General features: G+C 39.9%; 2 protein-coding genes across 7 annotated transcripts; both read left to right on the top strand.

Annotated features, from left to right (window-relative positions):
• The first annotated feature begins 6,691 nt into the window (after window positions 1-6,691).
• On the top strand, window positions 6,692-46,073 carry ZAP70 (zeta chain of T cell receptor associated protein kinase 70). 5 transcript variants are annotated; one of them, XM_074301140.1, is made up of 15 exons: window positions 6,692-6,933; window positions 7,808-7,894; window positions 32,419-32,482; window positions 32,589-33,013; window positions 33,248-33,408; window positions 35,117-35,255; window positions 35,486-35,573; window positions 35,770-35,810; window positions 36,121-36,166; window positions 36,906-37,104; window positions 38,138-38,344; window positions 39,591-39,783; window positions 40,155-40,295; window positions 41,064-41,176; window positions 45,478-46,073. In XM_074301140.1, exons 4-15 carry the CDS (start codon window positions 32,612-32,614, stop codon window positions 45,599-45,601), a joined length of 1,854 nt encoding a protein of 617 aa, XP_074157241.1. In that variant the 5' UTR covers window positions 6,692-6,933; window positions 7,808-7,894; window positions 32,419-32,482; window positions 32,589-32,611; the 3' UTR covers window positions 45,602-46,073. The 5 variants fall into 5 exon arrangements, with proteins under 5 accessions (XP_074157241.1, XP_074157262.1, XP_074157252.1 ...); XM_074301161.1 differs by having other exon boundaries at window positions 32,404-32,482; XM_074301151.1 differs by having other exon boundaries at window positions 7,808-7,898.
• Window positions 46,074-52,697: 6,624 nt separating this feature from the next.
• NFILZ (NFIL3 like basic leucine zipper) lies at window positions 52,698-100,830 on the top strand. Of its 2 annotated transcripts, none has more exons than XM_074301130.1 (2): window positions 52,698-52,768; window positions 99,395-100,830. In XM_074301130.1, exon 2 carries the CDS (start codon window positions 99,412-99,414, stop codon window positions 100,267-100,269), a length of 858 nt encoding a protein of 285 aa, XP_074157231.1. In that variant the 5' UTR covers window positions 52,698-52,768; window positions 99,395-99,411; the 3' UTR covers window positions 100,270-100,830. The 2 variants fall into 2 exon arrangements, with proteins under 2 accessions (XP_074157231.1, XP_074157223.1); XM_074301122.1 differs by lacking the exon at window positions 52,698-52,768 and adding an exon at window positions 93,419-93,516.
• Window positions 100,831-108,420: the final 7,590 nt, after the last annotated feature.

Genomic DNA, 108,420 nt, shown 5'->3' with positions numbered 1-108,420 from the left:
TCACAACATTTCCCTCCCTTAATCCTGCCCCATATCATAAGTCATAAAGGACACAGATTATTTACTTATTTATTTGTTCGCTCATTCATTTATTCATTCATTTATTTATTTTGCTGAAGCAATTGGAGTTAAGATGTTAGGTTCTTACTAAGTGCTAATGAGATAATGAGATATTAAGTTCTTACTAAGTGCTAAGTTGGTACTTGACAATTCTCCTCCCAGCTCTCCTCCCAGAGAGCGATTGGCAGCTTCTGGAGACAATAGCACATTACATATTGGCGCCCAACGTGGGGCAAGGACTTTTCCTTATCCTGACAAGGACTTATTCTGAGCCCTTCAGAGGAGCTAGACCAGACCATTGCAATTTGGCGCCTGAACAGGGACGCCACAAGATGTGTCCCACAAGAAATAAAAACAGATAATGGACCTGCATATAGTTCTAAACATTTTGCACACTTCTGTGCACAATATAAGATATTACACATTACTGGAATACCTTTTAATCTGCAAGGTCAGGCAATAGTAGAGAGAAGAAATAGAGACATTAAGACACTCCTCCAAAAACAAAAGAAAGGGGGAGCCACAGGTAGCCCTAGGGAACTTCTAAATTTAGTTCTCTATACCATTAATTTTCTAATTTTTGACAAAGATGCACTGGCTCTGGTAGACAGGTTTTATAACCCATCAGAAGGGCAGTGTCCAGTGTGAGCGGCTCCACTGTTCTTAGATAATCGCCAGGTGATGTGGAGAGACCCAGAAAGTGGTGAATGGAAGGGACCAGATAGGTTAACTGCCTGGGGGAGAGAGTTTGCTTGTATTTCTTCAGATGGAGAAGGAATCAGATGGGTGCCAACGAGTTGTATTTGCCTTGTCCATTGGAGAGAGACAGAAAAAGAGAAAGACCTCAAAACAAAGGAGAAAATCTAAGAAACATCTGACACTGAAAGAGCATGGCTAATAAGAAGACTGTTAAAGAATTTTAAAAACCAGCAGGAATCATTGGATTTCCTAACACAAGATGAGACTAATGGACAATGGACTTATGGACATTTATAAATTCTCAATTTATGATTATTTGATCGTGTTATTTGTTACATATTTCTAGCATGTATTATGTTACTATGTTACTATGTGTTTATGTAATCTATATAATTATGTGTAATGCCTCCCATATTGATGGATTTATGTTTCAAGGTCATGACCACCCTATGTTCTAAATCAAAAGAAAGGGGGAGATGTTAGGTTCTTACTAAGTGCTAATGAGATAATGAGATATTAAGTTCTTACTAAGTGCTAAGTCGGTACTTGACAATTCTCTAGTTCCGGCTTTTCCTGGGGAAGAGCTTGCATGCTTAGGAGGAGCAAGTTCATTGGTTGAAGTAATTCTTCCCAGAAACCCTTGCATTATCCCACGCCCATTCTCTGGGAGAATAAAGAGGGCAGCTCTGGAGGAAAAAGGGAGTTGTTTCTGGACCAGACTTGAGGCTGCTCTCTGCGGGGAAGGGAAAGGGAAGTCGGCTCTCCAAGAGATTTGAGTTGACACAGCAGATTTCCTCCAGAGAGAGGTCAGCAGCTTCTGGAGACAACAGCACATTACATTAAGTAACTTGTCCAGGGTCACATAGCTAGGAAGTGTTAAGTTTCTGAAGGCAGATTTGAACTCAGGTCCTCCTGACTTCAGAGCTGGTGCTCTATCCACTGCGCCACCTAGCTGCCCCTAATTATTTTATTTTTATATTCCCAGTGACCCATATAAGCTATGTGCTCGGTATATGGCAATTGTTGATTAAACTGAGCTTCTTCTTTTTTTTTTTTTTTTTATTATATATATATTTTATAATATTATCCCTTGTATTCATTTTTCCAAATTGCCCCCCCTCCCTCTATTCCCTCCCCCCGACGACAGGCAATACCATACATTTTACATGTGTTACAATATAGTCTAGGTACAATACATGTGTGTGAATATCATTTTCTTGTTGCACAATAAACATTAGAATCCGAAGGTACATGCAACCTGGGCAGACAGATATTAGTGCTAACAATTTACATTCGCTTCCCAGTGTTCCTTCTCTGGGTATAGTTATTTCTGTCCATCATTGATCAACTGGAAGTGAGTTGGATCTTCTTTATGTTGAAGATTTCCACTTCCATCAGAATACATCCTCATACAGTATTGTTGTTGAAGTATACAGTGATCTTCTGGTTCTGCTCATTTCACTCAGCATCAGTTGACCTAAGTCTCTCCAGGCCTCTCTGTATTCCTCCTGCTGGTCATTTCTTACAGAGCAATAATATTCCATAACCTTCATATACCACAATTTACCCAACCATTCTCCAACTGATGGACATCCATTCATCTTCCAGTTTCTAGCTACAACAAAAAGAGCTGCTACAAACATTTTGGCACATATATGTCTCTTTCCGCTCTTTAGTATTTCTTTGGGATATAATCCCATAAACTGAGCTTCTTAATAAAGAATTCAATTAATGAATTGAATTGAAGTGATGGTGTCAGTGAGGAACCAGAAATTCTGTTTGCTTCAGTTTCCTCATCTGTAAAATGAGCTGAAAAAGGAAATGGCAAACCAATATCTTTGCTAAGAAAATCCCAGATGGGATCATGAATATTTGGACACAACTGAAAAATGTTTGAAATACAGCAACAACATTAGGGGAATTAAAGGAAGGTGAGGCTTGTTCATACTGGGTCATCATGACGAAGGGACCCCAAAACTCTCTGAAAACTTCTTCAAGGAGAAATTCTCCCTGAATCCTCCTCTGGGAAATCCGCCCCAGGGAACCAAGATAAAGTGGTTTATCTTTTTTTTTTTTTTTTTTTTCTATGTGAATTTGTAGAATTTATTTACACTAAGAAGAAAGCTTTCTTAGTGGGCAAAGTATCCTGACAGGTTAGTTTTTCTAAGAAGACAGAATGGCAAAGTCCTGCAGGACTAATTTTTTTTTAAATTAATAATTTTTTATTATATATATATTTTTTATAATATTATCCCTTGTATTCATTTTTCCAAATTATCCCCCCCCTATTTCCTCCCCCCGATGACAGGCAATCCCATACATTTTACATGTGTTACAATATAACCTAGATACAATACATGTGTGTGAATATCATTTTCTTGTTGCACAATAAGCATTAGATTCCGAAGGTACATGTAACCTGGGCAGACAGATATTAGTGCTAACAATTTACATTCACTTCCCAGTGTTTCTTCTCTGGGTGTAGCTACCTCTGTCCATCATTGATCAACTGGAAGTGAGTTGGCTCTTCTTTATGTTGAAGATTTCCATAAGGTGGTTTATCTTGATGGGACTAGTTGAAGTATTCAATTTCAAGATTTTCTACTCCTAATGTTGGCTCAAAACCACTCCAGTAAATAGTCTCATCTGGGCCTGGGAGCAGTGTCTCAGATTTCCTTATAAAAATGGCAACTTGGGGCTCAGTCCTTGCAAAGGACCTAATATACCATGCCAAGGAAACTCTCTCTCTCTCTTCCTGGCATAGTAGCACACTCTGCCTGCTGGAATATTATCTTTCAGCATTACCCTCTCTTTATTCTCACCTATTTCCCTAATGAGACTTTATACCTCTCTGTCGGGATTTCTCTACTAGAAACTTTACTTCTCTGTGGGGCCTTGCCACTAAGGATTCAGCCTTTCTATTCATGCATAGCAAAGGCTGACTTCAATGCCAACAATAACCTTCTTTTTATCAGTCTAGCTTTTCAGGTTCATAAACTCTTTTATGAAAGACCTCTGTGCCATCAGAAGGTGGTTCCCACAACTCCCTATCCATGGCGCTGAATCCCAAGGGGATTTAGGGGAACCAAACTTCATTTGGTTCCCTGAACCCCAAACCTGCCACTAACCTAATCATTTAACTCCCTGACCACCAGGAACCTTAATCTCATCATTTTGGTTCCCTGAATCTAATCTCATCATTTGGTTCCCTGACCAAATGGGAACCCCAAAATCTAGATCTCATTAATCAGAGTTTGAAAAATCTGGAACAGGGGCAGGTAGTTGGTGAAGTGGATAGAGCACCGGCCCTGAAGTCAGGAAGACCTGAGTTCAAATCTGGCCTCAGACACTTAACACTTCCTAGCTGTGTAATCTTGGGCAAGTCACTTAGCCCCAATTGTCCCCCCCAAAAAAATCTGGAACAGCTCTAGCAATGGTAAAGATTTATATATGGGACAGGGTAAAGAGGGGGTGACCCATGTGGCCTAGGGGCATATGGTTCCACTAAAGAGATGATAGAGCCTTTCCTGGTAAATGGGTTCTAATCTGTTCTTTGTGTATTATTACAATCTCTTGGAATTTCAGTTTCTTTCTCTAAAATTGAGGGGATTGTAATAGATGATTTCCAAGGGCCCTTTTAGGTAAATAATCTTTGATCCTGTTAGAACACGAGTTCTTAAATGTTTTTGTGTCCTGGAATCCCTGGCAATCAGTCTGCAGAAACAAATGGGCCCCTTCTCAAAATAAGGTTTTCAAATAATTGAAGTGAAGAGAGTGGGAAATGAAATTGTGTTCCCTTTAAGATTATCACTCTTAGAGATTGTGTCCCCTTTTCTGATCTCAGAGATCAGGATTTCCCTGGCTCCAAGGAGTTTAGAGACGAACCCATATTATTCAGGGGTAAATCAACTTCCATAGACATTCTAAATTCTCATTCAATTGAGAAATCCTGGTCTGATCAGCTCAGGCTGTCCCAGCCCCCACCAAGATACCCAATATAACAGCTTCCTAGAGATAAGCTCTTTGCAGATGGCCCATGCACTTTGCTAGGACCCTGCCCATTGAGCATTCTCTCAGTGCCAAAACTCCATTTCCAAATAGAACTCTGCCACTATAGAAGCCAGTCTCTTGGCAAACTGATTTCTATCCAACAATAAGCTTTCATTTTGCAACTAATAATTCAGAAATAAGTTAATTCTTTCACTTTTAAACCTGTGGCCGATCTAAAGGGGATATTGTAATAACTCTCTTATTGCCACTAACCTCTTGATTTGCGACCATTCAAACCGCATCAGAAGGAAATGCTAAATTTCAGCTAGAAATTAGTTAAAATAAGATCATGTCATTAAAAAAATTTTTTTTGCACACCTCATGAAATCTATTTAAGACCCCAGGTTAAGATCACCTCTAAGAAGACTCTTAGGTAGCAGCTATAGTAGAGAGAGCCCTAGGCCTGAGTCAGAATCTCCTCCACCTTACTCTGAAACCTTGGGCAAGAGCTCCCTCCCTCTTTCTAGCCTTCTTCAGTTTCCTTTGGTACAAAAAGGAAAGGACAGGGGTTAGATTGGAAGAACCCTAATATTCCTTCCAACCCTGACATTCTGTAATTCCAAGGTGAGTTGGGATCCCAGTGCTAAGGCCCTTCAGAATCTGGTCTCTAGTATGTCTCCAGGGAATGCTGGAAAATTTCCTCGTTAATATTCTGCTCCAAAGAGGGGCTCAGCCAGCTGCACTGGTGACTGTAGACCCGATGTGGATTTGAGTTTGGTCAAGTTTTGATCAACTAGGAGCCAACTAGCTGAAGGCAGTGGTTGGAGAGGTACAGATGTACCTTCCTTGGAGGAAGGCTGGAATCTTGGCCTGCTAGTGGTCTTTTGTCCTACCACAAGTTCTGGGGACCCCCCCCTTTCCTTTGGTTATGAATGTAATCATGGAGGAAGGAGGGATGACTTGGGGCCCACATAAGCCATAATTGAGCTCTCACCCTTCCTAAAGCAGATAGTGTGATATAATTGATGAGGTGTGGGACTGAGTGCCATTCCTTTTGCTCAGAGAAGCAGGGAGCCCCTAACCCCAGAGGCTGTGACAAAAGTAGGTTTTATTTTTCACTAAGTGGCTTTCCCTTGACAGGCCTATTTTCTCAATGGAGAAAATCTGCAAAGAAAAGATGTGCAGAAGACTTACTTTAAGGGAGGAGTTTTGAGAATCAGACCACCATTTCTCAGTTGAATATAAGGTCTTTCCTGTGACTGTGACTTCCCAGAGATCAATAGGAGTTTGATTTGCCCCTTGAATGGTATAGATTATCTCCCTCTTGAGAGAATGTGAAATTATTTGGAGTCTGGGTTTTTGCAGATTAAATTGTGATTTTACAAGACTTTTACAGAGTTCACTCAGGTCATACAGAGTTCACTCCCATCATCATGATATAGTATAAATAATACTATTCTAAGCAAGGGTTCTTAATCTGAGCTCTGTAGACTTGGCTTTGTAAAAACAGTTTTAGAACTGTGCTTCAGTATAATCAGTTTCCTTGGTTATCCTACTTTTTTGTTCTATGCATTTATAAACATGATTTTGAGAAGGTTCTAGAGGGTTCAGCAGATTGATTGCTAAGGGAGCCACACACACAAAGGAACTTCCCAATGCTTGTTTTAGAGTACAGCTGACCCTTTGTGGTCGTCTTGGACCAGTCACTTCAGTTTCAGATGTAGGATCCTAGGAATCATGTGGTAAATGGCCTTCTGAGAGGGAGAATAAGGCAACCTCTGTCTGGGTCTGGGCCCAGAAACTCTGCCTGCCCCCTGCATGCAGATTTTCCCCCATACACAGCACTTTGTGACTCTGACGCAAACTTCAAAGTCTTGGTTGCTCCCTTCACATATGGGTGGGTGGTTTTCTCTTTCTGTAGCATTTTCTTTCCTGTCTTTGTATCAAGGAAATAGGTCACATTTCAAAGAAACTAGTCAACAAGCAGATTCGTTGACAGAGAGTGGTAGCTGGGGCACTGGTGGCTGGGCCTGGACCCTGTCCCCTGACCACCTTCGCACCCCCTAGGCCCCGGCACAGGCAGCTCTTTCCCTCCATGGAACTTGGCCCTCCAAAGGACTGAAAAAGGCTGAGGGAGGCAAGGAAGCCTCATTCTTTGGGCCTAGAGCCTCGGAACCTTCAGAGGTGAGCTTTTTCCTTTCAAATCCCCAGTCCTGGTTGCTGTCCTAGACTGATATGGGTAGGGAGGCTCTGAGAGTTAGGAAACTCATATTTTCCCATGGTAGGGACTCCCTCTTCCCATAATTCAAGTGCCTCTGCCTTGAGGCACTCAGCCTTGTGGTCCCCAGTTATGAAAGAGAAAGAAAGAAACATAGTCACTAAAGGATGTTTTGGGGAAGGAAGGCTGTCTTTGCCAGGGCCCAGAATCCCCCAATCTAGGGTGTTAGAATGCTGGGTCAGGCATTTTTTTAGCTCTTTGTGTTGGCTAAGTAGCACTGTCAGGGAATGGTCAGAGATATTTCAGGGATAGCCAGGCTAGAGGGCTGAGATGTGGGAGATGGTCAGCCTGGGATGGGAGATTGGGAGAGAGATTGGGGATACAAGGATGGTCAGACTAGGGAATCAAAGAGATAATAAAATTGGAGATTGGAGCATATTCAAATGGGGAGGTTTAGGGCCTGGTCAGGCTGGGATGCTTTGGCATGGTCATTTTGGGAAGATAGGGAAGACAGATTGAGGGGGGGACAAGGGTATGGAGAATCTCAAGTAGTCAGATGGAGGGGATAGAATATTATTAGACTAAGGTTCTATAGGCAGTCACATTGAGGTTTCAAAAGTAAGTTAGATCTGGGAGTTTAGGATATAGTCAGAGTTAGGATGGAGGAAAGAGATAATAAACTGAATGTTCAGACTAAGGAATTGAGGGATGGGGTGAGACCTGGGCTAGATCAGGGGGAGGGTACCATTAAGCTGGGGTTTGAAAGAACAGTAGGAATGGGTGGGTTGGGACATTAGGATCTAGACAGGACCATGTTTGAATGGGTTTCTCATTTTTCAGCTCTACCTTTAGGACCATTTCTCTTTGTGGGACCTGGAAACTCTCCCCCTACCACTCTTTGTCAGTTCTGCTCCAGTCTAGACACCAGTAAGTAAGTAATTTCCCTGTGCTAAGATGACCCCTTTAGGGGTGTAAAGTATAGGCTAGACCAATTAATGATTATAATGATGATTATTATAGATTATTGGGGGGAAGAAGCAATGCCTGATGTCAATGATGATATTCATAACATCTCATGTGAGCATGCAGGGGTAAGAATGATGGTTCTAATGGTTTACACTGGGGACCTGCTGGAATATCACACTAAAAACTGAGGAGGACATTGGATATTGTTTTTTTTTTTTAATTTTTATTCCTTTTTTTGGCTTTTTATTTTCAAAATATATGCATAGCTAATTTTTAACATCCACCATTGCAAAACCTTGTGTTCCAAAATTTTCTCCCTCCCTTTATTCTCCCTCTTTCCTTAGACAGCAAGTATTGAATAGTGTTTTCATAATCCATTGCCTGGAGGAAGATGGATTTAAACCAGAAATAATCCCTCCTCACTCTAAGCAATGTTTTATCCTGAGTCCCTAGGTCTGTTCTTAGCCTCTGGAAAAGGCCTTTGCATTCCTTATTTCCTCCTTCTCTTCTTCCTCTTCCTCCCCCTAATAATGCTAATATAAAAAGAAGAAAAGGAGTGATATTCTCAGAGTACATAAGTAGGTTAAAAATGTGTAGAATTTCTTAAGGAAAATATGTTAAATTGTAAGTTCCTTGAAGATAGGAACTGTCTCTTGCTTCTTTGTGTATTACCAGGACTTAACACAGTGCTTGACACATAGTCAGTACTTAATTGATTGATGTAAACAAATATCATTTTATAGAATAGTAGTAGAGGCAGACAATAAGTATATATCACCATATTTATCAAATGTGGCCAGTATTGATTGGATGGAGCTTATGAAAGGGCTAAGATCTAAGAGGAGAATCAAAGGGCTCTCTATGGGTAACATCCATGAAAAATTATATTAACAACTTGATTATGTAGATGATAGAGAGATAGAAGGAGAGGGGAAGAGGGATAGAGAAGAAGGAGACAGAGACAGACAAATAGACAGACCCAGTTGGGTCGGTAATTGGAATGAAAGTACACATATATTACTGAATTACCAGGTACCAGGTGCTAAGTGCTGGGGATACAAATACAAGCAAGTAAGATAGTACCTAGCCTGTCTTGAAGGAAACTATATTCTAATGAGGGAAGACAACACATAAAGAAAAAACTGGAAAAGGAAAGAGGGATGAGGGTGGGAATGTAATGGCCAAGAACTGCCTGGAGTCCTGGCTGAGAATAAGATGAGGGAAAAGCTCAATTACTAGAGCCCAGTTTCTGGGAGGTGGAGACAGATTATGGAAAAAAAAATTGTAGAAGTTTCTTAACATTTCACTGTGAATTTCTGGTTAATAACTATTAAATACCTGGAAAGAGTAACCCAAATTATATATCAGAAGCTCTTTATCTTTTGTATTATAATAGACAAATCTCCATATTACAAATATCCTAAAATATCCCTGAGAATTCAATGAATAAATTGTACTGAAAATCGGAAATTGTTCTAAGATAGCAGTTTCTTTTATTGTAAATTGCTTTGGATATGAACCAGTGTCTCGTGATTCGACTTTGATTTGAAGGTGTACAGGCCCTGTTCTTCAGTTCCTGGTTGATTCCATTTAAAAAGTATTTTTTTTTTTTATCTAGTTAAGGTAGTAGCACTAAAAAATAAACAAGTGGTTTTAATTCTATCCTTGGATAGACATAGCTATCACAGGATAAAAAGATAAAAACTGGGCATGCAAAATACAAAACACTCCTTTTTCATCAAGGAGGTTACCTTTTAATTGGTGAGACACCAGATACCTCTCTCTCTCTCTCTATTTGTTTCTCCCTCTCCCTCTCCTTCTCCTTCTCCAGTCTAAAGTTCTTAAGAGAGACCTTGAGAGTTCCTTGTATCACTTTTCCTGACCACCTTGTGAGCTCTTTCCCTGTGTTAAGTTCTCCATAAAATAATTACTTTGGCAAGCGTACATTTGGCATTTGAACAATGTGGCCAGCCTAACAGAGTTGTGTTCTCTGCAGCAGAGTTTGAATTCTTGGCAGTTTAGTTTGAGAAAGGACCTCATTGTCTGGTATCTTATCCTGACAGGTAATCTTCAGAATCTTCCTAAGATAATTTAAATGAAAGAGATTCACTTTCTTGGCATGGCATTTGAATGCTGGCTATGTTTCACAGGCATACAACAATGAGATCAGCACAACGGCTCTGCAGAACTTCAGTTTGGTAATCAATATCGATCCTCTCCACACTCTGATGCTTGTGCTAATTTTGGCCTAACAGTTAACACCAAGAAAACACAGTTCCTCCATCAGCCAGTACCAACCATTAGTTACAGAAATGGTGAAGTCTTGAATGTTGTGAATAAGTTCTCTTACCTTGGCAGTATACTTTCCAGGGATGTCCACATTGATAATGAAATTGAGACATGTATTGCAAGAGCTAGATCAAGAAAATATTTCACGTTGTCTTCTATTTTTTATTCTTTTGATTGTTTCTTGATATCCCATAAAGTCATTAGCTTCTACTTACCCGATTTTAATTTTTAAGGAATTATTTTCTTCAGAGAGTTTTTGTGCCTCCTTTTCCATTTGGTCAGTTTTATTATTTAAGGAGTTCTCTTCAGTGGATTTTTATATGTCTTTTTCCATTTGGCCAATTCTGTTTTTCAAGGCATTCTTCTTTTCATTGGATTTTTGTGCCTCTCTTACTATTTGGCTCATTCTGTTTTTTAAGGGTTGTGTATGTTTGTGAGTGTGTGTGTGTGTGTGTGTGTGTGTGTGTGTGTGTGTATGCCTTCTTTAGCAAACTATTGACTTTTTAAAAAAAATGATTTTCATACATCACTCTCATTTCTTTTCCAATTTTTCCTATACTTTTCTTACCTGATTTTTAAAATACCCTTTGAGCTTTTTCATGGCCTGAGACCAATTCATTTTTCCCCCCGAGGCTTTGGATGCAGGGATTTTGATTTTGTTGTCTTCTTCTAAGTGCATGTTTTGGTTTTCCTTGTCCCAAAGTTCTTCAGTTGGAATTTTTTTCTATTTTTTTGCTCAGCCTATTTCTTGACTTTTAAGCATATGCTAAAATGGGGCTCTGCTTCCCAAGTGGAGGGCACTGTTTCAAGCTTCAGAGTTTTTGGTGTGGCTGTTTTCATGAATAATTTTGGAGACATGTAAGTTGTTGATTTTTCCAAGGTGGTATGATCTACGGGAAAATGTGTTTATTATTTTTCTGTGTTGTGCACTGGTCTCTGAGTGACCACAAGTGAGGGACCACCAGAATCCCTGCTGCCTTATGGCCATGAGCTCTGCTTTGCTAGTGCTTCTGATGCTAAGCTCTAGGACTGCAATCCAGATCCAAATATAGGCAATGCAACAGAGTCCTGTCCCTGGTGCCAGCAAAGGGATGCCTGTAAATTTCTGACTTGTTGCGTGATTCCTCTACTGTCCTTGGACTGAGCTAGAAACCACCACTGCTGTCATTAATTCAGTCACCTTGGATCCTGTTTTGCTGGGCCAGTCTGCACTGGCAAGGTCTGCGCTGGATTGTATTCCTCTCTCTCATCCTTTTTCTGCCAATCTTCCAAGTTGTCTTAAGCTGGAAAATTGTTTCACTCTATTATTTTGTGGTCTCTGCAGCTATAGAATTTATTTAGAGTCATTATTTAAAGGTATTTGTAAAGTTTTGAGGGAGAGTTCAGGCAAGTCTTTGTCTTTACATCACCGCCTTGGTTCTACTTCCCTGGAACCTTTTATATAATCTTATTTATGTCTGCAACCACCCTACAAGATAGATATTGCAGGTATTATCATTCCCACTTTACAGATGAGGAGACTGAGGCTCAGAGAGGTAAAATAATTTGACTATTATTATATAGTGATTAATTATCAGTTGTTGTTCAATATTGTATGACTCTTTGTGATGCCTTGAACCACATCATGCCAATGTTGTCCATAGGGTTTTCTTGACAAAAATACTGTAGTGGTTTGCCTTTTCCTTTTCCAGTGGATCAAGACAAACAGGACTAAGTGACTTGCCCAGGGTCAAACAGCTACTATCTAAGGCCAGATTTAAACTCAAGTTTTTCTCACTCCAAGTCTAGTACTCTATCCACTAAGCCATCTAGCCATTTACTTGTTAGGACAATATTTAAATCCTCTTTTCCTTTGTCTCCAAGTCCAGCACACTTCCACCACGTCTTCAGTTTGGACTCCTCTGATTTTATGACCCTTCTCTTAGGTTTCTTAGTTCTTTGACTGAGGGAGTGTTAATATAGTGGAGAGTATGCTAGATTTGGGCAAGGGCTTAAGTCTGAATCCTGGTTTGGTCACTTCTTACTGTATGACATTGGGTAAATTTCTCTGGGCTTAAACCCTCTGGACCTTTGCTTCTTCATCTTTAAAACAGGGGAATTGGACTAGAAATTCTCCAAGGTCCCTTTCAGATACAAATCTATGATCCAATGACCTCTTTTTTTGTAACCCTTCTAATGATCTGAAAACCCTAATACAATAATCATCTATTAAATTTACTTCCAGAAGCCAATACTGGTGATAGCCCTAGATTCTGCCTTTTTTTTCTGGTTGTCCCTTCTTTTTATGAGGCATCAACTTTGGGATCAGTCTGAGGTCTGGACCAAGGCTCCTTCCTTCCCTGCTTGGGGACCAATCTTTTTTCAGTCTCAGGGACTGACAAACATAGCTTCCCTCTCTGTACCACCTTGCACAATTGCATCGATCTAATTCTTTTCAGCTAACATTACTGTGTGTTTTCCTGGTTCTGCTTATTTCATTCAGCATAAGTTCATGTAAATCTCTCCAGGCCTTTCTGAAATCAGTTTGTTCATCATTTTTTTAATAGAACAATAATATTTCATTATTTTCATATACTACAACTTATTCAGCCTTTCCCTAATTGATGGGCATCTATTCATTTTCCAATTCTTTGCTACCACAAAAAGAGGGGCTTCCAGTATTTTTGCTAAGAAAACCTCATATGGAATGAGTGAACAATAAGAAAATATATACAAAATCCAGAGAGGATAATAGTGATTATTGATGAGGAGAAACTGAGACTTTAAGCTGGGATGGATGAGCTCCTTTTCTGGTGGTGTGATTACCTTTCTCTCCTTCCCCAAAGTAACCAAAGGGTGGGTCCTGTTTAGTGAATGAATTTGCTACTCAATTCTGTGTTAAAACAAAGTCTTTATTGATAGTAAAGGGATAGACAGACATTTGGCCTCTAGAAAGGCCAAACTGCCTGGCAAGGGGACGACAGTTGGCGGGCACAAGGCAAGGATACTGAGTGCGAGGAATACAATTTTAGAAATTCTTTTTATACAAAATCAGAGTCATAAAACATCCAAGAGGTTTTGGAGAGATTTGTAAATAAGACAAGAATTTCTAAAAGTCTATTAATTATTTGTCTCAAGTTATCTCCATTAACCTCTCCTAAGACAGGAATTTCCTGTCATTTATTTATATCTTGAGCTATCTCTTTTTGACTTTATCAATTATGATTTTATTGGTGCAAGGAGTTCCTGACTCCTACCAATTTAGGCCAGTGCCTTCTCTGCAATAGTCTTTAGAGAGTAACCTAGAGTCAATGATTAAGATAACAAATCTCTTTCAACTCCAGTCTATCCTTCACTCAGTTGATAAAGTGATTGCTCTACAGTGCAGGTCTGACAATGTCATCCCCTTACTTATTAAACTTCTGGACCAAACATAAAATTCTCTGTGTGGTACATCTGGTCCCTTTCCATCTTCAATCTTTTTTACACTTGTCTCCCTGCTGGTTCACAACCAAGACATGCCATCTCCTGCCTTTGGGTATATTCTGCCTGGAATGGTTCTTCATATCTGCTTCCTTGTTTCCCTGGCTTCCTTTTAGTCCCATCGAAAATCTTACCTTCCTTACAAAAGCTTTTCCTCTTTTCCTCAGAGATAAGGCCCATCCTTCATTGATTATTTTCAATTTATCCTATAGCCTGTTTGTACATAATTATTTGCATGTTGTTTCCCTCATTAGATTGTGATCTTCTCCAAGGCAAAAACTTTTACCTTTGTATTCCCAGGGCTTAGCATAGTGATTGGAACATAGTAGACACTTAATAAATGCTCATTGATTGACTGGCAAGGACTCAGAGAATTGAGATGGTAAGTAACAAGAGTAACAGACAGGATTTGAACTCAGCTCTTCATGACTTTAAGGTTGGGCTTTTCTATTCACTATATCTCCTTGACTCTGTCCAAAATAATACAAGGTAATTTTGGTGTGGGGAGTTTTGAGAGGTGGAGAGACAGAGTAAGCACTAGCAGGTAGGAGTCTAGGAAAAGCTTCTGTATTTTGGATACAAAGGCAAAAATTAAATGATGCTCATCCTCAAGGATGTACATTCTATTCACCTGGTTTCAAGACACTGAAGGATTGGATGAAGGGTATGCTAGAGTCAGCTGCTATTAGCTTGTGAGACCAATTGTTAGATTTTTCATTGTAAGCATTTATCCCTCCAAAGCCCTCAAATACTATGTCAGGCCTTGATTTTTTTTTTTAATCTCTTTAATTATCTGGATTTTAAAAAGTGAATGGGGGCAGCTAGATGGTACAGTGGATAGAGCAATGGCCCTGGAATCAGTAGAACCTGAGTTCAGATTCAGCTTCAGGCACTAACATTTCCTAGCAGTGTGACCCTAAGCAAGTCACTTAACCCCAGTTGCCTGCAAAAACTAAAACAAAAAAAGTGCACGGGGAAATGTTAAAAATGCAGACTAAACTTAAAAGTGAAGAGCTGGTTGTTAAATCAACACCTGCCATTCCTATTTGGATGTGTTTTCGCTAAGCTTCTCCCATCTCTGATTCTCTCAATCTGTCCTGTTCGCAGTTATTACAGATGCCTGGTTCTCTTTTCTCCTTCTTTCACTAACTGGGACACCTGCGTTCTAGAGTTGCTGGTCAGTCTTCCTCAGTTGTTGGGTCTCCTTTTGTCCTACTCCTGAGGTATGGGCCCCTGAGCAGTCCAAATGGTGAAAGAAGCTTATAATCTCAGGGTTGAAAGGAATGGAGAGAGTCTGATCAATTGCTACCACAAGCAAGGATCCACCTTCCAATATCTCCAACAAATGCTCCTTTAGCTACTTCTTGAAGATCTTTGGTGATCGGGAATAGCCTAGCTCAACCCAACAAGCTTTTATTAAGCATTATTTATATACGTTGTCCTATGCTAAGCGCTGAGGCTATAGAGAAGAAAAAGAAATGATCCTTGTCTTTAAGAAGCTTACATTCTACCAGAGGTGACAACAGGAATACAGAGAAGTAAAAAGGTCATCTGTTATTTCCTCTTGGAGCTAATTCTGATGGGAGTAGATTCACTCATTCACCCTAAAGAAGATAATTTGAGAAGGAAGAGATTCCCACAGCAGGTGATACCCAAGCTGAGCCTTGAATGATTCAACAAATCAATCAGTATTTATTAAGCACCAGTTATGGGCATATATGTAACACAATAGACAGAGTACCAAGTATGATGTCTGGAAGACTCATCTTCCTCAGTTCAAATCTGCCCTCAGATACTTACTGGCTAAGTGACCCTGAATAAGTCACTTAATCCTATTTTCCTCAGTTTCCTCAACTGTAAATACACTGGAAAAGGAAAAACACTGTAGTATCTTTGTTAAGAAAACACCAGATGAAGTCATGAAGAGACAGGTGCTACTAAAAAATTGAATAACAACAAATATACTAGATGGAAAATAAGGATTCTGAGAGGTGGAAAAGCAGAGATTGTATTCCAGACATGAGGAGATGGGAGATGGAACAATCAAGTATTTATTATGTATCAGGCTGGTGCTAGATGTAGCCTAATTTGGCTACAAAACAAAGTGTGTGAAAGAGATTATTTTGAAATAGGGATGGAAAAGCATGTTGGATCATTGAATGCCAGGATAGGAATTTGTATCTTATTCCAAAGACAATAGAGGGCTACTGAAAAATTTTCAAGGAGGAGTCATGAAGAATATCTGGGCTCAAATGACAGAAAAAAAATGGATAATTATTTAGCAAAGAAGACTGAGAAACTCTCAAAGAGGTAAGAACAGAACTAAGTGAGAGTAGTACCAGGGAAGGTAAAAGAGGAGGAGATGGTCAACAACATGCAGGGATGAGGTCTGAAAAAGGACCATTGGACTTAGCAGTTGATTAATAACTCTGGAGGTTCAGTAGGATTTGGAAGCAAGACTGTAAGGAGAGGTGGAGAAAGTGAGTAGTAGGGGAAGCCTAAACAGGAACTATAGACATCTTGTTCTAGAAGCTTGGCAATGAAAGGGAAAAGTGGGATAGAATGAGAGCTGGAAGGGATGATTGGGTCAAATTAAGGTTTGTTTGTTTTTTTAAGGCTTTGGAGACAGGGGAGTGTTTATATAGACATTGGGAAAAAAGCCAATTAAAAGGGAGAGATGATTGGAGGGGCAATGTCTGGGGTAAAAGGAAGGAGATGGGATGTAGGATACAAGTTGAGGGCAGCTGGGTGGCAAAGTAGATAGAGTACTGGTCTTGAAATTAGGAAGAGTCATTTTAATGAGTTCAAATTTAGCCTCAGATACTTATTGGGTGACCCTGGACAAGTCCCTTAACCCTGTCTGTCTCAAGTCCTTATCTATAAAATGAGCTGGAGAAGGAAATGGAAAACCACTGCAGTATCTTTGCCAAGAAAACCCCCAAATGAGGTCATGAAAAGTTGGACAGGACTGAATAACAAAAAAGAGGGCTGATTTTGGCTTGGAAAATGGTCATCTCTTTTCCAACACCAGAGCAAAGAAGGAGAGAACAGGGGAGGGGGGGAAAGTATTGATGGAAGAAGGAAGGGAAAATGAACACTTGGGGGTGGGCATTGGGTTCTCAGAAAAGCAAGAGATAAGACCTTTGCTGAGAAGGTTTATTAATATATAATATATAATAAAAATATATAATTTTATGTATATATAATATAATCTTGTGGAGGAAAAGCATAATAGAACAGCAGAGGTAACCCAGGATTTGGAGCAAAGTATGAGTGGTGCCAGGGCAAGGGGGCAAGAAATTGAAAAGTAGAATAATAAGAGCTAGATTTTAAATATATATATATACATATGTATATACACACAGAGACATATATGTATGTATACATAAATGTATATACACACATATACATATGTATAACATTTATATACAAGTTATATTTATATAAAATATATATTTTATATGATCTTTTTTTTCCACAAATATTACCTCATTTAATCCTTACAATAATCCTGTAGTGAGGGACAAATAAAACTAGAGGAGAGTGAAGGGACTGTGGGGAAACTGAGGATGTGGAGGTCTCCATTATCTTGTAGAATAGGTGGGAGAGGGAGAGACAGACTCATAGGAGGTTGTGATTAGACAGGGGAATTTCAGAGTTCAGGGGAAAAGGTGGCATCTTTAAGCCTTAGGAATGATCATCTCAGTGGGTGGCTGACATGAAGAGGGAGGTTATGGAAGATGTAGTGGGAGGGCAGGGTCTTCAAGGGATCATCAATTTGCATATTAATGTCTCCTAAATACAAGGAGCAGGAGGTGGCTGAGGCAAAAGCTTACGAGCCACATACTGACTTCCTTAAGAAAGGAGTTTAAGTGATCTCAGGACTAGTAGAAATGAATAATTCCTGACATTTATATAGTGCTTTAAGGTTTCTCCTGTGATCCTTACAACAACCTTCTGAGAGAAGTGCTATTATTAGGAAACTGAGGCTGAGATGTTAAGTGACTTGCCCAGGGACATACAGCTAGGTAATATAGGATTCAAACTCAGGTTTTGACCCATTGAACCACCGAGCTGCCCAGAGTTTTGGATGACTGATATAAACATCACATATGATACTGCTTAAGGTTACAAGTTTCAAAGGGGGAAAAATTGTTGAGTAGTGATGGTGGCAGAAGGAAATTCCAGGAAATTCATCACAGAGGAAGGAACATGCCTTTTCCTATTGGTTTAGTTTGTTGAGAGGGTGGAGAGAAGGATCAGATGGATGGGGATAATAGGGAGAGAGTTTCTTTGGGTTTCAATGACAGAACATGGAAAAATGTAAAAAGGTTTACAACAAAGGGTGTTTGGCAAATGATGAAGGAGTAGTGGAGGCTATGGACTAAAGAAGGGAAAGGCAGGGTTGGATAGGAATGAGAGACCAAGGGATGGAAGCAAATGAGGGTTTTCATCTCAGTAGAGAGTGTAGTTCTGTTCCGTAGGGTATCAGAAGAGACCAAATATCTCTGGAAATCCATGAACCAGAATAGGGAAGTGTGGAAGGATAAAAGGAGAGGAGTATATTGTGTCTGTGTACTACAGACCACCAAGCCAGCTGGCAGAAACAAATGTCTCCCTAAAGCAAGCACAGGAGCAGAATGGAGTGGTTGCTCACAGTGAGGTAGAAAGAGCATTGAATCTGGAGCAATTTGTGGGCTTTGCAATGAAATCATTTTAGATTCAAAGACAGGAAAAACTTCCCAACAATTCCAAAATGAAATGAGCTGCTCTGAGAGTGGATGGATTCCCCTTCCTTGGAGGGTTTCAAGCAGTGGCAGAACAACTACTTGTTGGATATATGAGAGAGGATTCCTTTGGGCATGGGTTGGACCAGGTAGCAGCTGAGGTCCCTTTTAATTCTCAATTCTCTGTGATTCTGTGAATCTGGGACCTGGGCTTGAATTCACACCATCTGTTATTATCACCTGTAAGTCCTTGGGTAAGTCCCAATTTTTCTATCTGACTACTTATTAGGGAGGGTTTTAACTTCCACTTCAATGAATGTAATCACAGATGTCCAGATATCTGTGGTCCTGGGACAACTTGCTTGCTCGTTAAAACCTAAGGTGTTTTTTTTTTGTTTGTTTGTTTGTTTGTTTTTTGTAATATAATTTCCAATTAACTTCTACCGGAGTGGGAAGGAGATAGCCAGTACTAGCCGCTGAAAGAATCAGGAAAGTCTTAAGGTCAGAAGTAATAGCTGAGCTAAGGTTGAAGGAAATTCAGGATACTAAAAGATGGAGATAAGGAGAGTATTCATTCTAGGCATCGAGATGGTAGATGGACTGTCATGGCTCAAGGACAGCAAATCAGCCAGACTGAGTGGCCCATAGAGCACATGAAGGAAAGTCAGTCAACAAGCATTCATTATCTGTTATTTCCTGCAGCTAGATGGTGCAGTGGAGAAAGTACTTGGACTTGGAGTTAGAAAGATCTAAGTCTTAATTCTGCCTCAGATACAAGGATTGTGAAAGGACTTTAAATGCCAAGAGAAGATTTTGATTCTAGAAACAATAGAGAGCCATTGCTTCTTCTTGAACAGAGGAGTGACATAGGTTTATATTTTGGGAATAGTATGGAGAGTGTCTCTTCCTCTTTCTCTGTTTCTCTCCCTCTCTGTCTCTGTCTGTCTGTCTCTCCCTCCCCCTCTTTTGATGTGCATGTGGAGAAAAAGAGAAAGAATGAAATGTTATGGAGATAGAATCATTAAGACTTGGCAACTGCTTGGATGTGGGGAGTGAAAGGGAGAGAAGAGTTTAGGGATAACTTGAAGATGCTGAAACCTAATTACCTGGAAGGATGATAGTGCCTTCAATGAAAATAGGAAAGCTCAGAAAAAGAGTGAATTTTGGGCAAAGATAGTACTGTTTTGGATTATGTTGACTTGGAAATATCTAATGATTGAGTAGTGATGAGAGACAGGGTTGAATATAAATCTGGGATATATAGAGCTGATGAGGTTGCCAAATGAGAAAACAGAGAAAAGAGAAGAAAACTCAGGAGAGAGCCCCGGGAGAGACTCAAAATGAGAGGGTACAGCACAGATAATCCCTGAAGTCTAAGAAGGAACACTGGCTCATGGAGAAGACTTAACAAGGTCATAAAAATGCAGAGAGGAAAGAGTATATTCAGGAAAGAGAGGATAATCAAGTGTCAAATGCGTAAGAGCCAAGATGAATGAAAACTACAAAAAGGTCCTTGGTTTTTTGTTGTTTTTGTTTTTGTTTTTGTTTTTGTTTTTGTTTTTGTTTTGTTTTGTTTTGTTTTGTTTTGTTTTGTTTTTTACAATTATGAGATCATTAGTAGTCCCAGTTTGTTCCAAAGAATAGGGGAGAAAATTTATTTCATTGAAGAGGTGATGTAGATCATTAATAACTCTTAGACTTGGTTAAAGTGTTGATTAGTTTTACTGAATTTTTTCTTTGCCTTTTCTTTCTTCTTTTTGGAGAAGCAATTGGAATTAAGTGACTTGCCCAGTTTCATACAGCTAATATGTATCAAGTATCTAAGGATGGAGTTGAATTAACCTGACTCCAGGGTCAGTATTCTATCCACTGCACTACCTACCTTCTCCACTTTGCTTTTTAAACATTTTTTATAATTACAAAAGATGACTTGCTAGTTTGGGGAAATAGAAGAAACATATTTGGAAATAAAGATTATATAAAAACAAAAGATAGTAAAAGATTAAAAAAATATGGTTTAAAGAATGTTTGGCAGCTTTGGAAAGAAAAGTTTCAGTTGAATGATGAGGGTAGAAACCAGACCACAAGAGGTTGTAAAGTGAGTGAGAGTAGAGGAAGAAGAGACCACAAGTACAGATAGTGCATTTTTTAGGAGTTTGATTATGAAAAGGAAAAAAAATGCAGGGGTAAGTAGTTGAGTCAAGTGAGGGTTTTTCTTTTCTTTCTTTTTTGTTTTGTTGTTTCATTTTATTTACTTTTAATATCTTTTTATTTTTCCAAATACATGGAAAGATAATTTTTAACATTTATTTTTGCAAAACTTTGCCTTCCAAATTTTTTCTTCCCCTCCCTCTCTAAACAGCAAGCAATCCAATATAGGTTAAACATGTGCAGTTCTTCTAAACATACTTCCATATTCATCATTCTGTGCAAGAAAAATAAGATCAAAAGTAAAAAACACACACACACACACACAAAAAGGCAAGCAAATAAACAAACAACAACAAAGATAAAAAATGCTGTGCTTTGATTCACATTCAGTCTCCACAGTTCTCTCTCTGGATGCATATGGCTCTTTTCATCACATCTGTAGGAATTGCTTTGAATCACCCCATTGTTGAAAAGAGCCAAGTCCATCCACATTTTTTTTGGTAGCCATCAGACAGGGAATGACTGAAGATTAGAGAGAGGGGTGCAATTTAAAGGTGGAGGGAATGGGATCTAGGATACAAGTAGAGGAATTGCTCTGAGTTTTTCATCTGTAAAATTATGGATTGGCCAGATCTCCCAAATTTTTGGTAGTTCTCAATCATCAGAACATTATAGAATCATGGAGCTCAAACTTCTCATTTTACAGATGGGAAAACTGAGGTCCAGAAAGCTCTTAAATGCAGTCTCATGCTTTAGCTGGTAAATATTTAAGTAAAACCTAAACACTACAAAATCCTTTGCTTTCCCCTTAATAGTTAAAAATGTTGAAAAGTCAAGTGAGAGAAATACAGTCAAGAATAATATTTCATAATAGTTCACATACAAAAACATCCTTCCTGTCTACTTATGGTCAGTATCATCTCCCTCCTCCCTGACCACAGATCAGCAAAAAACAACCCTGTGGGTATGAGGTGTGTGTGTTTGTGTGTGTATATTTAGCCCAAGGCACTTTCCAAATGGAAACTCTGCCCAGTATTGCCACCATTTGAGTACTTTTCTGCCCAAGTCAGCCAGGCAAACTTCTTAAACTTTTTCTACTCTTGATCCCTTTTTGCCCCAATTTTTTTTATGTGATTCTTGGTATGTAGGTATATAAAATAGGTATAGGAGTCAAACATTTACTGATGATAGATCAGAATTTTGCAACCCCCACATTCAGATATGTGAACATCCTATGGGGTCACAAGTCATAGTTTTAGAAGCTTTGAGCTAGAGGAGCAGAGAGAGAGGACTCTGCCTCCCCAAACATTGAATTCAGTCTCCATCAGGCCGGCCGCTGTTTTGATGGAGCACAGCTGGCCTGGATGTGAAGCAGCTTCGAAAGGAGGAGCCAAATTGTCTGGGCTAAACTGAGCTCTGTAATGAAGCTGTGTACCTATAACTTATATTGGGAATAAACTAGACAGTTTAGGCTTTGAAATATCTTAACACTGTGGTAAAATAGTTTTTTTACACTCTAAACAGCTGTCGGGGACTGCCTGTGAAGAACTAAGCCTGCCTCCAGCCCACCCCAACCCCCACTTAGCCCAGCCAGCTGTTTCTGGTTAAACATTTGCTTCAGGCCTGTAGGCCCTGCTCACTCTGGAACCATTTAGCAGCAGGCAAAGGCAGAATGAAAGAAGCAAGCATTGGGCTGACTGCCTGTCTCAGGGATCATGTCCCCCTCGACCTTGATCCCACCCTGAATCTGCCTATCTTGTCCCGACAGCTGTCTCCTTATGATGACAGGATACATGAAGGGCTTTGAGCAAATGATTCCCAGGACCTTAATTTCTGCACCTATTGTATCCCAGGAATATGCTCAGCCTGCTTCTTTCCTCCCCTACCCCCCAACAAAAGGTCTCAACCTGAGAAAGCTCAGCAGATTCTCAGGCTGCCGAGAGTTTCGTCTTAGCTCAATTTCAAGGTCAAACTGGGAGATCAAACCATTGATTCTCAAACTGCAAGTAAGCAAGGCATTGTTGGAATTCCCCTTGTGCATTCCTGCCTCCAGAGTTCAGCAGCTCAGCTGGCACCTCTCCCCTTGGACCCCTCCCGCCCACACCCCTGGGGAAGGTGCCAGAAACAGATCAAGAACAGATCAGTGGGTTGTCTGACTCCCAAAAAGAACATGGGACATCAGAGCTGGGGGAGAACTTAGAATATAGAATGTTAATAATGATGGAAAGGAACATGGAGTGTCAGGGACAGAAGGGCCGTTAGAACATAGAACATAGAGTGTCTGACCTGAGAGGGGCTTTAGAATAGGGTATGTCAGACCTGGAAAGGGACTTTAGAACGTGGGATGTCAGACCTGGAAGGGGACTTTAGAACATGGAATATCAGAGATGGAAGGGACTTTAGAACATGAAATGTCAGTTAGAGAACACCTTGTTCAAACTTCATTTTATAGATGGGATAACTAACACCCAGAGAAGGACAGTGGCTTGCCAAGATCACACAGCAAAATGGTGACAGAGCTTGATCTAGAACCTAAACTTCCTGTTTACCAGGCTTGGGCTTCTTTTCATTAAATGAGACTGCCTCTACACTGCTCCATTGAAAAGTGTTAAGGATGCTCTCATTTAGGATTACCTAATTCCTCTCCTATTTTTAGAGGTGTAATGAAAACCACCTTGGATTTAAAGTCAAAATCCTTGGGCAGAATCCTTCTGTGACCTTGGTGCAAGTCAGTTCTTTACTCTGAGACTCTTTTGCACTTGTAAATTAATAATAACCATAATATAATACTTATATTGCCTCCCTCTCCAGGATTTTGAGGATGAAAGGACTTGCCTTAAAGTACCATATAAATATTGCTCATTCTGTCTAAAATTAGGGAGTTTGTACTGGTTACTCTCAAAGGTCCCTCTCTGAATCCACAACCTATTCAGAGGGCAACCCCAGAGCTTCTGAGTGCTGGGTGGGGTGGAGGGGATGGTGCCAAGGGAGGTAGTGATCAGAAGTAAATTGGATTGGTCCTTGGGCAAGGGAAGAGACTAGGGCTCCACTTTCCAATCTAACTCAGTTCCATTCAACAAATACTTAATAAACACTTTCTGTGTGCTAGACCCTCTGCTAAGAGCTGATGATACAATGAAGAAAGAAGGGAGAGAGGGGGAGAGAAAGAGAGAAAGAGGGAGAGAGGAACAAAGGAAGGAAAGAAAGAAAGAAAGAAAGAAAGAAAGAAAGAAAGAAAGAAAGAAAGAAAGAAAGAAAATAAGGAAAAAAGAAAGGAAGGGAGGAAAGGATGGAAGGAGAAAAGAAGGAAAGAAAGGGAGGGAGGAAAAAAGAAAGATGGTAAGGAAAGAAGGAAAAATGAAAGAAGGAAGGATAGGAAAGAAGAAAGAAAAAAAGTAAAAGCATGGTGCCTACCTTTAATTGCTTTACAAACTGATTGAGGGGAGAGCATGTAAACAATTGTGTACATACAAGATATACATATACATATATATGTATGTGTACACACATATATATACCCATATATTTTACACACATATATCATATTCATGACATATATGATTACACATGTTAGGTGGAAGGGTAAAGTATTAATATATAAAAAACTGAAAAGGTAAATTAGAACTAGAGGGTACTAATCCAGAAATACAAACCAAAAAACAAACAAATAAATAAATAAACTAGGGATAATCCCTACTTTCAGGAAGCTTCCATTCAACTGAGTGAATACAAAGTTACTTGTACAAAATTAGGTGAATACAAAGTAGATAGAGAGAAATACAAAGTAATTGCAACAAGTAGGGGTGGTAGAAGTCAGGAAAGGTTCCACAAAGGAGATGGCACTTGAGTGTTCAAAGAAAAATTGATTTTTTAGACCTGTAAAGAGCCTCAGAAGGCATTGAATCTAGTACCTTCATCATCATGGTGATGGCTAGAGAGTTTAAGAGGCAGAGGAGAAAAGGGAAGAGGAGGAGGACATTTCAAACCTGAGGAATCTTCTGAGCAAAAGGACCAAGTAAGGCATGTGATGGCTTGTGGTGAGCCAGGACCACGATATAGGCCAGTTTGACTGGACAGAAAGTCCAAGAACGGCAATCAATGAAATTATGCTGCAAAGATAGGAGGGAGCCAGATTGTGGAGAACCTTATTCTTGATTGTTTTTTTTTTTTTTTGTTTGTTTGTTTTTGTTTTTTTGTTGCTGTTGTTTTTCCCCCCTTTTTTTACAATGTTTTTCTAGGCAGAAAAACTAATCCTAACTAAAATAACCTAGGTGAGAAGTGATAAGGTGTTGGCTATACAAATGGAGAGAAAGGGCCAAATGGAAGGCATGATCAGGAATTTAGAAGAGTAAGACTTAGGTAACCAATTGGGTAGCTGAAAATCATAGATTTAGAGCTGCAAGGGATCATCAAGGTAATTAATTTCAATATCCTCATTATACATACAAGGAAACTAAGGCCCAAAGAAACCCACATACAAGGAATAAGTGACAATTCCTGGGCAGTCTTACTACGAGGGAGGATTTGAAGAAAAGGGAAGGATATGTATTGTTGGTTGGCAAAACCCGGCCTGGCCAGTGAAGAAGCTCTTGTCAGGTTAATTCAAGAGTTCCTGACAGCCAGTCCAATAATAGACTTGTATTTGGACTTAGTGAGCATGGGGAAAAAAGCCTAAAGAGGCTACTGGCTCATGGAGGGAGGTTATGTTAGTCAATAGGTAATCAGGTTCTGGAAGGGCCAAGAGATTCATAAGCTGTCATCTTGGTTCATGATTCACTAAGAGCTTAGATTTTCTTCTTAAGCCAAGGGCCCCAAGGCTTCAGGCTCTCTACTTTATGAGCTTCCTCTCACTGGGTACTGAGGACAGTCTCCTTATAAAGTTAGCAACCGGATCCAAGTCTGGCAAATTGACATGCTTAAAGACCCTTGAAAGTGATCTCCATGTTAGAACAGGGCTTGTCCAGAGAAGCCCAGGTTATATGAGTGGCAATGTGGAAGGCCTTGGACTCTTGACTCTAAGATGTGGTTCAAACCCCATCGCACACACTTCCTGGCTACATGACATTGAACAAACCACTTAAATTCTTAGTGTCTCAGTTTTCTCATCCGTAAAAGAAAAGGATGATTAAGTAACTCAGCTATAAGTCTAGAAGTCAAATGCAGCATTAAGATTTTTATTTCTATTGTACATGGCAACAACAAGATTATATGATGATCAATTCCGATGAATGTAACTCTTTCCAACAATGAGATGATTGAGGCCAGTTCCAGTGATCTTGTGATGAAGAGAGATGTCTACATCCAGAGAGAGGACTGTGGTATCTGAATGTAAATCACAACATAATGTTCTCACTCTTTTTGTTGTTGTTCACTTGCATTTTGTTTTCTTACTCATTTTCTTTCCTTTTTGATCTGATTTTCCTTGTGCAGTAAGAGAATTGTATAAATATGTTTACACATATTGGATTTAACATATATTTTAACTTGTATAACATATATCAGATTGTTTGTCACCTAGGGGAAGGGGTGGGGGGAAGAAGAGAAAATCTGAAACGCAAGACTATGCAAAAGTTAATATTGAAAAATTATCCATGCATATGTTTTGAAAATAAAAAGCTTAAAAAAAAAAAGAAAAAAGAAAGAAAAGTAAAAAAAAAATTTATTTCTATCTTTCCTTGGTTTAATGGTTCTATTCATCCTTAGAGATAGACAAAGTCTCCTATCTCTCTCTCTCACTGAGCAAATCCCACCTTCCCTTGTCTACCTTCTTTCTCTTCAGCCAATTTGATTTAGATATTTGTTAGCTTCCCAGATGTGGACAATATTTCATGATCCTCTCCTAGGCTAGTTTCTTTCTCTTAATGAGAAATTAAAGGGGGGGGGGAACTCCCATTCCCCAACTCCACATGGCTCATTCTTATCTAATCAACTGTTATATTGAATCCCATCCCCAAAGAAATTCCTCAGGATTGGAGATAGTAATGAGGAAGATAAGGATGACATTGTACAATTGATTATATGTCTAGGTTGGTACTTGAGCTTGAACTCCTAAACCCAATAAGTCATAGAATATTAGATGGAGATCTTGAAAGGGCTTATCTAGTGTGTGGCTACAAGAAGCAATTGTTACACGCTGGTAAAAACCAACTTGGCCGATGGCAAAACCAAGTTAAGGGTAACTGACAGGCCTCAAATCCATTGGTGATTCAGGGGGATTACTACCGCAAGCATATAATTATTTCCTCTAGTGCAATGAGCAGATGAGACAATTTGCTCCAGTGGCCATGAAGGCAGCTTAAGTAGACACTGGAGGGCCTTAGAGCTTGGTCAGATGTTGAAGATGACAAGTATCACAGTATCCTGGATCATCATTAATCATCTTAACTTTTGTGTTGCCATTGGACCTTGATGACTCAGGAAGAGAGAGTGAGGTTGATGACTTTTCATAACTGCCTCACTTAAATTCATTTCACAAGTCAAGATAGTAACCTATGGGAGCAGCTAGTTGGTGTAGTGGATAGAGCACCAACCCTGAAGTCATCAGGACCTGAGTTCAAATGTGACCTCAGACACTTAACACTTCCTGTCTGTGTGACCCTGGGCAAGTCACTTAACCCCAATTGCCTCAGGAAAAAAAATTTGATATAACCCCATAATGTCATTGGTTCTCTTCCTAAACGTAAGATGAACAACAGCCCACTCCCATCCTTTTACAGAAGAAGAGATGAGACGTAAACAAGCAAAATGATGTTTCTGAATAGTTACTAAGGTTCAGAGCTGAGATTAGAATTGAAGTGTGCTTTCTCCCAAACTAGCAGTGTTCCCAGTTTACTGCACTCCTTCTCAGCCCAAAGTCCACAAATGTTGAAGGTAGTCATTCCTAGGCTGCTGCTGCCTCCGATCATGCAGTACCTTTTGATTCTCAGAGTTGGGAAATATGTGGAATGAAGTAGGAAGGTCAGCGCACCAACCTCCTTAACCACCAACCCTGGGCTTTTAAATTTTTTTAGTGTCTCAGAATCCTTGACAGATTAATAAAGCTTAGAGACCCCTTTTCAGCCTTTCACATTTACAGAAAATAAATGTGAGACAGCTAATTAATTGGTGTAGTGGATAGAACACCAGCCCTGAAGTCAGGAGAACATGAGTTGGAATCAGACCTCACACAATTAACACTTCCTGGCTGGGTGACCAGGGACAAGTTACTTAACTTCAATTGCCTCAGCAATATATATATATATATATATATATATATATATATATATATATATATATATATATATATATATATATATGTATATGTATTTGTTTACATATATATACATATACATACACACATATATACATACATACATATATATGTACATATATATATGTAATGCACAGAATTATAAAGAAAACCAATTATGTTGAAATACAGTTAGGAAAATATTTTTCAAAGTTCATGGACCCTGGGGTTAAGGACCCCTCCAACCAAGCAGTTATTCAATCACTCAAAAAAAAAAAAATATATATATTTTTGAGTTGCCATGCATATAAAGAATACATGTCTCCAGGGCTGGGGTAGAGCAAGGTGGAGGAAATGGAGATCTAGGGCTTAGGAGAAAGAGGGGAGTCACTGAGGTAAAATAGAAAAAAGAGATGCAATTGGAATCAGAAAGCCTGGATTCAAATTGCAGCTCTCATACCAGCCCAGGTAATTGAATGAGAAAACATACTGGATGCTGCTAGTGGTGGTGAAGATGAAGGTAGGCAAGTTAATTTACTTGTCTAGGCCTCAGTTTCCTCATCAGAATCGAGAAAGAACTATCAATCTGTCAATCCTTTCCGTGTCTGGGCCAGGTGAGGTTTCCCATGTTGTAAGTTTATTTTTAAAAAATAATAGCTTTTCAAAATAACTATATGGACATATATACATATATCGTATTTAGAATATACTTTAACATATTTGACATGTATTGGTCTACCTGCCATCTGGGGGAGGGGGTGGAGAGAAGGAGGGGAAAAATTGGAACAAAAGGTTTTGCAACTGCCAATGCTGAAAAATTACCCATGCATATATCTTGTAAATAAAAAGGTATAATAATAATAAAATAATAGATTTTTGTTTTTAAATGTATGCAAAATTTTATTTTCTTACTCATTTTCTATCCTTTTTTTATCTGATTTTTCTTATTCAGCAAGATAAATGTATAAATATGTTTACATACATTGGCTTTAACATATATTTTATTGTTATATGGGAGCTTGCCATATAGCTTGCCATCTAAAGAAGAAGATGGGGAGAAGAGGGGAAAATTTGGAACACAAGGCTATGCATGAGTCAATGTTGAAAAATTATCCATCTATATGTTTTGACCATAAAAAGCTTTAATAAAAAATATGCCAAGATATTCAACCTTGCAAAATCTTAAAATTTATTATAGAAAGGGAATGTTATATAGTATATAGAGAATCATCTGGGAGTCAGAAGGATTTAGGTTGAAGCCTGTGTAGCCCTGGCAATACCACCAAACCTCTCAGGTCTCCAGGAAACTTTTTAGAATTTAGAGTTGGATTAGAGAATATCTAATATAAAGGTTTCTCACCCTTTTATGCCAGGCACCTTTTGGGCAGTCTGGCTCCTCAGAATAATCGTTCTAAATGCATAAAATATATGGGATTTTAAAGGAAACCCATTATATCAAAATAAAGATGTAATTTTTTTCTCCATCCAAACCCCTTCATCCTATTAAGGAGCAAAACAGAGGTTCAGAAAGGAAGATATTTGTTCAAGGTCATTCAGCCACTAACAGTCAGAGTCTAGCATGATGGGAATGAATGAAAACATTTATTTACTGAGCACTTATTCTGTACCAATCATTAGTGTATGGAAAGTCAAGTTCTTGACCAGTATCAGTGCAGGGAATTTTACACATAGAGATACTGAACTTCCATTCAGCAAATTTTTTTCATTAGGGCTTCAGGAAAAACAATGGGCAGACATCAAATTAATAATAGTAATAAGAATAGCATTTATAAAGTGCTTTCCAGATACCTCATTTTATCCTCACCAGGAGGTAAGTGCTATTATTACCACCCATTTCCTCCATTTTACAAAGAAAGAAACAGGTGGGCATAGATTAAGTGATTAGCCTAGGGTCACACTAATCCAGGACTAGTAAGGGTCTGAGATATGATTTGAATTCAGTTCTTCCTGGCTCCAACTTCCATACTTTATTTATAGCAACTAAATTCTACAATTGTATCATTATTATTATAACATAGCTCTGCCCTCAAGGGGTCTCTGTTCTGAGGGCAGTGAGATACAAACCATTAGTCTTGGGAATAGAAATGTAAATAGAACCAAACTCCAAAATTGGTTAATTCTTCATTTCTATGAGTAGAACAGAACAGAGATACTAGGTTGACATCAGAAGATGCCCAACCTGGGCAACATGACATAGTGGGGCCTTGGACCAGGGGGCTTGGATTACAATCCTTGCTAGTAGTATGACTGACCCAGGGCAAAATGATTAACCTTATAAGCTTTATTGCTTCTCATACAGTAAGCACTTAATAAATGCTTATTATCTCTTGACAGTGGTTTTCTTTTTCTGTAAAAGGAAGATAATGCTTGCATTACCTATCTTGCAAAATTATTATGAGGAAAGTGAGTTATAGGGCTGATTGGACCTCTTTTTATTTTAAACTCCCTCAAGCTCTGGTGATGGTAGTAAAAGTGGGTGAAGTAATTGAAAGAGGCATGAGTTAAATGAGGCAGCAATTGGGGGGCAGACATAGTGGTACCAACTTGTTTGGAAAGTGGATGGGGAAGGCTTTGAGATTTAACAGCAGAACCCAATCTGACAGGTTGGGGCTCAGGACATGATTAAGCATGTACAGGTTGTAGGAAGTTATACATGGAAGCCTCTGTTAGTCCTTAGTGGGAGCACAATAGAAGGGCTGCCAGTAAATGTTGAACTGGGAACTGGATTAGAGAGATGGTTGATGTGATGGATGCAAATCAATAAAGTGGGGTAGGCAGGAGTCAAAGCCCAGAGTTTGGGATAAACACAATGTAGAGAGTATCTGGCAAGTAGAAAATGCTTAATAAATGCTGACTATTTGAAATGACCAATGAAGAATAGGAGAAATAAGGATAAGGCAAGGTCTTCAATGTGGAGTATTGAATGCAAGGAAACTGATCTACAGGCTGGAATTTTTTCCTCTACTTTTTTTAATCCTCTCCAAAAATGGGAAGCTGGAAAAAAACTTCAGAGATCAATTAGTTTTCTTATGGCTACAAAACATTGGGGACCACAAGGGTCAGGATCAGAGATCCTCTTGCCTCTGTCCAGCTCCTTCTTCATTCCTAGGCTGTTAATCCTAAACCTAAATGCATACCTCCCAACTCCTGACTCTAATCCTAACCCTAACTGTCCCTTTTGGTCCCATCAACTTTTCCCACTCTGATCTGCACTCTGGCCCTGATCTCTCCTTTTCCTCAACTCATCTCCTTTCTCTTTTCTTTTCCTCTGCTTCTTCCTTTTCTTTTGCTCCTCTTCTCTCTCCACTTTTCCCCCTTTCTTTGTTTTTGTTCTCTCTTACTATCTCTTTCCCAACAATCTCCTTCTCCACTCTCTTGTATTCTTTTTTCCTTCCCCATTACCCTCCTCTTCTCCATCCTTTTTTTCCTTGGCTTCAGAGCACTCCTCCCTCTCTCTCCATCTGGTTCCAACTCCACTCCAGTCCCTTCCGCCTGGCCCGATTGGAGGCCCCAGGCGCCTACTGGGTAAGGGGCTTGACAAGCACTGCTGACAATTTCCTGCCACAGTATCCGGCCACCAGTTCTGCTGGGGTTGTGGGCCCCCTCTCCTGCTCTCCACTCCTCAACTCCTCCCTCCTCTTCCGGCCTCCTTCCTCTCCTTCCTCCCACCGCATCCTTTCTCCTTCCTGCCTCCCCCAGCTTCCTCCCCTTAAGCTCCTCCTCTCATTCCTCTTTCATCTTCCCCCCTCCTCTTTCCTCATTGCTGCCATCATCAATCAAATCCTTCAAAAAGCCTTTATTGAGCTCTATCTGTGTGCCCCCATAGGGTTTCAAGGAAACAACTCAGGTGTAATAGAGACACCCCTGGGTGTTGATCTGTTTAGCTGTGACTGATTCCCCTTTTTGCCACTCACTTATTAAGTAACATTAGGCTATTCAGCTCTATTTATGTCCTCAATTTCTTTCTCTGTAAAACGGAGTAACTAATCTCCCCTCTCTGCTGACTATCTTTTCACAGTATTATGGGAGATGTAAAAATGATTATAAAACATTGAGTTTGAACTGTGAAGGAGAGTTCAGTGTATTAGCACATTGCCCTACCATACTTGGAAAATTGTATTTAATTCTGGGAGCAATATTTTAGGGAGAACAGGGTTTTTTTTTTGTTTTGTTTTTGTTTTTATCCTTTGCATGAAAGGATCAGTTGGAAAAACTTAGCCTACAGAAAAGAAGGACTGAGGGAAATCAAGGGAGATGTTTGATACCTTTCTGCAAGCATTTGAAGAGCTGTCCTGTGGAAGAACAATTAGACTGGCTGTGTTTAGCCCTAGAAGGCAGAATCAAAACAATGGAAGGTGGAAGGAATCATATTTCAACACAGTGTAATAATAATAATAATAATAAGAGTCTAAATCTAAAAGTGTAATAGAATCAAAGCCTAAATATAAAAATATACGGACTACCTTGGGAGGCAAGCACAGGCTTTCCCCCCCTAGGAAGTTATCTTTCTGGGGCAGAAAGATGTCCACCATCTTGCAGATGTTGGAGAGGAGATGCTGGTCAGGTGTGAGTGGGACTTTATAGCCTCTAAGGTCTTTCTTTTTCAGCTCTGAAATTCTGAAATTGGAGAAGGCTGGGGCCAGCATGGGGGCTGGGTACTCAAGTAACTAGGTAAGAGGGAACATAAGGAGTTAAGGTAGAACCTCCTGGGGAGATGGGCAAGGCCAGGATGGATGCAGAGGCTGACAAAACTTATTTGGATTACCCCTTATGACAGGTTGTACTCTCAGGGAGTCCACGATGCCAGATGCAGCTGCCCACCTGCCCTTCTTCTATGGGAGCATCTCGAGAGCAGAGGCAGAGGAGCACCTGAAACTGGCAGGTATGTCAGATGGGCTCTTCCTGCTGCGCCAGTGCCTCCGTAGCCTTGGGGGCTATGTTCTCTCACTGGTATATGACTTGCACTTCCACCATTACCCCATTGAGCGTCAGCTGAATGGCACCTATGCCATTGCTGGAGGCAAGCCTCATTGTGGTCCAGCGGAGCTCTGCGAGTTCTACTCCAAGGATGCTGATGGCCTCCCCTGTCCCCTGCGTAAGCCTTGTAACCGGCCCAGTGGTATGGAGCCCCAACCAGGAGTCTTTGACAGTCTTCGAGAGACCATGGTTCGAGACTATGTGCGCCAGACCTGGAAACTAGAGGTACGGCCCAGGCAGGGGATGCTTAGGAGTCTGTCAGAAGATTGACTGGGAGGGGTCCAGGTAGAGTGGAAGATTGGGTGTCCCTGAGGAAGTTAGCTCTCAGTGCTTCAGTTTTTTTTACCCCTTTTCCCTTGCACTATTTACCTCACAGGGTTCCTTTGTGAACCTTAAAGCACTGGAGAAATGAAGGCTGTTATTCTTCCTCATGGGCACTCTCACCCTATCCCTCCCCAGGGTGATGCCCTTGAGCAGGCCATTATCAGCCAGGCCCCCCAGGTAGAGAAGCTCATTGCCACCACAGCCCATGAGAGGATGCCCTGGTACCACAGCTCCATCTCCAGAGAGGAAGCAGAGCGTAAACTCTACTCAGGCTCCCAGCATGATGGCAAGTTTTTGTAAGTGGGGCAGGTGGGTGGCAGTGTATAATATGTGTGTGTGTGTGTGTGTGTGTGTGTGTATGTGTGTGTGTGTGTGTGTGTGTGTGAATGGTTACTAGTAGGTGACACACATGAGTGTTTTCATAATATTGTCTGTTTGAGTACACACTCAATTGAAACTGAAACCACATTAAAAAGCCTGATTGGCTTTCTGGTTTGAATGTGAAAAGAATTCTGGTGTCCTGGACACTATTGGGCACATATTTTGGAAGTTAAAACTGAGATGTATCTATAACTGTCAATCAATAAGCATTTATTAATCACCTCCATAGTAAGTGCTATGTGGTAAATGTAAAGGAACTATTGGATGCCCATTTTAAGCCACAAAGTTCAGAATAAAGCTCTCATTTTTAAGGCTGTCTGAAGGGATTCCTCTTCTTTTCTTTAAGGGAGAATTGAAAAGTTATTATTTAACTGATTAAAAATATTGGCTGATGTTTATGCTTATTAAAAGTGTTTAAAAATAGCTCTACATTAAGCCTTTGCCACAGGCTTATCTCAGGATTTTTCCTGGGAAGAAAGGGTATCAACCTTTCTTGCTTCACTGCTTCTCCCTTCCTGACTCTCTAGCAGTGCCATTAGCAAAAACTTCAGTGGAACCAAAAACCTTTGATATAGCTTTCAGTAAGAATCCTAAGCTTTATGTTAAAGCCCTTTTATACAACCAATTCAACACTAGAAGGACCTTAATTGTACCAATTGTGGCAAAAATTTTGTTGCAATTTTATTTTAAAATATTAATTTTCATATTAAAAATTGCACAGCAACAATTGACCTGGCTTGGTCCTTTAGGACATTCTTACATTCTAGTCCTTCTGGCAAGGTTGTATGTTGTGAAGGGTGCTATTTACATATAATCCTTGTGTATAGTTAGTGACCATGAGATATCCAGATGTGACTGACTGTTTGTGAATGTGTTTGTATGTATTTACTTGGGAGAATGTGTTTGTGCTTACTTGTGATCAGGAGTGAATGGCTTTCTTAGATAGAATGTGTAGAGTATCAATTGGCCCATGAGCACATTTGGATGTTTGCTTCTACTGAGAGAAGGGGAAACATATTGACCCATGTTTGTTTGCCTGGGAGCATTGCTTTCTGTGGCAGGATTTGCCTGTGAGTGAGATACTCTGGAGAAAGGAAGTTGTACCAAAACAAGAACAAGGTTCAAATCCTGACTGATGCTTATTTCCTATGTATCTTTGGGCAAACTACTTTATCTTTCTGGTCCTCAGTTTCCCCCTCAGCAAAATGGAGAAAATGACCTCAGTGTGGCCTCTGTGTATGATCCTTTGATCCTCTGAGGGAATGGAGGTGAAGCTATCAGGCTTCCCACCCTCTCCCTCTGCCTGCTTCCATCAGGACTCAGTAGATTGGGTGGATTGCTCTCAGCCCCACAGAGGCACTGGATACTCACTGGCCACAGCTATTTTTACCTCCTCCAGGGAGAAGTACCAAATTCTCACTTGGTTATTTTTTCTTTCTGTGTAAAGTTGGGCAAACAGCCTTGCTGAGCCTCAGTTTTCCTCAATTATAAAATGGCGGTGGGATGATCTCTGGGAAACCTTCCTGCCTTACATTGTTGATCCTGGCACAGGCAGGGCGTGTTGTGCTTTGGGCACCAGGGACCCTGAGACTTCTTATTTTCCTTTTCCACCTCTCACTGTAGGCTCAGGCCCAGGAAGGAGCAAGGCAGCTATGCTTTATCCCTCATCTATGGCAAGACTGTCTACCACTACCTCATTAACCAGGACAAGTCTGGCAAGTACTGCATTCCTGAGGGCACAAAGTTTGACACCTTGTGGCAGGTGAGTATACCAGACCCTGTTCACATTTTACCTTTGGACCCTTCCCACTAATCACTCAGACTCCTAGCTCCCATTTCTATCCATTACTTGCACTCCATTCATGGACTCTTCCTCCCTTTGAGACACCCTGAAAAGGATCCTGGTCCCATCACCCTCTACCAGGACTCCAGTGGAGGTGTGGGCCTTTCCTTCTAGTCCTTATGCCTTTACCTTCCTTCTCTCCCTGCCAGCTGGTGGAGTATTTGAAGCTGAAGGCAGACGGGCTTATCTACTGCCTAAAAGAGATTTGTCCTAATGCCAATGCTTCTACTGCTGCTGGTAAGGAACATGGGGCTGGGGCTGGGATTTGAGCTAGGATTGGGATGGGAACTCAGAACTGGGCTTAGCTGTGGAGCTGGAGTAAGTCTAGCACCCATAATGGGTTCAGAGCCAGATCAGAGGAGACAGGACAGAGCTTAGATCTCTCCAAGGTATTTCATTGATCCTCTTTGCTTCAATTCAATTGTCTTTCTAGTGGTTGCTGCTCCCACGCTTCCAGTCCATCCTTCCATGCCTGTAAGTCTGGTCTCTGGGATTAGGGAAGCAGGGGTTTTGTCCCTGGGAGGAATTGGAAGGGGTGTTCTAAGAATAGTAGTGGGAGCCCCAGTCTATCTTCCAGGACCCTGCTGTTGCTAAGCTGACTAGGGTCTAGGTCTCATAGAAAGAGGATAGATGGAGTTGGGATGGGTAGATGGGGTGGTTCTTGGGGAAAGGCATTTTCAGGGATCAAGCTCCCCAGAAAGGCTGGGGGGATGTGCCCCTTTCCTCATGAGGCACTAGGAAGTCACTTGCTGGTTGATCACTCCTATGTACCTCTGGTCCCTAGAGAAGGAATGACACCCTCAACTCTGATGGATATACCCCTGAGCCAGGTGAGTCTTGGTGCCAGAAGAATAAAGAATCCATACTGTCTGTATGCTCTTTAAAGGAGAGTTTTGGGGATCTGTGTTCTAGAAGTTGAAGCGTTGCCCTCAGGGAGAGAGGCTACATTTGTTCTGATAGGCATGGGTTAGAGATGGAGTGGGGGAGAAAATTGCAGAATCAGTTTTAGGATCCATAGAAGGAAAGATATCCTAACACTCATTCCCAAAGTGGAATAGCTTCCATGGGAGATAGTGAGCTCATCCCTGGAAGTCTTCAAGTAGAGTCTTGTGATGGAGGTTGTGGATGGGGGGTATATGTGGAATTCCTGCTCAAGTTCAGGTTTAATTAGATCAAGGTTTCTTTCATTTCTTTGTATTCTGCACCTTAAGGCCATCTGTCTGGGGAAACCAATGGATCTCTTAGAATCATGTTTTTAAAAACATAAAAATTCCCTAAAATCACAAAGGAAACTATTTCTGTTAAAATAGAATTCACTAAAATATCGATAAAAGTCAGCTTACAGAACCCAGGCCTAGAGCCTTTGGAGATCCTCCTGGTCAGGCAGAGGTCTTAAAGTATCCCCAGAGAGTAGTTGGGAGGCAGGACCTCTGAACTTCCCAATGACATCTCAAACCCTAGACCCATGTTTACCAAGGCAACATTGGGCTGGGGGTGGAGGGCAGCGGGTAATCTCCTAAGCCTCAGGTACTGAGTAGTACCCTTCCCCTTTCCTCTCTTGTGTGGCAGCTCGTCTGAGCAAGAGTCAAGGGGAGAAGTCTCGGGTCCTGCCCATGGACACCAGCGTGTATGAGAGTCCCTACAGTGACCCCGAGGAGCTCAAGGAAAAGAAACTCTTTCTGAAAAGAGAGAATCTGATTATCGATGAGGTGGAGCTGGGCTCAGGAAATTTTGGCTGCGTGCGCAAGGGAGTCTATAAGATGAGGAAGTAAGAAGAAGGCAGGAGAGAATTATTGGGTCCTAGAGTTGTGGGCTGAGAGTTGGAGGAACTCCAGAGACAATCTGGTAGACCAGCCTCCCCTCATGGGACAGATAGTGTATTAGTAAACCGAGGTCTAACTCAAATGGCTTTTCCAAGGTCACACTATCAATAAGTAGGGGGGATTTGAACTGAGATCCACTGAGGCTAGAGCTGGTACTCTTTAGAGAAGGCAGTGCAATGTGCTTTACTTGGAGTCAGGAAGGCTCTCTGTGAGTACAAATTTGACCTTGGATACATACTAGCTGTGAAACTCTGGGCAGGTCACTTAACCACTTTCTGCCTCAGTTTCCTCAACTCTAAAATGTGGTTAATAACAACACCTATCTGATAGGGTTGTTGTGAGAATAAAATGAGGTAATATTTGTGACAATTACTAGCTGTGAGACCCTGGGAAGGTTGCTTAACCACTCTCTGTCTCAGTTTCCTCAGCTTTAAAGTGGGGATAATAATAACTCTATTCTGATATGGTTGTTGTGAGAATAAAATGAGATGATATTTGTAGCACTTACTAGCTGTAGATCACCTAATTATTCTCTGCCTCAGTTTCCTCAACTCTAAAATGGGGATAATAACAGCACCTACCTGATAGGGTTGTTGTACAGATAGAATGAGATAATATTTCTACAGCATTTAGCACATTGCCTGCTACATAGTTGGTGCTTAATAAATGCTTATTTTCTTCCCTGCCTTCCTCTCCTTTTGTTACACTTTGCTAGGTGATGGAGGTTAGATAGTCTGAATCCATGATGAGTGTTTGAGAGCCAAGAGCCTTGGAGTCTTGATTCATGTGACCTTAGGAACATCTCTCCCCTTTTTCTGGTCTCACTTTCCCTCTTTGAATAATGACTAGATTCTATTCTATTTGAGGACCTTGGAGCTGGGGGAGTTTGGATAGGGAGGATGGGGTCTAATGGGAAGTCAGGGAAGTGATAGGACCACAACAGCCTCAGTGACCTTAGCCCATTTGTGTCCTGGACAGGAAGCAGATTGATGTGGCCATCAAGGTGCTTAAGAGCGCCAATGAAAAGGCAGAGAAGGAAGAGATGATGAAGGAGGCCCAGATCATGCACCAACTGGACAACCCCTACATTGTGCGAATCATCGGTGTGTGCAAGGCCGAGGCCCTCATGCTGGTCATGGAGATGGCCATTGCGGGGCCTCTAAACAAGTTCTTGTCTGCCAAGAAGTAAGTGGAGAGGGGGGCTGAGTGTGTTCATGCATAGATGCATGGACACACACACACAGACACACAGTCACACACATAAGCTCACATACAAACACTCCCTCTCATGGATGCACATTCTGCTTCCCATATATATAATGAGTCACTCCCCTTTTTCACTGCAGAATCCTTTTCTCATAGCTGGTCCTGAAGAGCAGCTGGGCCAAGTTTAATTGTTCTGATTTGACAGATGGGGAACCTGAGTCTTGAGAAGTGAAGGACTTGCCCAGGGACACATAGATCTTAGAAAGGATCTGAATTCAGGCATACTATCGAGGCTAAAACATTGCCTTTCATATTCATGCACATATTCCTCTATGTGTATGTCTTTATATATACATAAATACACAGATGCAAATACATGTATGCATATGTATATGTTTATACACACATATATTTATGGACACACAAATGTGTTCATATATTCATGGGTGCACATATATGTTTATACATACACACGTACATATGTATAGGTTTGTGGATATATTGCACACACATATGTACAATATATGTACACAAAATACATACCAATGCATAGGATATATGTATATGCATGTATACATGCATACACACATATTTCTCCTTTGAGTATAGAGGGTGTTTTGTAAATATTAGTTGAACGAATAGGAATGAGAATGCATGTACACACTAATATTCATGTATATCTATATTTGTTTGGACAAGCATAGATATGCACATATGTGCACATGCTATGTGCATATACACACATTTACATGTGTGCACACACACTGGTATGTAAGCACTTGCTACCTGGTGCACTCTCACTGTCCCACTTGCATTGTATATCCAACCTCCTCTTATTCACCTTTCATCTCTCCTTTATTCATCTACATCTGGCCTGATATAGCCAATTCTCTGATTGGCCACACCATTTTGGGGGGCACCTCAATGATAGGTCAGACATTATGGCTTATTGAACAGGAGCAGAGTTCATCATCATCATGGACAGATTCTTATTGGACTTAGTCTTTATAGATGGACACCATTTTTTACTCCATTTCTTAATCCCAATACCTTCCCCCATATATCCATCTACATTCACACTTGGAGTGTCTCTATTCTGCTCCTGCTCAGAAGTGTAAATCCAGGAGACTGAAATGCTGGGTGGAAGAGAGGAAATGGGGTCGGGGTGGTCTTGGCTGGTGCCTTTGCCTGTCTCTCCATCCTCCCCCCAACTCTTATTCTGTAGGGAGGAAGTCCCTGTGAGCAATGTTGTAGAGCTGCTGCACCAGGTGTCCATGGGCATGAAATACCTAGAAGAAAAAAATTTTGTGCACCGTGACCTGGCTGCCCGAAATGTCCTACTGGTCAACCAGCACTATGCCAAGATCAGTGACTTTGGTTTGTCCAAGGCACTGGCAGCTGATGATAGCTACTACACCGTGAGATTTTCCAGGGGCAGAGGGTGTGGAGTGAAGGGAGGAACTATGGAAGACACAGAGGGGAAAAGAACTGAGCAGAAACTTGGGGGAGGCCCAGGGAAAGAGGCCTGAGTGGAAGAGGGAGAGCTAGGGGGAGGGTTAGGGACAGGAAATCTGGATTGGTGGGATTAGGTACTAGAGGGAATTACATGAGAAAAAGCTAGGGATCTGGGTAGGCTACAGTATTGTGGCACATCAGTGGCCCTGATAGCATCCCAAAGAGCCCCTGAACTGGAGGAGGGTTAGTAAAAGGACAAATTCAGAGGCTCAGTCCCCTAGCCCCAGGGTGAGGAAGAAGGAAGAAGTGCATCACAGCATCCCTTGTGTCCTAGGCTCGCTCAGCAGGGAAGTGGCCACTGAAATGGTATGCCCCAGAGTGCATCAACTACCGGAAATTCTCCAGCCGAAGTGATGTATGGAGCTATGGAGTCACCATGTGGGAGGCTTTTACCTATGGCCAGAAGCCCTATAAGGTAGGGTCAGGGCAGGAGCCTTAGAGGAAGTAGAGGGGGGTAGTCAGAGAAGTTTGGGGCAATTAAAGGCCAGGGAAAATGCTCTAAAGATCATTGAATTTGCAGTTAGAGGACCTCCATTCTAGTGTAAGTCCTGTCTCTTGGGACTGTGTGACCATGTCACTTCATCTCCCTGGGTCTCAGTTTCCTATCCATCAAGTGGGGAGGAGGCTAGACCAGCTGACTATTGAAGTCCCTTCCAACTCTAAATCTATGACCCTATAAATCTTCCCCTCTCTCCTCATTTTATTTTTCTGTATAATGAAGGAGTTGGATTAGGTCAGGGTTTCTTAAACTTTTCCTACTTGCAATCTCTTTTTGCCTAAGAAATTTTTATGTGACCCTGGGTATGTAGATATATAAAAGAGGTATCAAATCAAACATTTACTGATAATAAATCATAATTTTGCAACCCCCATATTTAGATATGAGACCCCATAAGGGGTTGTGGCCCACAGCCTAAGAAGCTGAGGATTATATGATGCTGAATCTCTGATCCAATGGAGTAGCAGTGTTGGAATGGGGTTAGTCAGGAGAGGCACAGGATAGAGACATAGGGGGATTATGGATTGGGGTAGAAAATAGGGGTGAGGAGAACAGAGGAAATAAGGAGGAAGTTAACGGGAGTGAGAGAGGAAGAAGCAGACTCTGAGCAGCTAATATGCCTTTGTTCATCCCCATCAACCCCCTTTCCTACTTCTTTTTTGGCTTCCTCTGGCCCTGGAACAGAAAATGAAAGGCCCCGAGGTCATCAAATTCATTGAAGAGGGGAATAGGATGGACTGCCCTCCTGAGTGCCCACCAGACATGTACACGCTCATGAGAGACTGTTGGATATACAAGTGAGTGCCCACCTAGATGCTTCTGCCCAATCTTCCACCCTTTTCTGACCAATAAGCAGTCAACCAGCACTATCAATTACTTATTATGTGCTGGGGACCCAGAAAAAAGCATTGGAAAGGTAGGAGGGAGCTTGATTGTGAAGGACTTTCAAAAGGATGTTATATTTGATCTTGAAGTTAATAGGGAGCTACAGGCGGATACTGAGTATGTGAGGAGAGGAAGAAGGGGTGACATGGCCCGACCTTCAATTTAGGGAAACCATTTGGGCAGTTAAGTCAAAGTTGGATTGGAGTGAGTAGAAACTTAAGACAAAGAGTTGAGGGCTTGCTGCAGACTAGTGGTTGGGAAATATAAAAGAAATATTTTAAAGGAAGAAATGACAAGTTGTGGCAATTGATTGTGTATGTCTAGTGTGTGTGCATCAACATTTGAGGATGCCACTGAATTTGTGAGCCTGGGTGACTGGAAGGATGGTGGTACTCTTGAGAACAATAGGGGAGAATTTAGGAAGAAAGATAATGGATTTTGTTTTGGACACATTGAGTCTCAGATGCCCAATTTGAGATTCCCAAAAGGTAGTTGATAATACAAGACTGGAACTCAGAAAAGAGGTTAGGGCTGGATATTATCTCTCTGGGAATCTCCGGCATAAAGATGATAATTGAATGCATGGGAGCTGATATTTAGCTCCAAGGGTAGGAACAGAGTTGTTGCTAGGTGGCCCAGTGGATAAAGAGCTGGACATGAGATCAAGCAGACTAAAATTCAAATCTTGCCTCAGACACTTATTAGCTGTATGATCCTGTATTTAACAGGATCTATTTTAGGTCCCTCACCTATAAAATCAGGACTTCCTCTCAGGGTTGTCATGAGGATCAAATGAGATGATATTTGTAGAGCTCTTTGCAAGCTTTAAAGCATTATATTCATGCTAACTTTTATTAATATCATAATGTAAAGGGAGAATAGAAGAGGTCCCAGGATGGAGCTTTAGGGAACATCAATATTAAGTGGACATGATTTAGAGGAATATTTAGCAAAGGAGACTGAGAAATAGCAATCAGATGGACAACCCCATAAAAGCGATGTCATGAAAATTTGAGGGAGAAAGGATGTCTAGAAAGGTCAAGAAGCATGAGAAATTTTTGATAACCAATAGGGAGGAGAGTAAGGAGTAATAAGGCAACCTGTGTAGGGAGTAGCTGGGGGACACAGTGGATAGAGTGCCAGCCATGGAGTCAGGAGGAGCTGCTGAACTCACATACTTAATCGCTTACTAACTGTGTGATCCTGGGCAAGTTACCTCACCCTGATTGACTCTCCAAAAAAAAAAAAAAAAAAAAAAAAAGGAAAAGGAAAAAAAAGAAAGACAGAACCTATGTACTGGGGATGTGGGGTTGGGTCTCTTGAGGAACCAAACATTTTTGATGGGTGAATGAATGAATGAATGAAAGCATTTTTATAAATTTAAAGCATTTTATAAATTAAAAAATTTAAATTTATATAAATTTATAAATGAAAGCATTTATAAAGTGCTTGAGCAAAGCAAGTATCGATTTAAGTCTTAAAGCAAGCATTGAGTTAAATCATAAGGATGCCTATAGAAGAAGAAGCTTTTAAGGGACATTTAAGAATGTTCAGATATAAGGCAGATGAAAAGGCTCAGGAGTCTTAAGAGTACAGATAAAGCCTGGGAATCCTTACTGTGCATCATGGTATCTCCTCCTTGAGTGACCCACTGCCATTGGGAAGTGAGAAATTGTTAGGTTCTTACTAAGTGCTAATGAGATAATGAGATATTAGGTTCTTACTAAGTGCTAAGTCAGTACTTAACAATTCTCTAGTTCTGGTCTTTATAAGGGGTCTTCAAGGAAGGCAAGAGCTCAGTCAGGGTGCCAGGAGATACAGAATCCCAAACAAATTCACTGGGGGTTATCACTTTCCTAGAGCTTCCCAGGTCTGGGAGATCTCCATTGAGATGTCTGATATTTTCCAAAGTAATGGACTGAACTGGATCCAAAGCCCTTGCATTATCCCACGCCTCTTCTCTGGGAGGATAAAAGAGGGCAGCTCTGGAGGAAAGAGAGTTTTGTCTGGACGAGAGTTGAGGCTGCTCTCTGCAGGAAGGGAAGTCGGCTCTCTACAGGAAGAAGAATCTGTCCGAGAGATTTGAGTTGACACAGCAGATCTCCTCCCAGAGAGCGATCAGCAGCTTCTGGAGACAACAGCACATTACATATTGGCGTCCACAATGTGGGGCAAGGACTTCTGGGAAAAATTACTTCAACCTATGAAGTTGCTCCTCCTAAGCATGCAAGCTCTTCCCCAGGAATTCACAAGTAAACTCCCAGTAAAGGCCTGAACTAGAGAATTGTCAAGTACTGACTTAGCACTTAGTAAGAACCTAATATCTCATTATCTCATTAGCACTTAGTAAGAATCTAACAAGAAATGGCCCTGTGAGCCACAGAGGAGGGGAGATAGCGTTGGGTGTCTAGCCAGGATGGAGAAAGGGAAAGATGAGCTTTGGTAGGAAAGTTGGGTATCAGTTCTGGAGGATGAGGAAGGGGAAAGTAAGGTTTCACTTCTGGGAAATTCCCCTCCAGATCCCCTAGACAGGGTCTGGGAAGGTCTGCTGCCATAAGGAGGGGCAAGTTTGGTTCCACTGGCTTGAGAGAGACAGAAACAACTCATTCCAACACCCAGCAACCCAACCCCAAATAGCCTAACATACTACAACCTAAAACTCTGAAGCCTCAAAACTTGCTACCTTAATCAATACAATACCCCAATACCTAATGTCATAATAATTGACAATTTAGTAATTATTAATACTATAACTCTCACAGAATGCTTTAAAGTTTGCAAAGCTCATTGCATAAATTATTTCATTGATCCCAACCTTGACCCCACTCTGACATCTCTCAAAACTGAGTTGGCAGACCAAAGCTCAGAGGCAGAGTGGTCTTATGGGAGGAGTCCTTGCTCTTATGTCAGAGAATCCCTGTTCAGCTCCCTATTTTTCATGTATCGTTGGGGGAAATCCCTTATAACTTCTCTGTATATCTCTTTCCTCTCTTAGCTCTAGAAGTCCTTTCCAACTCTAATCTCTATGATCTAGGTTCATAGAACTCTAGGTTCTAAATACATAATTCCCAGACTCTGTCATTTACTAATTCTAGGATCTCAGGCAAGTCACTTAACTCTGTAAGCCTCAGTTTCCCCATCTGTAAGATGATGTGAATCACCTAGCTCAGGGCATTTGTGGGTACCACAAGAAATACGAGTGACTATTAATGATAATGATTATGGCGAAGACATCTTCATTCTTTAGAAAATGCTTTTCCCAAGGTCTTTCCAGAGGTACCTAGAGAAAGAGAAAGGTATGTTGATGGTAGGGACTTAAATAATTATACACTTTCAGCATTGGAAAGAATCCTTGAAGGAGAGCAGTATCATATAGTGGAACAGGAGGCTGTATTTGGAGTCCCCAGTTCTGTCCCTAGCTGTGTGACCTTCGGCAGTCAATCTTGTTTCTTTGTCTATAAACTGAGGGGGAAGAGAGTGGAGTTGGAATGACCCTTTGAGCCTTTAATCTCTGACTCTAAAAAATGTTCTAATAGAGGCAGCCAGTTGGTACAGTGGATAAAGCAGCAGCCCTGAAGTCTGGAGGACCTGAATTCAAATGTGACTTCAGACATTTAACACATCCTAGCTGTATGACCCTGGACAAGTCACTTAACCCCGGTTGTCTCAGCAAATAAATAAAATATTCTAATTCAGTCCCCAGTTGAAGTGTGAAACTACTCTGTATTGTGAGCACCAACAAGTGTTTACACAGTAGCCACTATTAAACTCTGTGTCCTGGGACTCTTTGGCTCCCAATGTGAAATCTGTTTATGGATCCCTGCTTGGTCTGGGTTAGATGCATAAAACAAAATACACAGAATTTCAAAGGAAACCCATTCAAATGGAAAACAGTTCTCAACATATTAAACAAAACTGTACCCAAGGACTCCAGGTGAAGAACTCTAGTTCCATTTAAAATAGTCACTAGGATCTCCTGAGGCAGTCCATGCCAACTTTTTATTATTGAGAAGTTTTCCTTATATTAATCTAGAATTGGCCCCTCAGAAACACCATCAGTTGATTCTAATTCTTTTCTCTGGGGCCAAGATGAATGTCAGAGGGATATGGCACTTGTGTTTTGTCCCTTGCATGCAAGCCTAGGGGTGGAAATGGGAAAGGAAATGAGACATCCTAGGAACTGGTTTAATGTTCCTGTTCCTTCTGCCTACAGGTGGGAAGATCGTCCAGGCTTCTCAGATGTGGAACAGCGCATCAGAACCTACTATTATAGCCTGGCCAGTAAGGCAGAAGGGATCTCAGAAGCTCTTCAAGAAGCGAAAGCCACCAGTGCCTGAGGAATAATCTCCCTTTCTCTGGATTTTCTCAGACTTTCCTAGATCCTGGCCCTGCCTGTTGCTTCTTCTCAGAGAGGCTTGTCCCTCTGTCTCCTCTATGCCAGCAAGAACACTTCCCCTTCCCCTCAGATGCCTGAAATTCATTCTCATTTGCATCCCCTCCCCTCACCAGAGGACTGAAAACTCCAGACTTTGGGGTGAATGTTCTGCAGGAAAGCTAGATTCCTTTCTGCACTCTTTCCCGGGATACTCAGGACTTTGGGGATCTTGGAAGGCAGGATTGGTCCTCTCTGCCTTTTTCTTTGATGGACTTGAGCTTCAGTTCCAGGTTCCTCTCTACTGGAGCTGGATGGGATCTGGTGGGGATGGTATGGGATGGTCTATAGAGGGCCAGTCAGACCTAAATTGAAGTCCAAGGGAAACCAGGCATAAGCTTCATATCAGTGAAATAAACTCAGCTATTTTTCTGTTCTCTGTTTTGAATTTCTCTATGACCCTGTGACTAGTTGAGGTTGGGGACTTGAGTTGAAGGCAAAGAATTTTTGTATTTAGTATAAAGAGTCTGAAATTTCAAGGAGAGAAGAGTGTGTTGGAGAGATTAGAAGTGAAGGTGTTAATTATTGGAGGTACCAGTACTCAGACATGTGTGGTATGGGTCACTGGTCACTAATATTAATGGTCATTAAAAATGATGGCTAATGGGGATAAGTGTAGGTTGTTAGAGTTATCGTTACTGGAGTAATCCATCCCCATGATGAATACCATTTAAGTTATTAGGTGAATCAGTATGGGAAGAGTCAATCACTGGAATTGTTCACTGAGTATGGTGATTATTTGAGATTATCAGTCTCTAGGAATTGAATTAGTGAGTAAATGAGTCACTTGGGGCATATGACTGCCACCTTCTGAGGAACTGGGGTGGTTCAATGAATATGGGGACAACATTTCTTTTTTCCCCATCCTCTTTCCCCTTAGAAAATAACTGATAATCAGTTCCAATAATCTTGCGATGAAGAGAGCCATCTACACCCAGAGAGAGGACCATGGGAACTGAGGGTGGATTACAAGATAGTATTTTTACTCTTTCTGTTGTTTTCTTGCATTTTGTTTTCTTTCCCAGTTTTTTTTTCCTTCTTGATCTAATTCTTCTTGTGCAGCAAGATAACAATATAAATATGTATACATATATTGGATTTAACATATATTTTAACATATTAATATGTATTGGACTACCTGCCATCTAGGGGAGGGAGTGGGGAGAAGGGGGGGAAATTTTGGTTTTGCAAGGGTCAACATTGAAAAATTACCCATGCATATGTTTTCTAAATAAAAAAAAAAAGAAAATAACTGATACCAACACTTAGGTTAATCATCATGAGGTCATAGTAAGTTCTTTGCTGATGTGCTAGACATACTGAGTAGGTACAGCTGAGTAGCATTTCTCAGAATGTCTTGGTCTAGACTGTGGATTTCCCAGGACTCTCTTTCCCATGAGACTGGGGACTGGATATTTTATAGTAAATTTAATAGTAATAGTATAATACAAGTGAGGGTCCTGACAAAGAACTCTTTATATTTACTATAAAGAGTCTGAAATGTCAAGGAGAGAAGAGTGTGTTGGAAAGATTGGAAGTGAATTAATGGAGGTGCCAGTCCTTGGATGTGTGTGGTATGGGACACTGGTCACTAAAAAAATGGGCATTAAAGATGATGGCCAAGGGGGTAAGTTGTACTTACCTTCCTTGCTAGATGACTTTGAAGGGACTCATTTCCCAAATTATTCAATGCAAGATGAGAATGAGATTTCACTCATTTTGCAAAGCATGGGATATTGTTCTCCTATTTCTTTACTGTTCAAGTCCCAATTGAAATGCTTTTTTATTTCATTACTTTCCTTTGCTTAGGTCTCATATAGATGTGAAAATCTAGACAGGACTTGATTTTAGAAGTTCCCATTCTCAAGTTGAATTGGAGCAAGATGAAGTAGACAGCTCCATCCCCACAATTTAAGTCTGAAATGATTCATAGTTTGGCTGGAATCAATGGGCTAACATGAAAGGTACATAACAGGGAAACCATCACATTCCAGAATTAGTAAATCTCATTCCCTTCTTTCTCTTGATTAGTTGGAAAACAAATGACTTCAAACTTGCTACTCCAGAGGAAAAGGCAGGTATGAGGTCTTTATAACTGAAGTGGAAGGAGAGAAACTTTGTCCCCCATAAAATGCAATTAATCCCTATAACTCCTCCAGCTTGGATATCTTCTTCCTTGTTCCATGGGGTCCCAGGATACTCCAAGATAGTTAGTTCCTGGATACCACCCCCTTGCAGTTCCAAATACCCCCTTCTTTCTCTTTCTATGTGAATGCTCACAATCCTCAAGTGCATCATTCTGAGAAATGAAGTCCTAAGAATTTTTTTCCAATGAATGGTAATGCTCTGGGGCAAAGCATTATGGGACATAGAGTCTTATTCAAAAATGCTTGCTGTAGTTCAAAAAGAAGTTTACAGATTCCAACTATTTAAAATAAAAAGCCAAGTTATCTCCAAGTCCCTCTTCACACTTCACATTAGCTTCTGGATACTATATCCTTACCCAAAGAGTCAAAGACAAATAGTGATATGACCTCCTTACTTATGACTTTGGAAATGGGTCTTGTTATTACTTCCTCTACAGGCGATTTCCTAATGGAACACATAGCTACTTATAGTATAACACATAGCACACTGTCAGGAATGGCCTCTGGATCCTTCCTGCCAATGGAAATGCCAGTGGTCTGTCCAAATGCAATAATTTTCTCTCCAAATCAAAATTCCCAACAATGAGAAGAGTAGAAAACTTTTTTCTCCTTTAACATTTTTTAAATAAATAAAACTTTTTATAAATATAAATAAAATTATATTTATTTAAATTATTTTTATAATAACATTTCATTTTTTCAAATACATGTAAAGATAGTTTTTAACATTCATTTTTTTTTAACAAAAATTTTATGCATAGGTAATTTTCCAGCATTGACAATTGCAAAACCATTTGTTCCAATTTTTCCCCTCCTTCCCCTCACCCCTTCCCCCAGATGGCAGGTTGACCAATACATGTTAAATATGTTAAAGTATAAGTTAAATACAATATATCAACATTCATTTTTGCAAAACTTTGTGTTCCAAATTTTTCTACCTCCCTCTCCCCCCTCACCATCCCCTAGAGAGCAATATGTGCAATTCTTCTAAACATATTTCTATATTCATCAAGCTGTGCAAGAAAAATCAGATCAAAAAGGAAAAAAAAATACAAGAAAGAAAAACAACCAACCAACCAACAACCATCACAGAACAACAAAGGTGAAATATTATGCTCTGATCCACATTCGGTCTCCATAGTTCTTTCTCTTACAATCACAAGGCTATTGGAATTTTCTCAAATTCCCTCATTGTTAAAAAGAGCCAAGTCCATTACAGTTGATCATCACATAATCTTATTGCTATGTACAATGTTCTCTAGGCTCTATACAACTTCCCTTAGCATCGGTTCATGTAAGTCTTTCCAGGCTTTTCTGAAATCAGCCTGTTTGTCATTTCTTATAGAATAATAATAATGATAGAAAGTTTTTAAAAGTTTTTTACTGATACATTTTTGTTTTGATATCACCATAATCTCCAAACATATCTTTCCTCTCTTTTCCCCCCTCCCTGAGAGTCAAGAAGAAGGAATTCAGAAAAGTAATCACCCCATCAACCAGATCTATCAGTGTATGCAATGTTCAACACCCATAGTCCTTCCCCACTCTGTAAAGAAGATTGGGAGATGTATCTTTGAAAGAGCATTAGATCTGAAACAAGAAGACCAGAGTTTGATCTTCAGTTTTGTTGCTCCCAGGTGGCTGGGACTCTGGGCAATTCCTTCCTTTTTCTGTATAAAGAATGGATTGGACTAGATCAAGGATTCTTAGATTTTTTTGGGGGGGTATCTCAGAGTCTTTTTAGCAAGAAATCTATGGCCCCCTTTTCAGAATAAAGTTTTTAAAGGCATTAAATAAAATAACATAAATTTAGAGAAGAAACCAAAGATATTGAAATAGAGTTCTCATAATATTTAAAAATAGAACAACATAAAATTCTTAGGCCCAGATTAAGATCTCTTAAGCCAAGTGATTCCTCAGGTTCATTTTCAGCATTTAACAATTTTGTTATGAAGATTGGTGTCCTAGGGTCTTCCCTACGGTGTTCCCTACTTTCAAATGAATGTCTTAAAAAGTTATTTGGAAAGTGAATCTATTGCTGCTTGTTCTGGATGCACACATTGTTAATTCCCTTTTGGGAATGGATTCAATGGGGGAGAGAAAGAATCCATACTGGAAATATGACAACCCTTGTCTGACTCAGTTTTCTCATTTTAAAATGGGAGTAATAATAGCACCTACCTCACAGGATGCTATGGAGATCAAATGAGATGATATATACAATGCTCTTTGCAAGCTTAAAATGTTGTAATTAAAGCATACCATTTTTATCTTTTTGCTTTTTTTCTTTCTTGTGATTTTTTCCTCTTAATTATGATTTTTTTTTCTAACATGACTCATATGGAAATGTTTTTAAAAATAAAAAGGAGGGTTGCAAAAGAAAAAATCATAGCTTACTAGGTTTTTTTTTTAATTAAAGCCTTTTATTTACAAAACATATGCATGGGTAATTTTTCAACATTAATCCTTGCAAAAGCTTGTATTCCAAATTTTCCCCTCTTTTTCCCCACCCCTCCCCTAGATAACAGGTAATTAAATACATGTTAAATATGTTAAAATATATGTTAAATCCAATAGATATATACATATTTATAGTTATTTTGCAAAATAAAAATAAAAAAAATCAGATCAAGAAGGGAAAAAAACTGAGAAAGAAAACAAAATGCAACCAAACAACAACAGAAAGAGTGAAAATGCTATGTTGTATTCCACACTCAGTTCCCACAGTTCTCTCCCTGGTTGTAGATGGCTCTCTTCACTACAAGATTATTGGAACTGATCTGAATTATCTCATTGTTGGAAAGAACCACATTCATCAGAATTGATCCTCATACAGTATTGTTGTTGAAGTATATAATGAACTCTTGGTCCTGCTCATTTCACTCAGCATCAGTTCCTGTAAGTCTCTCCAGGCCTTTCTTGAAATCATCCTGCTGGTTATTTATTATAGAACAATAATATTCTATAATATTTATATACAATAATGTATTTAGCCATTCTCCAATTGATGGGCAGCCACTCAGTTTCCAGTTTCTGGCCACTACAAAGAGGGCTGCCACAAACATTTTTGCACATGTGGGTTCCTTTCCCTTCTTTAAGATCCCTTTGTGAAATAAACCCACTAATAACGCTGCTGAATCAAAGGGTGTGCATAGTTTGATAACTTTTTGGGCATAGTTCCAAATTCCTCTCCAGAATGGCTGGATCTGTCCATAATTCCACCAACAATGTATTCGCGTCCCAGTTTTCTCACATCCCCTCCAACATTTCATCATCTTCTTTTCCTGTAATCTTAGCCAATCTGTAGTGGTATCTCAGAATTGTCTTAATTTGCATTTCTCTGATCAATAGTGATTTAGATTACTATTTTCAAGAAATTGGTCAGGTTTGGCACTTGTTAGCCATAGGAATCTCAGGGTTTGGGCTAGTTTAGAAAATGGGTGTGTTGGAGGGGGGGTTCTATTGAATGTCCACCAGAGGGTGCCAAAACTTAGTCCTAGAACCCAGAGTAATGATTTCTGAGACCCCAGAATCTTTTTACTTAATCTAAGTTTTTTAATTTAGCAAAGGGAGACAGGAAGTCACTGTTACCAAGTGGAGTTCAGAAGTCAGCTGCAGCGTCCAACGAGCTTCAGTGACTCTCTCCCTCTCCTCATCATTTCTAGGAGAGGTGTTGCTACAGAGTAGCCCCAATGACATTGGGGGGGTCAAGTGGCAAAGATGTGGGCTCTGGAAGCTGAGTGGCAAAGAAGTGAAACAGAGGGTTCATGAGATGCCAGAGACTGGACCCTTCACCATCTTGTGCTGGTGACATACAGGACATACAAAGACACAAATTGAGGTGGTCTTCTGGATCTCCAATATGATGAATACAGTCAATATTTCTGATTTCAAAAAAACAACCTCAAGCCTGGGGAGCCCAGCTGCAGCTGTATCCAGGTGTTCTAGAAAAGATGTCTAAGATTCAGAGCTAGAAGAAATCTGGGACATCATCTAGTCCCCTCAGCTCTCTTTCTTTGCCCTCTAATTTTATCGATGAGAAACATCCCCAGAGACAGAAAGCAATGTGTCCAAAATCACAGCAGAAAAAAAATAGCTGAATATATAATTTTTCTTCCCAAAGGAAGAAGAAGAAAGAGAAGAGGACCCTCCTCCTTACCTTGCCCATTGTTTCCTAGGAGACACTCCTCCATGGAGGAACAATATCAGTATAAAGTTCCTTATAGAACCCAATATCATTCAGGATAGTCTAGAACTTGTATTCCAGAACAAAATGTATGCTGTAATCTTCTGGATCCAGAATCCAAGGCCTAAAACTCAGAGTCCACTCCAGAATTTAGAGTCTATCTCAAAATCTAGAACCCAATGCTCAGATCTGACTGCCTCAAATCTAGCCTAGAATACAGACCTCTACAGGACAATGTCCACTCCAGGCAGAATCTAGATCTTGAAGGCCAGAGTCTTCTTCATGCCTGAATCTAGAACTTAGAAAGTGAACTTCAGGGTTTAGCCCAGAATCCACAATTCAGTGCCCTAGTGATTTACCCAGAATTGAGAGTCCAGAATCCAGAGTCCAATCCACCCAGAGTCTAGACCTCTTCTTATGTTTTGTGGCAGCTTGAAGTGGCTACCTCTACTAGTCTATGTTCCACCCACGTCTTGCTGGGACCTTCACTTAAGTTGGTGCTTTTCTCAGCAGGACAGGACCACACCTCCTAGAGCAGTAAAGGGGAGCAGACTTCAGGGGGCATTTGCTAGAGAAAAGAGAGAGGGAAGGCGGGGCAGGGGCGGGACAGCGGGGTTGAGGTGGGTGTACACTCATTAAGTTTCTCACTTTCCTGAGCCTTAGTAAGGCACAGAGTCCAAGTCATTCTGGGCCCCACTGACAAGACCTTGAAGTGACCAGAAGCCCTTGCAGCCAGCAGGTAAGGAACCAGCCCCAGAGTATGGTTCCTGGGAGGAGACAAAGCATCTTGCCTTGTGCTGCCCAACCTTTCTCCTTCTAAGTCTCCTCCGAGTCTGTCCTCTCGGCTTTGGCGCTCTCATCCCCTCCCTCTTCATCATCTTCTCTAGTCCTATTTTCAATCACATTCTAACAGTATCTCTTGGGTGCTGGATCTCTGGCTCTCTCAGCCTCTCTTTATTTGTCTTTTGGCCGCCAGAATTTGAGTTTCTTGGTGTCTTTTTTGGGGGCCATCTCTGACTGCAGTGAGATCTGGCTCACTCCTAAGGCTACTCTCACCTTCAGCTGGGGAGGCTCTTAGCTTGATGGAAATCTTCTTCCCACTCCATTCTCTAACTGGGGGAACAAATTTAGGGGGGCTACCCACAGATCTCAGTAGAGCCCCGTGGGAGGAAAGTGATGAAAAAGTAAGACTGAGCAGAGGATAGGGATGAGTGGGAGAGTTCTGGTCAATCTCTGACCCTGAAGATCTACCCTATATTTCCCTGGTGAAATAAGCGCTTCAGTGGGGAGGAGGCTTGGGGCCCCTGAAATCCCTTCTTTATACTACCTTGTACCTCAGCTTCCAACATTAAGACCTCAATTTAACCTAAGATTCCCTGATTAGACTCTACTGGGAGTCATCTTTTTTTGTGGTCCTACTTGTTAGAAGCTTGGGGAAGCAGAAGGTGAAAGGCTGTGTTGAAGATGGGGAGACAAGGACACTGGGGTCCATCCCTCCAACTCCCCAGAAGCCTCTACCTCTGAGGGAAAGATCAGTCCTTTCCTGAAAGCAGCTTGTTTATGGAAGGAGGCACTCAGCTCTGAGGGGTGGATATGGGGAAAAGAGTTGGGGGTACTTGAGTGACTCCAAGGACTAAAACATGCCTTTGAGGAAGACTAAAGCCTACCTTCTTTCTCCCAAGTTCTTCCTTCTCCCCGCTGCTATTTTTTTCTTCAGGTCTACTGCTCTTCTTCTTTCAGTCTGGACACTTGGCTCCTTCTCTGTCCCTTGGTAAGGAGAATTAGCAACACTGGGGGACAGGGAGGCAGGGTGTAAGTAACCAAGTCATTCCCAATCCTCATGTCACACCTTCAGGTCCACAGAAAGATGAACTCTCAGATTTGGAAGGTATCTCAGAAGGCTTCTGACCTAAGCAGGAATTCCTACTTTGTAACTTCTCTGTCATGGACGGGGCCATTTGCCCTTCACTGGAATACTTCCTCAGTGTTGAGGAGCTCATGAGAAAGAACATGCTCCCAAAGGAGCTCCCATAGGAGCTTTGGAATAGCCCTTGCTTTTCTGACAAGCCCCCCAAAGCTGATACTGTTCCCCGCTAGACCCAATTCAAGGCCTGGTTGGGGAGAATGTGGCTTAACTCAGAAACTCCACTCATATAAGGCTGAATAGATCTCAGTTAATTTTGTTATTTTAAAAAATTTGTAACTATCGTGCTTATTTGATTTAATGCTGTTAGAATTATGAAAGTGTTTTGAAAAATAAAAGAAAGAAATAACTACAGACTGATTGTAGCCCTGACTGAACCACTCTAAATCAGGGGTTCTTTACCTTGTGCAGGTCATGGTCCTTTCAGCAGTCTGGCAAAGCTGAGAGACCCCTTCTCAGAATAATTTTTAAAAGTTTAATAGAAGGAAATGCTATATTTCAGTTCGAGGTTAGTAAAAATGAAGATGTCATTTTTTCCTCCAATCAGTTCAAAGGGACCTGTATCCCAGATTAAGCACCCCACTCTAATTGGTCTAGCCCCATGTCTGAAACATTCAGGGCCCCCCGGCTCACTTTGTCTCCTCATTTCCGCTCCCATCCATGACATGAGCAAAGCAGCTTTAATCACAAGCTGACTCAGGGGATAAGCTCAGGCCTCATGCCTCCTTTGCCTCCCATCTCAGCTCTTCCAGATATATAGAACCCAGCATAGGCCTCCAAATAACTGGGCTCAGTCAGGACTACTGGTGATTCCTCACTCTAGGTGAGCAGCAACCCCACAAGCCTGGGCTACCTTGCTGTGCCCTCTCTCTACCCAGGGTGGCCATTGTCCTTAGGCCCCTTTCTTATTCCTTTCCTCTTAAATTTATTATTGGAGGGCAGTTTTCATATTGCTTGTTTCAGGTATGTTTTATGAAATTTTCCCTTGATCAGAATAAAGCTCATTAAGAGCTAGGACAGAGGGAGAGACAGAATAGTTACAGGCCCTGCCCTCCCCCCACACAACTGCTGTTCCTTCTGACTTGCCCAAATCTCTTCTTGCCAGAATCCTCACTGTGAATCTCCTGGACCCACAGTCCTTTCACTGGTGGCATTTCTTTCCTAAGTTCTGTTACGATGACAGATTAGGGACAGGTGGCAAGCCAAGAGGGAAGTCAGGAAAGGAAGATGGAGGGGGATGACCCTGGAGGAGGATAGAGAAAACAGGGGGAGAAATATAGGATTCTTTCCATAAAAGATCTTATATGGAGCTCAGAGGGGAATGGAAGAAAGGCAAGGGGAAGCTGAGGAGCCCACAATGTTCTGGGGGTAACATGAGACTAGGGGCAAAAGGGATAACAAGAATGACTAACAGTGGACATTTGTCTTACTATGTGCAAGCTTTTGGAGATACTAAAAAACAACAACTCCCAAACCAATTTCCCCTTAAAGAACTTACATTTTCCTGGAGAGGACATAAAAAATATTAAGAAAAGTATACATATACCTTCTAACTTGAGGAGATAAAGAGTACCAACTAATGGGATAATGTTTATCCTGTATGCAGCTTATTTGTGGGGGTAGCTAGTAGGGCAATGGATAAAGTGCCAGGCTTGGTGTCAGAAAGACTTATATTTCTATGTCCACATCTAACTTCAGACCCTTCTTAGCTGTGTGACCCTGAGCACATCATTTAATCCTCAGTTTCTTTATTTGTAAAATAAGTTGGAGAAGGAAACAGCAAACCACTCCAGTATCTTTGCCAAGAAAACCCCAAATGGGGTCACAGAGTCATGACTGAAAAATTACGGAAAGTTTATTTGTACATATTTGTCTCCTTGCAATCTCTCCAATTACAGACTCTGAAAAGGCAAAGCAATTAAGCTCTGTAAAGGCAAGGACTGTCTTTTGCTTGCTTATTTATTTATTTATCTATTTATTTATTTATTTATTTATCTATTTATCTATTTATTTATTTATTTTAATCCCCTGCACCTACATACCTACATATACGTATTTAGTAAATGTTTATTGACTGTACTTTTTGTATCTACTTTTTCCTGTATGTATCTTTTTATATCTACTTTTATAAGTATGTATCATATCCACTTTTGTATCTACATTTATATGTACAGATCATTTTGTATCCATTTTTGCATCTACATTTATATGTATGTATCATTTTGTATCCATTTTTGCATCTACATTTATATGTATGTATCATTTTGTATCTCCATATATATATATGGATGTATGTATGTGCTATTGCTCCTGAAAGATTATAAGCTCCCTGAATGCAAGATCTGTTTTATTTTTGTCTTTGATTTACCCAGCACCTAACACAGTGCACATGTCTTTCCTCTCTCTTCCCCCCTTCCTCCCTCTCTCTCCTTCCTTTCTCTCTCTCTCTCTCTCTCTCTCTCTCTCTCTCTCTCTCTCTCTCTCTCTCTCTGTCTCTCTCTCTGTCTCTCTCTCTCTCTCTCTCTCTCTCTCTCTCTCTCTCTCTCTCTCTCTCTCTCTCTGTCTCTCTGTCTCTGTCTCTGTCTCTGTCTCTCTCTCTCTGTCTCTCTCTCTCTCTCTCTCTCTCTCTCTCTGTCTCTCTCTCTCTCTCTGTCTCTGTCTCTGTCTCTCTCTGTCTCTGTCTGTCTGTCTGTCTCTCTCTCTCTGTCTCTCTCTCTCTGTCTCTCTCTCTCTCTCTCTGTCTGTCTCTCTGTCTCTCTCTCTCTCTCTGTCTCTCTCTCTCTCTCTGTCTCTCTCTGTCTCTCTGTCTCTCTCTCTCTCTCTCTCTCTCTCTCTCTCTCTCTCTCTCTCTCTCTCTCTCTCTGTCTCTGTGTGTGTGTCTAAGTCTCTTTCTCTATCTCTGTCTCTCTTTCTCACATACACAAAATATCTACCTATCTTCTATCTACTATTTATCTGTTGATTATTCAGAACAGGCTTCTCCTAGGAGACAATGCATGATATAAAGCTCAAAGGAAGACAGGGCTTCTAAGACTGATGAGGGAAGCTATTCCAGGCACAAGGAACAATCTGTGCCTCTCCCAGAGGAGGGAGTGCAATATCTCTTTCTCCCAGGAAGTAGGCCAGTCTGGCTGGAATATAAAGAGACCAAATGGTATAAAAAACTTAAAGCATATTGCAGACCTTCCAGATCTCAATAAAAGATAATGATGAGGTATGAAGGGGAGTAATAAGAAATAAGCCTGGAGGTAGGTTAGAGACAAGTAATGAGGGGCTTTCAGTTCTTTACAGAGGGGATCATATTTTGTTCTAGAGACAATAAAAAGCTGTTGCAGCTTTTTTTTTTTCTTTAATCAAGGGAGAGAACACAGTCAAAACAATAATTTAGAAATATTATTTTGGCAGCTACATGGAGGATGGACTTGAGAGGGAAAAGGGTGGACAAGGGGCAGTAATGTGTAGCATAATCCTCAAAAGACTTAAATTCCAGGCTGAAGAGTTAGTATTTTATTCTAGAGGTAATAAAGTCACTGATTTTTCTAGAGTAGTGTAGTGACCTGGTTACATTTGTGCTGTATAAGAATCAGTTTTTCAGGTATGTGAAGGATGCACTTTACATATAGGATATCTCATATTAACTCTGAGTTCAGTGAGATAGGTATGGATTATTATATTCATTTTACAGATGAGAAAACAGAATTTTGGAGATATAAAATGACTTGCTGAGATCACAATGAAGGTATTAGGAGAAACTAGAAATTAGCAGAAACTCTAGTGACTTGAATGCCTTACTAGAGGAGAGACACTCTAGTGACCTCTAGGCAAGTCCCAAGGAGCTCTTTGATTTAGATATCAGTAGATGGGAATGAAGTTGATGAGCCCTCAACGATCCAGGGAGAGGAAGAAACCAGCCAAAGTGACATGGAGGGGAACTGCTAGGGTGACTATCAGCTTATTGAGCCTTTACTTGTTCAGTCACTGGAAAGAAAGTTATGAGCTTTCAGTTCCCAGATTTCAGCTGAGTTCAGGAAGTCAATGCATCATGTCAAATTAGGTGTCTCTTGTATTCCAGACTCCAGAGAGTATGAATATTCTAAATATTGTATATTATGCTATCCATTATAGTAATATACAAATATCACATAAATAATCTATATTATATATTACATAAATATTATATTATCTATAAATATATACTTTAAAATCAGCAATTACTATAAATCACTATTTGATTAACTGTTTTATTGTCTATATTTAAGTAGAGAAAATTTTAATATTGCAAATTGAAATTAAGTTTGTTATATGCATATATATGTGTGTATATATATATATGTACACACATACATATCCATCTATCTATCTATCTATCTATCTATCTATCTATCTATCTATCTATCTATTTATCTGAGAAATGGTTGTTAAACATTTACCAGCACACTATGGGTTGTATTCCAAGGTGCTCTCTCTCTCAAGGGACACTATTCCATTCTGGTTCTCCTACTGCTTATTCACCTGCTTCTTCTCAGTCTCCTTTGAGGAATCTTCATCTAAGTTATAGTTGAAAATTGGGACTGTCCCCAAGGACTCTGTCTTGGAACCTCTGCTCTTTTTCCTCTATATTATCTTACTTGGCAATCTCATTTATTCCCTTAGATTCAATGATCATCTCTGTGTTGATGATTCTCAGATCTATTTGTCCAGCCCTAAACTTCCCCCTGACCTGTAGTCCCATCTTCTGCTAACTATTGGACATCTTGAGCTACATATCCTGTAGACATTCTATGCTCAAAATGTCTAAAAATTAAGTCATATTTCCCTAAAAATCATCCCCTCTTCCTGTGGGTGTGCTGGTAAAATTTTAAAAACCAATTTTCTTTTAAAATGTACAAATGACACATTTAAAATTTTAATCTGAATTAATATTTTTACCTTCACTTTCTTAAGGCTAGACAATTGTCTATAGACATAGAACATCAAGTCAAGCCCCGGTTTGTAGTGTTTGCTGATTTCTGAGCTGAAATTTTAATAATTTGCTTTCTCAAGCTCAAGCTGACTCTGGCACACCCCTGACTCTTTCTAAATTCCCTATTACTTTTGAGTTCACTGTGAGATCCTCATTCTCAGAGTGCTCCTCAACATCTCTTACTCTGCCTTCTTATATCCAATCAGTTGCCAAGTCATAGAGTTCCTGTCTTAACATTTCTCCTATAAGCCCTATTCTCTCCTCTGACATTGTGACCACCTTGATACAGACCTCAGATTCTGACTACAGCAATAGCCCGCTGGCTCGTCTCCTTGCTTCAAGTCTTTTCCCTCTCCAGTGCACCCTCTACTCAAGTGTCAAAGTGCAAGTCTGACTATGTCATCATCACCCACTCCCCAAATTCAGTCAGCTCCAATGGCTCCCTATTTTTTCCAGGATTAAGTGTAAAATCCTTTGCTTATCATTCAAAGCCCTTTCTACCTTTCTAGTTTTCTTACCTCTACTCCCTTCCCCCCATCCATACTCTGATCCAATAAACTTTGCTTTCAATAAGGCCCTCCATCTCTCTACTCTAACCATTTTCCCTGGCCATTCCACATACCTGGAATGCTCTCCCTCCTTATCTCTGCCTTCTGGCTTCTATCAAGTCCTACCTTCTACAAGAAAGTATTGCCAGGACTCCTAATTTATCCTGTTTATATTTTGTCTGGAAGGCAGCAAGGTAGTACAGTGGGTCAAATGCTGGACTTGGAGTCAGGAAGAACTGAGTTCAAATCCTACCTGTGACAATTATTGGTTGTATAAACCTGGGCAAGTCACTTGATCTCTGTTTCCTCAACTGTAAAATGGAGATAATAGCCTCTATCTCCCAAGATTGTGGGGAGAATCCACTGAGATAACATATGTAAAGTATATCACAGACCTTAAAACACTATTTAAATGCAAGTCATTTTTTTTTATTATATTGATGTTTACATGTTGTTTCCTTCATTAATTAGCCTGTAGCCTTATTGAGAACAAGAATTCTCCTTTTTGCAGGGGGTGGAGGGGAGGAGTGTTGTATCCTCAGATTTGCCCTTGATTAAATTCCTATTGACTTGATTTGACTTGATTCCACATTGGAGAAGGCTGGAATAGGATAATATTGAAAATTTGAGAGGTTATTTGTTTGCTTCTGAGATCAGGAAGAAGCTTTATGAAATGTCTATAATGAATTTTTGAACACTGGGCAACATCTCTCTCTCTCTCTCTCTCTCTCTCTCTCTCTCTCTCTCTCTCTGTCTCTCTCTCTCTCTCTCTATCTCCTGCCTGGAATGTATGCTTAGTTTATTATTTTTTTCACTCCGGTAAATTTATTTATTTTTAACACACATTGCTTCACAAATCATGTTGGGAGAAAAAAATCAGAGCAAAAGGGAAAAACCATGGGAAAGACAAAAATCCAAAAAGAAGAAGTGAACATACCATATGCTGATTTACATTCAGTTTCCATAGTTCTTTTTCTGGATGCAGATGGTATTTTCTGTCCAAAGTCTATTGGAATTGCCTTGGATCCCTGCCCCACTGAGAAGAACCAAATCTTTCATAGTTGCTCATTGCACATCCTTGCTGTTATTATGTACAAGGTATTCTGGTCCTGCTTGTTTTGCTCAGCATCAGTTCGTGTAAATTTTTCTAGGATTTTCTATAATCAGCTTGTTCATCATTTTTTATAGATACATAATATTCCATTACCTTCATACAACACAACTTGTCCAGCCATTCACCAATCGATGGACATCCATTCCTTTTCCAATTCTTTGCTACCACAAAAAGAACTGCTATCTTTTTTCCCCCCCACATGTGGGTCCTTTTTCTTCCTTTATAATTTCCTTGGGATAGAGACCCAGTAATGGCACTGCTGGGTCAAAGGTGGGGAACATCTCTTTTCCTATCCTCTGGCCTTCCATTCCACTAAAGTTTGGTTTAGTGAATAGAACTCTAGACTTGGAGTCAGGAAGATGTGAATTCAAATCCTACCTCAGACACTAGCTGTGTGATGCTAAACAAATAACATGAGTTCTCTGGGCCCCGCTTTCCCTTGGTCTTCTCTGAAATTCCTTCCATCTGTCTCTATGGGCCTGAGTCCTTTCTGGGTTTCCTTTTCTTTGGATGTGGGCTATCTAAGAGCTAGAAGGGGCCTCAGGGCCCTGAAGGAAACTTTACCATCTTAGGGATAGTGGCTTAGGGCTGGGAGGAGTCACCTGGGAAACTGGAAATCAGATGTCAAGGCCTGGTGATAGCATCTGCCCTCAGCCCTTTGCTCTATGTTCCTCTGCACCCTCCCCATCTGACCAGAATAGATGAATAATACACCTTCTCTGACCTTCTGCCCACCTCTTCCTCCTGAGGAGCAGAGACGCATTCACACTCATGACACAGACCTGGGCTTAGGGCCTCTGGGGACAGCCTCCCTTTGCTCTGTGTACTTTGTCCTCCATATAGACACTGGACTCAGAGATTCCTTGCTCTGGTTCTTCTATACTATAAGAATAGTCCCTCCCTGTCCCTGAAAATTACTTTGAAGAATTCCCCATCTGGAATATCCTGGCTCCATTTCACGGATGGGAAGACTCAAGGGTATGAAAAGTAGAGAGCCTTCCAAGCAAGGTAGGTAAAGGTAGCTAGGGGTATTGATTGATAGTCCAACTTGCTCAGGTGCTCTGTGTGTAGGATCATAATATTTTGAATTGTCAAAAGGATCTTGGAGAGCATCTGATCTAACTTTCCCATTTTACATAGGAGGAAACTGAGTCCCATAGAAAGGCAATGCCTTGTCCAAGGACAAAGCTGGGGCTCAGATACATTTGGACTTCAATTCAGAACTGATTTGTCTATACTAGGCTAGTGGTATCAAGACTCAGGTCTAGGAGAGTAGAAGATTGACTGACTTGGGGACTATTTAATAGTCCAACTTTTGGGGGAGATTCTATGGGAGAGGGTAGTGGCCCCTTGGGTCAGAGGTAAAGGCCTAAGAGGGTGGGAAACTGCCTGAGGCCAGGTAAGATATCTCCTGGAATTCAGATATTGCCATTGTTGTTTAGTTATTTTCAGCCGCGTCCCATTCTTCTGATTTCTTGGCAAAGATTCTATATTGGTTTCCCATTTCCTTCTCGAGCTCATTTTACAGATGAGGAGACTGAGACAAACAGTGAAGTGGCTTGCTCAGGGTCATATAGTTATTAAGTATCTGAGAGTCAGATTTGAATTCAGAGCTTCTTGAGTCCAGGCTCTTCATTCTATTCAGTGAGCCATCTAGCTGCCCTTGGGATTCAGCTACTTGAATGGATAACACAGATCTGTAGTGGAATTTAGGGAGGTCTCCCTGGCCCCCTTGATGAAAATGAAGGATGATAAGTTGGGGGAGGGAGGGAAATACCCTAATATTTTTGGGGCAGAGGCAGAGTACACACTTTGAAAGCCCAGACTGGCACTTCAACTAGACAAGGAAGGAAGTGTCGCATTGTGGGATTGAGCAGGATTCAGAATCCAAAGTTCTAGTCCTGACTTGGGTGCTTACCAGCTATGTGATTTGGGGCAGGTCCTTTCTTCTTCTCAAGGCCTATCTGTAAAATGAGTATATGGGATTCAATGATCTGTAAGTTTCTTTCCAGCTCTGCTGTTCTCTTCCACACACCCCCTTCATATTTTTACTCTTTCTGAGTGTGTTTTGGTTTCCTATGTTAACTGAATTTAAATTTTACTGTCTTGGTCTCTAAACTGTGGATAGCTGGAGCAGCACAAAGCAGAGACAGGTTTTTAAAATTAAGTAGCTGTTAAATTAATCATTTTCAGAGTGAGGAAGATAGTTGGCAAACTGAAAGTTCTTCTGGGCAGTGGTAAGAGAGAGGGAAGATGGATTACAATACAATCATTTTCAGGGCCTCAGTGGTTGCCCATGACAAATCCATGAATGCGGGATAATATGGGTGTCCTGTGGGAATAGTTTTTAAGTGTATGTTTGAAATCATGTAGGTTGTTATAGATGGTGGGACAAAACTAGAGTTCTATGATGAAAACAGGTTCTATGATCTTTGATTTACTTCCCCTAACATACACAAGAAAGCATTGTCAAGAACTGATGAATCATTTCAAGCTGCATTGTAGGACTGACTTCCAAGCCAGAAGAGATAGCTCTGAGAAATCTAAATTAGTATATTCATTATACATATAATCTTGATAACTATGAAAATCATAATACTTTATCCTCACCTACTTATACTTCAGAAATGTTCTGTAGCCATTTCTAAATGCAAAACGGAACAAAAATAATTTTTCCCAGAGAAAATCTCCAGATTTATGTAAAAAATAAACAGCTTCTCACAGACAGGTAATCGGATATGGTCCTCCAATCTCCACTTCACAACATAATCTTCTTTATTTAAGCCCGTCTGTGATATGCAGTACCCTAGTCTCCAGGTGGACATTATATTACATTTAAAATGTACAAAGACAATTTTCGGCAGTAGCTTTAAATAGAAAGTCTTCATTCTTTGACTTAACAACATATATATTATATATATGTGTGTGTGTGTGTGTGTGTGTGTGTGTGTGTGTGTGTGTAAAGGGTAATTGTACAATCAAAGCCACATTGGAGTTTTATATTATTAATTTTAGAAATGCTGCACCCATTATGGTTTTACTACTTACTGCAGTCACAAATTAACCTTACCTATTAAAAAGGCCTATCTACAAATATTGAATAAAACTCAAAAAAAGTATAACATACATTAAAGTCAAACACCTGATGCATGATCCTTGGGTTTTTAACTTCTCAAGGAACATGAGCTTTTCACAAAGTTTGGCAGGATGACTTAAAATGAATTTTCTGGTGAGTAGCAGATAGAACTTGGACGCTGACTGTGTTACAATGAGCAGCTCTGGTGTTCTAAACTCCCTTTAAGTCCAAGAGGGGCCATTCAGCAGAGGGAAAACAATACTGGGTTTAGGGTCAGAAAAGGAAAGATAGGAATCCTGCTGTCATGAACAAGTCAATTAATCCCTCTGAGTCTAAGTTTCTTCATCTGTAAAATGTCAGTAACATTGTCTGCAACAGAGACTTCACAGGATGGATGGTAATGATCTGATCAGATAATGTTTGTGTATGTGTATGTATAATGTATAAATGCCATGTGATAACAATTATTATTCTTTTTAACATTTATTTATTATAACTTTTTATTTTCAAAACATATGCATGGGTAATTTTTCAACATTTACCTTTGCAAAACCTTCTGTTCCAAATTTTCCCCTCCTCCCCCAACCCCTCCCCTAAAGCAGGTAGTCTTATACATATTAAATATGTTAAAAATGTTAAAATATAGGTTAAATCCAATATATGTATACATATTTATACAATTATCTTGCTGCACACACAAAAAAAATGGATCTAGAAAGAAAGAAAAAACCTGTAAAGGAAAACAAAAAATACAAGCAAACAATAACAGATTATTCTTAATAATGATTACTATTATTGTTCTGGTTGTTGGGTCTCTTCCAGCTCTGAAACTCTGTGTTCTAAAGGCACCCCTAGCTCTGACATTCTATGTTCAAAGGGCCCTCCTGGCTCTGACATCCTGTGTTCTAAGGGCCCTCCCAGCTCTGATACCCTGTGCTCTGAAGGCACCCCCTGCTTTCACATTCTGTATTCTAAGAGCCCTCCCAAATCTGACAATCTCTGTTCTGAAATCTGTTCCATCTCTTGAGTATATTCTGAGTTCTTTCAGCTGTGACATTCTGCGATTCTGGGAGGATTAATAACAGTGGGACCCTGAGGCAACTTAATCACAAGGTGTTCCCTTAGAGTATTAAAATATTACTGTACAATGTCATGGCCAAAAGAGCAATCTATTACAGAGATTACAAAAATGCATTTTGAAACAAGGACGAGACATTAATTTTATTCCATTAAAAGGAAAAAAAAACAAAGTAAAATGGAGAGTGGGGTTGGGATATGGGTGTGGGTGTGGGACTCAGACAACTCCCCTTTCCATAATCACGCTGGCCCACCTCTGATCCAGAAACAAAAGCAGCCTTGGGATCACAGAGCTAGAACAGAACATTTCATGAGAAGGCCCAAAATAGCTAAGTGACTTGGCCAGTAATCACATAGGTAGTGCATTTCAGAAATGGGAATCAAACCAAGACCTTCTGAGCTCAGAGGCACTTTCTACCATACTGTTTGCCTCTGGTAAGGGAAGGAGGAAGTAAGGAGAGAGAGGACAGAGGATTGAGAGGAGAGAAAAGATGGATTTCAGGAATGGCCTTGCCATGGGAGAATCTCTCTGTGTATGTGGCTTCAGTCATGCTTGTACCCAATGTGCCTCTGGGTATGGTTTGGGTAAGGGAGAGCTATATAGAAGAGGTTCAGTTAGACTCTAAAAAATACCTTATGTAAGGGAAAAAAGGCAAGAAAACTAGATATTAGCAAGATGGAGGCACAATCCATCCTAGAGGCAGAGGGAGGCTGGATGTAACTTTCCATTTGGCTTGTACTCTTCAGTGGGTTGGGGGTCAAGGTATCTGCTGGTTCTCTCCAAGCCTGGAGATAATACCAGGAGATACTAGTTCACAGTTGCCTTAGTTTGCAGATGAGATTAGATGACTTTCCTTAAAATCTTCATTCAATCAACAACTGTGTAAGAGCTGACTCTGTCAGGCAGGCAGGTGCTAATATGCTGGGGATACAGTTATATAAATGAAAGAAATCTTCCTTGTCTTCAAGGAGTTTACAATCCATTTGCAGCTGTGGGCTGGATTTCCTACCTGTTTAACTTTGGACAAGACACCTAGTCTTTCTCCCTAGTCTTTCCTTTCTTGTACAGAAGCATCTGGCCATAGGGCTGTAAGGATGATAACCTCAAGGACAACTCAACCTTTCAGTTCCTTATATTTTCCTCTGCCATAGTATGGGGCAGTCACTCTGTAGGGGCTGTTGGGAAGTCCTAGGCCACTTAAAGCCCATTGCTCTTCCCAGACAAGGGTTGTTGGATTCTCCCATGAAGTGTATCGGTTTTTGAGGAGGGGGTGTCTGCGATCTGGACAAAAGATAAGGGTGATTCTGAGCCAGGTCCATCCTATGTAATCCCTCGGTCCTCCAAATTTACAAAATTAAAGAACATCAGAATAGACATTAGGGATCATCTATCTCCTCTTTTTTTTTTTTTTTTTTTAAATGGATATCTTTTGGTTTTACAGTACACCATTTCTGAACATATACTGCCCCCTCTCTCCTATCCACTTTCCTTACAACAAAAATTTTTAAAGGAAAAAATGTTTGGTAAAACTTCCCATGGTCTTTCAGACATTGACCATTTCCACTTTTTGACATCTATACTGGTTTTTCTGAATGTGAGTTGAAGTTGACACAACAACAACAAAAGACTGATATTCTATTTTTACAACAAAAAAGATTGATATTCTGTTCATTTCTGACTATATCCCTTCTTTTCCTAATATATTATTCCTTCTAACAAAGTATAAAAATAAATGAAAAGTAAAAATATAAAAAAATTTAATTTTAAAAAGTAAAATTATTTATTTTAAAATTAATGTTGGAAAAAAATTTGAGTTTTGAATTTTGTCTTCCACCCATTGAAAAAGCAAGCAACATGATATCAATTATAGATGTGAAATCATGCAAAACATATTTCCACGTTGTAAAAATGAAAAAGGACAAAAAAAGAAAGCAAAAAAATTATACTTCTATTTACACTCAGAGTTCATCTCTGGAATTTTCTCTTTAGAGGTGAATAGCATTTTTTAAAAATCATAATCATTCAGAATTGTTGTATTGAATCATTGTTGTTGTTGTTATTTGTCCTTCCTTCCTGAAGAGGGCCATGACATCAGAGAGGGGATGCCCTGCGTGACAAGCAAGTGAATTGGATTTAAGTAAGGAAAAACTGTGCAAGGTCAGCTGCCTCACTTTCTCCTCCAGAGACACCTGGGTTCAGTGGCCAAAGATAGATCAATATAAGTGGAACTGGCCTTGGCTGCAAAGGAAGACCTTGACCTTTTTAAGCTAAGGTCTTCAACAGATTTCAGTTTGACTGAGGTCACACTTCAGTGATTAAGATTAGGTAGCAATGGAAGCAAAGAATCTCCACTTTCACCTAGCCCCAAAATAAATAAATGAATGAATGAATCTGGTAGGGGAAGGCTCTCAGGGTTTTTGGCCAAAGCAGAAATGATTGCTCTTTATATTCAATCTGAGTCAATTGGAACCCAAATCATAACCAACCAGGGCTTGGCTTAGGACCTATTGGTAGCTAGTGAGAATCAGATTGGTTTTGGCTTAAAGCATGGTCTTTAAGAAAGAAATTTAGCCAGTAAATTCCAAGATATCTTGGGAGGGCTCAGAGGTGAAAAAGGAAAGAAAAAGCCAAAGATGGAGAATATGTGCAGATCAGTAAAACTCTGGAACATGGGGAGCATTCTAGTATCTTCTGTGCAGCGTTCCATCCCCATAGTGCTTCACTTCTTCCAAAAAGAGAGAGAGGTTCATTCTCTCATACACTTTTCTGGAGCCAAGCTTGGTCATTATAATTATGAAACATTCTGGGTCTTTGTTGTTGCAATTCTTTCCACTTACACAAATATCATTCTGCTATAGTTCTTTACTTCACTTAGCCTCAGCTTGCGTAAATGTCCCACGCATCTCTTATTTATTATTTTTTTTATCAAGCAGTTAAATTCCACTGCAGTTGTGTGTAATGATTCTCCATTTTATGGGCACTGACTTTATTTCAAGCTTTTTGCTACCACTGAAAGTGCTACTATGAATGCTTTGTCACTTTTTTTTTTTTTTTGTCTCAACTTTTTTCTCTTTGAACTTCTTGACTTCTTGGGGTGTATACCTAGCTGACAGATTCTCTGGGTTAAAGGGTATGGACATTTTAGTCATTTTTTAAGGCATGGTTTCAAACTGCTTTCTAGAGTCAAATCAGACACAATTCACAGTTCCGCCACAATTTTAAAATAGTCTCAATTCACAGTTCCACCAACAGAGTATGTGTTACTGTGTCTGTCTCAACACAATGCCTCTGACGTTGAGTTTTTGTCTCTTGTCATCTTTGCCAGTTTATTGGGTTTGAGGTGAAATCTCAGAACTTGAATTTTTCTTATTACTGGTGATTTGGAGCAGTCTCTCACATGGTTGACTTTACAATTCTTTCAAAGTTGCTTTTTACTGCTGTTGTTGTTGTTCATAGCCCTTGAATTCACAATCCTTGCCAACCTTGCATGAAGAAATTGGGGTACAGAGGTTAAGTGGTTCCATTGGAAAACCAAAGAGGTCCAAAATTCCATTGGCAGAAAGAAGAAAAAAAACCGGGCTGGGATTTGAATCTAAGACTTTTGACTACAAACCCAGAATATTTTGAGATCAATTTTAATTAACTGCAGACCCAGAGCGGACCCCAAGCTATTCCATACCCCTCTCATTTTTGTCTCTGAGGAAGATCCCAGCTGGGCTAGGGGTGAAACCTGGAAACTTGTCTTTGGAATCGACCTTCTCAGTCACCCAGAAACCCAGTTGACTACACCAAGGTATGCAGCCCCACTTACCCCTTGCTTTTTGAGAGCTTTACCTAGGGAGCTTAGAAAAAAAAGGTTGGGAAGCAACTGCTACTTGCTTTATTGGAAAGGGAAATCGTGGGATCAGATCTTCATCTGTCAATGGTCATTAAGGTCTTTAGATCTAAATATAAGGCAGGTACAGGTGGGATCAAACTGGTGAGAAGAGTTTGAGGTAGGTGTGTGTGTGTGTGTGTGTGCGCACGTGTGCGCGCGCCTGTGTGTTTCCTATGAAGAAGCTCTTTCAGGAAGCAATTGTTTCCCATTTATCCAGCTTCAGGAAATCTCTCTCAGACTGAGAATGCTGTGGGCAGCTCCAGTCCATGAGAGCATGGGCCGGACAGGGTCACAGAGAGTTCTGAGGAACAGGAGTTATGAACTACAGCATCTTCTTCCAGCCTTCCCTCCACCCAGGTTGAGTCAAAGGGAAACCTGACATTAGGGGATGGGGCCTGTGGGAAAAAGAGGAGGTGGGGGGAAGAGAGGGACTCCACTTTCTCCTCTCTGGCTTTCTGACAGGCTCTGAAGAGATTACACTACATATTTCTCATATATCTTTTATGTGCAGAACCCTATGCCAGGAGTTGAGGAAGATAGAAAGTTTAGATATCACTGCCTTGATTGAGCTCTTCTGCCATTACTAGGATGTAACTTTAAATACTTTATTACAACATATTACATGATGAGTATATTAGATGTTTGTCCAAAAAAACATCAGAGAACTGTTTACAGGGATAGCATAAAGTTTGTATTAAAAATGCAAAGCTTGAAGGCAAAAATAAGTGTCTTGCCCTTCTGATAGTTTTGTTGTTCTGTCATTCTTCAGTCATGTCCAACTCTTCATGACTCCATTTGGATTTTCTTAGCAAGGATACGAGTGGTTTGCCATTTACTTTTCCAGCACATCTTACAAATAAGGAAACTAAGGCAAACAGGGTGAAGTGACTTGCCCAGGATCACACAGTTAGTAAGTGTGATGTCACATTTGACTCCAGGGCTGATGGTCCACTGCACTGTTCTAATAATTTACTAAACCCTAAACTAGATGGTCTCTAGGACACTGTCCAACTCTGGCATAATTATGTTCTAAAGTCTCTCCTAGTTCTTATGTTCTAGATTCTAAGGTCCTTCCTCCTTCCTTCCTCTTTCCCTCCCTCCCTCCCTCCCTCCCTCCCTCCCTCCCTCCCTCCCTCCCTCCCTCCCTCCCTCCCTCTCTTCCTTCCTTCCTTCCTTCCTTCCTTCCTTCCTTCCTTCCTTCCTTCCTTCCTTCCTTCCTTCCTTCCTTCCTTCCTTCCTTCCTTCCTTCCTTCCTTCCTTCCTTCCTTCCTTCCTTCCTTTCCATTATTCCTTTCTTTGAAATTGATCAACTAATTTACATATGAAAAAATCTGGAGATTTCCATGGAGTACAAGCTCAACATGAGTCAGCAACTATGACCTGACTACCAATGGGATCTTAGATGGCATCAAGAAGGATTCTGTGCCTAGAATATGTTCCTGGTCAGACTGCATCTAGAGTTATAGGTTCTGTTCTGAGCATCCTAATGATGCAACTCAATTGAATAAGCATGTATTAAGTATTTACCCTATACAGGAGAATAAGTTAAATATTGGGAATGAAAAAACAAAAACCAAACAGTCCCTGACCTCAAGGAGTTTACATTCTACGCCAAATATACAGATGACATTTGTCCAAGGCTATTTGAGGAGGGGCCCAAACAACTTGACTGAGGCTTCATGGAGGTTTTGGGGAAAGCTAAATCCAATTTTTTTTTTGGCATCTGGAGTGGATAAATATAGTCACATGAAATAAGTCTGGAAAAATAGATACAGACCAGACTGAGGAGAGATTTTAATGCTAGACAGAGGAGTTTGCATTTTACCCTAAAGGCATTAGAGTCACAAAGGTTTTTGAGCCAGGACCTGTGATTAAAGGAAGATAATTTTGATATATAGAGAATGAATTAGAGGGGAGAAAGTGACAAGGAGCTAAATTAATTGGCTATTACTAAAGTCCTGGCAAGGGATGATTAGGTACAAAATTTTGCTGGTGTCTATATGCGTTTGAAAACCATAAGTTTTCTGTAGAGATGACCCCTGGAGCCATGAAGGCTGGTGAGATCACCCAAAGAGAAAGTATAAAGAAAGATCCAGGACAGTCCCCTGGGGACACTCGTGGTCAGGACTCAGAAGGTGGATAATGATACAACAAATGGTATTAAGAAGGAAAAATCAGAAAGTGGGAAGAAAAGTAAGAGAGAGCAGTGTCATGGAAGCCAAAGAAGAGGATTTCTAAGCAAGAAAGAGTTGTCTGTGATATCTAAATCTATAGGGAGGTTAAGGCACAAAAGTACAATGGGTTGTCTAGGAAGAAAGGAAGTCCATATAGAGATGGAAAAAATCTCAAAGGCCATTTAGTCCAATGCCTCCATTTTACAGATGAGGAAAGTGAGGTCCAGAGAGGTTGCCCAAGGTCACAGAGGCCATAAAGGCCATTATTCAGAGGTGGGATTTGAACTCAAATCCACTGTGCATTCCATCTCCATTTCAAAGAGGTCCTAAAGACAGGGACGTGATTTCCTATGAAATAACGTCACACAATGAAATTTCTGGGGGAATAAAACACAGATGATAAGAATCAGTGCCCTATAATGCTAAAGTGCTGGAATTGAGCTCAGGAAGAGCTAAGCTGATTCAGTCACTTATTAGCTGTGTGACCTGGACACAACTGGACCTCTGTGCCTCTGTTTCTTCATGTATAAAATGAGAAAGTTAGAATTGATGACCCCACAACTTGAAAATGATACAATCCATTGTGTGTTACTTAAATCTGAGATTAGTAGGATATAACATATAGGGCATAGGGCAACATATAGAAGGGGGAAATGAGGGATTTTTTAGTGTGAAACCGCTAACTGAAATGGCCAGTCAGAATGGGTTCCAGGCTAAGCAAAGAGAAGCCTTGGAGATAGAGAGATTGGGACAATAAGGACAGATGTCACAACGGCAATGGAAAGCAGCGAGGGAGTAGAAGAGGTGGAAGGATAAGATGTTGTGGTCAGAGAAGGGAATTTCCAACTACTTGATCTTGAAGGTGGAACAAAATGGAGTCATTCCATGAGGCCAATGGTGAGGCTACCCCCTGTGGGAGGCTAAAATAAAGTAGAATGGGAAATTCATGACATTTGTGGAGGTCAAGGAACTTGCACTCCAGGTAGTAGAAGGATCATGGATAAGAAATTTAAAATCAGTAAGGATTAAGTAAGGGATGACATAAAGAACGTACATTTAAACTAGAATAGATCTTAGTGGTCAGCTAGTCCAGAAGCCTTTCCCTCCCCTTTCTGCTTCTCACTTCTACACACAACCCATTTTAAAAATTAAAAAATGGAATTGACTTTCTGATAGCTCATGAATGGTCACATTATGACTTCAACCCTGCTCCTTTCCAAATTCAACTTTTTACCCTGAACCATAGAGAAAGGAAGGCTAGAAGCTTGTTACTGATGGAAGATGGGAGGGGGGTGTTTTAAAAAGGTTTTGATTTTTAAATAACATATGGAAAGAAATTGGTGGAGAGATCTTCCATAGACTTAGACTAAGAAAACCACCTTGGGAGCCCCAGCTTTGACATTTACTATCTATGTGGTAATGAGAAAATTATTTCATATGCCTGGACCTTAGTGAACATATCGAGAAAAAGAAGAGTCTATACTAGATGATCTCTAAGATCCCTTACAGCTCTAAATCCAGGAGTCCGTTCTGTTTTGGGACACTTGGATGATTAGGAATCAGTAATGAGTAATCATGATGAGAATCTCAGGGGCATGATAGAGAAAGGCATTTGTCTGGGTCAGGATAACAGTGATTGAGGAGGCAGGCTGTTGGAAGAATCTGTATGTCACTTATAGCTGAGGCAGAATGCTGAATTAGCATTTAAATTCTGGAGAGTAGAGGATCACAAGAGTGATTCAATAAACATCTTTTAGGTACCTATTATATACAAAGCACTATGGTAGACCTAGAGATTTCTACGGAGAGTTTAATAAGAATGGTTTATTCTCAAAGGAAGGAAAGAAGAAAAGAAGAAAGGAAGAAAGGAAGGAGGGAGGGAGGGAGAGGAGGAAGGAAAGAAGGCAGGAAGGGAAGGAAGGAAAAAAGGGAGGCAAGAAGAGAGGGAATAAGGAAGGCAGGGAGGAAGGGAGACAGAAAAAGAAGGGGAGGGAAGAAGAAAGGACTTATTAAGCATTTATTACACAACAGGCATTGTGCTAAGCTCTGAGACAAAGATATAAGCAAAAACAAAGAACAAACCAACAAGCAAAACTCAACCAAAAAATCCTCACTTTGACTTAAGGTTAGAAATTCCTTCATCAATTTTGAATTTCTAAACTTTATCCAGTCAACACAGATGTAGAGGTGTCCTTTCTAATCTAGAGCTCCTGGAATCCAGGAATCCCCAGCTTTTTAATTTCCAGATTCTTATGATTTCTCACAGAATGAATGGAGGGAGGTGGGGGGAAGGCACAAGAACAAAGAGTAGGAGGCAAGGTCATTGTCTCCTCCTGCTCTGGTTTTATTATGTATGTGTGGTGAACCACAATCCACTCTATGTATTAAATACAAGATAAGTTGAGGGAGATACCATTAAATACCAGGGGGATCAGGAAAGATTTTAGTTAGAAAGTATTACTCGAGTTGCTTCTTGAATAAGGCTAAGAATTCTAAGGGATAGGGAATGCATTTCGGGCAAGGGGTACAAAGTGCAAAAGTATGTAGGAGGAGCTTGAAATTTTGATTTTTAGACATGGTAGTTTTAGGAATAGATCAGTTTGAATGGAGCAGAGTGAGTGAAGAGGAATTATTTGCAATAAGATGCTTAAAGAGGAAGCATGGGTAGAAGATCAGCCTTGGAGTTAGGAAGAGTTGTGGATTCAAGTTCTGTCTCTGCTTTGTCTTTATTTGTTTGATCTTTAGTAAATCACACCTTCTCAAAACCTTGGGCCAACTCTCTAGGGCTCTCTCACAATGGAAGTTGTGGGTTGGTTTCCCACTCTAGTCCAACCTTTCCTCAGCTATCAAAATGATCTTCCAAAGCCAAGGGCTGACCCATGTGCTCACTCTAGTCAGTAAATGCCAGTAGCTCTCTTTTACTTTGAGAATCAAATATAAAATCATCTCTTTGGCATTTTAAACTCTTCATAACCTGGATCTTTTCTATCTTCTGCTCTTTTCAAACTGTTCTCTTCTCCACAGATATGGCAGTCTAGATACACCGATCACCTTATGATTCTTTGCATGAAATACTCCATCTCCATCCTCCAGGCACCATCAATCTCCCTTAATAATGCCTTCCCTCTGAGGTCATCTCCAATTTATCTTGCCTATCTCTTGTTTGCCTGTGGTTGTTTTTATGTTGTTTTTCCCAGCAGACTGTGAGTCTCAGGAACTATTTTTGCCTTCTTTGTATTCTCTAGTGCTTTTCATGATACCTGGTACATATTAGATACTTAATAAATGCTCATTGACTTGACTGCATCAAAAGAGAAATCTTCCACCAGAAGTCTTCTACTCTTAGAAAATCACAGGTGAAGATGGAGAAGGAGGAGCAGCATCAGGAGGAGAAGGAAAGAAAGAAAGAACTTAAGAAAGGAAGGAAGGAAAGGTGAGAGGGAGGGAGAGAAGAAAAAAAGAGGAGGAAGAGGAGGAGGAGAAGGAGATGGGAATCAAATCCACATTTTCTAAGTCTAAAACCACTGGGTGAAAGAGCCCCAATCCCTAGGTAAGCAGCTAGGTAGCTTGTTTATAAAACACTGGGCCCAGAAGGAGGAAAATCTGAGTTGAAAATCTGGCTTCAGCCTCCAGTAGCTTGTGACCCTGGGCAAGTTGCTTAAACTCTGTCTACCTCAGTTTTCTCATCCCAAAATGGTAATAATAATACTACCTACTTCCCAGGGTTGTTGTGAGAATAAAATGAGACAATAATTGTAAAATGCTTAGCATAGAGCCTTGCATGGAACATAGTGTTATATAAATGCTAGCTACTGCTGCTGCTGCTGTCTTTGCTACTTCTACCACCACTAGTACTAATACTACTACCTCTTACTACTAATACTAGTACCTACTATTACTTCTACTACTACTATTACTAGTACTACTACTACTACTACTTCTACTACTATCACTAATAGTAGTACTAGTACTATTTGCTTCTACTTCTGCTTAATACCTCTTTCTCCTCTTTTTTCTCTTCCTCCTCCCCTTCCTCCTCCTCCTCCTCCTATTACAGCCACCACCACTACTACTATGTTCAGAGAAGAGATATCCATACAGAGTAACCTGGAAGTCCATCCAGGCACCATAATGAGCAGAGTCCTTTTCATAGAGGGCTGGAGATGCCTCCCAATACAGAGGTAGGAATTCAGAAGGAAAGAAAAAACCATGAAAGAAGGAAAGAAACCACAACACACTCCATCCTCTGTTCAGGGGTAACAGCTTCAGGCCACCATCTCCAGGACTAGTCACCTCCAGGTTAAGGGTTCTAGGCTTTCGACCTTTCTCCTTGTCCTGGTCTTGGGAATGTCAGATACCATTCTCACTCCACATTTCCCCTTTCTCCTCCCTTTGAAAAAGTGACCAAAAAAACTACCTCTCAGGCTGGACTTCTAGGGGAAGCGCCTCTTAGATGCCAAATTAAAGCCTAAGAGAGGAGATCTGGATTTTAGCCTTCACTCTGACACTAATTAATTGTCTATGAGGTTTTAGACTAATCTCCTCTTTGAGCCTTAATTTTCCCATCCAGAAATCTTATAGAGGCCCTCTTACTCTCCCAATTTATGTTCTAAGATCTCTCAAAATCTGATAGTCTATATTCTAAGATCTTTCTGACTCTGACATTTTCTGTTCTAAGAACCCTCTCAGCTCTGACATCCTATGTTATAAGGACCCTTTCAGTTCTGATGATCTCTGTTTTAGATGCTAACTGCTTAACAGGTCAAGGGTATATAAGAGAGGGATCTGGCCTTGTCCACTAATTTGGGTAAACCCAGAGTCCACATTACGAGCTTGATTTCATTAGCTATGTCCCATCCCCTAAAGCTGTTTCATTTTCATATCAGGGACCACTGAAAAAATTTCCCTTCCTATAAATGTCTTTTGATCTTCCTCTAGTTCAGGACCTGGCTCTTTAATTGATTTTATGGCTTAATGGCCCAGTAGGGAAAAGGGGATGTAAACCTGTATTCACTAAGGCCAGAACAAAGAAAAAAGCCTCTCAGGATCTCTTGAAATCAATCTGGGCAAGTATTATTATCTCCATTTTACAGAGAAGAGAATTGATTTACCAAGATCAGAGGATGGAGCAGGAAACTAGAATTTTGGCCTTGTTTGAAGCTTTTTATACTTTTATCTTCAATCTCCTTTCAGAAGAATGACTTTTACAATAAAGAATGATCTTTGTAATGGAACAAAGAGGCCATGTGATGTGGGGGAACCAAAAATGTGGATTTAGAGGTAGATCCCTGGTTTCAACTTACCACATTTTCTTTCTGGATCTCAGTTTCTCCATCTATAAAATGAAGAGGACTGATTCGTTTGGAAGGGCCATAAAATATTTGAAGACTAGGTCGTAGAGATACGGAAAAGTGGAGAGGGGGCAGAAGTAATCTCCTATTTTGGAGAAGAGAGCACAGCCATCAAGAGTTCCTCTTGTGTAATCTTGGAAGGGTCTCTCTTGGAGCTTGGATCTTCACTCCCCCTTTCCTTGGGGCACAGAGTTGTTGGGATGACTAGAGGGGAAGGAAATGGCTCACACACTGTGGCCTCCCTGCCCCCTCTTCCTCCTCCTCCCTGCCCAAATCCTCCAACTCATGACCTGCCCTGAGACTTCCCTTGACCACAGGAAGGCCCAGCTTAGGAACCCGAGCTGAGAGAGGCGAGAGCCAATATCTCAAAATAAACTCGTATTATCTCCCTCACCATCTTCCTCTCCACCAAAATAGTTCCTGTAAGACCAGAGCAGCTTGAGGTTCCAGGGGCCTTACTCTGCTCCCCAGATAGGGCCTAGGAGCCTAAGGGCCAATGAGAGGGAAGCAGAGAGCCTGTCCCTTTGTCACCCAGCTTATGACTTGTGAAGGTAGGAATAGGGAGTGGTTGTACAAAGTACCAAGGAGAGAGTTAATGTAATTAGATTTTCATCCTTGCCCTCGGTGGCTTAAAATCTACTATGAAAGGCTAGAACACTAAGGCTGCAAAATCAAATTTTTCGGGATACATGTATCAGAGAGGTACAGCCAAAGTGAAAGCCTAATACTGAGAGAATTTTATCCTGATTGGGGAGATTCAGAAAGGCTGTCAGAAGAAGGATGTGTTTGAACTGGATTTTGAGAGTGGGTAATAGAGGATTGGGCTTAGAATCAGAAGACTCATCTTCATGAGTGCAAAACTGTCCTCAGACACTTATTAACTATATCATCCTGAACAACTCACTTAACTCTGTTGACCTCAGTTTCTTCATCTGTAAAATGAGCCAGAGAAAGAAATGGCAAATCACACTAATTTCTTTGCTAGGAAAATTCCAAATGAGGTCACAAAGAGTTGGGCATGACTAAAATGATTGAATAACAGTAACAAAAAGATTTTAAGAAATGGAGGCAGTGGTTTCTTTTTTTTTTTCAGTGGTTTCATTTGAGGCAAAGGTTGACATCCTAGTTTGACCAGAATATATAGAATGTAGAAGGAAATTAGATTTTAGAAAATCTTGAATGCTGAACTGAGATATTTGTGTTTTATGCTATTTTCTAGGAATTCTTAATTAAGCATCTATAACATTTGATGAGGAAAAACTATATCTTTATTTCAACATTATTGTCATTTTAAAAACTATTCTGCAAAAGAGTCCGTAGGTTTCACCAGATTGTCCAAAATTTCCAGTGATCAAAGGAGACACACGTTACAGCTGTTTATTAGGACAATATTAGGGGCCGGGGGAACAATGAATTGAAAAAGGTTGATTGTTGTTATATATTTTGAATCCTCCCTGATGTTCTATTGGGGCCATGACAATGTTCTCTTTTGTTTTGTTTCATTTTTTGTTGTATTCCTTTTCTCCTTTTCTTTTTCTTTCTTTCTTTCTTTCTTTCTTTCTTTCTTTCTTTCTTTCTTTCTTTCTTTCTTTCTTTCTTTCTTTCTTTCTTTCTTTCTTTCTTTCTTTCTTTCTTTCTTTCTTTCTTTCTTTCTTTCTTTCTTTCTTTCTTTCTTTCTTTCTTCTTTCTTTCTTTCTTTTTTTTTTTATTGTTTCTTTAAATAAAATAAATTTGGTGGTGGTGGTGGGGGGAAGTAAAGGAGACCAGAAGATGGTCTCCTTCTCACAGTCCAGAGAGGTTATGAATGACAGCCTTACTCAGTCTCCTAAGCAACTGAGTAAAGTGGTAAGTGGGGACAGCTGCAGGTGAGGGGCTAGGTTTCTGAGGTTCGTGATTAGCCTGCCCCTCCCAGTTCCTGCCGAGCTCTATGTGGGCATAGGTATCTGGGCTGGGTGGAGGGGGGGGAGAAGTAATGCACAGGATCCACATGGGAACGGATGTTGCTTATCCCTCTATGATGTGGGCAACCCCAGGCCTGGCCCTAGCAGTAGAGGGCATGGGGGCGGTACTGCCAACAAATCTTGGCCACTAATAATGGGAAGCCCTGCCTAGTCCCTGGCCTGGCCTCCCAAAGGGCACCTTGAGCTGCTGCTTCTTCTGAGTTCTCTGAGAACTTGAGTACAAGGTAGTGTTGGAATCTCTGGGGATGGGAGACGACACATTGAAGGGAGGTAAATAAATTCTGCCCAGTGGACCACCTTCCCTGGGACAACCTCATGGGACAAAGGAAAGACTAAGGTTTTGGGTAGGGAGGTTATTAGGGAGCTAGCTGGGACCAGATCATAACAAGAGATTCTAGTACTGAAGGAAAACGAGAGTTGGAATGAAGTCTAGGGTCTGGCTACTCTTTTATATGGTTGAGCTGTAATGGAGACAGAGATGATGGAAGTTGAGAACCTGGGAATCCAGAGTGAAATGGACTGTGCATAAGGTATGGAGCTTATTAGTGAGGAGGAAGAGTGAAAAGAAGGTCTATAAATGACAGCAACAAGGCAATGAACAGGATGGAGTTTCTGAGTGAGGGCAGACAGGCCTAAAAGTAGCAATAGAGAGTACAAACTATGCCAAGTTCTCTGCTTGGCCCCGTGAGTAAGAAGGAGCAGCCAATTTTTGAAAAAAAGTGCCAAGAGAAGTGGTATCTTCAGGAGAAAGTTGAGTTCAGTTAAGCACCAAAAGTTGGAATGAATGTGAGAGAAAGAGCTCTGGGATAAAGAGAGAGAAGAATCCAGATGATACTGTGGAAAGAGAGGGCAAGAAGAAGAGAGGGATTGGGGAGGGTTAGGGCTGATTTTCCTGTGGTGTGGAAGGGATTCTGTCAATCCCTTTTCAGATCCTTACTTCTGATTCCATTATCTGATGATCCCCACCCTCCATACAAAGGAATTGTAGGCTGAGTAACCCTGAGTTATTTCTGGCACTTGTCTGGGCACTATGATCTTCTCTACCTCTCACAGGGGGCACCCCACCTTGTTCCAACCTAGAAATATTATGCCATTTGTTTGCAATTGCCCAGCTACATTGGAGAAGATCTCTCAGCTGATTGAGTCATTTTTTATGATCCCTAGAAAGGTAAAACTCAGGATCAAAATTTAAGCTAGAGTTTGGGTTTGAATTAGGATAAGCTGTACAAATTTAGATGACTTCTACTAAACATGTTCATATGGACTATTTGTGCCCGGCCTGTGGTAGAGCTTCCCAAGCTTGTATTGTTCTGATCAGACATACTATAACATGACTCTGGTGAGGTCATTTTGGTTCTCTTTTGAGAACCAAGAATAACAAGCATCCAGGATTAGAGTGAACAGGTTTAGAGTGAGGTCAAAGAAATGAACCAGCCAATCAATCAAAAAGCATTTATTAGGTAAATGCAAAAAAGAGAAGTGCTACTTCTTATTGCTACAAAGTCAGAAGCAAAATGTCCTTGCTCTCAAGGAGTTAATATTCTCTTAATCTCAGGGGAATAATTGGTACCTATGTAGGAATATGAAGAATAGATGCAAAATAGGTAGAAGGTGCTAGAGTGCATTGGTGATGGTAAAGACAGGGAAGGCTTTAGTAAGTGTATCAAGAAAGGCTTCATATAAGTGAATAGAACCAAGAGAACATTATACATAGTGACAAGATTATGTGATGATCAACTGTGATGGACTTGGTTCTTTTCAACAATGTAGTGATTCGAGGCAATTCCAATAGACTTGGGATTGAAAATGCCATTCTCATCCAAAAAGAGAATGATGGAGAGTGAATATGGGTCAAAATATAGTATTTTCATATTTACTATATATATAGTAATTTTTTGTTGTTGGTTATTTGCTTGTTTTTTCTTTCTTGTGATTTTTTTCCCCTTCTGATATGATTTTTCTTGCATAACATGACAAATATGGAAATGTGTTTAAAAGAACTGTACAAATTTAACCTATATCATATTGCTTGCTGTCTTGGAGAGGAAGGAGGAAAGGAAGGGAAGAAGAAAACTTTAGAACACAAGTTTTTCAAAAATGAATGTTGAAAACTAGCTTTCCATGTAGTTGGAAAAATGAAATACTATTGAAAAAAATTTAAAACCTTTATATAGAATATGGTCCTTTTGCTGAATCACAAAGAAAATTAGGGAGTCAAAGAAGCAGAAGTGAGAAGAGTGTGCATTAACTTTCCCATAACTATTATTCAATATGAAAAGAAATAAATTCTGACATTTTTCCATTCATATACATATATGAAACAAAATAGATTTCATAAAGAAAACCACATTATGTATGTAATTTTTTTTTAGTCTCATGGTAATAGATGCTTATTAGAACATGGTCAGACTAATTAATTAAGCCCTCAATTCTGTTGTGTTTTGTTTATTGTGTGGGTGAGAGGTTTGCTTAATGATAATTTTATATTCAGCATAGCTTTTTAGATTTTCCTTTGTCATGTTTAGCTTCTAATTAATTAAATTAATTAACTTGCTTGGGACTTAATTGGAACTGACCTGAGGATGCTGATGATAATTTGACTTATATGGTGCTTCAACGTTAGGAAAGTGTATTGGGGTCTTTGGCTCCTCCCAACAACCCTAAAAGGTAAAAGCTACTTTTATTTCCATTTTACAGATGAAGAAACAGGATCAGAGAGAAGTTAGGTGCCTTAAGATCCACAACTAGAAAGTTTCTAAGGCAGAATTTGAACTTAGGTTTTCTTTAGTCCCAAAGCCAGTCCACAGCTCCAGAATTAAAGCCTTGTCAGCATATTTAAAAAGAAGAAAATGGATTTTTCCAATTTCCAAAATTTACCAAAAAATTTTGAAGCTTGGATGGACTGGAAACCAATTTGGAATGATTATACATTAGTCAGCTTTCAATGGGTTCTGTTGCTGATTATTTTCTAGCTCAGTATGAAAAGGGTTTCCTGTCCAAATTTCATTCTTTTGGTTTAGGTCAGTAGAAAATATTCCTTCAACTATCTCTTCCAAAATTTTCAATTGTACTATAATACTCCTTCCTGTTTCTCTCTCTAACTGCCCACTTTGTCACTAACATGACTGTTTTTGGAATGTTTCAATGAGATGATATAGTTACCAAATATTTCCCATGCCCTCTTGACAACCTTCTTGTATCTGTTGGAGGTGCACAAGTCCTAGGTTGGAAACCATATCCTAAAACCTTCACTATTTGAACCTTTTTTTCAGATAGCAGGTGGCAGGTTCCTTGGTGAGCCAAGGTATTTTTCCACTTATTGTTTATCTTCCTTTAGAACTTGACAGTCTTTTATGAGTTCCTTTGTGAATCCAGATATATAGAAATAGCTCTCTTTGACTAACCCCAGTGGAGTCAAATTGACTTGGATAATTAAGAATGCAGAAGATCAATCTTCTCCCTAAGTCCACCACAACCCCAACCAAAAATGGATTATAAAAATTAGGTTGGCAAGAATTTGAATACCTGGATTCAGATCTCAATATTACCACATACTGCCTCTGTGTCTTTGAACTAGTTATTAGTTTCCACAACCATAAAATTATGGGGTTGGATGGATAAGTTCCCTTCTACCCATAAATTCTATAACTTAAAAATCAACTCATTAACAAACAGTTAGTAAGCACATACCAAATATGGTACTAAACTCCATGAATATAAAGACAAAAATGAAATAATCCTTGCCCTCAAGGATCTTACATTCTATCTGGGCAGATAAGAGGTACATAATGTATTCACGTATATAATTAAGTATATTAATAAGGGGATAATAATAATAAGTATATTCAAGATAAATACAAGGAAATTTGCTTGTGAGGAGGGCACTAGCAGATGGGGAAATCACAAATTGACACCGTACCAACCAGCATGGTGTGCCCTCGTTAAAGAAAGTGCTGTGCTGTATGAGCAAAGCAGAATTGAATTAACTCAGAAGAAATGTGAGTTGCACAAAGTTAGACAAGTCACTCCAAATGTTCATAGGGATTATTTGTGTCTGATCTGTGATAGAGCATTCCAAGCTCATGTTGGTCTGATCGACCACAGCCCAACACATTAACTTGATTCTAACATTGTGGTGTCATTTTGGAACTCTTTAAGACAGAAGGACAATAACCAACCAGTGTAGAAGGAGGTGCCTGAGCTTCTTCTTGAAGAAAGCAAGCAATCTTAAGAGGCAGAGGAGTGGAGGTAGGGCATTCCTGGTATCATGGAATCCCATGCAGATGGGAACTGGAGAGCCATGTGTAAAGAACAGCAAAGAGATCACTTTGGCTAGACTCTAAAGTGTCTAAAGTGCAGGGACTCTACAGTGTCCCTAAAGTATGATAAGGTTGGAAAGGGAGGGGCAGATTGAAAAGTTTTTAAATACCACAAAGAGAAGTTATTTGATCCTAGAATTTTGTGAGAAGCACTAGGGTTTCTTGAGTTAGGGAGTGACCTAGCTGTTCAGTTCTGTGGAAGATGGAGTAGAGAGAGAAGAGATTTATAATCCTGAAGTGGTATCTTATTTGTGAGAAATCCAAGTATATTTTTCACTAGGAGGTAGGGTGAGAAACTTCAATATAACCTCACCTAGGCTACTCTGCAATAGGGACTGATGGTCAGGGAGAAGACACAAAAGGTCTGGGGTATTTTCTTCCTTTCTGAAATCTATGGCAAATGGCAGATCATTCCAATATCTTTGCCAAGAAAAATCCAAATGGCACCACGAAGACTGAAATAATTGAATATGGCATGTTCTCTGACCTCCAGCTCCCCAGTCTCCATTTTTTCCTTTTAGCAAGGTCCTACTTGGATCTAGATAATCGAATCCCTGATTCCAAGCTCATTATTCCTGACTGTGCTATTAGACCAAATTCATTCATTCCCCCAAGGACAACAGTAGCCCCAATGCCTGACTTAGTCATAGACTAATTCCCTCACATGCCAAAATCAACAAGAAAAACATTTTTTGTGGGTACAAAACAATGCCCTACCTTGGCTGATGATGTCAGTACTGAACCACAAGGGCTTGGACTGAAAATTTTAGGGAGATTGAATTCTGATTGAGTCAAGTTTCCCACAGGGAGCTCTGTTCTCTTTACTCTGCCCTGTCTGGGGATGGAAGAGAAAGAAGAAAGAAAGAATGAAGGGGTTAGGGCTGGAAAAAGAGAAAGATTGAATGGAAAGATAAGAAAATAAAGAGGAGGGAGCAGATTCATTCTGAACCCAATCTTTCCTCTTTCCCTGTATCAATACCCAGTTCTGGGCAGTGAGCAAAACCAAAATTGGTAGAGATTCTTAAAACTGAAGGGTAATTAGGCTCATTCACCTCACACTGTTCTCCTTTGGGAAGCTTCTCTGTTTGAATCTATGATCATTAGTCATTGTTGAACAACTCTAGTTGTTGAAATCGAACTGAAATCTGCTTGTCTGTCACTTTACCTTGCTAATCCTGGTTCAGCCCTCTGAAAAGTTTAGCTTCTTTTCCCCATGAGAGCCTTGAAAATATTTTAAAACTGTATGCCTTCTCCAGAAGCCTTCCCTTCTGAAATCAAAATAGTCCTAGGTTCTTCAGTTGATTGATGGGTTAATCACTTAATCAATAAACATTTATTGAGCACTTACTAAATACCAAGAACTGGGCTAGACACAAGGAACATATGAACAAAAGTGAGATGGCTCCTAAAACATCATGTTCATAGATAAATGAATGAAATAAACACCAGAAATTTTAGGGATGGAGGAAGGCATGCTAAGAACAAATCAGGAAAGGCTTTTGAAGCAGGGATATTAAACTGAATCTCAAAGGGAGTTAGAAATTCCAAGAGTTCTGGGTGCTAAAGAATATCCTTCCAAGAACTCTGAGTAAGAAAGGAAACCCTTGCTTGGAAGACAAGCTATACCACGGCATGGGGGTGGTGATGGATGAATTATCAGGCAGGGAACCTGCAAATAGGCTAGCTTGTTTAGCAAATAGAGGAAGAATTATTGGAGAAGTAGAGGCAGAGGCAGACTGTGAAGGACTTTAAATGTCAAACAAAGGTATTTATATTTTATCCTAGAAGTAACAGGAAACCACTGACATTTCTGTAGCAATAGAGTGACATCGTTAGATTTATGCTTGGAAACTGTGCAAAAAAAAAAAAATGGACAAACTGAAAGAGATTAGGTACAAGAATACAAGATATGAGGAAACTAAGGCAGACGAGAGAGATGACTTGTTCAGGATCACACAGGTAGTACATGTCTGGAGTTAGATTTAAATTCACAAAGGTATATTCCTCATTCCAGGTCCAGCACTCTACCTACTTCTCCACCTAACTGTCCTTGCAAAGTCTAGGTAACAGGTATTGAGGGCCTAAACTAGGATGGTTGTAGGGAGAAGCAGATGTAAAAAGTGCTGATGTACAGAAATGACAAGACTTGATATGGGAGTTTGGGGAGAATAAAGAGTTAAGACCAGCCCTCAATAAAAATATGGAAGTTAGGAAGGATTTGGGAAGAAATGGTACCAAATTCAATTTTGGACATATTTGAGCTGAGATATCTAAGAGACACCCATGTGGAATTGTCTCTAAAACACTTGGAAATGCAAGTCTGAAGCTCATAAGGGAAATGAGAGACAAAAGGATAGATTTAGGAGGCTTTTGCATAGAAATTTTAATTAAATCTATGGGAGCTGATAAAATCACTGATTAGGAGGGTAAAAAAGGTGAGAACTAGAATATTAAGTTCTGGGGTATACATTTGCATAGGATAGTGGGGTTGGAAAAGTGGACCATGGATGATGATCCTGAAATGGACAATGGGTAGGATTGTTCCAACATACAGAAAGAGAATCTATGATGAAGCTGTGTTATGAAACAAGTGGTAAGAGAAAGGAGTCAATAGTGTCACATGCTTTAGAGAGGTCAGAATTATTGAGTTCTAAGAAAAGACCATTGAGTTGGCAAAGATCAGTGGTAATAAGAGGGGAAGAGATAGACACACAGAGCAGTTTCAGACAGGTGATAGGAACAGATGCCAGTTTATGAGAAGTTGAGAAATGAGTGGGAGGTGAGAAAGTAGAAACAATGAGCGTACACAGATTTTTTTTCTTCTTATCCTCTTCTCTTCTTCCTCTTTATTTCTCTTCCTCCTCCTCCTCCTCCTCCTCACCCTCTTCCCCATCCTTCTCCTCTTTTAGAGCTTGGTTATAAAAGGGAAGAAAGATATAGGTTGGTATTTGAAGCGACAGAGTCAGGGGGATTTTTTTTTAAGGGAAGTAATCTGGAAATTTTCCGAGGCTGGAGGGAAAGGAATTGTGAAAAGATTGAAAATTAGGGAACAAGATGGGATAATTTAAGGAGCAAAGTCTCTGACATGACAGTGGGGCTTAGTGGCAGGGTTAGCATTGGTTCCAAGCCCCTTCGACATCCTTGCCATCTTCTTTTGCCTGGTTAGTGTCATTTCCTAAAAATGTCACACCTAGCATTGCACACAATCTTCCAGATGGGTCTGGTCTGGGCAGAGGATAATGGAGCTATCTCCTTTGCTTTGGGCACAGTGCCTCTCTTAAACTGATACCACATCACACTATTGACTCATATGAGTTTGTGGTCAACTGGAACTTTCAGAATGGTTTCATGTGAAGTGCTTTTTAGTGCCTATGCTTGTGCCAGGGACTTTTTTTTTTTTTCTTTTTTTGAATGAAGGACTTTACATCCATCTGTATTAAAGTTCATCTTCTTGTATTTAGGCCATCATTCCATCCTATGGATATCTTTTTTGATTCTGATTCTGACACTCTATGTGTTAACAAGTGCTCTCAATTTGTTATCAATTACCAATTTGATAAGCATGTGCTCTAAGCTAGACATCATTCAAGCTGTAGCTAAAAATATTGAATACGACAAGGTGAGAAAGAAAAAACTATAGATTTCCTACCTAGTCAACATTAAATAGCATTAAATGAATCAATTATTTGGGTCTAGTCATTCAGCTAGCTGTAAATTCACTCTATTATGATCTAGTCCAGTGGTCCTCAAACTTTTTAAATAGGGGGCCAGTTCACTGTCCCTCAGATTGCTGGAGGCCGGACTAGAATAAAAACAAAAGCTCACACTCTGTCTCGGCCCTTCAGCCCATTTGCCATAACCCGGTGGGCCGCATAAACGTCCTCAGTGGGCTGCATCTGGCCTGCGGCCAAAGTTTGCAAACCCCTGACCTAGTCTAAGCCTTTTCATCTTATCCACATAGATATTATAAGAGATTTTTGTTAAATAAGAGATTTAGTAAAATTTGGATATATTATGTCTACATTATTCCTCTAATCTATCTCTTAATAATCCTGTCAAAGAAGATGAGATTAGTCTGACCTGATTCATCTTCCCATAGATTTCTTTTACAAACACTCCTCAAATCATCCATTCTAGAATTTATTAAGGAGAAAAAGATCCTTGTCAGCCTGTAGTTTCTTAATTAATTAATTAATTCGCTGAATCTCCATTTGAATTCTTTCTGTGCCTTAGGGTGAAATTCACTTAGACCTGGAGACTTGAACTTACAGCTGGCAGCTCAAGTCAAAGATCAGATATCTCCTCATTTATCTTGAGTTTCAGTCACTTTAACCATGTTTATTCTTTTCTTCCCACTGAGAAGATCATTCTCCCTGATAGTGGGGGGAAAAAGAAGCAAAAAATATGTTTAGTTTTTCCACTATTTCCCCATCATCTGTTATCACTGCACTATCCAGCCTGATCAGTGGGGTCATATCTTTCTGTTTTTTTGGGTTTTTTTTCTTGTTGTTTTCCATATTTTATCACTGCTATCAATTATCATTGGCTTTAACACCTGGGTTTTAGCTATCCTGACACTATTCTGATAGTACAAGGTCACATTTTAGCATTCATTCTCAGTTACTTGTCCATATTTTTACTGCTTTTTTATGCCCTTTTAAAATCTGAACTCAATGGGGAGCTTTTTGTGTGACTCATGAAACTCTGTAAATACCTCCCCATTTTATTTTTCATCAGAATAAAAGAACTATATGAATTAAAGATGAAGAGATTTGTCTAGTGCAGTTTACCTATTTAAAGATAAGGTAGCTGATACTAAGAGAGATTACAAGATATGTTTGCTCATTTGCAATTTTGTCTTTAGAATTACCTTCTTGAAACTTCCAATCTCTCTTCAACTTTTCATTTCAAAGCCGGAGATCAAGGGATCATATTTCATTTTTATTTTCAAAACATATGCATAGATATTTATAAACACACATACATGTATATTTCATTTTTATTTTTATTTCCAAAGCATATTCATGGATGGTTTTCAACTTTCATTCTTACAAAACTTTGTGTTCCAATTTTTTTCTCTCTTCCTTCCTGCCCCTCTCCCCTTGATTGGCAAGTAATCCAATATATGTTGAAGTTGTGCAGTTCTTCTACACTATATATATATTTTTTAAATGGTTCTTCTATGGTACCGTTTATTGTTCTAGTTCTATTTTATTGTTTTATTTATTTTATTTTAGAATTTGTTTATTTTTAATACACATTGCTTTATGAATCATGTTGGGAGAGAAAAATCAGAACAAAGAGAAAAACTATGGGATAGGAAAAAAAAAAAAAGAAGTAAACATAGCATGTGTTCATTTACATTCAACCTCCATAACTCTTTTTCTGGATGTGGATGGCATTTTCTGTCCAAAATCTATTGGGATTGCTTTGGATCACTGAACCACCAAGAAGAATCAAGTCTTTCATAGTTAATCATTATACATTCTTGCTGTTATTGTATATAGTGTATTCCTGGTTCTTCTTGTTTTGCTCAGCATCAATTTGTGTAAACATGCTTAAATTTTCATCGAATTCCTTGAAATCTACTATGTCAAGGTTTAAAGTGCCCACTAAACTATAGACAATATATACCTTCATAGTCTTTCCCCCTTCCTGACTCCCTGCTTTATGTGTTTTTCTTTCATTGTTCATAGATATTTTAATAGCATTTTATTTTTTCCCAATTATACATCAAGATGATTTTTAGCATTCACTTTTTTTTAAAAGAGTATTTAATAATTTGTTAAATAGAGAGATATACTGGGATCAAATTGGATCCATGGTTTGTTCCCAGGGCTGAGTGAGACTAACCTCTCCAAGAATCCAGCAAAGAATCAGAGTTCTCAATGACATATATACATGTGACTCAGATGCAGAGGGTAGACTGAGGCAGAGTCGGAGTCAGGATACAGAGAGCAGGAATGGGATTCTGACAGGGTGGGGTGAGCTTCTGGAGAGGGGATGATATAATTTGGGGGAGGCACCCTGGACATGGGGAGAGGCATCTTGATAAGACTGTATCTGATATTCTAATAGCTTGGGATGGGGAGAGGCATTCTGATTTTGATTCTAAGTATTCTGATCAAGAGGGAGGGGAGATTTTACAGAACTGAGAAGCTGGGAAACAGAGGCAGAACTGGGTCAGAATAATTGGGGAAACTGAGTCAGGACTATAAAAGAGAACTGTGGTATAACATTCCACATACTCTCTCTTTTGAATATTCAAACCATTGAATTACTTTCCTCTAGAAGGTCTCAGCACTATAATTTTTGATCAACCTTTTGTAAAGCAAATAAACCAAACTAAAACTAGAAAAATGCAAGGACTTATGGCAAGGATCAATCTCTCCCTGATAACCCCAGAATTATTAGCATCAAACAGCACTCCTCATTTAGGGAGACACACAAAGCCTTCCTGTTCAGGTCCTCTGCAGTTGGGGATAGCATTCACTTTTAAAAGATTTTGAGTTCCAAATTTTTCTCCCTCTTTCCCTCCCACCCCTCTTCCAAAAATGGTAGGTAAATTGATATAGGTTTTACATGTGCTACTATATAAGCATTTTTTCATATCTGTCATAGTTGTGAAAGGAAAAACAGAACAAAAGGAAAAAATAGTATGAAAAAGAATAAAGTAAGTGAAAAGAATATGCTTGTCTTCATTCAGAATCTATCAGTTCTTTATCTGGATATGGAGAGCATTTTCCTTTGTATGTTCTTTGAAATTGTCTTGGATCATTGTGTTTTTGAGAAGAACCGAATGATTCACATTGATCATCATCCAATGTTGCTGATACTTTGTGTGATATTTTCCTGGTTCATTTCACTTTGTATCAGTTCATACAAGTCTTTCCAGGTTTTTCTGAAATCTGCCTGTTCATAATTTCTTATTGCACAACAGTACTTCATTACATCATTCAGCCATTCCCCAATTGATGGGCATTCTCTCAGTTTCCAATATTTTGCCACCATGAAAAGGGCTGCTACACATATTTTTGCACATATGGGTCCTTTTTCCTCTTTTATGATTTCTTTGGGATAAAGACTTACTAGAGGCATTCACTGCTGGATCAAAGGGTATACATGGTTGGTTGTTCCAAATTGCTCCCCAGAATGGTTAGATCAATTCACAACTCCACAAACAGTGCATTAGCACAACAATTTTCCCACATCCTCTCAAACATTTATCTTTTCTTGGCATTAGCCAATTTGATACATATGATACCTCAGAGTTGCTTTAATTTGCATTTCTCTAATCAAAAGTGATATAGAGCCTTTCTTCATAGACCTATGTAGAGCTTTAATTTCTTCATCTAAAAACTATCTGCTAATATCCTTTCACCATTTATAAATTAGGGAATGGCTTGTAGTCTTATAAATTTGATTCAATTTTCTACATATTTGAGAAATGAGGTATTTACACTTGCTGTAAAGATTGTTTTTCAGCTTTTTGCTTTCCTTCTAATCTTGGTTGCATTGGTTTTGTCAGCACCAAAACTCTTTATTTATTTATTTTATATGTATAATATAATATATATTATACAATTTTAATGGTAATATATTATTCATTTATTTGTAATTTAATAAAATCAAAATTATCTATTTTACATTTCACAATATTCTCTATCTCTTGTTTAATCATGAATTCTTCCCTTCCTCATAGATCTGACAGTAGACTATTACTTGCTCTTCTAATTTGTTTATGGTATCATCCTTTATGTCTAAATCATGCATCCATTTTGGCCTTACCTTTGTATAATGTGAGATGTTGGTCTATACCTATTTTGTGTCCTATAATTTTCTAGTTTTCCCAGGAGTTTTTGTCAAATAGTGAATTCTTATTCCAAAAGCTGGAATCTTTGATTTTATCAAATACTAAGTAACTATTGTCATTGACTATTGTGTTTTATGCACCTAATCTTTTCCACTGATGCACGTTCTATTTCTTAGCCAATACCAATGCCTTATGAACTACAAACTCTATGATGGGACATTAATGGTTTCTCAAAGTTTCCATCACATCCACTTACCCAACCAGGTTTGTTTGTTTGTTTGTTTTTGTTTTTGTTTTTGTTTTTGTTTTTGTTTTTTTTTTGTTTTGACAAAAACAGGATCAGGATATCTCCTTAGCTTTCTTCTCCAGCATGAAAGTAGACTATAAAATGATGTTGCCTTTCCCAAGGAATACCTGTTTTTTATTGGCATTAAGAGCAGAGATGGGGCTCAAATAGTTACTCAAAGTGCAACTTTTGCATAAAATATGAGAAAACACTTCAAGACTTAGCTGATATAATTGCCTCCCTTTACATAGGTATAAAAAAACATCTCCTTGATCCAAGTCCTCCTTTTGTGGGTTCTTCTGAATAGTAGAATCTAAGAGCATGGGTAATTCATTATGCTAGCTCAGCTCTCAGCTCCTCTAAGATTCTCATCTCATTTCTGACTCCTCAGGACCTCAAAGTCCTACTCATTCATGCTTTGTTTAGATTGCATTTTATTGAATGAAAATAAAAGTGAAAGTCATAGCATTAGAAATCCTAAAGGACTGGCAACCTGTTATTCTCTCAAGGATCTGAAATTGCAGCTTCTTAAACTCTACTTCAGGGAAAATATCAACAACAGCATCAGTGCTCCAATACACCTGGGTAATTCTTAGGTGTCCATTAATAATGTTCTTAGGAAATACCTTCATATCCTAGTTTTAAAGTCTTTTAAGCAAGATATATATCCTTACAAAGGCCATATTCTAATAATGAATCATATTCTGCAAATCCTCAGAGATTTGTGAAGTTTTATTTACCTCTCAGTACTACCAAAAAGGAGGATGGGATATATTAATGATATACTTTGCAATTTAGGCTTTAGCTTGCCAGAAGTTATTTAATTTCTTTTAAGATTAATCTAATTCCAAATTATTTCTGACTTGGAGATATCCAAACTGCATAGTCTCCATGCACTACTACATGATAATTCCTAGATAATTTGAAGTAACATTTATAGAAATTTTGAACAAATAAAAGATCATAATATATAAAAAGATCATAAGATTCCAGAAGTGACCATTTACTTTTTTCTTGGATCATTTCCACTTAAAAGCTCTTTCCTATAATTATGATCTTAACTTTGAATTTCAAAAGAAAAAGTTCTGTTTTTAGATGATTTAAGGGTCAATCACTTCAGAGATTAGGGACGTAATGATCATATTACCATTACCAATAAGAATTAAGTTTGGTTATTACTCTTACTTAAAGTTCAAAGGAATACCTTAACTTTTGTTCATTATGCTTTTTCATAAGGGAAAAGTCTGGTAAATGTTTTAGGTGGAATATATTATATTTCTTAATATTTCTAGACAAATTAAAAAGATGGATTTTAACAATTATTTCCATAATTTCCCCCTTTTGTGCTGCTACACAATTTAAAACATTTAATGTATTTAGTAATTTAAGATTTTAGTTTTATACCTGCTAATACCAATTTACATTACTCTTATTGATCCAAAATTTGGAGTTTTCTTTTTCGCTTTAATATGTCAAATGCAACAAAATCGTAAGATGACAAAGACTATTTTCAATGCTCTAAAAGTGGGTCACATGACATTAGTTGAGGTAAATCAATATTCAAATACTTGATTCTTTATCCTTTTACTCTCTAACGGTAGCCAGAAGGCTATGCAGATCTGGGATCAATTTGTTCCAATTTAAAGGCCACTGGAAATTTGTCCTATTAGTTAGCTAGCAAGAAGATATTCTGGTCTCTTTAGGTGTAGCTATTAGAGATGACTTATTCTGAAACCATATTATTAGTGCAATTACCAAATCCTGTGAAGTGTTAATATGTATTTGAATTCACATTATTTGAAATTATGATTATGTAAAATATGATTGTTGATTTCAGCTCAATGGAAATTTGCAATGCAAATTCAAATAATACAACCATTTAGTGGGATTCATTATTTGCACTGACTATTGAATCTTTTGATACATCTATCATTCTCATCTGAAGAATATGCTTGCTATTATTTGCTGAATCCAACAATTCTTATCAAGTACTTGTAACTACATCTACATCTCAAAAATGTGTGTACATTGCCACTGGAAGTGATTGTAAAGAAGAGAAATTCCACTAATTCTATATTTCATACTAAATATATGTTATTCAAGAATTATTCAAGGAGTATTTACTCTAAACCAACTAAGCTCCTGTGGGGAGTTTAGTTTCTACATTGGAATACTCAGTACTATATGCATCTTTCTCAAGGTCCTTGAGTCAAGGTCTATTTTCCTTTCACATTGTAAATAGATGTTCTGTACTTCCAAATTGAGAACCTTCAGGTACAACACCATGGTTGTAGTTCAGAAGGAACTTTTGACTCTTTAAACTATATAACCAACACTAATGAGTAAAGGATCCACAACTGGTCATTCAAGAAATTTTGGACTTTAGACCATGCTCTATCCCTAAAGAGTCTCTACTTGTAGACAGTCTCAGTGAGGAGAGGAAATTTGTTGTTTTTATAATAGTTTTTTATTTTTCAAATTACATGCAAAGATAGTTTTCAACATTCACCCTTGAAAAACCTTGTGTTTGACATTTTTTCTCCCTCCCTCCTCATCTTCCCCCCATCCAGTAGAGAGCAATATATAGATATCCAATATAGGTTAAACATGTGCAGTTCTCCTAAATATATTTCCACTTTTATCATCCTGCACAAGAAAAATCAGGTCAAAAAGGAAAAAAAAATGGGGGGGGGGGGGAACTAAGCAAGCAAACAACAAAAACAACAAAAAGTGAAAACACTATGTTGTGGACCACAATCAGTCTCCATAGTCCTCTCTCTGAATGCAGAGGGCTCTCTCCATTGTCTATTGGAATTGACCTGAATCACCCCTTTGTTGAAAAGAACCAAGTCCATCACAGTTGATCACTACACAATCTTGTTGCTATGTACAATGTTCTTTTGGTGGAAAGAAGAGTTTTCATGGGGTTTCATAATGCATACTCACCTAGAATTGATTCAGAAGTCTCTCCTGTCATAAAGACAATGATTTTTTCAACTAAAGGTCTGTTTCTAGGTTTTTATGTACAGTCTAGCTAAAGTTACAGCTTTATCCAAAAATAGTCAACTAAAACTCATTTTCATATATTAATACCATTGTATTCATCAGTGAATTCCTTTAATTAAGCTGCAGGTATTTTTGGTGTGAATTAAATGTAATTTTCTTTTTTTTTTTCTTCTGAGTCTTAGAAATCACTGAATTGCATTTCTCTTTATGTATTTTGACTCAGTATTTCACTTTCTGATGCCATCAACTTCTTAACCTCCCACTTTTTGCTTTCAATTCATTTTTCAAATTCTTTTCAGCTCTAGTTTCCTTTTATTCTCTTTAATCTCGTTCGCAAATTAGACCATTTTAAAAAAATGTATTTCAAATTCATTGTAAAACTTTACTTTTAAATGATCTGAGCTGAAATTTTGCCCCAGAAAATATTTCCAATTTAGTTTCTTATTTTAGAATATCAAAACCTATGGCATATTCTAATTGCTTTTTAGGTGATTTTGCTTCTAATTTGTTTATGCAATTAAATTTTGTCAAATTATTTAGGAAAGTCTACTGTGGTCAGGTAAACTTAACTCAGGAGATGAAATTTTGCTTCATTTGCCTCCCAAATTATTTGCCTTTTGATTGAAAATAAGCCTCATTCTTTCCAAACTGGAAAGAAGTTAAAAAGGAAAAGTTCTGAACCAGCAGATCAGGCTTAGTCTCAAACTTCAAACTACAAAAGCACTTTTCTTTTTTCTCTTTACTATTTTTGAGTCACTAAAGGGAAAACTCTGAAATCAGCTTCAGTTCAGCTTATATACTGTTAACTCATACAAAACACAAGGAATAAATATTTTCATTACTCTCAATATTCACTTGCTCATTCACATGCACAAAAATTCAGAGTATACTTAATTTAAATTAAACAAGGATCCTTTTCTTTAACAAATCATCTTGTTCAAAAAAATGTGAACATGTCATTTCTCTTGTGGGTATGAGCTATTATTATCCCCATGTTACAATTGAGGAAATGGAGGCATAGAATTTTATTAACTTGTCCAGTCATACAACTAGGAAGTATCTAAGACTGAATTTGAACTCAGATCTTCTTGATAGGAGGCCCAGAACTCTAACCATAGAGCTGTTTGGCTGTAGAAGAACTATTGATTTTAAGATCAGTTATCATCTTAGATTTTTATATCTCTAAAAAATATCTGAGTTCAAATAAAACAAATCACAATACATAGAAAATTATCAAGCATCATTTCTGGAGAATCACAGGGTTTATGGAATTCTGAGTATTGAGGGAACAATTAAGTACTTATTTATGAATTGAACCACTAGCCCTGGGCAATCTGCTTCCCAGATTTGCTGTCTAGTGCTAAAAAAAAGGGAAGGAGAGCTTATCCATCATTTGCCTTCATAGGATTAGAAACAATCTCTTTTGCCAACTTCGTGATGCTGACAGAAATTACATTGGTCCCAAGTAGTAGGTGATTTAAAGCTGCTCAAAGATCACCATATATCACCATAATATAAATAAGACTTACTATATATATGACACAAAAGCTGAGGTGGCCATCAATACAGACATGAACAGATACACACAAATTACTCCTTATTATATCTGAGAGACTTGGCCTTTTGCTCAAAATGTCAGGTCTTATGAATCCAATCAGAGTTCAGCAAGACTGGAATAAATCCCCTTCAAAAACTTTACAAGGATTTAAAAGATGCCTCATCTCTAAGTTCCGTGTGACAGTTTCTTTTAAAAAATTGAGGATGAGATTTAAAATTTTTAAAATTTTTCCTCAATTACATGTAAAATCAATTTTAAACATTTTTTAAAATTATGAGTTACAAATTCTCTCCCCCCTTCTCATTGAAAAAGAAAGTACTTTGATATAGGTTATACATATGTAATCATGCAAAACATATTTTCATATTAGTCATGTTATGGAAAAAAACACAGCAAAAAAAAAAAAAAAAGGAAAACCAAATTTTTTTAAAAGTATGTTTCAATCTACATTTGGTCTCCATCAGTTCTTTCTCTGTAGGTGAATACCATTTTTCATCATACGTCTTTTGAAATTATCTCAGATCATTGTATTGTTGAGGACAGTTGTCATTCACAATCGATCATGTACAATACTGTTGTTACTTTGTACAGAATTCTCCTAGTTGTGCTCATTTCACTTTGCATCAATTCATGTGAGCCTTTCTAGGTTTTTCGGAGAGCTTCTTGTTCTTGTAGCACAACAGTATTTTCATCACAATCATATGCTATAATTTGTTCAGATATTCTCAAACTGATGGGTATCCCCTATCTTCCAGTGTTATAAAGATCCAATAAGATAATATTTGTTATTAAAAAAAAAGAAAAGCAAAAAAGCACTTAGTACAGTGACTGGTATATAGTAAGTACTATACAAATCTTTACATATTTTTCTCCCCCATGTCTAGCCTATCTTTCTAGCCTCCTTTAATAATTTTCTTCTATCTTGTGATGGAGAGCTACCTACACACAGAAAAAGGACTGAAGGAATTGAAAGTGGATCACAACATAACTTTCTCAGGACTGTAGGAATTGAAAGTGGATCACAACATAACTTTCTCAGGACTGTAGGAATTGAAAGTGGATCACAACATAACTTTCTCAATCTTTTTGTTGTTGTTTGCTTGCATTTTGTCTTCTTACTCATTTACTTTCTTTTTTTTTTTTTAATCTGATTTCTCTTGTGCAGCAAGAGAATTGTATAAATATGTTTATACATTTTGGATTTAACATATATTTTAACATTGCTTGCCATCTAGAGGAGAAGGTAGGGGGAAGAAGAAAATCTGAAACACAAAGCTATGCAAGGGTCAATGTTGTCAAATTATCCGTACATATTTTTGAAAATAAAAAGCTTTATAAAAAAATAATAATTTTCTTCCAGATAGATCAGACTGCAAACTAGATGTTCCCAGATTTAATTTGCTTTTAGTGATTAAATGCAAATCTAATTAGATAAAAGATAATGAAACTCATTAAGTTTTCTAATTAATTTGATCCTAACACCTCATTGCAGTTATATGGGTTGTTACTTGTTGCCTGTATTATCTTTCATATCAGCCCAGGTTCCACTTCTACCATGAAGATTTCCCTACCCTCTTCCTTCCCCCACCTCTCCACCCCCAGCAAAAGAAATCTTTTCTTCCTCAATAGTCTCTGGAGCACTTTGACTCTTAGTGCTTTGAGGTAGGGAACAAAATCACTGAATGGGTGTTGCCTCAGTCAAACTAAGATCTGTTGAAGATCTTGCCTTAAAAAGGCCAAGGTCTCCCATTGCATCCAAGGCCATCTCTAGTCATCCTGATCCAAAACCTGCCACTGGACTCTCTCTGAAGAGAAACTGAGGCAGATGATTTTGCAAAGTTCTACATCACTTAAATCCAATTCATTTGCAAGTCATAGTATCACCTCCCTTAAGTCATGGTCATCTTCAAGAAGGAAGGACAAACAACAAGTCTTTCCAAGAGAAGCAGTCCTGGATTTTTGCTGGTTTATTCTGTGTCAGTATCTGAGTCATAGCATTATTAAACTGTTGTAGAAAAAGACAATGTAATTTGTGATTGAGGCTTATATCTGCCAAAAGCAATTTTATTTATTTTAAAATTAACCTGTCATTTCTGACTTAGAGAGAATGTTCAAACTGGTATGATCCCTCTCGTACTCTCACGTGACTTTCTGCCCCAAGGAAATTTGAGTTAACGTTTACAGGAATCTTAAAAAAGGAGATAGTTATAACATATTTAAATACAGTAACATTCTAGAATAGTCACCACTCAGTTCCTCTCTGGACCACTTCCCCTTAAGAGCTCTTGCTTTGTGATCAATATCTTAACCTTGAATTTCCAAAAGAGCAAACATTGTTCTTAGGTAGAGCATGGGGCCAATCACTTCACGGGTTAGGGAGGCAATGATTTTATCTAGACAAGAGCTAAGTTTGGTTATTACCAAACTTCCATTTCAATGGAAGACCTAAACTTTTGTTCTTTCCACTTTCCTAGAGAGAATCTGAAAAGAGAGTCTGAAAAAGATTTTAGGCTGGATAAACTATATTTTTAAATACATTTACATTTAAATATATTTAAATACACACACACATATATTTCTAGAGAAAAGAAGGTTTTAAAAAATGTTTCACAGGACCAACCTGTCACATTCTAAGCACTGGTGAACAGGCATATAAAGTTGTAAGTCATATTCCTGGCTGTTGTCCCAATTATTTTCTCCTGCGGTTTACTGGGAACCTTTTCTACCAATAATCTTTCAGTGTCATATTGAAGTCCTACATACCAACTGCAGATATGTAAAACCTGTTCGGTTCATATTCTGTTGCTCAGGGGCTCCCATTTTCCTTCTAATCTCAGCTTCTTAGAGGGACAAAAAAACCATATCATAGTAATGCAAAAGGACATTTGCTTAAAATAGAATCACAAGACAAATACAATAAACAACAGGCACTCATTATTAATTTCTCAAAAAATTCCTTCCATACTCTAAATATGAAGGGTTGTGGATCTAGCTTGTCCCTGATGTACACTGCTAACTCAGCACACAATGCAATCTTGGCTAATAATAAAAAGATATATCAGGAACGTATCTGGCAATGGATGGCAGCTAAATGTTACAGAGAGTCTTAGCTGGTCCTGGTGGAAGGAAGACCTGATTCCAAATCCATACTTAGACATTTAGTAGCTATGTGACTCTGGGAAAGTCATTTGCCTCAGTTTAACCTCAGTTTCTTCAGCTATTGAATGAGGGTTATAATCATATCTATCTCCCACTTTACAATATTTGTAAAGTGCTCAGCACAGTAGTAGTACTGGTACATAATTAGAATGCCTGCCATCTGGGGGGGGGGGGTAGAGGGAAGGAGGGGAAAATTTTGCATAGAAGGGAATGCAAGGAATAATGTAAAAAATTAACCATGCATATGTACTATCAAAAAAAAAGTAAAAAAAAAAGTAGTGGTACATAGTAATAGATACTATATATTAGCAATCATTACTATTTACTATTGACAATGAAAGCACTTTGGATATGATTAGCCCTTACCTCAGACCTCTGAGTTCTCAGGTGTGCAATCATTATTTCCTGATACAGAAGGGGCAAAGCATCTAAATGTGACGACATCAAAGTTTGAAAGTCTAGTTCTGTCTTGGTCAGGGAGACAATTCAGATACTATAGGATGAGAAGGAGCCTCGGAAACACTAGGAGATTGGAAACTTGTCTCTTCTATTCTCCTCCTTCAGTTTGTGCCCATTTGACTCTTTCCAACATCCCTGCTGAACTTCCCGATTGGCATCATCACCTACTGATTCTCCTAAAGGATTCTAGGGGATATAGTCCAAAAGACTGCAATAAAATCTGTCTAATGACAAGAAGAATGGGGTTGAGGCTTTTAACTTTTGTTGCTACTTTCATTTTCAGTTTAAACCTCAATTAATCTGACCAGTAAAGTCATGAAGCCTCTTTAGAGACTTACCCCATTTATCCTCACGGGTTTATTTTCTTCCTATTCTGACTATTTTTTTTAGTCACTAGCCAGAAAAAAAAAAAAAGCTATCACACATTTCCTGACCATATCATCAGCTATGAATTTGTATTTCTCAAGCTATAGCAAACTTATCCATAGGTTTGTTTTGTTTTGTTTTGTTTTGTTTTTTGTGGGGGGGAGCTGACAAAATCTAGGGAAGGGGCTCATTGAAAGAGTTATCGGGCTCATCCTAAGAAGAGTGGAGACCTTGAAGCTGGGCAGCAGGTCTTGAGATTAGGGGCTGGGGGTTGTGATTCTACATCACAGTCAGCATCATTCTAGGTAACTGATTTTCATCCTTGTCCCTCAGTTCCCTGGGCAGGAATCATGGATCTAGGACTCCTGAGACTCATGGATTTTCCACAGGGCAAAAACAAGGCCCTTCGGGGAACTCAAAGAAGTAGCTTTGTGCCAGCCACCCGACGCCAGCGAGAGTTCATGCCAGAAGAGAAGAAAGATACCACATACTGGGAAAAGAGGCGCAAAAATAACGAGGCTGCTAAGAGATCCCGGGAGAAGCGGCGCTTGAACGATGTGGCTGTGGAAGGAAGACTGGCGGCTCTCAAGGAGGAGAATGCTTTGCTGCGGGCTGAGCTGATGGCTCTCAAGCTTCACTTTGGCCTTCTGGGCCCTGGCAGCCCCCATACCCTCCAGGCCTTGCTGTGGCGGTGCCCCTGGTCAGCTTCCCGGGGTCCTGAGGGGAAACTAGGCCAAGCAGATGGACATTCCTTCAGGCCAGGCAGCCCAGGGCCCAAGGAGCTGGTCTGGAGGGATTCTGGTAGTTCCCACAAGGTGGTGGGCCTGGACTCCCCAGGGTTCTCCCATGAGCTATCAGTTCCCGACCCCAAAAGTCTAGACTCAGCTGTCTGCTCCCCAGCTTTCTTCAGCTGCCACCTGCTGGGTGGGCACACCACCCACCTGCCTCTGCTGGACTCTAGACCCAGGTGGGGGCCCTGGCCACCAGTGCCAACTGGGCAGGAAAAGAGTTCTGGGCACTGGGTCTTGGGTAACGATGATGGACCCTTGGTGGCAAAGTCTGCTTCTGGGGCACCATCCTCTGGAACACCCTACCCCCATCCTATGGACAAACGGAAGATTACAGCTCAGTCCTCCCTGCCCCATAAACTTCGGATCAAATCCCGGGTTCTGGCAGACTGGGAGGACAGTCCTTCCAATTCCCTCTGAGATTCCCTGATAAGGGAGAGAGGGGAAGGATAGGGAGCCTGAGAATGGTGGGGATGGAAGATAGAGGAGAGAAAAATAGAATGAGGAGGCAGAAATCTAAATGATTCCTATAGGTGTGCCAGCAAAAGGAGACCTACTATATTCCCTCTTTCCCCCACGAGGTTTCCCTGGAGCACAACAATTCAGATCCTGTCCCAGTACCAAGGCAATCAGTCCCGCAAGGCTGAATATCTTCCTGATAGGGTCCCCATATCCCAGCCTCCCACCAAAGGTGCTCTGTCTCATTGGGTTAACATAGGGGGAAATATGGTCTAGTAGAAAGGGCACTCATCTGGGAGTTAGCAGAGCCTTAGGTTCTAATCCCAGTCTTCTGCCATGTGACCACTTACCTCTCTAAATCTTCTCCACCTTCATCTGTATAATGGGGATAATTCCCTTACAGGATTGTGGTAAAAATCAGTTGGGATTTTGCAGACATTTTGCAAACCTTATAGATGGTGCTTAAGCTGGGAGTCTGTGAACTTTAAAAAAAATACATATATTTTGATATCTGTGTTTCAATAGATTTTGCTTCTTTGTATTTTTTCCATATTTCACTTTCACTAGCCTGCAAAACCTTTGGCAAAATAGAATGCCAGCTGCTGTTGTTATTAAGGAGGATTCTGGGGCTCTGAGGAAGGGATGGAGTCTGACCCCTGTCACCTCCTGGGGAGGATGCTGACTACTCAAAGGAAGTGGGTTCTGTTGGCAAATGCCAGGCTGTGAGCCAGATAGTGACCTAGATGCCAAACACTGAGTAATCTCCATCATTGTGGAGTTCTGCATTTGAACAATCCTTGTCCTATGGATTTCTCCCTTTTACACATACCTAGGGGCAACTAGGATAGAGTAGACAGAGAGCTGGGCCAGGAGTTAGGAGGAATTGAGTTCAAATTTTCAGTCTCAGACACGTAAGTGCTGTGTGATGCTGGGCAAGTCACTTAATCTCTGACTCAGTTTGCTCCCCTCGAGAAGCACAACACCTATAACCAGAGATGAGGAAATGCATCATCTAACCCCCTGTCAGATGTCCTGTGCTGCAGGGACACTAAAAGTGAAAGAAAGAGTCTGTGACTGAGACCTGTGGGTCTGTATTTGTGGGGGGAAGGGGAAAAGCCAGGTGAAAACCATCAGCAAAGATACAGAATCATTGGCTGCTTTTCATGCCTCCTCCTACCCCTGACCAGAAGGGCATGGAGATACCCTTTGGCCCAAGACAGAGCCACTGGGTCAGATCCTGCTGGATGAGGTCTAGTCAATGGATCTTAAGTCAGTTAATAGACCTTCTCAGAGATCTCCCCCTCCAACTTTGTCTTCAGTTCCAATTCAATTAAGGATTTATTAAATTCAACAAGGATTTGTTAAGTCCCTCGAGGATTTCTCCAGCAGCCAAGTGGGAATTAAGACAGAGCTGGGCCTGGAGACAGGAAGAATTGAGTTCAAAACTTCAGATGCTTACAAGTTGTGCGTTAGTCACTTAACATCTAAACATTCCTAAACTGAAAACTGGGGCTCATAACAGCACCTACCTCCCCAAATTGTTGTCAACGAAGTCATGTTTGCAAAGTGCTTAGCACAGTGTTTGGCACATAGGAGGTGCCATATAAATTAGTTAGGATTGATATTAATATAATTAATATTGATATTAATATTCATACAAAGGAGTAGCAGATAGAGGGCCTGTATGGAAGTGAAGAAGAAATGGGTTCAAGCCCTGCTTCCTACAGGTAGGTACTGGCTGTGACTTTGCAGCGAGACATTTACCCATTCAATGTCATAGCATCTCTCTAAGACTCCAAGATACAGAGTCGTTTCGGTCCTGTATTCTGTTCTGTTCTGTTCTGTTCTGGAGAAGGAAATTCTATACCAAGAGGTTGGACATGGCTAGGTCTTAAAAGACCAGGCAGGGTTTGAGAGCATAAGTTACTTTGGGTGTGAGGTTTGCCAAAGCTCAGAAGCAAGAAGAAGGTCTGCATGAAGACAAGGGAGCCTGTAGGGAAACTGAGGGACATCAGCTCAGAGAAGTAGGAAACTGAAGCTTGGGATCCTAGAAACTTTAGAGACCTGGCCCCCCTGGTCTGCCTGTGTGTCATCTGGGATGACAGTCAGTTTGACCAAGAGTGAATAAAACAGGAAACACTGTCCTCCCCTCAGGTCTAGAGGTAGTGGTTGGTAGGGTGAAGGGGGAGAAGCTGTGAAATCATGGTGGAGCTGGAAAAGGGGTGTGGAGAGGGTGGGGTAGTGGTAGGAGGACAATGATGACAACATTTCTCAGAATTTACAGATATGAGCTGGCTGGGGGAGGGAGTGACGTGGATCTCTGAGGCCTGGGGCCCATGTGGGTCCCCAGGGGTGGCCCCATTGTTCTAATTAAGCAAGTTCCCTCTTTGGGCTTTCTAATCTTTTCCCACTCTCAATTGGGCCTTAGGACCCACCTTTGCCCCAAGCCCCTTATTCCTATCCCTGACTCAACTCTACTTCTAGGACTGAGTCCTGCCCTTTCCCTGATCCCTGCTGTGACCCTGAGCTCAGGGCTGTGACCAATAATGGGGAGTGGGTGGCTCACCTGGTGAGGAAGGTCACAGAACCCTGACCTCCAGAAGACCCTATGAGTGAACTTGTGTGTGTGTGTGTGTGTGTGTGTGTGTGTGTGTGTGTGCGCGCGCGCCCCATGTGCACTCCAACCCCAGCAGGCACCCCCTGGGAACACAGAGATATATGTGACACACATAATGAAAACTTATCTAGAAAATGTGTAAAGGAAGAGACAACAACATAAAAGAGCCAAATGTGTACCCAGAAACACCCGGGGCATAGACAAGCATGCATTTGGACCAGTGGTGTGATAGTAAATGTTTAACAGCTGACTCTCCAAGAGTTCCAGGCACACTTTGAGGTTTAATTTGCATTATTAACTTTTTCTTCATGTATTTAACTCTGAACAATCATCAAAACTACAAATCCAGCCCTTTTTTTTAGTCTTTGCTTATTTCCTAAGTGTAAACAATCACAATGAAAAATTTAACAACCGACTCAGTTGAACCTGGCTCCAGTATGCCTGTGACAAGTGTGTACAAATGTGCATATAGAAGGTATGGGTGTGAACACAAACACACACACACACACACACACACACACACACACACAGATAATTAAGCAAAAACAAAGCATATGGTTTAGAGCTAGGAAAGCAAGAAAAAAGTCAAACTTCGACTCTTTTATTGAGGAAGAAACTGAGGCTTTGAGAAGAAAAGTGACTTGGGGTTGTTATCCAGATCCATAAGATTCTGATATGGGATTGTTTTCTTGTGAATATTGGCAATGAATGTCCACATATATGTCTATATACATGGAGTAGGAGAGGGAACAGGTATTTAAAACTTGCTGTGTACTAGGCACTGTGCTAAGTGCTTTACAAATATATTCCCTTTCAGTCTTTACAACTGGGTTTGGTGGGGAGGGGAAGGTGCTATTATTTCCATTTTACTGATAAGAAAATTAAGGCAAAGGTCACACAGCTGGGAAATATCTGAAGCTGGATTTAAAGTCTGGTTTTTCAGGCCCAGTGCTCTATCATCTGGGCTATCTAGAGTAACCTCATTTAGATCCCAGGAATATCTAGATTACTTGCCTGGGAAATCCCAATCTTCACTCTTTTCTGCCTCAAATGGGCTGAGAAGCCTGGGGCAGATGGTAGAATCAGGGGAGATCTGAACCCTGGGGGTCTGAAACCCCAGTCTCCTGATGTTTTTGGAATATTGAAATCCCCTTTTAAAACATGCAAAGGAAGACACCACGGCATGAAAGAGCCAGGTCACCTAGATTCTGTCTAAGCTCTGCCATCAACAAATGAGACTTTAAATAAGTACCCTCTCCCCTTTTCCCTGTTTTGTAACCTGATGGTACAGGGATAGTAGAGAGCTAGCTTCTGAATCAGGAAGACCTGAGTTCCAGTCTCATCTCTGATATACAGTGGATCTGTGATTACAGGTACATCACTTAATTTCTCAATGTCCTAGTAGCTCTCTGGGATTATATACTGCAGGTGATCTATTGAGGGAGCAACAGTGGAAGCAGGTTCCTCACCAGGAGTCTCTTGCACTAATGAAATCTTGGGTTGGAGACAAAAATATTTAATAACTGTGAATCACTCTTCATCTCAAGAAGGATTTCACAGCTCTCTAAGCCTGGGCCTACCTAGAACCTCTCTTTTCTCTTTTCTCCCCAGTGATTATATACATGGATCTAGGTTTTGTTTCCTAGACTGGGATTACAGAGCTAGCAACTTTCTTTCCTCTTTCCCTCTCTTTCTCTTCCCATCTCCCCTCACCTTTCTCTCCCTTTCCCTCTATCGCCCTAACTTTGTCTCTTTCTGGGTGTCTTTCTCTCTATCCTCTCCTCTTTCTTTTCACCATCCCTCTCTCTTTCCTCCTCCTCCTCCTCTTCCTCCTCCTCCTTCTAATTCTTCTTGTTGTTCTAATGTTGTTGTTCCTCTTTCTCTCCTTTTCTCCCTCCTCTTCATTCTCTTCTCCTTTCTCCTTCCTCCTCCCTTCCTTCCTTCCCCCCTCCAACTTCCCCTCCTATATTGGGCTTCAAAAACATAATCATAAATTGTTAGAATTAGAAGAAATCTCAGAGGTAATTTAGTCCAATCTGTGCCTCCCAGTACACCCCTCTAAAGCATATATAATGCAGTGTGTGATGAAGACCTCCAATAAGATGCCCATTCCCTGCTGGGATGGCTCAAAGGGTTGGAACATTTTTCCTAACATTGAACCTAAATTTGCAGGACAAACCTAATCCCTCTTGCATATGACAGCCCTTCGGAAAGAGGAATGACTTCTCTATCCCAGTCTATACATATCCAATTTAGGGACTCTAGGATGCTTCACAATTCTGATTATTATTCTCCAGATGTCCTTCCTAAAATGAACACATATCTTCCCCTGTCTTTGCTTTACTCCTTCTCTAAACCCCTGAACAACACAACAACCCAAACTAGAGGGTCCCTGGGGAAGAGAAGTCAGATAATGTGGTATAGACCTGGGGTGGTGAGATATCTGCTAGGATTGAGAGAGATGCAAAGGCTGGGGAGTGGGAGGGAGGCTCCTCCAAGGTAGACTTCCTCATTTTGGTTGTTGTAGATCAGTGGTTTCAGTCCTGTCCAACTCTTCATGACCCCATCTGGAGTTTTCTTTTCTTTTCTTTTCTTTCTTTCTTTTTTTTTTCTGAGGTTGGGGTTAAGTGACTTGCCCAGGGTCACACAGCTGGGAAATGTTAAGTGTCTGAGACCAGATTTGAACTTGGGTCCTCCTGAATTCAAGGCTGGTGCTCTATCCACTGCGCCACCTAGCTGCCCCTGGAGTTTTCTTGACAGCGATACTGTAGTGGTATGCCATTTACTTCTCCAGTTCATTTTAGAGATGTGGAAACTGAGTCAAATAGGGATACTAGGATCACAAAGCTAGTAAGAGTCTGAGGCCAGATTTGAACTGCAGATCCAGTGTTCTATCACTGTGCTACCTAGCTGCCCTAGTCGACTTCCTAGAGAAAATGAGATTAGACCCCATGCTGGGAGGATTTTAACAAAGAAATAGTCTAGGCATCCATGTAAGCCAAGGTGTGGCACACATGAGTGTGGATCCTAAGAACTGGAGATTTGGAGTGGGAAAAGAAATTAAACTTGCATTAAGCTTGTAACAAACTAAAACTTAGTTCTTAAACCTTTTCCCCCTTTTCCCTAAATCCCTTCTCCCCCCTAAATTTTTATACAACCCCATGTAGATATAGATATATAAAATAGCTCTACAAACCAAACATTTACTGCTGATAATGATCACAAAGGAGAATGGAGCCCTCCAAGATGAAATTACTTACCTACACACTGCTAAAGCAGAAGAGCTGAGATTTATGTAGAGAAGCAGGTGGAGTTCAAACATAAAAGTTCAGACTATGCAAGATCTCGAATGCCAGGCTGGATTTGGATTTCTATAGGCAATGGGGAACCACTGAAAATGAAACAGAGACATTATGGGAACAGAGCTGGGATGCAGGAAGGTTATTCAAAGAGCCCATAGTGAATGAATTGGAGAAGAGAGGGACTAGAGACCAGGGGACTCATTCAGAGACTGTCACAAAGGTCCAGAGAATAGGTATTGATCAAGCTTGGAATTAGGGTGATGGTCAAATGTAGGAGGAGGCAAAAGAATCAAGACAAAGATGATCATTTGTTTCATGTTATAGACCAGTGATCCTCAAACTTTTTAAATAGGGGGCCAGTTCACTATCCCTCAGATTGTTGGAGGGCTGGACTATAGTAAAAACAAAAGCTCACACTTTGTCTCCACTCTTCAGCCCATTTGGCACAACCTGGCGGTCCCATAAACATCCTCAGTGGGCTGCATCTGGCCCACGGGCTGTAGTTTGAGAACCCCTGCTATAGAGGGACTTCTTGGTGATATAGATTGGACTAGAAGTCCCCAAAGACCATCCCAACTCTGAGATTCTGATTTTGAAGGTAGAAGTGATGGGCTTGGCAGCTTATTCCCTATGGGGAGGGAGGGAGAATATAAAGATGATTCTGAAGGCTGAGTCACTTTCTTTTCACCTTTGGTTATTAGGTGGGTATAAATCTAGGACTTGAAGACAGATTAATTGCCACCTGGGACAAATGAGAACCTGTGGTTCCCTCTATACTCTTCCTAGTTTTTCAGCTGATTACTTTTCTCCAGCCCCCTCCTTTTATGCCCTTTTCCTCTCTGGGAAGAAGCATCCCTGGGTTCATTATTCTATGCTCTTATCACTGAGCTAAGCTGGTTTAGGGTTTGTGGAAGACTGGGCTCTAGCTTCAGATCCCTAGATCCTGGACTCTGTGTTCTAGATGTCCAGAACTCTAGGTTCCAAGTTATAGATATTACTTTGGTTCTAGACTGGGTTCTGGACTCTGAGCTCTAGGTTCTAGCCACTGGTCTGGGCTAAGCTTTTGCCTGAGCCTCAGGCAACCTTAGTAAGTAGTAAGTTGAGATTAGATGGGGCAGAGAGCAGGTCCCAGGGAGATTCTGAGGGTCCATCTCACACTTGATAAACAAGGAAGTTCAGCTGAATTAAAAATCTCCCTTGCCCCAGAATTGCCTTCAGTGGCTCCTAACATCATTTTATTTTCTTCCTCAGAGATGGACTAAGAAGCCTTCCTCAGAATCTTTGGGGTCCCCCCACAATCATATGCACTTGGAAGTGAGGTGGGGAGATGATTCTGCTGAAAACCACAGCTCTCATTTCTAGCCTGAGTTCTGACTCAGAGATAAGGGGTTGGTTTTGTGAGTGAGAGGATTCCCAAGAGAAAGGTGGGAAAGGAATGGAGGGAAGGAACTCCACAGGAAGTATCGGACAACTGATCGATTTTAAATGGATCTACAAGCTCAGTTCTACTGAGATGGTGGGCCTGGTTCAGATCTCTGAACCCCCAGAGGGAGATTGTGGTTTCTCAGTTATGCAAATCATCCATCATTAACAAAGAAATCCTAGTTCCAGTCCACAGATGAGAATCTAATAGACTCTCTCAGGCAAAACTATTGCTTAATCCCATCTAACTCAACCAGTCACTCTTAAATCTTTTCCACTCAACTTTGAACTTTTTACTTGTCCCCAAGTCCCCCTACCCAAGTCTAATGCTCAACTGGGTTATGAGAAAGACAGAGAAGGAAATAGATGCTGCTGAAATAATCTGACATGCTTATTTTATGGATGAGGAAAAAGAAATTGACTAACGTTAAAAAGCATAATTGTCTGTTTTAATGAATTCTTCTTTTTAAACAGGTTCAATCTCAGTTGTTTTCACCTATTTAATGGACACAAATGCTATCAATACCACCTACATTTTGGCACCCTGGGAAAAAGCCCTAGTTGCCCATCCCAAGTTATAGCTCTTATCATTATGACTCAATTTCTTTGTAATGTCAAAAATTTTGCTATCTCTCACATAATGGCCACTGTAAAATTAATGAATGTTGGTTGAGAAACTATACTTTGAGTCTATGTCAGAAATGCTGGGTTGATTGAACATAAGGAAGACTATAAATATAATATGCCATTTCAATATAAATCATAAACATA

The sequence above is a fragment of the Sminthopsis crassicaudata genome, chromosome 1 (assembly GCF_048593235.1).
Source record: "Sminthopsis crassicaudata isolate SCR6 chromosome 1, ASM4859323v1, whole genome shotgun sequence".
In the NCBI taxonomy this organism is placed as follows: Eukaryota; Metazoa; Chordata; class Mammalia; order Dasyuromorphia; family Dasyuridae; genus Sminthopsis; species Sminthopsis crassicaudata.
This window is presented reverse-complemented; position numbering and strand designations above follow the sequence as displayed.

Coding starts and splice junctions, on each gene's coding strand:
- NFILZ (XM_074301122.1), top strand. CDS start 93,435: ATGGGGTTTCATAATGCATACTCACCTAGAATTGATTCAGAAGTCTCT. Junction 93,517..99,394: donor AATGATTTTTTCAACTAAAG/GTCTGTTTCTAG, acceptor CTTGTCCCTCAG/TTCCCTGGGCAGGAATCATG.
- ZAP70 (XM_074301178.1), top strand. CDS start 32,612: ATGCCAGATGCAGCTGCCCACCTGCCCTTCTTCTATGGGAGCATCTCG. Junction 35,256..35,485: donor AGTTTGACACCTTGTGGCAG/GTGAGTATACCA, acceptor TCTCCCTGCCAG/CTGGTGGAGTATTTGAAGCT. Junction 35,574..35,769: donor CAATGCTTCTACTGCTGCTG/GTAAGGAACATG, acceptor TTGTCTTTCTAG/TGGTTGCTGCTCCCACGCTT.